The sequence below is a fragment of the Cavia porcellus genome, unplaced genomic scaffold, assembly GCF_034190915.1.
Source record: "Cavia porcellus strain 051 isolate PalLab524CR breed Dunkin Hartley unplaced genomic scaffold, mCavPor4.1 scaffold_11, whole genome shotgun sequence".
NCBI lineage: Eukaryota > Metazoa > Chordata > Mammalia > Rodentia > Caviidae > Cavia > Cavia porcellus.
This window is the reverse complement of record NW_026947494.1, coordinates 71,544,174-71,688,352: the sequence shown is the minus strand read 5'-3', so window position 1 is coordinate 71,688,352 and position 144,179 is coordinate 71,544,174. Positions and strand designations below refer to the sequence as shown.

The following is a 144,179-nucleotide window of genomic DNA, read 5'->3' as shown; positions in this document are numbered from 1 at the left end:
CTGGTTTCTCCTCCTCGCATGTGCCCCTGGCACACTGTGTCTGCCATGAGGCCCTTGCCAAAGGCTAAACAAGTGTGGTTGCTGGATCTCGGGCTTTGAGTCTCAAAAACTATGAGCCAAAAAATGTAAGTCTTTTCTTTACTGTTAGTCTTTATAATAATAGAAATGTACTTATTCATAAGCCCTCTTTCTAAATATGGTCACATTCTGAGGTACGAGGGGTGAGGCCTTCAAAATATGGATTTGAGGAGAGCACAGCACAGGAAGCAAGAAAAAGGAAGAAGAAAGTTAAAGAACCAGAGTGCCAGAGCAGGGGAACCAAGCGACGACTGGGGAGAAGAGGGGGCCGCTTCTGCATGCAGGGGGAAGGGAGAGAGAGGACCCTGCGTCACTCTGATCTGGTGCCCGTGTGTGTTTGACAGGGAGGAGTTGGGATAATACCTAAAAGCCTCGGTTCTCATCTTCATGAACTTCACTTTGTCTTCAGGGTTCTCTATACCAAAGTCATTGCACAAAGGATCCGCAGAGAGAATTTTACTCCATTCTGAAGGCCTGGTTGGAAGTGAGGTACAAGGAGAGGATACAATAGAAATCATGTTCTTCTGCTCCTTCTTGTCAGCTACAAATTAAATGAGCTGGTTCCACCTGTGACCTAGAAACTCTGATTAAAGTCATCTCCTGTAAAAGCACCTACTTTGAAAATGCTGGACTGCACCTCCAAACTCTTTATAGTCTACCTCCCACTCTCTTTTCAAGACACTTACTAGAGTAAATTGAAACTATATCTCAATTTAAATATAAGTATTTCAACAATAATTTCATTTCCTTGCCTGGCAAAATTATTGCAGACACTAGGACCCATGCAACACTGAAGTAAACTGGCCTGTGGTTTGTTGCTCCACGAAGGTGACTCCTATCTATAGCACACTCCTTTCTGCAGAATATGCTCTGAATATTGAACTCACAACTGAACCTTTAGAACACACTGCTTACAAACTGGGTACTGTCTAAACATACTTGGATTGAAGGAATTCTAAATCTTGATTTTATCTCTTTGGGAATAAGCTTGACCTACTTATATGCAAAAGACAAATCTAAAAGGTGGATGACCTCATGGCTACATTCTCTGGTCCTAGAAAACCATATAGTGAGTGGGTTCCTTTATCGTGTCAGCAAGAAAAGGCCTAGTTATAAATAGAAAAATAGGTGCAGACTCTAACAGGCTAAACACTGAAACCTCACCTAATAACCAACTAGAGAATAAGCAGGCTGTTGGGAAATTAATGACACAGAAGTTTCTGCCCTATCCCCGCCAGCATACGCTCTACTCCCCGTCTTGTGAATGCACCATCCTGACCTACGTCTCTCTGCTGCTGAGATCTGTTTGCAAGCTACTCAACCAGCTCCCCGCAGTGCAGAGGCACTTGCCACCTCTATTCTGTTCCAACAAATTATAAAACTGCCTTATCACGCAGCGTAGGCGTGAGCATAGGCCAGCTGTGTTCTTGGTTCTGTGTGTTTAACTCTTTCCCAATGTTTTAATCAATAGAGAGAAGCAAAAAGAAACTTCTACTAGGAAAGCAACCAAGCAAATCCTGAGCTGCTTGATGGAGGCTGGGCTGAGAAGAAAAACAAGAGCACAGAACGCCTCCAGGTAGATGAGTTGTCCTGCCATTGCTTCAGCTGGTGTCTAACCTAATATGGGCCAGATACCAGCTAGGAGATATAGTGGGCTGTAGCGTTGAGTGAAATAAAATTACTCTCCTGGGAGAACAGGCATCCTTTGGAAATTTTTTTTAAAACAGTGAATTGAAAACAGAGCCGGGTTTCTGAAAAGCCGGGTTTCTCCTGACTCTGCCTTACGGTCATGTTTTAGTGGCTGAAGCTCTGGAACCACTGGGCCCCCTCCTCGGGGACACCCAGATGACCCTTCTCATACACACAGATTACCTGGAGCACCAAGGGCCCTGGGGCCCATGATCACTGAGCTCCCTGGCCTTACTCCTGACCATGCCTCACTACCATGTTCAAAGAAAAAGTAAACAAAAGTGTCTTCCAGGGTATATTTGCCTGCATGTTTATATTTTCATGTTTTAAAAAGACAGATTCCTCTTCCAACAAAGTTTAAACAAATTTCATTTGTTAATCAGAGGAGTTTGAAAGTTTATATGTAGATAGCTAATTGAAGATGGTGAAAAAAGATAATGAAAGCTCCATCACCTTCCTCTTTAGACCCTTTTCCCTTCCCTCTTCTCCAAAGGGTCAGAGGAGCCAGGGATTAAAACCTTTGCATTAGCAACTAGAAAGAAAAATAAATTGTAATTGAAAATGCTACCTAGAATCACCTGTCAAACCACCTTGCTAGGTGAAACCAAATGTGGCCACAAAAAGGAATAATTGATGATTCCAGGTGAGAGCGGCTTGTCCAGGGTGTTCTTTAATCTTTTCTCGGCAGTAATCTTGCAAAGTAGTGGGGTGCAGAGTGTTGGAGAAGGGGTTATTCCTAAACATTTGGTGAAAAGCAAGTGATTTTTGTTTAAAGAAAATTACAGGGCACTTTCTCCCCCCTACACACAAAATATCAGTTTCTAACTAAAATAAGAACTTAGACTAGATGAATTTCAATAGTCTGGGGGTTCACGCAGCACACATGCTGCTGTGTTGGCCTTACATTGTGATAGAATTGTGGCGCAGCTGAAAAGATAAGAAGTATGAAATATAAATGACCTTTATTTTAAGAATGTAGGGAGAGACCTCCGACCCTCTGGGGTCTGGCATCTCCCTTGGGGTCTGGGGATCTCTCCGTGGGACACGTGGAGTGGGGACATACATGTAGCTTAGGTTGGGGGTGGTGCCTGAGGGGCATTAAGGATTCGCAGGTCTCTCATTGGTATTCATTTCAGGTCAGAGGCAAATTCCTAGGGGTGGGGAAGATAGAGCTCCTTGGTTTCGCCTCTAAGGCTTTACTGGCTACAGTGTCCTGTCTGGGCCAAAATCCTTTCACACTGTAGGTCTGATCCTCTGAGTTAATGTCACCCAACACACTATGAAGAAGGCGCGCGGGCGAAGCGGTGTCCATATCTATTAATGAGGCCAAAGTTGCAACCATAATCCCATTGCCTCTACCATCTCTGACCTTGACCCTGAGAAGAACAATACTTAGATTCTAATGTTTGTCCACTAGTTACAGCATTGGGACTTAGGTCCAGTGACCACTTTTCTGTAGTTCCATTTTCTTCCTCTGTAATATGAAGGTAACAGTAGCTTAAGTCTCAAAGGGAAGAAATGCGATGTGCGGGACACAGCTAGGCCACTAGAACACTGAATAAAGTTATCATTAGACTCCGCTAAGCCTACTTGATTTTACAACACATTCCTACAATTTTGTTTTCAATATAGGAGTCAATTCCAGATAAAGATAACTTTCCTAATTAGAATGATTTAGTCTTCTCTACAATTAAAATAAAACCATACCATGGCTTTTTAGATATGTTCCCTACACATGCTTTTCAAAGATTCATATCCTACTGCACTTTCAAAAGTTAAAAAAATTAAAATAAAAATAGATTTGGAGATTGCTCTACAATAGGAGTTGGCAAATGTTTTGTGGGAAGGACCAGCTTTTAAATATCCTGGGCTCTGAATCTATGCAGTCTCTTTGCAGCTAAGCTTTGCAAAATGAGGTACCAAGATCACACAGAGATAATGGTGCAGACTGCTAGGCAAGTGTATTCCAAGAAAACTTTAATTATGTACATCATGTACTTTTCCCATGCCATAGAATTTATTATACTTTTGAGGGTTTTTTTTTTTTTTTCCTTTTAACTATTTAGTAAAGCAAAATCCATTCTTAGCCTTCAGGCTGTATAAAAACATGGAAAGGGTCATTTTTTGTTCAACAGGGTGTGAACTGCAAACCTCTTAGACAAGAATACATACAGAAAGATACGAATGCATTCAGACAAAGTTTATTAGAAAACTGCATTACAAATTCAGCTCTTAACAGGTTGTTATAAAACAGAATTTTGTCGGGCTTGATCCTTATGTTAGTGAACTCGATTTCCTTGATATGAAAAATAACCTACATGAGATAATTTCATGATAGTACTAAATAGCAATGTTAAAAAAATTTTAATGACAGTTGAGGAACTCAATGGTAGAACACTTGCCTATACATATACAAAGCTCTGGGCTCAATTCCCAGCACTGCGAAAAAATGTTGAGTGAATTTTATGTAACATACGAGAGATTTCTGAGCGAATTAATACTTTGAATAGTGCCAGGGTCTTGCTGTGCAGTTCAGTCTGACCTTGAGCTTACAGCCATCCTTCTGCCTCAGTCTCCCAAGTGCTGGCATTACAGGTGTGTGCATCATGCCTGAGCTGAATACTTTTTAAACAGTTGGAAATGTAAATAGTTTCAATGAATCCTGAATAAAATTTGTGAATTTTGTCAATATGAGTGTTGTAAGTATTCTGAATATTTCAAAATTTAAAACACATACATACAATACTTCTGTTTCTAAAAGGACCAATTTTAAGATTACCAAAAGTTACAATATTTTCTTCATATACATAGTACAAGAAAAAAGGTTAAATATAATTTACATATAAATACACATGGAAATAATAAAAATAGCAAAGCTGATAAGCATACTTTATCAAAGCATTATTATATACAGCATTTAAACACTATCATATAATCTTAATTATTTTTCCTTAAATGCCAATTATTTGGAAATAATGGATATTTAAATAAAGTACAATATCAAGTTAATAAATTCTGTGTCTTTCATAAACCAAAGCTTCTTGTTTTTGTATTTGTTTGTTTTTGATTTTTTGTATCAGGAGTCAAACTCAGGACCTTAAGCTTGCCAGGCAGGCACTGTGTCACTGAGCTATATGCCCAGTTCCATAACCAAAGTTTTTAAATGGTTGTTTTTACCTGGTTTTAATTTTAAAATTTATCATAGAGGAGCTACATTCTTTTTCCAGATGAATATTTGCCATTGACAGAAAAAGTGTATTTTTAGTCTCTGAAAAAACTTCTATTATTATGGACTCAGGAACAAATAAAACAGCTGAAGCCTAATGTAACAATTTCCAGCCAAAATAAATTTAAAAATAAAGGGAAAACATATCAAGACTACCTTTAGTATTTCCTGTACACAAAGAGCATCATTTTAAAGGCCATGACTGCCACATATTGGGAAATTTAAAAAATTTTTTTCTAATAAAATGCATAGTATCATTCTTCAAAATACCTTTGGTAATCTATACTGACACCTGAAGAAACTCATTTAGTGAAAAATAATGTTTTTTTCACTAAAACGTGAATTTGTACTTTCCGTAACTATTGAGTGATTTTGATAAAAAATAAATTTTCTCAGGAAAAATCTGCCAATTGGAGTATCTTCATTTTGATTAAATTTTTTTTCTCCCAAAATAATGAATTTCAATCCATGGGTATAAGAACCCATGCAAGTAAGAACAAAGTATTACACTCCTAGGAATGAGTGTTTTCACTAGCACAGCCTCAGACAGCATCTGGAAGCTTTAATAAAATGTTAGATGCACAAGCAAATATCAGGGAACAGAACTGAACACGCTCGACTCCTTCCTCACCCCTTAACACGCTTGCTCAGAGGCTCTGCATGCCGCGGTGCCTGCAGTCACGTAACTTCACCTACGGCCCCTTTCTAACCACACGTTGAAACATATTTGAATTTATATTTAAACTCAATGTCATGTAACGGTGGCAAAATGCCCAAGCCTGCCCGAGACTGGTCCAAAGGGGGACACTTAACGTGGCTTTCCACAAGCTCCAGTTCAAAATACAAAAGCATCAGGATCAAAAATTGCTTGATTTCTTGGACAGCAAATAACCTTCCAGGACATATGGTAGCTCCTGACCCGAAAGGCATGTAGTAGTACTTTAACTTGATTCCATTACTGTAGAAGGTGGTCTTTGTCTTCCTGTTTTCATCTAGATACCGATCATATTTAAAAGTCTGCAGTAAAAATACACAGGAAACAAAGCTATGAGCTACATTGCAAGGAATTTATCTTGCTTGACCTGGGAGCCACAAGAGTAATTTTCTGTTTTAATGCTCTCCATTAGCAATAAAGCTAAGACCCTACACTGAAAGTGAGAATAACAACAGACAGGAGCTTAAGGAGAACTAGTGGACCCAGAAAGGTTTCAGACGCCCTTGTCTCTGCCTGACAGTGAGTTCCTCCGTCAAGAGAACCACCAAGAACAGTGCCACTCACTGAAAGTCAGTATACAAAACTCCAATTTCATGGATTTGATAGCAGGTGCTTTTTTAAGCAAAAAGTAAAGAATGCAAGTTTATTTGATGACTGCAAATATAATATAGTGGAAACAATGGGATGACAAATATTAGAACTAAAAATTAAAAATTTGTATCACTATCCAAATTTTCCTAGTCATTTGAATATTTGACATAATTAACGGGAAAACTTCTGTGGCCCCAATGGTCAAATCAATTCTACAACTGTAAATTCCCTTCTTATTCAGACCTGAGTTGATATCACCTGGATACTACACTTTTTGATCTGAAGTCACTTACCAGAGGATCTGGGTAGATTTCTGGATCTAAATGCATTAACTGTGGATAAAGAGCTATGATGTCATCTTTGCGGATATTGTAAGAACCATCCTCAAGGTGCAAAGTGAAATCCTCCTTAGCTGTCCGGATGTTCAGGGAGGCACTGGAAAGCCTCAGGGCCTCTTTGATGATACTGTCTAAATATTTTAAAGGAAGGAGAAAAAGAAGAAAAAAGAGAAGGAGTTCAAAAAAAGATCAAAAGGAGATGAAAACAATTTAAATACTTCAAGGTCACATAATAAAATGTCTGAAATACTTCTGTCAGCTTATAACGAAGATTAACAGAAAATAAGAAGCTGGCCAGATATAAACTGTTTTCCTGTTAGCATTATACTGTTCTGAATGATTCAGCTGTGTCTGTGTATACATTTGCTCATCTGAGTTAGTAATAACTGATAAAGATATAATCTTGTATGTCAATAGAAACTACACTTCCATCATTTTATTTGAAAACTTCTTTTATTTATTTATTTGTTTTTTGAGACAGGGTCTCACTATGTAGCCCAGGCTGATCTTGAACTCAGGATGTAGCCCAGGCTGGCCTCAACTCACAGTGATCCTCCTGTCACAGCCTCCTGAGTGCTGGGATTGCAGGTGTGTATCACTATGCCTGGAAATGACCTTATTTCTATATAATATTTAACAACTGGTAAAATTGGAAAAATCTGGTACTCATTTGTATGTAAGTCATCCAGTATTTAACAGTTTTGAGATCTAATACGCTGATATCACTTTTATGCAGAAATGATTTCCAGGATGTTTCACACTAACAAGCACTTATTTTTAGCTGTACAATATCCAGTGCTATATGGATGATGGGTAAAGGCATAAAGAGACAAAAAATAGTGAAACAAAACATCAACAAGAAACAAAAACACCTGGAGAAACACTTCTCATGAGAAGTCCAGCCTGGCTTGACAGCCTCTATTCTTCATCTGTCATTTTTTTAGGTGTTCATGATTCAGTAGGGTTCAAGATTGCAAGTCAGCATTCCATTTGCAAATAAGGAAAGTCCCCAAAGCGAAGTAACATATCTGAAGCCTCCCGGGTACCACTACAACCCAAGCTTCTTGGGAAATTCCCATCCCTTCCAGTAAGGTAAGTCTGTCCCTAAAAGCAAGGGTTGGGTTCTTCAGACAAATTTTATTTTTTTAAAAAAAGATTTTTACTATAAACATATAGTATGTTTGTATTTCTATAAAATATAGAAAAGCAGAAAAATCAGACAATCTTCAATCCCACCACCCAACCTATGCAGCCAACTCTACGGCATGACCGTAAACTCTGTGCTGCTTTTCACTAATTGGCAATCAGTGGTAAGGGAGATGGCGCCCAGTGCGGTGGCTGCCAGCAGAGAACCAAGAGTCCCACACTGACCCTGCCACGGGTTCCCTGTCCCTCCAGGCAGCCTAACCTCGGGGTACCTGTTTCCCTGCATGGTACACAGAGATAGTAGTGATCCTCGGTCACAGGACCTCTGTGAGGATGGCAGGCGCCAAACCACACGAAATACTTAGCGTAATTCCTTGAAATCAGTAAGCTCCTACTGTAGAGGGGCTGCTAACAGGACATGGCAGTGAGATGCGGACGGGCAGCCCACCTAGAACCGGCAAGTCATTCAGCTGCATCTGACTGAGATGCACGGGTTTGCCTTCGAAGCTGAGCTGTTGACCTGCCTTCTCCAGGGCTTTCTGCACTTCTTCAGACGCTGCTTCCATTGCTTCAGGGCTCCTGGAGAAAGTGAAGAGGAAGGAAAGATTCAAACCAAATACTCTTTCCGTACTGAGAGGCCTGCAAACCAAGAGGCGTTTTCTCTTCCTTTAACACTGTGGTCAAAGCAAGCAGGGAGGTTGAGAGAGGGGGACTCTCACCCCTTGGTCTCTATTTGGAATTGTGTTTTCTCCTCAGTTTTGGCAAGAATTGTCTTAAAGGCCTTTGCTAACTAAAACTTTGGTCATACACCTATTAATCAAAAACTCTAAATAAGCATTAGTCAAATGAGTAACAAAATTAGAAAGCAAACCATATCTACGAAAATAATTACAGAGTATCCAAGTAGACATATAAATTTAGTCTTAAAATTCCTACTTTGAGTCATACTTTGATTTTCATTTATACTTTTGAATTGTGAAATAAAAGCTACTTCTTTCAGGGCATGGAAGCTGGTGGAAGCTTCGGGGCCACAGTCAGAATCCATATTACATAGGTCCAGCAAATTGAGTCCCAGAAATGTTTGGAAAGTATTTGTGTGGCTGCCATAAAATACGCCACGTGTACACTATGACATTAAATCGATGTTGACTAGAATTGAGGGAAAAGACAAACCATGAATGCACATGAACTAGGCATGGTCGCTGCACTGACTTTAAGTCAGTGGCCACTCGAGAAGATTTTCATGACTGTTTATGGACTTAAATTGGGTTTGTGAGGAACTGTGTGGGTTGAGAGCAAGGCCTCGTGGCCAGCTGGCCTGCGCTGCCCTGTCCACCCTCCGCGGCTCCTGGAACAGCCTCTACCTGGGCCTGCCTCTCTGTGCAGGGCTGCTTTGTTTTCCAAAGACCGGGCACTCGTGTTTGGTTCCCATCCATGGCACGGAGACCCAGCAGCCTCTCCCTGCAGCTCTGCCCCCAACTGTGCTCCCCACCCGGAGAAAGGCACCCCGACCGCCCGCGCGCACCTGATCATCTGGAACAAGCTCCAGAACGTGGCAGGGATGGTGTTGGCCTGCGAGGCCCAGAGCAGGGCGAGGTGCGTCCTGGCCTTCTCGGCGTCGTCGAAGGTGGACAGCGTGTCATTGAGGTGCATGCGCAGGCTGATCAGCTCGGACACGCGCGCCCGCGCCCGCAGCCGCTCGTGGCCCAGGCCCTCGGCCAGCTTCTCCCGTGCCCGGTGCGCCGTCTTGAAGGCGCGGATGGGCAGCCCGGCCACCAGCGCCGGGAAGACCCTGTCGAACTCCTTGAAGTGGTCCAGGCTGCTCCGGATGAGGCCCCTCTGGACGTCCTGCCTGGCCAGGTCTCTGCCGAAAAGAGTGAGGTAGCCGGCTTCGAACATGACGCGGTAGCAGAAGGCGTACATGCCCTCGGTCACCCAGGCTGCGGTCAGCGGGCCCGCGCCCTGCGGCCGCAGGGTGACCTGCAGGTTCTCCATCATGGCCTGGGTGAGGGCGGCCAGCGCGTCGCCCTGCAGCGTCTTGGAGAAAGTGCTCTGGATGTTCTCGGTGGTGTTTCCGTCGCTGGGGTCAATGCTCCGGTGCCCGAATGCCTAGCAGCGTGCAAAACCCAGGGAGAAGCGGGAGAGAGCGGAGAAGGGAGGGGAGCAGGTCAGGCCTCTGCGGACCGCACCGCTGCGCAAAGACATGCCCGCGTGAGCGCCTCCTTACAGCCGGATCAAACCCTCACCCTTCTGTGCCACACCCTCGCACCATCCCAGTCACTTGTTTCTTATGCTCCTTGTACTTATTTGCACACTCATTTGGTACTAATCAGTAAAAATTTTAATCATTAGTTGTGTCGTATATTCTTTAGAGATGCAGTTGAACCAGACTTTAAGCCATTTGGTGGCAAAGACTATGTCTAATAATTCTTTGAAGAAACTTAGTAAGAATTGGTTTCTCTATATCAGAGCAGATTTCTTAACAAAATGGCCTGAGAGTGGTAAAAATGACTAGAATTTAAAATTTTCCAGCCCATGCCCTCTGCACACCGTGTAGCAATTGCTGATGTGATGGGTTTGTACCTGACCTTTTGATACAGTTCCATCTGGCTCAGTAGAGCGTTTATTTTTTATTTTGCACTCATTAACTAGTCAACAAATGACAAATCTATGACTATGATGAACTTTTTTACACTACTAAAATGCCTTGTCTAATTTGACTTACTATGTTTTATGACTCTCCACAACAGGGTAACTCAATAACTGTCCTACAATAAAGGAATCTGAAAATTACTAAATGCACTTACATTTTTTAAAAACTAGGAAATCAACAGAATTCTGTATAAATGCAAAAGGAATTACCTTCGCAGAAGTTGTGTAGTGAAATTTTTTCCAGTCAAAATATTTACCATGGCACAACACTTTATGGTATGACAGGGAATTTGTAATGAAGTGGACATATTTTCCCATTAATTTGCAGGTAAAAACATGACCATGCTTCCTTTGGTTTGCTCTGAGGAACTCCAGAGGGTTGGCCCCAAATTTCAGAGCACAACCCAAGTATGGAATCAACCCATTCTCCAAAGGTGGCTCGCCTATTTTCCTGTGAGACATGAACATATGATACATATGAAAAAATACATATCAGTGGCTCTTTTATACCAGGCTTTAAAGTTCTATGCTGATTAAAAACTTCAAAATTGTAGTTCACAGATACTTCTTTTGTTCATGGGGCCATGCTATCTTACTAAATAGTAGGTTTCATTAACCCAGCAACATGATACATTGGAGAAAATTATTATTTAATTCATCCATCTGTCCATCCAAGCATTCACCAAGCACTTATTGAATGTCTACTGTGTGCTAACCATTTTTCCCAGTGACAGGAATAAACGGATCAATATTTACCACTGGTAATGTCAGCACCAAATAAGGAAACTATCTTTATTTGTTTTGTTAGATTTAATAAATGGTAGCACTTTTAATTTCTAGATAACAATTTTTGTCATTGAGGAGTATAAATATAGAAAACCAAATTTTTTATTTAATAATGAAGTTAAAAGGACACATATAAATGAGCTAAAAGAAAATTTAAAGAATTTTCCTTACCTTCTTCTCACTCCAAAAATGATCCATAAACAGCAGCATACTGCTAGCGCAATCCCCCAGACCACATATATAGGCATGGTCATCTTCTTTCAGATCTTGTGCAAAACTGCAGAGGAGGAGAGGTTCTGATGAGCCAGGGAAAGATGCACTTGAGCAAAGACTCCAGTGAGACTCTTTATATATGTGGAGCCCTGATCCAGCAACTTGAACTTTAGTAACTAAGGCAACTAATCATTTGTTCAACCAATTAGAAAAAAAAAAAAAAGAGAAGTAGTTTAACTGTCCTTGAACTAAGTCCCTACTATCAGAAGAGGTTCCAAAACAATCAGAGACTTGCAATACTTGATAAGCTGAAGGTCTTCTCAAACATATGTTGACTTAACATTCAGACCTGGGAACAACGGATAATTTTAAGGTGGGGTATGTCTATAAAAAGAACAAATAAACTGGTCCAAGATAAACATAGCTAAGATTTAAAATATAATTTAAATAAAAGAAAGCATTTGCTCATCAAACCAACAATCTTATCTTGTTGCCTCGAAAGAATTAATTTCCATAATTTATCATAAAGAGTACAATAAAGTTGAAAAAATGGTGAAATATTTCTTGTTTCATGTTTTATTACATTTGCAAAATCATAGATTCTTTTTTTTTTTTTACTGTTTTTTGGGTTTGTCTTTTTTTTAACTTTTTATTGGTACTGGGGATCGAACCCACAACGGCCTGCTTGCAAGGCAGGTGCTTATGCTGCTGAGCTAAATCCCCAGCCTCAAAATCATAGATTCTTTACACAGATGGTAAGATGTTACCTAAAATCAGTAAGAAAGTATTCCATAGGAATGCATCTTCTAGCTTCTAGCTAAGGCACAATTGTTTGAAGCATCCAAACTTTATGAATCATATTTGTAATTAGAATATATTTATTAATTTTTCTAGTCGTTAAAGTGGTATATTTTATTTCAAATAATATAAGACTAAAAGAACCAAATGTTGGTAGAAAGTGAGTATCAATTTGCAATTTACATTGTATACTATTCCCACTCAGGGATAACAATGGTAAACTTCCTGGCATACATCCTTCCAAACGTTATTTAGCATCATTTTTGTTTTATTTTTTGCTGTGCTCATGGTTGAAGCAGAGTTTCACGTGCATACTTGGCAAATGCTCCACCACTGAGTTGTGGCTGCTATAGTCCTAGCCACAAACTTCATATACATATTAGTTGAGCATTTGTTAAGTTCCAAGAACTCTTCCAAGATATCCTAGTTCTAGGAATTAAGATAGCCTTCTACTGTCACAGAGATGAGTCCAGGAAGGAGACAGATAATAAAGTATGGGTAAAGAATAAAATAAAACAGGAGGAACAGAGCTCCTGTTGGAAGAGGGAACTTTGGTGATCAGAGAGGTGATATCTGAGATCTAAATAACAAGAAAGGATCGCCCATGTGAGCAGGGAGAGGATCAATACATACAAAGTTCCTGGTCTTGATGAACTTGGTGGGCTAAAGCTCAGTGGCACAAGCGCTTGCCCGCCAAGCGCGAGGTATGAATTCAATCCCCAGGACCAAAAAGCCATAAAATACCAAAACAAACAAACAAAGGATGAACGTGGTTTGTCTAAGAGCCAGAAGGAAAGTAGTACAGACTGGAACAGAATGAGGAAAGTTGAACTGTGCCAAAAAGATAGGCAAGAGCTAGTTCATATAGGGATGGTTGGAAGAGAGGAGAGAGGTTTCAGCGTGCAACAGGTCAGAACAGTGTTTTAGACATTTGAAGTGTGCATGGTCTACTAAGAAAACAAGACATCATAATAGCTAGTGCTGATTTAGTATTATCTTGCTTTGAAGTCTCATCAAGCTTTTATTCTTCTGTCTCTATCGGTCTTAACAGGTTGTATCTTACTGGATTTTATTATATGTGATAATATCAGCAAAAACTTTTATAGACAAGGAGATTATACAGAAACCATTGTTCATTTTCTGATAGTTGGTTCTAAATACCCTGTAATACTGTTATTCTCTTGAATGGTTTTACATTGTCTTGATATGTTTGGTGCTACAGTATACGAAGTTATACTCAAAGATTTCAGGAAAGAGACATTATGGTAACTACTCTTATGTCGGGATGTCTTGTGGTGAAACACTATTTTGCTTAAATGGTTATGCTTTGACCTACGCTGTTTTGTTGTTATGCCCTCTTTTATCTCAGTCTCCCTTTTTTTAATTATCTACTTTTTAATTCTTTTCTTTTTAATTAAGGGAAAAAAATTTTAAAATAGCAGGATACATTATAGTAACCCACTTTGATTTCCTGTATTGCCCTCACCATCTTGCTTTGACCGATTTTCCTTTATTCTGCTTTGCTTGATAGTACCAAGTTCGAAAGTATAGGAAACAACTGTGAAGACAATAAGATTCATTATGACGCCCATTCTGGTTGACTATTATCTTCTTTTAAAGCCCTGTAATGTCTCCAATGTTTTGGTTTTATTCTTTACTGTTTTGTTCAATTTTATTATAACTGATGATATAGGCAATTCTTTTTAAGATAGCAAGGGACAGTATGGTAACCATTGTTGATCACCTAGTGTTTTGTTTTTACATTATCTATTATGTTCATCCTTTTGATTTGACTGACTCTGTTCTGTTATGCCACATTTGGTTTTACTCTCTTCAAAAAAAACTAATAAGAACTGTGGGAGTAATAAAACCCAAAATGTGTAATTGTCATTGTACAAAAGAGAGGAAAAGAAAGTGCTCTAAAGAATATAACCGCATAAATATTTAAGTGTATAAGATAGATAACCATATTACTGAGTTTTGTTGGATCATTGAGCAAAACTGTTTCCAGTCTCACTGTTTGACAGTCCACTTTATGTGCTTTAATTTTGTAACTTGAACAACTATTTCTAAGATAACAATATGTAATCTATTAACTAGTGATTTCCTATTATTTTTTCTGAAATTCTGTATAACTTGTACCCTATTTCTGTTTTTTCTTTCTTTTTCACCTTAATAAAAAAAAAAAAGAATCCCAGAGCCAGTTTCAAATTGGCAATTCTATGTAGGAGTCGGAAGCACTGGATACAAATCTCAAGTCATCAGCATTCGGATGGCAGTTAAAGCCAAGAGACCAGATCCCATGTAAACACCTACCGAGAAATAAGGCCAAAAAACTAGACTCCAACGCCAGTCCAGGGGCAGTCATAAGAGTTAGTCATGAGGAGCAATGGGCAGGGAAGAACAGGGTAAACACCCAGAGAAGACCACATCACAGAAAAGAAAGAGGAGGATATGTTTGAAGACAATGAGTGAGGAACTGTCTCACTTGCTACTCTGAGGCCAAGTAAGACGACCAAGAGTGAACACTGGAACTGACAGTGTGGAGATAGCTATTGACTCTCATATAAATCAGGATAAAATTAAATACTGTCATTATTAATGTGCCCTTAGAATGCCACTGAATAAATGTACTATCATATATTTAACTGACTCGCTGTTGATGGGCATTTAGGTTATAGTATTTCTAGTTTTGGCTATAGTCGCTATAGGCCTGCTTACAATATTTTGCTTCCTTAAATAGAGACCACAGATCTTCCATTGCATGATTTATGACCATAATCAACAGTGCTAATCACTGTATGGAAGCATACAGATTTTTCTCAGAATCTATTTAGGTTTATTTGTACACATCTAATATGCAGTATTTCAACAGTTTTCTTATGAATATCTTTTTTGTGTGACTCGTAAGGAACTGAAACTCTGTGTCCAGTTGCTGCGCAGGGTCACAGCCGGAAAACATGCCAGTGTAAAACAGTATGCAAGTAATTAATCCTCTATGTCATCTCCCGGTCAAATGAAACGGAAGAGCACAGGGAACTCTCGATACGGTTTTTGCTGCTGCCTGTGGACCTATAATGATGTCACAGAAAAAGACAGGGGTGGTGGTGCCCACCTGTGCCCTCAGCATTCAGGAGACCGAGGCAGGAGGATCACTGTGAGTTCAGGACCAGGCTGGGCTACACAGTGAGTTCAAGACCAGCCTCAACTACATAGAGACATCTTGTCCCACAGGAGAGACACACAGACAGACATGGAGACATAGAGACAGACAAATTTTGACTGCTGATATTTTTATTTTTTCTTGTTACATATGGTAGATGTCTTTCCTTCTGAGGATGTCACTAATGCTTACAAATGGCACTACCGCAGCCACACAAAAAAATGCTGTTTCTAATCCAGGGCATAGGAATTCAGATGCTTGCCACAGTTATCAAAACTATTAATAAACTGCAAGGAATCCCTGAATGATGTACTCATGGGTAGAGCACACAGAGCTTTGCATACGGCGCGTGTTGTTGTTGTTGCCGTCTTTTTGAGACGGGGTCTCACTGTGCAGTCCAGGGTGGCCTCACACTCGCAGCGATCCTCCTGCCTCAGCCTCCTGAGTGTCAGAGTTACAAGTGTGCACTCCACACCCGGCTCAGGGTTTGCGAGGGATTTTAGACCCCTTCCTGTGGTTTCAGCCCAGTGTGTGGTGCAGTGGGTAATGAATAAATGCTACCTCAGTGGCCAACTCTGCCTCAACCTTCTTCCCTGTTATCGGTCTCTGCAGGTTTTTATTTCTTCTCCAGTCAGTTTCACAGGCTTTATCTTTTGAAATGTACCCATTTATCTTGCACATAACAGATATTAGCATTCCTTATAACCCTTTTTATCTGTTAGTATCCTCTCTTTCATTCCTGAGTTTCATAATTTGATCTCTCCTACCTCTGGGTTTTCTTATAGATGTGTAGGTTTTTTTAGCTTTTCCCAGGAACCAACATTTTGGATTTGTTGATTTTCTCTATCTTTTTTTTTACTTAGATTTTATTCTCTCTTGAGGCCCTTTTGTATCTGTAAAAGCTCTCAACTCAAACGTTCCTAAGTCAGTGACTTACTGCGAATTTTGTATTGCATTTCAAGGCGGCTAATTCTCTATTAGATTTCTGTCTAACTGTTTACCCATTATTAAAGTGAAGTATTGAAGTCTCCAACTATTGTTGAATTGTCTACTCCCTTAAATTCACTCCATTTTGCATAATTTATTGTGTGATTTTGTGATTAGGCGCAGATGTTCTTATAATTTTTATGCTTTCTTATTGTATTTACCCCATTGGTCAATATAAAATATCTTTTCTGTCTAGTAAAATTTTTATTTTACATTAGTTTGCCTTTTCCCCTAGTATGTGAATTTCTTGAAAGTATCAAAAACGTTACAACCATATTACAAAGCAGAAGTTGATAGAACAGCAATTTTTTTATTTTTTTGGAGTTCATCCATTTCTTTCTTGTTTGTTGGTTTTTTTCCTAATACACAAATATAAGTTGGTAGAAGTTAGGTTCCTTGTCTTTTTTAAAGAGGTTAGTGCATATAGTGCCCTCTAGTGGACAACGGTGTACATCCCAACTTCTCTACGGCAGTCCCTACTTAGAGGAGGGCAGGGTCGGAGACTATCATGGCTGCCTAAAACCACAAATATATCTATATATACCATGGGTTTTCTAATACATATAAATCTGTAATTGCCTGAGTTTTTCTCATCACTGAGACTAATTACCCGGTACTCAAAGGAGGGAAGGTGTATTTCGCTCACAGTTGATAGAGGTTTCAGACCACAGTCAATTGGCACCAAGGCAGGGTGGGATGGAAAGGGCACAACAAAAGATAAAAAAAACCCATGGCAAACCAGGGAAGGCAGAAGCAGCAAGCAAATGACAAGCAACTCCCTTTCTGTCCTTCACATTTTATACAGGCTACCTGTCTTAGGGTAGGAATCACTCACCCCCAAGGCGGGGAGCCCCGAATCCTACCCAGAGCTATGCCAAAGCAGTCAGCAGGCTAATTTAGTTAGGCACACACACTTGAGCCCAGCATGACACCACAGTCTAAATCAGCACCTCTGAAAAGCCCCACCTAGGACCACATGAGGCTCTGGGGGACATTTAGCAGCAAGCCATAGTATGATGAAGTTTAATTTGCATATTAGGTATGTGCAGAGGTTAACAATTTAGCCAACAGTGAAATAGAAAAAGCTAGGCAATATAGTGTAATAAAGGCTACACTGATGTGGACTTTTTCTGTTCCTCAAAATATCTTACTATGGTGTATGCACTCTTCTTGTGATTATGTAAGATAACGCAATGTCTGTGTGGTAATGTAGACATTGTGACATTGCACTGAGCTTGATTTGACTACTTTCTGCAGTAATTCTTATATTTTTTGAGTCCAAATCTACTCTTGAATCTGTGTGATCACCTCTGACTTGACTAAATGGCCTACCATCCCTTGTTCTGGGGGATCCCTTGCTGAAATATTCAAAAAGCTTCTGTTTTTGGCCCAACACATTAATATGAACTGGAATACATTTTCTGCTGATGATTTTACTCACAAATGTAATGCCTTTTCCATTTTAATGAAGCATTTCCCACATACTTTGCCCAAAACTTTGACAGTTTGAATAAAACTTGAACAAATTCCATTTTTCTTCTTCATAACTTCTTAAGTAGCAGAGGCATCCTTACTGTAGATTTTAGCAACTTCGGCATATAATTTTTTTCTTTCTTTATTGAGCATTTCAATACTTAAGTATTTCATAGCTTTTCTTTGATATACTCAAATTGCCAACATTGCTACTCTTACATTTTGGGGTTATTAAGTGACATAAGGATTATTTAAATGGTGATATCTTGACCACTGATCTGATAACAGATATGCCTACTAATTGATTGCAGTAATGGGTGGGTACCATATAGGAGGTAGATACACTACACAGAAGTATGATTCTCACTTCGGGTGGGACAGAGTGAGACGGCACAAACTTTCATTATGGCATTCAGAAAGGCAAACAATGTAAAATTTAGGGAATATTTCTTTTTGTAATTTTCCGTGAACTAGCCTTAGACCATAGATGATAATGTAAATGAAACTAAACACTAAGAGGTGTCTACTACAAACATGAGGATGAAATTAGAAATCTCCGTTAGAATTGTGAGGTGAAACCTCAGAAAGCATACGTCTGCCCATTTCATAAAAGCAGAGCCCCCTCTCCCACGCCGGACTCGGGAGCCCCTAAAAGCTGACCCTGGAAACCTTCCATTTTGCTGCTGCAGTATGAGCCCTTAGTATTTACGAAACAAAACAGATCACCACTGAGACTGTTGTCCCTGAAGGAACTCAAAGCAGGGTTAAAGGCTTAGTACACAAGAGCTTTCCTGTTTTTACTGCATGTGGAGAAATAGAACAGATTCAATGCCTTACACAGCTAGAAACATCTGCATGGCTCCTTCAGAGATTTCCCCTCATCCTTAATGTTTTTCTTTCATTTATTTTGGAATATTCTTGGCCATCATCTCTTCAAGTCTTTTTCCCTCTGACTCTCTTTTCCTTCTGAATTCTGATTTATGTATGTTAGGCAGTCTGTTAAAATCCCATAGCTATTTCTGTGTTTTGGTCTAATTCCTGTGGGTTTATTTTCAGGTACAGTGATTATTTCCTCTCTGTGATTTTCCATCTGGTAGGAAGCTTATTATAAGAACTTTGTCTGTGTCCTCGTGGCTTTTGGTGCCATGGACTGAACGGAGGACTTCGTACACACCGAGCACGTGCTCCACCTCGGAGCCCCACAAAAAGCCTTTGCTCTTGAGCGTTTGTTTCTACCATTTCCACCTCACTGAGTTTCTTTTTCTGTTTTTAGTTTCTGTCTTTCCAGAGAAATATCCCACTGTGAAAGGGGGATTAATAGGCATTGTTCTTATTCTCCGAGATCCTTCCACATACTAATTATGTTAATTTTAAATTTCTTATATGTCAGTTTCAAAATCCAGGTTATCTCTGAGTCTGGATCTGTTAGATGCTTTATTTTTTGAAGAGGAGTTGATCTTTCCTTCATTTATAGAATCCATCTGTGATAAGATTTAAATGATTCAGACTATGACAGCCGGAAAAAACACTCTCAGAGTAAGGCGGATCTGATGGGGATGCTCTAGCACAGTGAAAACGTCTGGGGACTGGCTGTCAGGAGCAGAGCCTGGTCAAATGCATGGTCAGAGCATAAAGGGCCTCTGAAACTCAGGCCCCCGCAAAGCAGCCAAAATCTGGACAAAACAACTATATATGTTTGCATAAAAATTTTAATGTCTCAAATTAAAATACCAAATGCCTCTTGCACAGGGATTCAGACAAGCACCACTGTCGTAGCAGAAATATATACTGTCAGAGAGAACTGTACAGTGTGAACCCCAAAGGCAATAATGTATTCAGTTAATATGAACTCTCGTTACTTTCTGCCCAATTTTTCTGTAAACTTGTAATTGTATGAAAAAAATGAAATCTATTAATTAAAAGAAAAGAACCACTGGTTCTATAGGGCCGGATATATCCCTGCTGTGATGGGGCCACTTGTCTGAATAGGAAGGTAGCCGTCATATGGGCTCTCAAAAACGGTGGGAAGCAAAGAGCCTTGTTTATATGCATTGCCCAAACTCTTCCCACAAAATCCTAGTATAATAACGCTGGATACCGCTAAGCCTGAAGACAGAGTGTCACACAGGTAACTGGAGCCGCTCCAGAGGGGCATGATAATGCATATCCTGAGAATCTGAACAGAAAATCCCCCTGGCTGTGGTATTTTGTTGGGGATCGACCAGAACTGGCCAACTATTGTTTCCAATCTTGGTGGCCACAGAACTCACTTAGATGAATGTGTGACTGAAGATTGCTGATTGAAGTATAGTGTTTAGAGTTTGATACAAACCGTGACAAGTTTTTGTTAACTCTGCTGAGAAAGTAGACAGAAAGTCACCACTGTGCACCGGCTTCCCTACAAAGGGAAGAGGGCCAAATGGACCAAGAAAGCAGTAAAATAGACACAAAAACTGGGTCAGAGCACATTATCCAAACCAGCTATGCCGTAAACTTTTAAAGTGCCAATCAATTCTTTTTTGGCTTAAGTCAACTATTTGTTTTGTAAATTGAAACCAAAGTGAACTCAACTTTAAAATGACAATTAATTCCTTTTTTGGTTTAAGTCAACTTGAAATATTCCTTAACTTCTTCTTATTCCCTCAAATAAGACACAAACTTCTTAGCTAGTGTAAAAAATATTGATGAGATGCACACATTAAAACACAAAATCAAAATTACAGTCACTACACACACAGATACTACATGGTCAGTTAGTTTTGTTGAATTCTGGACACGCAATTGCAGATGAAAACCGGGCATCCTGAGTGTTTCCAGCCACATCCCCCATACGCTTTTTGTAAGTTGAGTGGACATGGTTCTGAAACCAAGAATCTGGTGAGAATTGTTGAAATGGTCTTCATCCCCCATTACCCAGATCTGTACCATGTATCTTTGCCTATATTGAGCTCTTTGCTTCTTTTTAAAATTTTATTTAGTTTTTAAACAATGACCAATTTACAGAAAAGTAGAATGTACAGTGTAAAGGGTCCGTGTCCTATACACGTGACAGTGAGTTGTTGATCTCACAGTTTATCACCCATAAATACTCAAGCACTGTATTTATTACTTATTTAAAAAGTACATTCTCAACAGGAGCACAAGATAATCCTCAAAATTAGGAGATCAATGTATATCTTGGATTCCATTCAAGTTTTACCAGCTGTCCCTAAAATGGTTCTTGAAACCTCAGAGATTCCATTCAGAATACCATGTTGCATGTGGTTGTGAAATCCCTTTGGTCTCCTTGGTCTGGGGCAGTGCAGGAAAGTATCTCAGTCTTCCCTCAAATATCACGACTTTGGCGTGTTTCAGGATATAGGTAAGGTTCTCTGTAGACTATCCCTTTAGATTTTCCTAAATGTTTCTTTAAATTCATGTTATGCATCTCTGGCAGAAATAACACAGAAATAATGTGGTGTTCTTGGCATTACACCCGGTCAGAGACACAATTCCAATCTGTCCTGATACTTATAGTCACTTTGGTAACTTGATGATGGCTTCTCCCAGTTTCCAATGCGACATTATCCATGCTGAACACACTCATTTCCCCACTAAGAGAAATAATCCAATTTCATCCTGTTACTGCATTCCAGCGTTCCAGGTGTTGTTCTCCCGATAGGTCTAGCAGCTTGTCAACTAAAACATAAATTATTTGCCTAACGTTTCCCCAATTCCATTCAATGTCCTATATTCAGTGGCCAAAAACAATCAAGATATGCAACAGAAACTTGAAATTGGAGAGAGTAATAGCAGTCCACATCTACAGAGATTGTAAATCCTACTGGGTGGGACTTAGAAACTCTTGAGTAGAGTCCTGCCTCTGTTCTCAGAGATTAGTATCCTAGTCCTTGAGCATCTGTGGCCAAAATTTCTTCTCCATGTTTGAAGTGACTATTAGAGGGAAAACCTGCCCTGAGAATTACACCTTTTTAAAAAGTTAGATGCAGGAAATTGTCTTCAGAACTCAGTCAACAGGATTTTGTAAAAATGGTTAAGGATTTCTCTGTCAATGCGATGTCTTCAAGAAACTTGTTGGATTTTAGTCCTTGTTGGGCAGAGCTGTGCATAGTGATAACCATCCAAAGACAATTCTTTTCATTTTGTAATATGTTTAAATTTTCAGTTACTTAGGACTTTTCTTCTCTCCAATAAAGTTATTTTATAAAATGTGTACTTGAGTATTCATACACATATTAAAATGTGTTACTTTATTCTACATGTTTATCTTATGGCAGTTCCTGTCTATTTCTAGAATATTTAACATTTTAAAATCCAAGAATACATATTTGTGAAATTGGTATTTTATTGTACCAATACTGCCTATATATTTTGCCATACATATACTTCTTCACAAAATATATAATATGATTCAGGCTTTACGTACATGTATTTAAGGCTTCAATTTACATTGTGTGCATCTTTCTACAAATTATGTGTCTTTACTCAACATGGGTTGAGAGACTCAGACTGACACTTGCATTCTAGCTTATTTTGATCACAACCTGGTATTTCATTTAATGAACACACAAAATTTATTTATCCATCTCGAGGATGTCATGTCACCTGCAAACTTCAAACCTTTGAAGTTTGCCACTGGAGAGTAAACAGCCAGGAGAATTGATGCTTTTTAGGTTTCACATTTTCAACTTTTCCAGAAAGCCAAATTGTTCTCCAAACTAGTGTTATATAAATGCTCTCCATGCTCCCTGAGCCTCATCAAAACTTTCTATCTTCCAGCTGCATAATATTTGAATCTCATGAATGCCAATGTCGTCTTATTTCAACAGAAGTGAGCATTTCACTGATTACTGATGAAGCTTGCATTTCTTTTCATATATGTCCATCACTGAACTCCCCTTGAACTATTTGTCTTCTTCCTCTCATATTCTGCTGGTTTGCTTGCCTTTTTATGAATTTCAGAAGTTTATGGCATATTTTGCATACATGAATTACCCATCGTCTAATCAGAGACTGAAGCTGACACTGTGTTTATATCACCATATTTTATGTCTAAACATTTTACTTTAACATAGTGAAATGTTTAGGTTTATTTAAAATTACATATCCTTTATATCTTATTTAAATAAATCTATCCTGTCTCAAGGTCATAAAATATGTTTATCTTTTTTGTAATTTTTTGTAGAATAAACATTTTGAGCAGTGAATTTTGTTGAATTACTGTTAAACCTGCATTTCAAATGCTGGGGAAACTGTGCACCCTTAACAAGCACAATGTACTTGATAAAGTGCAAGGAGGGGAATGTCTAGGGACAAAACAAGGTCAAAATAGGATCAGAAAATCCAGGATGATTGTGATGAGCCCCTTTTGATTTGTACAAGATAGAGCACTGTAGCTGAGGCAAAAAAAAAAAAAAAGTCAAGACCCTCAGTGTTCTTGAGAGGGCTTCAATCTGTTAAGAAAAAGGTAGGTGTGTTATCCAGTTTGCCCACTATGAGAAAACAATACCCTCCACTCACAGCTTTAAAAGGGAGCTAATGGTTTCAGGGAATTCGGTCCATGGTTGGCTGCTGCAAAGCAGAAACAGGATGGTGAAGGACTGGTGGAGGAAAGCTGCTTAGCTCCTGGTGGCCAGGAAGCAAGGGGGAGGGACAGACATCAGGGACCAAAGGTATATGCAGTGGCATGCCTCTGTGACCCACCAAGCACACCCACGAGTTGCCTTACTCATATCCTGGGTAGCTGTCCAGCTAATTAGGTTGACAAAATCAAGCTTAACTATTGCCATAGACATGAAAACACTGCTCAGTATTGATTTTGTATCCAGCCACATTACTGAATTTATTTATTGTATCTAAGAGTATTTCAATGGAGTTTAGGGGGTCTTCTATGTAGAGTATCATGTCATCTGCAAACAATGATAATTTAACTTCTTCTTTTCCTATCTTTACCCCTTTTATTTCTCTTTCTTGCCTAATTGCTCTGGCTAGTACTTCCAGTACTATATTAAATAGGAGTGGTGATAAAGGACATCCTTGTCTTGTACCCGATTTTAAAGTAAAGGCTTTCAATTTTTGGCCATTTAGTATGATGCTGGCTGTTGGTTTGTCATAAATGGCCTTTATTATATTGAGGTAAAGACCATTTATTCCAATTTTCTGTAAAGTTCTTATCATGAATAAGTGTTGGACCTTATCGAAGGCTTTTTCTGCATCTATAGAGATGATCATGTGATTCTTATTTTTGGCTTTATTGATATGGTGGATTACATTTATTGATTTGCGTATGTTGAACCATCCTTGCATTCCTGGGATGAATCCCACCTGGTCATGGTGTATAATCTTCTTGATGATTTGCTGGATCCTATTTGCCAATATTTTATTGAGGATTTTTGCATCTGTGTTCATTAGGGAGATCGGTCTATAGTTCTCTTTTATAGTTGGGTCTTTCTCAGGTTTTGGTACTAGAGTAATATTTGCTTCCAGGAATGACTTAGGAAGGATTGCTTCCCTTTCAATTTCATTGAATAGTTTGAGGAGTGTCGGCATTAGGTCTTCTTTATATTTCTTGTAGAATTCTGCAGTGAATCCATCTGGGCCTGGGCTCTTCTTGGTGGGCAAGGACTCAATTTCATTAGCAGAGATTGGGTTATTCAACAGTTTTATATCCTCTTGATCTAGCTTTGGTACTTCATATGCTTCTAAGAATCTGTCTATTTCTTCTGTGTTATCAAACTTTTGAGAGTAGAGGTTTTCGAAATAGGTGTTGATGATCTTCTGTATTTCTATTGGGTCTGTAGTGATTTCTCCTTTTTCATTTCTTATTGCATGAATTTGAGCTTTTTCTTTCCTTTTTTTAATAAGGTTGGCTAGGGGCTTATCGATTTTATTTATTCTTTCAAAGAACCAACTCTTTGATTCGTTGATTCTTTGGATTGTTTTCTTAGTCTCTATTGCATTGATTTCTGCTCTGATTTTTATAATTTCCTCTCTTCTTTTGGCTTTGGGCTTGACTTGCTCTTCTTTTTCTAGCTGTTTGAGGTGTAGCATCAAGTTATTTATTTGTATTCGTTCTGTTTTCCTGATATGGGAACTCAGTGCAATAAATTTTCCTCTCAGAACGGCTTTCATTGCATCCCACAGATTCCGGTAAGTTGTATCTGCATTTTCATTTTCTTTTAGGTATTGTTTAATTTCTTCTTTAATTTCTTCTGTGACCCACTGATTACTCAAGAGTGTGTTATTTAGTTTCCATGATCTTGTTTTGACTGATTAGACTCTGTTCCATTCTATATGATAGTATCAAGTTTGAAGACATAGGCAACTACTTTGAAGACAATAAGATTCACTAAGATACCCATTCTGGTTTGACTATTGTCTTCTTTGGAAGTCCTGTAATGTTTACAATGCCTAAGTTTTATTGGTCTTGTTCTCTACTGTTTTGTCCAACTTTATAATATCTAATAAGATAGACAATTCTTTTTAAGGAAACAAGGGACAACGTTGATAACCATTGTTGATAAACTTGTACTCCGTTCTACACCATGTGCTATGTCTATCCTTGGTATTGACTGACAGCTTTGTTTTGCCATATTTGACTGTATTCTTCCCCCCCCCCCAAAGAAAGTAATAAGCACTAAGGAGTAATAAAATCCAAGATGTGTAAATTTTGTTGTAAAAAAGAGAGGGAAAAAAATAAAAAAAAGAAAAAGAGCTCTAACGGATATAACAGCAAGTGTGTTTGGGGGTGTTAAATAGCTGACTTTATCAATGTTTTTGGAACATTGAACACAGCTGTTTGCAGTCTCCCTGTTTGAATGTCCACCTTGTGTTCTTTGATACTGTGATTTGAGGAACTATTTTCAAGAAAATAGTGTGTAATCTACTAGCAGGTAATTTCTTACTGTTATGGTTTTTTGTTTTGTTTTGTTTTGTTTTGTTTTGTAGTTCTGTATTGCGTGTACCCTTACGCCGCTTTGGTTTGTTTTGTGTTTTTCTCTTTTTCCTCTTAAATAAAAAAAAAAAAAAAAAAGAAAACACTGCTCAGTTGAATATGTAAAAGTATCGCTGTTATATTTTATCCAGGATTTCAGTGATATACAAAGGAGAATTTTTCAGTTTATTTAGCTACTGTGTCACAAGGAATTTACCAATTAAGACTTTCAGATTTTAGTACATCCCCACATTCCTAGATAAACTACTCTTGAAAATATTTATGAATTTTATTTGCTAATATGTTAGAATTTTGCTTTCTATGGTCATAAATAATATTGGATTCTAATTTTCTTGGTAATATTCTTGTTCAATACTAGTTTCTGGATATGTTAGCCTTATAGAATGAGTCAGGAAGTTTTACAGCACGTTCTACACCTTAGAGATTTTATAGACCAGGCATGGTGACACATTCAATAATCCCAGCACTCAGGAGGCTGATGCAGAAAGATATCACTGCAAGTTTGAGGCCAGCCTGAACTGTATAAAGAAACCCCGTCTCAAAAAGACAAAAAAAACACTTTAAATACAGAACCATCTCTTAAATATTTATACGGTTCACATGAAAACTATTACATTTGTTTCGTTTTTATAGACAACCTTTAGACAATCTTTTAAACTTTGTCTGGTTTTACAACTTTTGCATGAATTTTGGTTATTTATATGGAAGAAGATGCTAAATGACACTTTTCCTATTGTCTTGGATTTTCAGCAGAGAACTCCAAGACCAAGAAACACAGGACCTAGCAGGACATTGTGAAATCTTTTGTGAAACCTCCATTCTTTGCAGACCTTAGGGATCATAAACAGAAGTGCGGTCCTGTCTCAGGAGAGGTCAGCTTTGAAGAAAGAGGTCCTTGAAGACAACAAATCAGTATGCTGTTTACTCTCTAGACAGGGAAAAAGCTTTTTCCCTCACCTCAGACCATGTGAAAGATTTTCAGAGTCATTCCAGGAGCTCATTATGAGCCCTATTGGGCAGTATAACAAAGACTCCTGCTGGAACCATCTAGATGACAGAAAATAGAGAGGCTTCCCAGGAAACAGCCAATGCCTCTGGAGCTGCGGAGAGCACAGGACACCCTCAGAGAAAGGCTTTGGGGTTAATTTCCAGATCTTAGAAAGATCTGGAAATTATGGTCATCATTACACAACATATACATACATATATGAAATTATTATATTGTTCATCTTGATACAATTAATCTTTACCTTAAATATTCTAAAATAAAGACAAGTAGGTCACAGAAGAACTAGATAAAAAGAACCACAAGATCAGCCTTCAATATCAGCTGCTCAGAAAAAATGAGCTATTTTAGGTATCATGCTGACTGAGCAGAATGGATCCACTAAACAGATTCAGAGTATTTTTATTGGGCAATAATTTTATCTAAATTTCCAAATGTTTTGACAGATGTACAGAGTATTTTAAGAGTAGAAAGTATCTCTGTGCTGGTAGTTACATCCTTTTCTTCTTGTTCCCACTGTTGCTTACTGGTACCTTCTCTTTTTTCCTGATCGTATTACTTGTTTTAGAGTTTTTCAGAGAATAAGTTTTGACCAATATTTGACCTACATTTTGTTTGCTTTTTATTTTACTAAATTCTTCTTAATTCTTTTCTTTGTGATTACTTAGTAGGATTATTTCTGCTATTTTCTCAGGGATTTACTTTGCCTGCCTTACTCAACTATTTCGCCAGCTTCATTTGTTTTTAATCTTTCTACTTTTCTAAAATTTGTTTTCAAGGTCCTACTTTCATTTTGATAGCATTTCTGATAGATTTCTGATCAAAGGTTAGATTTTTCTTCTATGGTACCCAAATTAATTATTTCGATGAGGCAGTGTTCTTCAGAACGCTAAAGCACATGCCTCAGATGAAATAAGTTTTTAAAGCTAGTTCACTTAGTTTCTTTTTAAGATTATTTAAATACTCAGATATTCCCTGCTGTAATTCTCCATTATCTCCCATTTAGGCTCCACCACACACTTTCAGAGGTCTGGACAGTGAAGAAACTCTTTTTAGGTGTTAGGAAGGACGTGGATAAAAACCAGCAATTTCACAGACAAGTTCTGTGGACACAGCCTGCTTGCTGTATTCAGAGCTGGTTGTCATTAGTAACTTTTCATTTCACTGAGTTTTTAAAGGTTATGTCCATTTCAGCAAGGTGCATTAAGTTTCACAGTTTACAGCAAGCTACAATAGTTTTGCAGTACACATCACACTTTCCTCTCCTCCCTTACTACGATTTATATAAATTTCCTCTTGGAAAATAGATGGCTCCAATTGGAGGATCATTTTCCTCCTAAGTGACAGTTTCTATCATTTATTTTCTTTTTCCAAATGAAGGAAGTCTTGTGGCTTGGCAAATTAGCAAGAAGTCTTACTGAGGAGCACAATTTCTAAAACCTTCTTGCTTGTTCTAGCTTTGTATGTTTCTCTAATCCACATTCTACTTTAAACATTTGTTACTAGAGTATGATTAGATTCTTTTATTTGACCATTATTGAAGAAAAAGTAACAGAAGTACAGTAGATGTTTGTCTCTGCCCTGGAAAACGAACACAGTAAAGACACAAAAAGACACATGTGCTCTACATTGGTGGCTTCCTCAAGCTGCCTAGAAAGCACCATTGACTGTTCTAAATTAGCCACTAGTTCATACAATGTATCCACCCTGGTGTTAGTTCTGTTCAGTAACTAACTCTATGGCTTCTTAAACATATGGATCTTTTATATAGTATTAGTACTTAAACTGTTGCAACAAAACTGAGTTAGGAAAGGAGGGCACCCCAGGAAGTCTGGAGGCAGGGAACAGCTTTACTTTACACCTCGGTCCTGGCTGGGGTCACTCCCTTTCAAGAAAGCCAGGCAGTGGGTGTTTGTGGGCCACTGCTTTTATATGATGCATAACAGGAGTTAAGAAGGCGCGATGGAACAGCCTGACAGCTCTCTGATTAGCCAGCAGGCGAGTATAGTGAGTTACAAGGCTAGATTAATTAGCTGGCAGGGTTGGATAATGAGTTACAAGTCTGGCTTAATGATCAGTTATAAGACTAAAGAATGCTAATGGAGCTTGTTACAATCAACCATCCTGCATATTCAGTTACATTCTTGTAGTTACAGGGATTAAGAAAGAGCCATGAAGAGGCTGCAGAGCTAGACAGTTTCAAAAAGAACAAAGTTTTAAGAAGAATTTTTCTTGTTTGGCTTTTTCCTTTTGATATGGATGTGCAAATAGCCTGGGCAGGTCTCATATCTTTACACTCCATGGAATTCTAACATCAAACTCTAGAACTGAAGCCCAGTTGTGGTCTCTAATTAGTATTGTCCCGCTTTTATTGATTCTGCTTTCTATGTGACACATACATTTAGAACACCATGACTACTAGTTTTCAACTTGTGTGCTAATGTTTCTCTTTTGCCATCGGTTGTACTTATGCTACAATATCTGCTGATTGGGTATGAATACTATTTTGGGTAAACTAACTTACATAACAATGGCTAATTATTGATTATACTAAAGTACTGGTTGCTGACCCATGCAGAGCTGCAGCGCTTACCAAAGATTTCCACCCCCTGTCCTCTCTGACCTCATTCTGGGTCCTGCAGCCAGATCATTCCCGGGTTTTGTTCTGCTTTGTTTTGTGAGTCAAATTCTTGCTATTTTCCAGCACTGTGCTCAAACTTGGAGACGCTCCTGTCTCAGCTCCCTCCCTGGAATGCTGGGATAACAGGGCTGCACCAGTCCAACAGAGTCATTGTTTTAACTGCAGCTTCTCATTCCTGTTTTGCATATTTCTTTATCCACAGAATTTTTATTGATTGTTTGACTGCAAAGAAATGTCTCCATATAGTTTTCCTGTTACATAGCACAAAGAGGAAAAAGGAAGAATTAAGGAGCATCAATTGAACACTATCAGTGATATTTAGTGAATATTTTGCCTTGCTGATAGAAATATTTAATTCTTAATTGAATATTGCTAAATGTTTCCTGGTATGTTTTCTCACTCTATCCACAAAGCAGGCCTCTGACATTGTTTTAAAGTCTAATGTCACACACAAATTATCATTATTATTTGTTTCAATATGTGGCTTACTCTTTTTTTTTTTTTTTTGAAAAAATGAGTTTAATCACTTCTGTAATGGGGTTTGCTTCTATGTAGCTCAGCCTCTTCCCACACATAACTCCCAAACATACTACTGTCATTGCTTTTCTCTTTCTTTCTTCCTCCCTTTTTTCCTTCCTTTCCTCCTTTCTTCCTTTCTTTATTCATCTACTCACTTACTTTTTGGTGCTGAGACTTAAACCCAGAGCCTCATGCTAAGCGTGTGATCTACCCCTGAACTATTTCCTCAGCCTCTGGATATTTTTAATTTTCAGTGTTTAGAGTGGTTGGCTAGTTCCTTACATATGGGCTACCATTTAAAGCAAACTGAACATATCAGGTCTCTTCGGTACAAAGGTTTATCAGATGTCTCTCGGTCGTGCTTATCATTAGAAGGGTCTCTGATTTTGAACACTATTTATGGAACTCTAGCTTTGAAGCAGTTACTCTAACTAAGAAGATTATGGTCAGCACACTGGAAAAGAAAAAGCAAATGAAAGGAACAACCTAAAATGATTACAGGCTCTTAGATTGCATTTGCCACACATCATTTCGTCTACATATTCGTTGTTACTCGGCATTAATTTTCCAACCTGTGGCTTAGTAAACTTTCCTTTGGAAATCAACCTAAGTGTTTTTACACTTATGAGAAGGCTTCATCAAGGAGGGGACCAATGTTTCTTGGTCCACCCACCTTTGCTCTCTCCTGTTCTCTGGCGAGTGGGTGAAGTCACCGGAGCAGAACAGGAGTCTTTGAGTTACGAGAGGTAATTTTACTTTTAGAACTAGTTTATGTGGGATACGCTACCTTCTTTGCATCACTTTATTTTAGGTTTCTGTTTGCTGCTGAACAAAATCCCAATTTAACCAAACATTTTTTCCCTTTGATGTAGAAAAAAAAAGGAAAATTTTTTAAAAAAAATATAGAAAGAGATCAAGAGAATTTGGGAAACTTCTTTTTCGTCTTAAAGGCAATCCAAAATAGTGTTAGGATTCCAGGAAGGGTGCGGTTTCTAAAGTGTTTTGGGGAACAAGACAGCCTGTTCTACCGCATGTCTTTCAGTAATGCGAATTAGCACATACAAAATTGATAAATGGGGAAACGATTCCAGAATGATAGTGTTCCAGTTGCTTTGGTTCATGTGCATGTGATGTTTCTCAGTGTGTGATTTCCATGAAATTGGGGGCAAACTTTCTCCACAATTAAAAATCAAACCTTAGCAATGGACAAATAGTTTTTAGAAGTTGCTGCAGCGAAACTTCCTTTAGTGAGAGAAAAGGCTAAGTGCCTTCAGGAACTGCTCTGTATTTCCAGGACATTACATTCTCTGGGAAAGGGTGAAGATGGGTAAAGAAGCTGCCAAAAGCAAAAGAAGAAAGGAGGAGAGGAAAGTGGGAGGGGGAAGGAGCGGGAGGACGGAGGGAGGAGAAAAGGCAGAAAGAAAAAAATTTCTCTTTATTTAAAAAAAAAAATACAAAGAAGGACCTGAATCAGATTTTTAATTTTGGTAAAATCGGTCTCCTGAAAGCAGATCCCCACACATCTCAAAAGAGAACACACCAAGCCCTGTTCACAAGCTGCTCACAGGCTGGGTTGGTGGTGGAGACTGACCGTCGGGCCAGTATGTTTGTAAATAGATGTTTTCTGTTTTGCTTGGTGCTTCTGTTATTAAACTGAGCAATGTTAGTCCGTCCTAACCATATTTATACCACATACCCTGATTATCTATAGCATGTGCTTTTGTAAAATACAAAGCCCTATGTGAATAGACTTGAGGGTTTTTGTAGAAACGGTTCTATGTAATAAAGTGAAAATAGTTTCAGAGCAAACTACAACTGATAAAATAAATATATTTCCCCACATTTTATATATATATATATATTTCCCCACATTTTAAAACTAAGTCTTCATTCAAGGTTGGCTTTTAATCTGTTTGATTCCATTATTTTATTTTATTCGCATCTAGAATTAAACCTTGGAAAATGCTACGTTGTAAACATTTTACTTTCATGATCCTTTTCTCAAGAAGCTCCTGGAGAATGGGCCCTTCCAAAATGACAGGGTGAAGGAGAGGCCACAGGGATCTAGGACTCAACATAGGACAGCCACAGAGAAGAGTTCAGGATAATGGGGAACAGACTCCCAGGAAGATATCTGGGTTGCCAAATAAAGAGCAACTTTCTGGGACTGGGCTCAAACTGGGTCCTGATGGGAGAGGGCCCTAGAACTGAAGGGGTGTAGTGGTTCTCAAGCATCAGAGGATTACGTCGTAGGATTCCAGTGGATATCCGAAACTGTGGTTAATACTGAACATGGTTAATATGTGGTTAATCTGTGGGAGACTGGTTGTGCAGATGGAGGGGTAGTCGACCTTCCCTGCAGACTCACAGGAGGGAGCAGCAAGCTGCTCCCCTGTAGGCAAGCGCCATGCCAGTTCCAGAGAAGAGCTCAACAACAGCTGAGATCTAGGTCAGAGAAATAATTACCTGGGTACACACTGCAAATAATGAGAAGCAGATGAATTTTCCATTAACCTAATTGCTTGCTCCCCTGCCAAAGTTGAATAAAAATGAGATGAGACAGAAGCTCAGGGCTCTTTGTCTACTAAGGCCAAAAACCTCCTGCCAGCTTTTCAAAATTATTTCTGTGTTTTGTCTTAAATCACCATTCACCCATAGCAGTCTGGTTTCCTGCATATATATGCTATGCTTTTTCCTATATATGCATACTGATGATAAAGTTCAACTTATAAATTAGGTACAGTAAAAGATTAACAACAGTAAATTAATTAAGTGGAACAACAACAATATCCGCAGTAAAAGTTCTGGGAATGTTTCACCTCTCCCTCTCCAATTTTCATTGTCCTGTCCTCGCTCTTCTTGTGATGCTGTGAGATGACACAGTGGCCACGTGATGAGAGGAAGGAAGGTGAGTAACATGGGTATTGTGGTGTAGCCTTAGGTTATTGTGGAAAGGTTACTTAACACAAGCACTGCAACACCCAAACAATGGATCTGTTAATGGGATGGACGGCTGCTAAGTGACTAGCAGGTAGAGTAGCATATACACCATGGTTACACTGGACGAGGGATGACTCAGATCCTGGACAGGATAGAACGGGGCAGCACAGAGAGTGTGAGATGGAATCTCACACTCAGAAGAGCGACCTACAGCTTATTAGCTGTCTACTTCTGGAAGTTTCCATGAATATTTTTGGGCTGCAGTTGACCACAGGTAACTAACGCTGCAAAAAGCAAAACCTGGAAGAGACAAAACTATTGTATCTTATAGGTCTGAGTGTATAGAAAGGAAACATCTAAAGTTGTTTGGCAGATCTGCTGGGGACACTAGGAAGTGTTATGTCTCAGAATTTGAACAGTATGGTCTAACTTAATTCATGAAATAAGACATATGAGAGTACCTGCACACCCCACTATGTAGAATGAACCATGAATCCTACGCTGACTCTTACGATTTCAGTAATACAAGTGAACGACATCTTGTTACTTCTTGTGGATCCCAGTAACAAGCCTGTACTTTTCATAGGAGATTTACTTACACTAAACATATGCAACCCTGTTTTGCTTCTGTGCCAGTAGCGTGCATCGAAGGGATAATCCACAGCCCATCAGCATTACAAGACTCGTTTCTACACCTCGCTCACAGGCATAAGCAGAGTAATAACCTGTGATTATCTATGTAACTCCCCCTGCATAGCCTTGGCTTTAACCGAGCACCTCTTTCCCCCAGAGCTTACTCCTGAAAGGTTCCTATTCATTTTCTACGTGTCTTACACAGATGCCTAACACATCCCGACATCCCGGCAGGCCTTCAGAGGGCCAGAATTACTGGGAAGAGTTTAATTCTCATAAAAAACTAACATTCTTCCAGAAAGTGTGGGATGAAACAGGGAAATCCCTTCTCTGTCTGGCCTGTTGATTGACTAGAATTACACTGACAACCTTCTTATCTAGCAGTTTTGAGTTAATTCACTGGGCAATCATTTTGAAGACATTTGCAGTCATAATGAGGGTCGATAATTTAAGCTAAACATTTAACAGAGTGCTATTGAAGTAACTGTCAGCTGAGAGCCACGTCCCACTTTTGGAGCACTGCGTAAAGTCACCCATGAGCAGGCACAAAACCGCGCCTCCACTTCCTTCCAGTGCTCAGAGATGAGCTACCCTTAACACTGATGGGCACAGAAACTGAACTTCTGAAGTGGCAAACTGAAAATCACACAGTGCTCAGAAACAGGAAAATATGAGAACTCTAGGGTCACATCTTCTTACTTCCTGAGGAAATGTGCTGCATCCAAGATTCTTTAAAGCACAATGAGCCGCAGCTCTCAGGAAGTTCCTACCAGATGAAAGAAAGACTCACACTCAAGAAACAATGGAAAATAAAAGCAAAGCCCATGTCCTATCATACATAAACTTGTACGGTAAGGACCATTACAAGAGTTGAAGGATAAGTGAGAGCCAAAGGTGGAGTTAAGAGCCAGGGTGGTGGCACAAGCCTGTAATCCCAGCACTCGGAAGGCTGAGGCAGGAGGATGGCTGTGCGTTCAAGACCAGCCTGGGCTACAAAGTGAGCTCATGGTCAGCCTGAACTGCAGAGTGAGACCCTGTCTTAAAAAGACAAAAAAAAAAAGGTGAAATTAATACAGTTGCTCAGTTAATAACATGAAAGAAACTCAATGAAATGCTATAAATTTTTTCTTCATGAATGTGGTTGAGAAATTATTCATTCTCCCAGCTGTGTAAATACATCAGAGTTGATTCTGAACATCTAGAACACTTTTGGCTCTGTGTACTTTGGAACTGAGCACTCTTTATACCTTTTAAGAGTCTGCTTACACTCCAGGGGAAAAGCCCAAAGTGAATTCCAGAGTTAAAAGTAAAAGCACAAACAGGTTTTAACAAGTACAAGAGTCCTGCCCTGTGAGGTACAGAAAGACCAGAGCAGAAATGCAGGCACCCAGAGCAACTCCAGGGCCAGTGTTCCTTCCCATGCCCTGCCAAGTGGAGATGCGTTTGGACATAGTAACGATTTTACTCCTTTAACAGAACTCAGATGCTCTTAAATAGTCCAGATATTATTAATATTTTGTGACCGCTGTAAGTGGTCACAAAATATTGTAGTTACTATTCCTATAAACATCTGATGTACAAAGAGCTATATTCTTTTTACCAACATGTGTTTCAAACTATTATAGTACATTATTGATCATCTCAATTTTCTGTAATAGGAATCTTATATTTCAAATGGGCTAATGTATTTTTAAATTTCTCTACTTAAGTACTGTCCAAGAAGGTAACAAATCAGACCTTGAAACAAAATACATGACATTGTCAACAACTGAAACTCCTTTAAAAAAAGTTGTAAGTCACTTTAATTTTTCTTTAAAATTAAAAAAATATACCTTTTTTCTCTTTATATATAGAAACTCTCTGTCTATATACATAAACTTTCTTGTTGTACATATAGAAAGTCTCTGTGTCTCTCTGTCTCTCAGTCTCTCTCTCTGTCTCTCTCTCTCTCTTTATATATATATATTCTGTTTATAGAGAGAGTCAGGTGTCCAGATGCTGGAATGTAGCAGTATGAGAGAGAGAAAAAGGAGTGAAGTGGCTCCTGGGCACCCAGGAAGGATATGAAGAGAATATCGAAGCCTCCATGGAGAGCACAGAGAGCGACTTAACAAAGAATAAAGAGGTGGTAGGCAGCACTTTCCCCCGAGCCCAGATCACTGGACAGGAAGGCCAGCTCCACCCGAAGATGCCCAGTGACTGGTGGTGACCTCAGAGGCCTCCGCAGAGAAGCACAGCGATGGTTCCAGTGGACTTCAGAAGCTGCTGAACTATTTGGGTCAAGATGTCGCTCCAGGAGAGGGCAGTGGGCCAGGAGCCTTCCGGGAGAGAGACCCACTGATCTCAAAACTCAGATCCACTGTTGGGTCTACCTACCACTTCCAAGTGTCGGGCGAGGCTGCCAAGTTCGAACTGAAAGGAGGTCATGGCTCCAACTGGCAGGGAACCAAGTTCAAGCACCAGGAGGTGCACGGCTGGAGAAATTGGGCACGGGCCTCATGGCCAGAAGTCAGCCTGAACTTCAGCGGAGCAAAGGGTTCAGGCTTGGGGGATTAGCCATCACCCTGCTGCAAAGCCAGCTGCGTGCCGGGCTCAGTCAGCTCAGAACGGCTCTGTGGGCCCACGCTGCCTCCCAGGCTCAGCAGAGACGGGTCTCCAAGAGCACGTTTTTAATTTTCTTTCTTTTCTTGTTTGTGTTTTTTGTTTTGTTCTTGATGGTTTCTGCCTTTATATGAGTGTGAACATGGTTTCTAATTTTTGTTGTTGATGTTCTGTTCTGTTCTTGTTTTTATTTCTTCTATTTTCTTTCCTTCCTGTCTTCTGCACCAGTTCCCAAGTCAGTGTAATCTTTCCCTGTCCTCCAGCTTTGTTTCTAATCAATTCCTCCTCTTCTATTTCTCTATCTTTCTCCTTAGCCCCTTTTAAAATTTCCCCCCTGAGGGAGAGAATTTAGGGAGTGTATCTGCCTTTCCGGGTTTTTTGTTTTTTGTTTTTTGTTTTTTTTTTTTTGAGATAAAGTCTTACCATCAGGTGGTCTAGACTCACTATGTAGCATAGTTTGGCCTCAAACTCAGAACAGTCCTCCTCTTGAGTGCTGGGATTACAGATGTACAGCACCACACTCAGCTCTAGTTTGTTTTAGTTTTTATTATATAACCATAAACCGGCTCATATGGTTAACGGGAGCAATTTAATGGTTACCTCCGTTGGTCCTTTTCTAGACTGTGTTTATGCTCTTGTTAGTGCTGATTGTACTTTAGTCAGCTTGACATAATTGTTCTAGCCAGCTGTTCTTGCTGGTATTCCAAGACTGAGTTTGCCTAAGGGTCATAAATACTGCAGGCCAGTGCCAAAGAACCAGGTGCTTGGCCAAGTGAGCAAGAACTTCTCATCCCTAATAAACTGAAGAGGTAGGCTCTTGCAACAGATTTGAAACTTAGAACACAGCTATACCTGGACAACATCTCTGAGAAGTAGTTATTTTCGAAGGTTCTAAAGACTAGCAGAAAAGCTACTCACTATACGCAATTTACAAGAATTGACACAGGAATTAAACCTTAAAAAATTAGAAAATGACAAGGCACCTGACCAAGCTGCAAGTCCAGACTTCTAACGCACCAAAGGTAAGCCAGGGGACAATGAGGAGGAACCACCTGAATGTCAGTCACCGGGACTGAAGTGGTAACAGTGGAAATAACAAAGCAGGTAAATGAAGCTCTATAAAAAAGTCAACTTAGGGGGGCTGGGGATTTATCTCAGCGGCATAAGCACCTGCTTTGCAAGCAGGAGGTCGTGAGTTCGATCCCTGGTACCAATAAAAATGAAAAAGACAAAAAAAAATCAACTTAGAAATGATTTCTCAGATAACTACAGAGACACTACAGAGGCATGCTCAACATCTCTACAATAGATAGAAATTTTAAAAAAACAGAGGAGCTTAGGAAAATTATGGAACTCATGAATGTCCAACATAGAAAAAACTGAACCCATGAAACAAATCAAACAGATATCAAGGATGTTAAAAATCCACCGAAAGTGTACACAGAAGAATGAGCCAAGATGAGGATCAGACATAGAAGTCAGGGTTGTAGTGAGCAAGCATGAAAAGGATTTCTTACAAATATAAAGGGTCCCAAGAAGTTACTCCAGCAGCTTCTAGGTGACGCAAAGAAAAATAATGTGAAATTTATCAGATTCAATGAAAAAGCAGGACGTAGAACAAACGGTATTTGAAAAATGTTCACAGAAATCATAGCAGAAAACTTCCCAAGCAAGGAGAAAGAATTTGACTTACAGATAAGTAACTCAAAATACCCATTTTATATATACATATATGTAAAATAATAGTCAATATATAATACTATATTATATACTATAATATATAATAGTCAAGATTCCAGAAATTCAATAAAAGAACAGAATATTAAAAGCTATTAGAGAAAAGAAACGAATCACCTATAAAGGAAATCCTTTCAGAATCACAGTAGACTTCTTAACACAACCTCAAGTCAAGAAGAGCCTGGAGTGAAGTATTTAAAGCCCTAAAAGAATACAACCTCCAAACCAGATTGATGTGTCTTGCAGAATTAGCTTTCAAAATGGATGAAGAAATAAGATACTCCCATGAAAAAGAACACCTGAAGAAATTCATAATCACCACACCTGCACTCCAAAAATATCCTGAAGGACATTCTACAGAGATAACAAAAAAACTGAAAGGCCTAGGGATATACCTCAGTGGCAGGGTATCCTGAGTTCATTCTCTACTGTCAGACAAATAAAATATGAAATTTATCTGACAACATCTCTACTGGGAAAATGTTTAATTTTAAAATAGAGACTATTATAACTGACATAGGAATATTTTGTACTGAATACAAATCTAACAATTCATATTAACTGAAGAATAATATTTGCCTTTTACAAGTACCTAGGCTTCATACAATGACTTATTTCCATATTGTTTTTAAGTGGGAAGCACCCTTGTGCATTTATAAAGTATTGAACAGACAGATAAGATTTGCAGATCTGTGTAGGGTAGCACATTCTCTTTCAAGTGAAATTTTCTAAAATCTACACAAATTTGTTCCAAGATAGTCAGCTGAAGACTATTTCAAAATGATTTCACTGTTTAACAAAACATTGACTGTAGTCTTGCTGATATTACAGAAACTCTCAAGGGGAAATATGTTCTGGAACAAAGGCTAATATTATAAGACAGGCAGTCTAGTTTGTCATGTGGCTGAGATTTTGAAAAAGAAGAGGAAGTTACATAATTCAACAGAGCAAGTGACCAGCAAATGACAGATACTTAAAAAAGAGCTTTATGATGAAATAAAATCTTTACAAAGAGCAACAATACTAATTTTGATAGTACGAGTACATTATTATGTCAGGAAACAAAAAAAATGCAATTCCTAGTTCTGAAATGGGATAAAAAAATGTAGCAGTTATTCCTATATGTAGTGTTCTATTTATAAGCACCATCACAAACCAAATGAGACCTAGAGGGATTGTTTGGAATAAGGAGCGCTGTATTTTAGGTAGAGCATGGAATGGGAAAGCAATTTTCATAGGCAGTAATATCTTTGGCTAATCTTACACAAACATGTTAATTGTCAGAATAGACATATTTATGACAGACTACTGAAAGTCCTGAAGAAAAATACATTCTGGCAAGCAAATGAGTATCTGAACCTAACTTATGATTATGACTTGGGGCTACACTAATAATACGTTAAATGCTTAAATAAACAATATTCAAAATGTAGTCTGGGTGTGGTGGCACACACCCGTAATGCCAGCACTCGGGAGCTGAGGCAAGAGGGTCACTGGAAGTCTGAGGCCAGCCTGGGCTGAATAGTGACTTCAAGGCCAGTGTGAACTGCACAGCGAGGTCCTGTCTCCAAAGGAAAAGAAAGTCATGTAGAGAGATATTGCATTTATTTTCTCGGTCAATTTGCCTTCCTTTGTAAAACTGCTTTGTTTTCTAAGTCCTCATAATAAATCTTCCCACTTTCCACTACAATAAGGAACCCCTCACAGTGTTAAACATAAAATGTGTGATCAAAAATGTAATGAATGTTTAAATTTTTAAAATTATTACAGTAAAGCGTTTGCCATTAATCTCCCTCAAAGAACTCTCCCTTGCTTTGAACACACATACCCTTCCCTTCCTGCCATTTTATGAAGCAGTTCTAAAAAAGTTCTTTCATGAATATATTTACAAACTGATAAAAAAAATACAGTGACTGCTCCCAAGCGCCACCTGCTGGAAATGCAGGCTTCTAAAACATTGTTTACCAGATGGAGCGCCCCTAAAATTCTTGCTCTTCCCCCAAATCGAAAAGACCACAGAAGGTAATTGTTTGAATGGATTAAAGCCATTGAGGGAGCTATAACAGCACAACTAAAATGTTCATGAAAGAGAACTTCTAGAGCTGCTTCAGGAAATGGCAAGGATGGGACGCCTGCCCAAGTCTATGGTCACGTGATGAGCTCTTCTCCCCACCGCTCTCTCTATGCAAACACACACACAGACGAGGATGCATGCATACATATATTTACAGCGTCGGCATTAGAATGTGGGTATCTTTGAGGGGTCATTACTCAGCCTATAATAATTGGTAACTCACACGTCACTTCAAATTTAATAAATCTGAAAGTAGTTTTCTAATCTTCTCACCTGCTGTATTTTACATCTCAGTGTACCACACTCCAGCAATGTGCCAATATTCATTTCTTTGCTCATGTCAGAAGTCTGATACTGGGGCTGGGGATTTAGCTCAGCGGCATAAGCTCCTGCCTTGCAAGCAGGCAGTTGTGAGTTCGATCCCCGGTACCGATAAAAAGGAAAAAGACAAAAAAAAAAAAAAAAAAAAAAAAAAAGAAAGAAAGAAAGATTGACAAAGAAGTCTGATACTTATCTCAGATATGTTCTGGTAATTAATCTATATCAGACCAACCAACAAGAATTCCTGAGTTTTTATCTTCATATTAAGTTTCTGACTTGTCCATCTCCTCTAATGGACACATCAGGATCACTGCATACGTTTAATAAATCTCCCCATATTTCCTGTTGCTTAACAAAACACTTGAGGCTGCGTACATGATAAAGAGCTCTATTCAGCTCGGAGGAAGCCCCATGTATGCACACTCTGGTGGGACCTCCCTTGACTAGGTGACAGCAGGGGACAGAAATGGAAAGGAACTGGGTGAGTGGCCTGCACCTGTAGTCCATTACTCAGAGGAGAAGACTGAGGTGTGAGGTTGGAGCTCAAATACAGCCTGGGTAGAGTGGTAATGGAGCGAGAGGTTCCCTGTCTCTGTCTCTGTCTCTGTCTCTGTTTCTGTGTCTCTCTGCTTGCCTCTCTCTGTCTCTCTCTTACTGACTTCTCTGTCTCTCTGACCCTCTGTCCCCATGTCTGTCTGTCTCTCTCTCTCCAAAGCTCTTAAAGGCTCTACCACTTCTTAGTACCAGCACAATCACATGAATCTAGGGAGAGCAGATCCAAACCACAGAACACACTTATCTTCTGTCTTCACGTTCAACTTATTCTGCAAGCCGTAGACATAGCAAGCATTTTAAAAGTAAATCTAATCATGTGACCTCTTTCAGTGGTCTCAGTACACTCCTCCCACTTCTCCAGCTTCATCTGAGCATTCCTTCCCTTGCTGGGGTCCCAGCTGTAATGATGTCTCAGCTCCTGAAGTGCGTTACCATTCAGCTCAACTCTAGTGCTTCTGCATTTACCATCCTCTTTGCCTAGAATATTTTTCCTTTTATTATTTGATTAATAAATAATAATCTGGGCAGATTAAAAAGCCATGTCTTTTAGGAAGCATTCTTTAAATTCCTAGACTTCTTTCGATCCTTTGCAAAATTTTTTTCAGTCTCCTGAGCTTTTTCCTCAAACATCCATCTCAACTTTGTGTGATTATTTTTAATTCTTATATTGCCATTATTTTTTAGAACAGTACTAGTTTTAGGTTCATATAAAAATGGTCTAAAACTAGAGTTCCTATATATGCCTTCCACTGCACATAGTTCATTCTAAACATACATATGTGGTATGTTGGTTATAATTGATAAACAAATATTGATATAATATTAGTAACTAAAGACTGTACTTCAAAGCCCACTGTTTGTGTTGTACTGTGTGTTCCATTCTACCAAAGACCAAGTGTCCTAGAAATCAGATTAATTATGACACAAACTACCTATAGCTCATAAGATAAAGGACAAGATCTTTGTACATGTTAGTACTCTCTGGAGGAACAGAACCAGTAGAATATGAATATGTACATTTTTTCCAGGAAACCAATAGAATATATATATATATGCATATATACATATGTATATATATACTCAATAGAATAAACATTCTATTAATAGACTATATATATCAAAAAGGGCATTTATTAGGTTGGCCTACAGGACAAAATGCAGAATAACCCACAATACCTTCTTCAGATTTAAGAGCCAAAGGGTCCAGAAGCAGCTCGATCTGCTTTGAAAGGCCGAAGAAACTTGACTTTGGTGTCCACAGGTGAAGGCAGCCAGCAAGAGACAAATCCACTCAAGCAGAACCGAGCTTTTAAGAGCAGACTGACTTCCTCCTCCATCTCATCCCATCCGGCTGCAAACTACTGGGTGGTGCCACCCCAGCTCTCTGGCCCACATGCCAGTCATCCCTGGACATAGCCTCAAAGACAGCAATGCGCTTTGCAAATCTCCATTCAGATTGCAATGCAGATCAGCCACCGCGGCCCACGAGACACTGTCCTTCCCTGCAGCTGCAGGTAGGAGTCCCGTGCTGTCCAACCTGGCTGCAAATGGGAGGGCTCTCACAGCCCCTTTTCAGGTTCAACAATGAGCTGGGATGACTCAGAACTCACTGGAAGCACTCTACTCAGTAAAGGATACAAAGGAGGAGATGAAGACATGTATAGAAGAGTTGAAGGTGCAAGAACCTTTGCCCCTGTGGAATTAAAGAACGAACCTAGCCCCTTGAGTCTTGGCATTTAGGATTTTTTATTCGGGGTTTCATATGGGTACATGGTCATGGTTGATGAAATCACTGGTCAAGTGCATAAACTCAGACTTTGGTGTTCCTTTTTCTGGAGACTGGGCCTAGGACCAAAGTTCCGGCCCCAATCACATGCTTGGTGTTACTGTGAACCAGCTTTTATCTCGAAACTTCTTGACCAATCTTTCACTCGAAACTCTCAACAGTTTTCGAAACACCAAACATTTTTGAAACTTCAGCATTTCTGTTTGAGACAAACACCAAATATACAACAAACATCAAATATCTTTACTATTCTATGATTTTGACAAATGCATGATGCCCATGTGCCTGTCTTTATAGCTCAAAATCCTCTGTGCTTCACCTGCAGATGCCTCTCCTGTTTTGTTTCCCCCTCTATAATTTTTGCCTTTCCCAGAATTTCTTATTGTTGGAATCCCACAATTTGTAGCTATTTTAGACTGTCATCTGTCACTTAGCAAGCTGCTTTCAGAGTCCCTCATGTCTTTTGTAGCTTCACAGCTCATTTTTTAAATGGGTGAGTAATATCCCACCTAAGTTAGACAGCAAACAGGCGGTCAGAGAGGGATCAGGCTCTTGAAGAATTTACTGCAAAAGATGAGACCTGTGAAAACTGTGGCTGTGGACAGATTTGAAGAAGGCCTACCGTGCAAGCTTCCTTAGAGATAAACAACAGCTTGAGATCATCCTGTAACTAGCCCCATTTGTGAGCCTGTGTTAGTGTACCAGAACATGGGTGGGTGACCAAAACACCCTGACTCATCCTCCCATTCAGGAGTGCCTTAGTTCTTCCTACATTCAGAGTTATAGACGAGCTGAATTAGCCGAGGCTCACCATCTACCCGTGCCATGTGGGACCAATGTTAGCTAAGCACCATCCTTGTAATCCTATGGATTGATAATAGTTTGACCCGTAGTTAGTCAACTTGTGATTTTAGTGTATAAAATGCCTTTTAGAGTATAAAACATCTTTAACAAAGATCCTGGGCAGTCACCCACTTGGGACCCCTTCTGGAAATCCAAGAATTATCCTTCTTAAATTATTTCCCATAAAACTCTCCTAACGTCCTCCTTTGGTTTGTTGCTTCATTCCTTGACGTTGTGAGACCACCAACTTGGTACATATGGTAACATTTGGATGTACCACTATTGGGGACCTGGCCTAGAACCCCAATCTCCCAAATGAATGTGCAGCAAAGGCTTACATAAATAAGTGGTATGATTTTAGGTCTCCAGGAGGATCAAAGACCCCTGTAGAGTTCGGGGACTCTGGTGGCTAACACAGGGAATACCTCTGGGCAGCCTGTATTTATTATTTTTTTCAAACAACACAAGAAACTGAGCAGACCTTTAAACTGGTTCAGGGACTTTGCAAGTAACAAATTACGTTAACAAGGAGAAGTATCTGAGGAGAAGAGCTCCATGTTGCATTTCACTGGAGGGGTGAAATGCCTATGGCTACAGTCTTTATTTAGTTAACTGGAGCTGGAGCCTGGCATCCTCAGCCTTCATCTTAGCTCGCCCCTGCTGTGCAGCAGCCCTGCACATGTGTTCACTTTCCATTTTCAACAGCTCCCAACATACCACAGTTTGTTCTACATTCACCTACGGAAGGGCATCTTGGTTATTTCCTATTTTTGATAATTATGAATAAACCATGCTAGTGCTCATATTGAGATTTTGTTTGGACATAATCAACACATTTGAACATGATTAATAATTCAGATGGCAGGATTGTGTTTATCTTTGTAAGAAAGTTCCAGATTGTCTTCCTACGTGGCTGTACTGTTCTGCATTCCTATCAGCAACAAATGAAAGCCCTTGTTTCCCCACATCCTGGTTGACATCTGGTATTGTCATCGTTTGGGTTTAGCTATTGTAGTAAGTGTGTAGTGTTTAATTTATTTGAAAATTGGTTTAATTTGCAATTCCCTAATGTTACATGCTTTTGAACTTCTTTTCACATATGTACTTGTCATTTATCTTTTCTTTGGTGAGATGTCTGTTTACATCTGTTGCCCAGTTTTTAATAGTCTTGTTTCTAATCGTTGGGAGTTGTTATGTGGATATTTTGAATAAGATTGCTTACTAGATTCTTTTTCAAATATTTTCTCTCAGTCTGTAGCTTCTCCTGACCTTGTCTTTCACAGAGCAAACATTTTTCATTCTAACAAACTCCAACTTATCACTTTTTTCTTCCATGGGTTGCTTTTGGTGTTGCATCTAAAAACTTTTGGCTAAACCCAAGGTCATCTGGATTTTTCTCTATTATCTTCTAAATTTTTTATTTAAATTTAGACCTATGATCCATTTCAAGGCAAATTTTATAGAAGATACAAGGTCTACACATAGATTCATCTTTTACATGCAAAAGTCCTGATGTTCTAGGACACTTCGAAAGAAGGCTTTACTTTCCTGGTACTGTGAGCTGAACTCAGGAATTCACGTATGCTAAGCACATACTCTACCACAGACCTACATTCCCAGAATAGGCTTTCTTCCCTTCCAATCCCCTTTTTCTTTTATCAAAGACATTTTGAGTATACTTCTGTGTCTATTTATGGGTTTTATTTTGTTTCCCATTGATATACAGTATTTGTGTATTATTTTTTGCCCAGTCTTTCTTGATTACTATAGGTTTTTGTTTTGTTTTGTTTTGTTTTTGTTTTGTCTGGATTGAACTGAAGACCTTCACATTGAGCAGTATCTCCATTTTGTTGTTGTTGCTGTTGTTTTGTTTGTTTGTTTAGCTAAGGTCTTGCTAAATTGCTATGTTATTGGGGCTGGGTTTGGATTTGTGATCCCTGGCCTCAGACTCCCACAATGCTGAGATTGCAGACACTTGCCACCATTCCTGGCTGGATTACCATAGTTTTATACTAAGTTTTGAAGATGTTCGTGTCTCTTTTCCAAGTGTTGAAGCCTATTACACAGTATGATGGCATTTGGAAATGGACTCTCTGGGAGATAATTTTGTCCTGAGTGTGGAACCATCATAATGGGATTAAAACCCTCGAAAGAAGAGCCAGGCAACCCAGGGTTGCTGGACCACATCTGTAATCCAGCACTTGGGAAGCTGAGGCAGGACAATCACTGAGAGTTGGAGGTCAGCCTAGGCTATATAGTTTAAAAACAGCCTAAATCACAGTGCAAGACCCTGTCTCAGGGTAGAATGGGAGGAGAATAGATGGTAAAAAGCATTCTCTCTGTTCCCTTCACTACTCCCCCCCCCCATCTGCCATATGAGGAATTAATGACCAAATGACCATTACAAATGACCACTACAAATCACAATGACCATTAGGCAGGGCGCCCTCAACAAATCCCAGATCTTCAGGTAAGATCTTGAAATTCCTAGCTTCTCCAACTGTGAGTTAAAACCCTGTTATTTAAGCCACCTGGTCCTTCGTAACTTATTACAGTAGTGAGACCAAAACCATTACTGTCATACTTTCTCTGTAGTCCAATCATGGCTTGGCTCTTGGGTCTTTTGCTTTTTTATGAAACTTTAGAATAGTTTGTTAATATCCACAGATAACTTACTGGCATTTTGACTGAGTGTGTGTTAAATCTATAGATCAACCTGGGAATAACTGACAATTTAATATTGCATCTTCTTATCCATGAACATGGAATAATTTTCAATCGTGTAGATCTCAGATTTTTTCCCCAGAACTTTATAGCTTTCCTCACACTGGATACACATTTTATTAGATTTGTAGCTAAGTATTTCATTGTATTTTGGTGCAAATATAAACAGTATTAATTTCAAATTCCAATTTTTCATTTATTTACATAGGAAAACATCTGACTTTTATACATCAGCCTTATATCCTACAACGTTACTATAATTCCTTATTAGTTTCATTTTTTTGGTCAGTGCTTGGGTATTTCCTATATACACAATCATATGACTGCAAAAAGTTTTATTTTTTCCTTTTCCGTAGTCTAGTCCGTAACTGTTTTTCAATGCCTATTATGTCACATAAGCTATAAAATCTCTGAGGGCAGTTTCATCGTATCATGACTTTTATGCTCAGATTTTTACTAGTTTTACTAAGACTGTGGCACTAGTTAATTTCGCTAGGTATAATTTACCTTATACGTTAATGCCATTTTGTCATGGACTCCGTGGTATTCCATGTTAACTATGAATAGTTTCAGGTAACATTCAGTGTCTTTGTAATGGGATGTTGTATCTATCCTCATGGGTTGATGTGACGACCCGTTAAGACTGTGCACATAAAGGTCTTACAACAGTGTCTGGCATCTAACCCTCAAGAAATGTTTTGTGCTTGAGTATGGCTCTTATCTTTAATGCCCATACTCTCTCACTACAGCCAAGACATTAGCTCAGGCGAACTAAGAGTAGTAAAAGACAAAGAACCCATTGTAACGGAAAATGGGTAGGGGCTGAGAAGGCGGCTGCTGTTCTTGGGCTCTCTGTGGAAAAAAGTAAAGGCAACAGTGAATTCCAGGGAGGGAGTCTCCCAGGAGGGGATGCTCCTGACCTCTCCGCGTCAAGAGCGACAGGAACTCAGCCACCAAAAGCGGAAATACAACAATGTGCCCTGACACGGGGGTCCCCGGGCACACGCTTCCCGAAGGCAGAGAAGGCAGTGGCTTTAAACGTGCGGCAGCCACGGCTCGCCCACCCCGCAGAGGGGGTAGCTGGGAGTCGGCCGAGCAACGCTCCAGCGCGCCCACCGCCCGCCGGCCCCGGCCCCGCCTCCCGTTGCCATGGGGACTGGGTCAGCTGACCCCGCTCTCGCGCCTGCGCGGGCGGAAGGCGGGAGGGGCGGCGCGGTGACGCACCTGGCGGCCGGCGTGCGGTGCGCGCCGCTTCGGTTCCCTTGGGTCTCGGAAGTCGGTGCTCGAGCCCGGAGGCGGTGGCGGCGAGAGGACGCGGAGGTGTAGGTGAGCCTCTGTGAGGGGCGAGGGCCGCCTTTCCGCGTCCCGGCGCGGGGCTCGGGCTCCAGGCGTGAGGAGCCGGGGCCCGGCGCTAACGGAAATCGAGCGTCCCCTTGTGCAAAGCGGTTTCGGGGGCGGTAACGCCCCCTCGGCGGGGCTCCGCGCTCCTCTCAGCGCCCCGCCGCCCTGGAGAAGTTTTGGGAGCGGCGTCCTCCGCCGCCTGCGCCCCCGCGGGTCTGGGTCCTGCCCGGAATTGAGGGCGGGGCGCGGCGGGCAGCCCGGGGGGGAGACGCCGGCGTCCGTGCCGTCCCGGTCCTCTTTCCGCGGCCGGGTCGGGTCGGGTCGGGTCGGGACGGAGGAGGGAGATGTTTGCTTAGCGGGCGCAGCCCGGGCTCTCTGGAGAGGGTGGGGAGCTGGTTCGCTGCGCTTATTTACGGAGAAGTTGGAGCCAAGGGGAAACGTTTCCAAGCCGGGTGTGTTCCGAAGGAAATGCCCCTTGAGAGCTGGTGACTCAGAGCTTTCGTTTCTGGATATCCTCGTAACCCTGGGAAAGTGAGGGCAGAGAGATACGGAAAGTTTTAAGTCTCACCCAAGTGGTACTGTTCAATCATGATGTGTTTTTCCAACGAGTTTCTAGGGTTATCTAATCTGTATGTACATGTCTGTTTATTCCTCCTCCACTAAATTCTTTATTTGAAGATATACAAGGCTTACCCAGTGTTAACATCCGTTTGTTTTGGAGAGAAAACCGTTGATTTAAAAACAATTACATTGAAAATAGCAGCAGTCCATGTCAGTTGTCTTTTGAAAAGTAAATATGGTATTGTACGCCCGAAATCGCACCAGTGGTTTGGGAGTTGAAGGCCGCCTTGTGCTGCATGGTGACCTCAAGGCCAGTCTTAAAGCTAGCAACTTAGCGACCTGTCTCAAAAAACCTGGGGGAGGGGGAGGGGAGAGTAATTCGTTTATTCTTTTCACTTTCCTGTTTGAGGTTGAAGACAAAACAGTAACAAAATATGGCTTTCCGTCTTGTCTGCTGCCCGATTTGTAAAACTTTTGTGCCTTAAATGATACATAAATACTATTTGTTATAAATCGGTTTGTGGCACAATAAAAAGGGCTAATCGTTTAAAAGCATCAGTATACAGTCAGTGCTCTATAATCCACATTTGATTTTTGGAAACGAAGTTTTATATTTTGAGGACTACAAGAAATTTTATAAACTCAAATACAGAAAAGATTACTAATGATTGAAAATGTATTTTGAATTGAACAGGTGCTTGAAATTGATAAGATTATATCCAAAAGATGAGAAGTTCTCTTTATTCTGAGAATGCGGAAAGAGAGAACCATCCCCGCTGGAGTCCGGCTTTCTCTGGCCGACACATGGCGTGGGGGGGTATATAAGTAGCCTCGGTTTGGGGTGGAACCTAAGGGGACATTAGGGATGCACGGGTAGCCCATTGGTCTTTGTTTGGCACCATAGGTAAATTCCTAGGGGCGGGGAAGATGGAGTCACAGGTAAATTCCTAGGGGTGGGGGAGATAGGAGCTCCTTGGTTCTGCCTCTGTGGGCCAAAACTTTCAGAAATGACCCTGACTCTACTTTTTTTTTTATTGTTGTTGTCAGACTTGGGTACTTTTTAAAGATAAATGCCAAGAGCTTTTAACAAGAGACTCCCTAAACAACTTTAAAGTATTTTCTATATCCATTAGTAGTGATACTGGCTTTTACTAACTGCCCAAGTGTTGCCCATACTTACTGGAAATTTAGTGTTTGAGCGGGGATAATCAGTCACATGGCTCAAAATTTATCCTCTTAACAATAGCATACAGTGGAAATCCTTACAGCTCCACAGAATCTTTGGTTGTGTCCTCCAGCCAGCTGTATTCCCTCTGATAGCCAACTGTTTTTAAGTGTTTTAGTGACCTACCCGGGAGTGTTAAAAGTCTTTTGCTATTACTGTTATGCGGGCTGCAGTGAATACACTTCCCACGGATTGTTTTCTCTCTGCAAATACACGTAGAGTCTAAAGAGCTGAAGAGGTATCTCAATTTTTAATTTTGGTAAATACTGCAAACTCACTTTCCATGAACTCTGATGAGTAATGTGTGATTGTATCTCCAAGTTTTGCAGTCAGAGTGTTGCTCTACAACACGTTTGATTTTTGATAATCCAGTGGGTCGGAGGTGGAATCCCACATGTAAGAAGAAATTGTTCTACTTGGAGTAGACTCTGTACTATATGGCTGTGTTTCTCGTGGCTAATCATCAGGATCTCTAGAAGTTTGTTTCAAGGAAGAGTTCCTAAATCATTCCGTGAAATCTGTTTTTAACTGGTGCCCAGGTTATTCTAATCTGAGGATAGACAAGTTTGAGAAACGCCGCGTTGGAAGAAGACGAGTGCTAGGACTCTGGAAAGTGTGAATGCCCTGGAATGCTTATTAGCCCTCAGTCTGTTTGAAAACATGGTCACTGCTTTATCATGTGAGTCCAAGGAGCTCTTTATTGTTTACATTTTTAGATCATTTTATGAATAATTTGCAAAAATGGAAACAAAAAGAGTGAAAACAACTACTGGAAATTTTAAGAGCAATTTCAACACAAATCAATTTTCTGGTTTTGAGAATATATAATATATATATTATATATGTATGTTAAATGGGCAACATGTTTGTCTCAACTAGTAAACCTAATACATGAACCTATCTTATAAGGGTTCTGTCAGATTTCAAGTATCTCTAATTTGCTCCACCCTATCATTGCTTTTAGTTCTTGCACTTAGGTTGTCAAAACCATGCTGATTCCAGATTTCAAATATGTATCATATAGGTTTTGAATTACTGTCTGGTAGTTTTTGTGCTTCCATTATCAAAATACAGTGCTTTTGAAGACGTTAACGGCTTACAATTTTGTAGAATATGATCATTTTTGTTGTGCACTTCTGAAGAATTTCTATCAGTGCACAGAAATTATTAAAAAAAATTCAGTATTTCTTTCCAGTCACCTTTGTTTATACACCTGTCTTCATTTAACCTCTGACAAACGATACCAACTCAATTTTGGTACAGATACAAAACATTAAGAAGATGGTAGTATCTTTTTAGTAAAACAGGTTGGTCCAGGGGCTTTTCTCAGAATATTGTATGTTGAAGTTCTTCCTTTTGAATGACTAACTGAAAAAAACATGTTTCTTTTGATTTTTAGTTTTGAGGAATTTCAATTGGGAAATCCTTATCTGAAACTCATGATCTGAGATTTTACTTACATGATCAATTTATGTACCTACTATTTAAAAATTTTTATCCTTGAGCTTTTCCTCTCTGCCACTATGTGTAAAAAAGGCAAAATTCCAGATTTTCTATAGTGTTCAGTGAGGGCTTAAAGAAAAAAAGTGATAATTTTCAGACATACCTTCTTGAAAGAATACTTCGTTCGCATAATACAAACTGATGTATAATACGATGATTTATTTTACTGTTGCATCATCGTTCTAGGCAATGCTGTTATTTTTGTTTCTGTTTTTTAAAAGCATAGTTTGCAGTAGTAAGTGATAATCATTCCTACACAGATAAAATAATGCAAATGTTTGAAATTCAGGAAAAACAAGTTCACTGGATCCCGTAACACACCTCACAAGTACAAAAGGTTCTAGTGAACTCTGTGATGTTTGTGAGATAGAACAATTGTATGCTATTAGAGATGTTTTTCTCTCTTCTTTGAAAACATAAGAAAAACAGTCTTAAGCTAGAACTATTCAAAGAAGAAACGCAAAATTTAAAATTGGGTCTCTTCAGCCCTGATAACTAGGCTTCACCTTGAGGTTCTGGTTCCCCACCCAGGACCTGGTCTTCAATTTCCGGTGCTAGGACTTACACATTTATTAGAACAGTATCGAGATTTCCCATTATTCTTACATAATTGTAAAGAACCACTTTACATCTTGTTATTTTGATACAGTATGATGGCACTTGAGGCTTCTGCTCTGTGCCTTTCATCGTTTGTTGTGCCACTGTAAGATACTTTCTAGTGTTTTTCATTTTATAGTAATTGAAGCTAATTGTTATTTTAAGGAGTAGTTTGATATGCTGGGTTTCAATGAATACCCATTCAAATGGGTATAATTTATGAGACTAGAATGTTCAAACCTTTTGTTTTTGAGGAGTTAAAGCAATATGGTTTAAGTGATAGTAACTATTTAAAGAACCAACATGCCCCAGATTTTGCCTTATAAAAAGGTTTTTCACTGATGTTGATTAAGTATATCATACACTAAGTTTGTACTCTGGAGTGCAGCCTAAATTGATGTCAGAAGTGGGACTAGGGTTTAGAGGTTTTTTGAGTCTTGCCACTGTATTTTTTTAAGATCACTAATTCTGTAGTCCTGAATTTTTATCATCCTAAGATGTTTTGAAATAGATTAAAATGTGCAAACAGCTATTTTAACTTGGTCACATATAATTTTTAAGAGGCCAGTTGTATAGTATAGAAGTTTGAGAGAAGGGCGAGGCCAGTGGTTATTACCATTCCAGGTGGTATTTTATGCAGCAGACTTTACCAGTGTGCTTCATACTTCATTATTGAGAACACTGTGTCTAGAGAGGAGATTATCTACATGTTCAGAAACATCACATGCTGTTCTTAAGCTATGGAGACCTTTGATCTGTGCACATATTTAAAGATAAGGGAGTAAATCTGACACTGCTCTGAGAAGATTGAGGGACAACTGAGAATTTGATGTGGGGCAGTTTTTTGGTGCTTTCTTGGTTTTTTGGGGGGAGGGGCAAAAGGTGGGAAGCCTTGTTTGATGATGTTTTGATGAATGCCTGAAAACTACCACAGTCATTGGCAAATGTTATTGTTTTGTTTTTAATTTTAATTTTTTTGGTACCAGGGATCGAACTCATGACCTTGCACTTGCCAGGCAGGTTCTTAAGCCGCTGAGCTAAAATCCCTAGCCCCAAGCAAATGTTATTTTTATTAAAAACTAAGTTTGGGTTGTTTACTAAGGTCCAGAGATGCACTGGGTCCAAGAGCCTCTAATGCATGAAGAGTATCAAAGTTTCGGGGTGTAGGTTGGGCCAAACCAGGCTTAAGGTAGGTTGACAGCACCAATTCTTCCCAGCAGTTAGGCCAGTGAAAAATAGCCGTTATGATGAGGAAGGTTGTGATCAAACTCTGGTAGGGCTGTTGCCTACTGATCTCAGAAACAGTGGAAACAGGATCTTATTGGTTGCTTAGTTCAGTGACTCTGAACCTTTCAGAGCTTCCAATGATACAAGGAGCCCACAGCAGCACCAATGCTGTAGGTTTGCCACCTCTGGTTGAACTGAAAGGAAGGCTTCAAAATCAGTTTTTCAGTTGGTATGGTAATAGTGTTCGATAGACACAGTTTTTTCAGAACCCTCTGAATCTCTTTGGTTATGGTAAATTCTAGTCATAATTGGAAGGAACTTTCTAGGGTAGCTTTATGGTCTTTCAAAAAAAGGCTAAATATTTCTGACACAGTGTATCAGATCAAAGACACAATACACAGGCCTCTGCAGCCTTTGTGAACTCTAGGCACTGCACTTAGGAGATCTGTAGAAACTGGAAGATAACTTATAACAAACAGTTGATGACTTTGATAAACTTTTGTGCTTCATAAATCCACTGTAGTGTGTCCTCAGATTCTGCATGTTAACTACGCAGTCTGGTAGATTAACTGGCTAAATTGAGAGGCGCTAACACTGTCAGGTTGAGGTCATCAGAGACTGAAAAGTGGAGCTTGAAGTCAGCCTCAGAGCTGACTAGGATTTCCATAGTAGAAAAGTCCTGGAAGGACATTTCGGAAAGAAAAGGCATCTTTTTCCAAAGTTGCGGTGTGGTAGAAGCATGTGACCGGGCTGGCAAACAGACATAGTTCGTGGCTACAGTGTTTTAATGCTTGGAAAGAAATTGAAGGAAATGAGGTTAAGAAAGTAAATTCATTGAGAAGTGGATTGTGTTTGAGAAAAATGGTGAAAGCTAAGGTCAACCACATTTAAACTATATCTAAAACTAATTTTGTACAAAATTTTAAATCAGAGCAGTATTATCTTAAAGGAATTCTGAACCTCCATTTCTCTTCTAGGCTTGAGTTAGGTATTTCTAATCACAGTTGTCCAAACTACTGCAGTTAATATTTTTTGAAGTGAAACTTCTCTGGAGGAATAAAGGAAATTACTCATTGAATTGGTCCAGTTTCGTACAGACAATAGGATTTTGTAGTTAGGTCCAAAAAATAAAAACGGTACCAAGTAACATTTTTTAAAAATGTATTTTAGTAGTTGTTCCAACCTGTTTTCTATTTCATTTATGACATACTCATTTTGTTGTATTACTAAAATAGTCGAAAACTTAAAGTAAGATTTTGTTTGAAGGGAAGGCCACTAGAAAACTGGGGCGTTGATTTACCTGTGCGTTAAGTCAGATGTGATTATGCCCTCGCAAGAGGTTTTGTTCTGTTCTTAGACTTACATCTTATTTTTTCTTAACTCCATCAGGTGGCTTCTTTTAGTGGTGTACGGAATATTGCAGCAAAGTCATGTCAGCAGGAAAGCAGCATAGGAACCCCAGACCTTGCTCCGAGAGATACAGATTTGATAATTCACAGGTTATCTTGTGAGAAATTCAGGCCTTAGGAGGCTGTCCTGCCCTGGGCCAGTGACGGTGGACATGGTATGGTTTTTAGTGACACAGATCGGCCTGTGTGGCACCCGTGCCATAGAGCCGCCATCACTGCCCGAGGCGGGCATTAAGCACGATTCCTAATAGCTGGTAGGAAGACTCACTCCGGTTGCTTACTGTGGACCACGCTCAGCTGAGCATGTTGTGAGCACAGGAAACGTCTGGTTCCTGACTTCTCCCTGACAAGGAAAGGGCTGAGACACATACACAGAACACGAAGGGTCTGCCCTCAGAACTGAGTTCTACTGTACCTGAAAGGAAGCACTGTCAAAGAGGGTGCAAGGTGGGGAGCACTGAAGACAGGTGCTGCACTTTGTGCCTGAACTTGGCATTCAGTCCTAATAACCGTGGGGTGATGTGACTCATGTATGCTTAGTAAATGATTTGTGACCACAGAGTAACCTAGCACTCACGCACCACTGTCTCCCCTTTGGTTCAGCCTGGAATAGCAGAGGAAAGCCCTCAGTTTGTAACTGTACCCTGGAGAAGGAAATCGGGGTGCGAGTGTGTCTAATATTTTAACTTTTTAGCGGGCTGCTCAGGGACTGGCTGTTCCCTTCCCTGCTTTGGAGCGCTGACAGAAGTCAGCCTAGGTAGTGTCCAGTATTTCAGCTTCTCACTGGTCTGCCTGAGAGATGGTTCCTGTCTTAGAAGCACTGATGGGAACTGCTGTATGTAGATTCCTGGTAGTTGCTGAGAGTAAAGGAGAGTTGGATTGCTTGCGACCGCTCTAGAGGGCCACAGTGAGTGGATAGTAATTAATACAGTTTGATTCTCTCTCTGGTTGTGAGATGCAAGAGAGAGAGAAGAGTGGCATGTGCTAAGAGGGGAAAATAAAATAAGTTCAGGTCTTTGAAGAGCTGCCCAAAGGACAGGTTTCTGTCTCATCTGTCTTGGATTACAGCAAACCATGGACTTCCTCTAGAAAGGGGCTCCTGGAAACAGGAGACAGGTAGCTTGCAGCAGCTTCAGATAACCTGAAGAACTACAGATAAATACCTGAAAGAACAAAAGACTATGAGATCTGTACAAAGGGAAACCTGTGAATCTTTCTAAACATTTACATACAGGAAAAAGATGATTTACACAAGGGGTTCAACAGGTACCTAAAGTCTAGGATGGTGAGTGAGTGGTCTTTCCTGTGCAGATCTGACAGACGTTTCCCCTTGTGTAAAGCCTGGGAGAGATGGCTGCTTTTATAGAGACTGTTTAGATCCAGGCATAAAACGGAGGGGCACACAAGGAACCACACAGGCAAAGGAACAAAATACTCAAAAAACCCCCAACTCTAAGTAGCACTTATGTGATTGCCTCACAGAAAATTCAGAAAAAAAAATAAGGATGCTCGGTGATCTTAGGAAAATGAAGCATGAACAAAATGATTATATCAGCAAAAACAAAACCAGTTACACTTTGGAGCTGAGAAATGCAGTAACTAAATTGTGTTTCAGTAGTAAATTGCTTTGATATTTCAACAGTAAATTGCATTAGTAATGCACTTCAGTAGTAAATTGAAAGATTTATTAAACGGATTTAACAGCAAGGTTGTTTAGTAAAAGAAGGAATCAGTGAACTAAGAGGCAGGTGATTTCAAATTACCTAGCCAGAGGCAGTAACAGAACAAAAATGTAAAGGCAACCTGGAATACTAACCTGACAGCATCGAGGTAACTGTGTTGGCGCACGTATGGGAGTTTCAGAAAGAGCAGACAAAGGGGGAAGCACTTTATTTGAAGAAATACGGTACGGCCGTACTCCAAATCAGGAGAGAGAAATGGATGTGCAGATTCAAGAAGCTCAGACACAAATGGGAAAAATTCAGTGGTACTCACAATGAGAAACACTAAGCACGTTGGCAAAATCAAAGATAAAGAATTTTGAGTCAAAAGAGCAATTCATCATGTATAAAGAGACTCAGTAAGCAAATTTTTAAACAAATCTTATGGGCCACAAAAAGGAATATAATTCCAAGTATTAAAAGGAAGAAGAAGAAAAACTTCCAGTAAAATGTAATACCTGGTCAAACTGTTCCTCACAAATGAAACAGCAGTATTTCCCTTGAAAACCAGAAAAGCTAAAAGGCTATCATAGATAGTGCTAGAGAGAGTTAGGTTGAAACTAAAGGACATTGTAGTGACATAAAAGCACATGAAAGTGTAAGGCTCACTGATCAAAGTAAATGTACAGACAGAGTAGTATGTAAGTCAACTTCATTTCTGATGTCTAAGTCAAAGACAAATGCGTAACTACTGGTAACTATAAAAATGTTAACATCAGAACACTGTTACACGTCAGAGCTGGAGTACTGACCCCAGAACATCAGGTGCTACCTGGAACTGGGTTATGCGTGTCCTTCTCTGTGCTTACTGCTGATCTCGGGCCGCTGCCTCGCCCAGCACATGGCACTCTCACACTCCTGCCACTCTCGAAGTCACTTAACCTCAAGCCGCTCCCTGGTTGAGAATTTGGACCTGGGTCAGGGCCTTGGTTCTGGTTACTCATCACCCTTGCTGGACTTAGGACCCCTTGGCTCCTCACAGCTATACGTATACCTTAGTGTCTTTATCCTCACTGTGGGTTGCGCTAGAAGTGGTAGATTGGAATTAACTCACTAGAATTCCAGTAGCTTTCCTTTGGAATTACAAATACAAACTTCCTGGACTGCGGCAAGGACCAGAAGGGGCTTTCTATGTTGAAAAGATGGAATGAGTGGAGTTGCTTTGGTGGCAGTCCCTCAAAAAATTAGAGTAACTGTGTGACCCAGCAGTTACGCAGTTTGCTGTATACCAAAAAGAAAACAAATACATCTTTACGTGAAACCTTGTGTAAGCTTATACATTATTTACTAATACTGAAAATGTCTACTAACACTATTAGAAACATCATTCATGATAGCCAAGAAGTACAAATAACCTAAATGTCATCAGTTGATGAATGCATAAGTAGAAATGTTTGTAGACAGTGGAATATTGTTCAGCTATGAAAAGAATTGATACATGCCACAATATGGACGAACCTTGAAAAGATTATGCTGTTTATAAGAAGCCAGATACAAAAGGCCATGAATTCTGTGATCCTAGATGAAATGTCCAGAATATGTAACTAGAGGCAGGAAGTTTTTGTGTGGTTGTCTTCAAATGAAGGCTGGGTAGAATGAGAAGCCATGAGATTTCTTTTTGAGAGGATTAGGCATATTCCAGCATTAAATGGGGATGACTGCACAATATTACACCCTAAAACATTGAATTGTATGGTTCAGTAGAATTAATTTCATGGTGTGTGGAGGATATCAGTTAAAAAATTAGCATTTACTTTGCAAGGAGAAGACTGAAACCATAGAGATTTTTAACAGTGTGAGTTTAGTAAATTTATCAGCATTAACATGGTTGAATAGACAGTGATTAGCCAGTACAAAGTAAAGTCCTTTAAAGAACATCAGGGTACTGGGCATGGTGGTGCACACCTGTAATCCTGGCTTTTGGGAGGCTGAGGTGAGAGGATTGCTGTGCTTTCGTTCATTATGTAGCCTTCGGCTCCATAGTTTAAGAACAGCCTGAATTACAGAGCGAGACCTTGTCTCAAAGAAGAAAAAATAAATAGTCACTAATTCTAGGGCCAGATCGAACAGCCCAGGAAGAAGCTTCTCCTCTAGAGGTTGGTTTGGGCCATGTGGGAAGATCCAAGGGTGTGATGCATTAACTAATGGTAATTTGTAACACCCAGCTGCACTGAGTGGTGCTGGGCATGAATGGCCCACTTGAAGACTATTGGCAGCAGCATAAAAAGGGAACTGGAGGGGAAGTTGGGGTGCTTTTGCTCCTCCTGGAGCGTGCCAATCAGCTCATCAGTGCTGGTTTTCTTCATATGAACTCGGCTGTTACCATCATCATGAAAGGAGCTCTGGGTCTTGCTGTCTTTGAGGATGGCACCAGTACTCATCAGGGGAGCTCTGATCTTTACCTTGAGTGTCGCTTTTTGGCTTCAGTGTGGATCCTTTATCCTGCTGGCACAGACTTTCTAGCTTTCACCACTGACCTTGGGGCCTTCCCCATGCAGATTTGTGATACAGACTTGCATGAGACATTGCTGTGAGCTCCAGTCTTCCAGTTGGACAGCTGGAGGACATTACTGTGGGATCGAGGCCTTTGATTGCGTTTTCTGGGTCTCTAATGTGTGGACCGATCTCCTGCACTCCTTTTTACTTGAGTATGGGTGACTGTTATAAAATAACCCTGTGATTGTATGTCCTGGATTAAATCTTTTCCCTTGTAAACCTTGACTACAACAGAGGGCAAGATGTTGCTTCATGGGTACTGGTGGAACACTCCACAATGCTGTACTGTGGAGATCCTTGCAACGCTCACCTGAAAAGAGTGTTTGGGGAAGCTGTTCATGAGGGGATAACCTCACTGGTGGTTCTGCTGTGCTGCTGCTACGCACTTGAGAATCTTCTCCCTGTGGAACGTGAAACGCTAGAGCAGCCATTGCTGCAGGACCTGGCTAGAGTAGTGCCCGGGAATTAGGAAGAGATAAAACTTTCCTCCTCCATCTTGTGTACTTCCAGCTGCTCCTACTGACAGGACTCATGCCAGCTCACAAAGGAGCGGTCTTTTAAAAGGCCCAGCTTCATTTTTGGAGAGCAGGCAGAAAGGGTTGGATTTTCTGTTGGGAGCTCGATGGTTGACTGAAGTATTTATGGCAGACCTTGTACCCTTTTAAGATACACTTTGTTTTGTGGATTCAGTGAAAACATTCATTTGCATAATAGCTAAGTTTAATGTATTCATGTCATATTTTTAGAGAACTTTATTTTAAATTGTTATAAAAAGGAGTTGGTTATTAAGATACATTGAACAGTAAAGACAAAAAGTCCTCGCTTCCTCCCCATTCTCTTAGCATCTATCTCTGGAAGATAAAAGTGTCAACTAAAAGTTTCTGATACACCGTGTATTATTGTTGCATATATTTGCCTGTATATGTGGTTTTTAATGATGGTGGTTTTATATATGGATACCTCATGATCTGCTTTTAGGTTTTGCTGCTAGAAGAAAACGTATGTTGAAAAGCATTGTACTAAAGCTAGTTTCTTAAGGTAGTGTTTAGTTGCACAGTGTTGGTGTAAACTGGTGTTCTTGTAGATTTTCTGTTTTTTTCTCAATATATATTTTTTATTAGAGTATATGAATTATAAACTGGCTAGATTTCATGTTCCTTTTGGATTTGTAAACTTGCGAAAGGAAGAGACTTTTATTTGAAGGTAGGTTGAAAATATGGTGGATATAATTGTGAACAACCCTTAAATATCAGCTAACAGGTAACCATTGTTGATTCCTTATCATCTTGTTTTGATGTCCTGTATCATTTTCATTGTTTTGTTGGGTTGGATTTTATTCTGTTTTGTTCTGTTTGATTTTATTATATCTGATGGAGTGGGTAGCTGTTTCAAAGATAACAAGATATGTTAGCCATTTTGGGTTTACTGTTACCTTGCTTTCAAGTCTTTTATTGCATTCATTGTTTTGTTTTTATTAGTTTTATTCTGTTTTGTTTGATTTTTACTATGTCTGGGAGTATCTGCAGCTATTTTGGGGTCAACAAGAGACATGATAGCCACTGTTGATTTGCTATTGTTTTGAAGTCCTATGTCACTTGCACTGATTTGATTGGCTTTATTCTGTTTTGCTTGGTTTTATTCTCTTTCAAATAAAAATTAAAAAATAAAAATGTCAGTTAATTTGTGGTATGGCCTGGATTGTCCTTTGTTTTTCCATGATTAGTAATGTAAAAGCTTTCTTACTGGTGTTAAACAATTGAACATATTTATGTGTATGTTGCTGCCAGTGTATGCTGTGTGAGTTTCTGTGACATTTGCATATTTTTTCCTTTTAGAAAAATCCTGCAGAAATGTCTCTGTATCCATCTCTTGAAGATTTGAAGGTAGACAAAGTAATTCAGGTATGTTTAAATTCATTTTTTAAAATGTACTTTGATGTACATTCTAGTTTGTGAATTAAAGCAAAAAACTTAACTAGTGGATACATTGATTCATTTTTACAATCATAAACCTTTTGTTGTCGACTAAAAACTATTTTTCATTTTATTCTGAATTAATACACATGGGATGTTTAAAGTTTCGCTCAGACTCTTCCAAGAGCCTTTTTTCTGACTAAAACTGAAATTGCACAGAACTTAAATAGATGACATATACTTATGATTTTGAGTAATATCGATTCTTTTTTAATATTTAGACGTAATTTCTTTAGGAGTGTTAAAGAGGCCAGAAAGAGTAAGAGTACATACTATTAGAGGAGTAGTATTCTAGCACGAGGAAAAGTTTCTTTCCTTTCAGAGGTCAGCAGCAGGTGTGTCACTTGTCCATGCTTACAGTGACTGCAGTGGAGACGACAGTGTTTCTATTTACAGCCCTTTAAGTGTTGTTAGCTTTGTCGTCTCCAGCTTCTGCCACCAAAGAAGGTAGGGTTAAACGAGCCGCTGCAGCTTTCGGGATCCACAGTGGTAGTGTCAAGGTGACGGCCGGCAGTGTCTCAGGGGCCCTCTGCTGACGGCTTGCTTTGCACCCCGTGTCTTCTGAAGCTGCAGTCTCTCCAGCTGTGTGTTAACTTCACCTTGGTATTCTACAGATACTTTCTGAATTGTTCATTCAGAACTCCTTACCCTAAAAGTCATTTTGCTTGAGGCCCTGCCCTCAGTATAAAGTAAGACTTAGTTCTTTATATAGTTGATTACTAAGGGGAAAAATTTTATTATAAAATCACAGGAAAAGTCTTAAGCAACATGAAGAATGTGTTTTAGGTCAAAGATTGGCCTTATTGAGGGTGGAAGCAAAAGAAAAAGCACTAAGAGTAAGGTACATGCAGCTGGGGTTATTGCTCTTAGTGAGTGGGAACTTAACTGCCTGGAACTCTTAATGAGCTTTCTGCTTCAGCCTTCCAAGTCATGGGATTGCAGGCATGCACACTGGTACCTTCATGTCTTTTCATAATTTGATAACTCATTTCTTTTTAGAAGTGAAAAGATTTTTTTGTTTGTAACTAATTCAAGGAAAGTAAAAATCCAACTCGCTTCTAGCTCTTCAGTTGATAGCTGATGAAAGAACTTTCAATTACACTTCGAATTTGCAGATTGTTATTTACAATTATGAGAATTTTCATGCTGCATTTTGAGAATACTTATGTAATAAAACAATATTAAATGTGACACAAGTATAGTATAGCAGAACACTTACAACCCTAATGAATTTAATACCAAGGTTGTGTAGGCTATAATGATTTAAGTTAAGTTCCCATCTCTTTTTGAAAGTATTCTTGACATTGATTTCATAGGTAAATTGAAATATAACTATAAACTGTCTTAATTTGACATATTTTTAAATAATTATATTTAGAGATTATTTATTAGACTTACTACTAAATTTGTCTTTAAAATCACATAGTTATTTCAGAAAGTTCTATCTGGACAGAGTATTTCCTTCAGTGGGATACTTAATTGACCCCCACTGTGAACCCTGTAAGAGGACAAACCTGTTTGACCAGGGGTAGCAGTGTCACATGTTTACTTGCCATTCTTTTATGTCAGTGGTGAGAGTGTGCTTTTCGAATAGTTTGTAATTAACTTCTTATACTTGAGATAAAGATTCTTTTAGTGATATATGCTAAAAAGGTAAATCAGTTTAAGTATGAACTTTAGGTTTTTGTTTATATGTAGCTTTTCATATGAATATGATTGAACTTTTTCTTTACATAGTTTTATTTGGATTAATTAGTAAAAAAATAATGGAAATACAAAATGTGTTACCATTCAGTTTAGAATGCTCTGTGAGAATACATAACTAATTCAGAGCAGTTTTGTTAAGTGCTGTCATAAATATCGTAGAATGGTGCTTCTTCAGTTGTGTGATAGTCTTAAAATCATTTAGAATATGAAATACGTCTTTCAGTGTGCAGATTTCTTTCAGAAAACTTACTGCTAAAGTGAAATAAAGCTTTCTTGGATAAAACATAAAGTTTGTTTCTTTTTGAAAGTACTGGATTTAACTTGTAAATTAAATGATACTAAATGTTGATAGCATGTTAGAATTTTCTTTTCTCTTAGGCTCAAACTGCCTTTTCTGCAAACCCTGCCAACCTAGCGATTTTGTCTGAAGCTTCTGCCCCCATCTCACAAGATGGAAGTAAGTTTGTACTTTGGGTTTAATCTTTCAGGTCAGAAATAACTTACTATGTCTTCTTTTGCTGTAATAGGAAGTTCAAGATTCTTTTGTTATTTTTCTCTTGTTTTTGGAGATAATGAAATAAAATTGTGGCAAACTAGTAGCAGTAGGGAAACTGTGATTATTTGAAAAATAGCCCTTTATTTAATCAAGAAAGTAAACTGAATGTGATGTGTTTTATGGTCCATGAAAATTGAGTCCAACCTCTTAACTTCCCAGCGCAGGACTGGGTTGGGTTCATTTGTGCATAGCCTGACCTAGGCATCTGAGGTTGTTTCAGTTAGATTGCTCACATTTTATGATTTCCACCTTAAACATTTTCTGTATTTTTCATTTTGATTGTAAAATAGATGAGATGCCCTTCCAAATTTCTGCTTTAAGTTACCCTAGTCTTTAAAACTTAAGTATGGTGTAAAGTGAGCAGAGCCATAATAAGAGTGCTCATTTTGAGTGTTTTTCCAGGGTCTTTTCTTCATTCATTTGTTCATTCGTCATTTATTTTAGGTCTCTATCCCAGACTGTATCCAGAGCTTTCCCAGTACATGGGCTTGAGTTTAAATGAAGAAGAAATACGTGCCATGGTCCCTGGAGCACCCATTCAGGGGGTATGTAGAGTGACCTGAGTTCAAGCCACGCTTCGAGCGGACTTATTAGAGCTCGCTGCTCTGCAGCGTGAGTCACAGCCATTGACTTCCGATTTTAGACTTCTGGGTGTTATTTCTACACAAAATCTTGAGGTATAACTAATCTCATACATGAACAGCGATGGATATTACTTAGGTGCTTTTCTGTTAGACTCTGAATTTACTAGGATTTAAATATTCAGATGCCTTTTTCTAGTCCATTCTGTTCTCCTTGGTCGTCTTTATTTAGTCAGTTACAAACTTAGTGATGCTATTTCTATCGTTTTTCTTGTGTTCAGTTTATCCATACTAAGTTTAGCTATACTAAGTTTCTCTACTTCTAACGTAGTTTCAGAAATAATGTTTTGTATTTTCTGTAATTTCTTGTTTCAAACTATATTAAACTGTTGCTAGGTTAATCATCAATGCAGATCTGTCAGATATTTGTTTACTCATCCTTAACTGTCCTCTGAAATCCAGAGCTCCTTGTGATCTGACTCTGGGTACTGTGGACTTAAATAGAACATACCCAGTAACCTTCTATTGAAGTCACTGCTATGAGAGCATAGCACTTCATGGCCCCTAATTATAACTGAAATTAAATACTTCCTTATACAATCCATGTCCACCTTCTTGCCATAAGCCCTGCACTTAAAGCAGTACTGGGCATTTATTTCTTTACCAAGCATGTACTGACAAGTTGATAGTGTCAGTGAAAATCCATGTAGGAAGACAAATCATAGCAGTTCAACAGCGATAATTTAGGGACCCTAGGTGAAGAGGATGGCGAATTGAGAAAACAAGTGGAGCGCCAGTGTAGCTGCAGACAGTTGCTTTCCCCAGGACAGGGAGGAGGTTAAGGGAGCATCTAGATGCGTGGCGCAGAGTCCCACCGAGACAGGCTTCAGACCTCGGAAGAGGAGACACTGCTGGAAGTCTTGGGCCCTGTGAGGGTGACGATGAGGCTAGTTCCGAGTGTCAGGAAGAGCAGGAGTGCGGTGACTGCTGCTGCTGCAGGGGTGCAGGGCGAGGGTGCAGGGCGAGACTGCAGCGCTGAGCGGTGTGGGAAATAGGAAGGAGCAGGGGCTCATCCTGCCAGTCTGGCCTGTAGAGGAAGCCAAGCTGAAACAGCCAGCAGAGGAAAATATAGCTCGAATGTTCCAGCCCCAGCAATCACCAAGTAGAAAGAAGAGGAGCGGATTTGCACTGACGTGGCAGCTTGTTACCTGTTCCCACCAAACTCCTTTGCCTACCCGCACACTTCTGAGTATTTCAGCTTCATGTGATGACAATAACTTACACCTTCTCCTTATAAAGGATGCATTCCCTTTCCTAAAAATCAAGATTTAGTAAATTTTTTTTTTTAAAAGAGCTCGGTCACATTTATTTTGAGGCATTGTTCTGTTTTATAGATATCTTGTTTGTAGCCTTTAACATAAAAACTCTTCAAGCTCCTGGGTGTACAGAATGAAGCCAGTGACTCTTTATGTAGATAAACGTGCTCACCCTTTCTCTAGAAAGAGTTGATAGCCACTGCCCCTGAGTGTGGTTGTGGAATGGATGGCGGTGTGATGGTAATTGTAATTACCCCTCTGTAAGGATTCCTTTTTCCAGTTTAATAGTTTTATCTTAAATGCAGAAGTGCAAAGTTAAGCATTATTAACAATTCCTATATTAAGGTAAAAAGAGATACAAGGAAAAACACTGATTGCTGTATTTATAGAAAATTCACAAATAGAAGCAGAAAAGAAGAGTCACAGCTACTGTGATTCTTACATCATGGTCATGGAGTCCTAGCGAATACTTACGGTTTCTGTGTTCACTATGCATATTTTTTGTTTCATCTACAGGTTAGGAAACAATACCTCCCCCATACCTAGCGGGTAACCTAAACATTTCATTTTTGAAATATCTACATTTCTATAGTCTTTCAAAGCTTTGATTTTCCTTTTTCCTTCCTTTTATATTTGTTGGTAGAGATTTTGTTAATCCTTTCTACTTTAGTTTCACATATGTTTGTCTTTCCTTACTGTTCCATCTGTTCCTCTCCTCCTACCTGCTCTGTTGAGATGTAATTGGCAAATTAAAATTTTGTGTTTCCAAGGCATCTATGTATGTGTGTGTGTGCTATAAAATGATAACATGATGAAGCTGAGGAACACACCCATCCCCTTATGTGGTTACCATTTTAGTATATGATAAGAACACACTAAGTCCTCTTCCGGACAAATTTTAAGTATACAACACAGTATTAAATGGTCACCATGCTGTATATTAAGTCCTCAGAGCTTAATTTGTTTCATGACTGAAAGTCTGTACATTTTAACAAGCATTTCCCTATTCAGTCTCCTACCCTTCCCTGGCCCCTGTTAACTACTTTTCCAGTTTCTTCTTATATGAATTTGACACTTTTAGATGTCATATATTGTAAGATCAGACAGTTTAGTATCTGTTTCTGCATCTTCTTTATATCACTTAAATGTCCAGGGTCACCCATATTGTCTAAAATAGCTGGATTTCTTTACTGTGGGTGGATAATAATTTGTTGTATATAATACCACATTTCTTTATCTGTTTATTTTTCAATAGCTGTTTGCTTCTAAGTCTTGGTTACTGTGAATGTGGGAAAGCAAACACCATCTTTTGGAAATAGTGATTTTATGTCCTTTAAACATATACTCAGAAGTGAGATTAATTTATAGTAATTACACTTTTAATTTTGTGAGGTTCTTTCCTAGTGTTTCAATAATGGTTGTACTAATTTACTTCACCACTAACAAACAGGTGCGAGGGGTCCCTTTCTTTATATTCTCACCAACATTTATCTTCTGTTTTTTGATACTAGTTATTCTAACAGATGTGAGGTAGGACTTCATTTTGTGGCTTTGATTTGCATTTTCTTGATGAGTGATTGTGAGTATTCTTTTCACGCACCTCTAGGTTGATTGCAGGAAAATGTTTATTTAGGTCTTTCCTTGTTTTTATTTTTTTAATTGGGTTAGGTTTTTTTTTTTTTTGCTTTTAAGCTCCATGCATTTCTTATGTATGTTGAATATTAAATATTTTATCAGATAAATGGTTTGCAAGATTTTCTCCTGTGGTGGTGTTTTTTGGGTTTTTGTTGTTTGTTTGGTGGGTTTTTTATTTGTTTTGTTTTGGTTTTTTGGTGATTGCCTCTACTGCAGTGAGGTAGCTTTTTAAGTCTCTCTCTCTCTGTCTCTCTCTTGTGTGTGTGTTTGAGACAGGGTCTCATTATGCAGTTCAGGCTGGCCTTGAGCTTATGTTTTGTAGCTCCTGCCTCAGCCTTCCAAGTGCTGGGATTACAGGTATGTGCCACCATGCCCAGCAGTAGCTTTTTAGTTGGAGGTCTCACTTGTTTATTTATTTATTTTGACAGGGATTTTGGTGTCATATTCATAAAATCATTGTCAGGATCATTAAGCTGGGTGTAGTTGGTATGTTGCTATAATTCTGGGTACAAGGAAGGCTGTGGCAGAGGATTACATTGTCACGAAATGAAAAGAAATAGAACTGTAGCTTAGTGCTTGCTGCTGGGTTCATAGTATCAAAAAGAAAAATAAAGAAGTAATAACCAAAAAAAGATCAACATCAAGGAGTTTTGTTTTATTTTAGTTGTTTTATGACTTCAGGTCTCATGATTAAGTCTTTAATCTTTCTGGACTTAGTCTGTATCTGTGGTGTACCATGAACTTGTTTTACTCTTGCCTGTGGATCTCCAGTTTTCTCAATACCAGTCATTGGAGAGATCATCTCTTGTATACACTCTTGGTACCTTTGTCAAAGATTGATTACATGGGACAGGAAAAGAAAATGTGGTTCTTCTTCATTCTCTTTTCATGGTGTCTTTTAAATCCTTGAATATATTGAGCCTAGTTAATGTTATTTTGAGATCTGGGTAATTTTATGATTTCTATCATTATAATCTCAATCTGTTAATTTCCTTCCTGATTTATGTGTTACATTTTCCAGTTTGTTCGTATGTCATCTGCTTTTTAATTAGATGCCAAACACTGTGAAATTTACATCTTGTACATCACCTAGGTGCTAGATTTTGTGGTGTTTTCTTAAAGACTGTTGGTACTTGTTCTGGAAGAGATTAGGTTGTACAGGGATTACCTGGATCGCCTGGGGCCTGCTGGATACTGTGTTAGGGAAGGTCTCTACAAGGATAAGTAACCAGGAGCCCCTGCAGGGGACACCAGTCTCCTGCCAGGTGTTACAGTCAGGGCAGAATGAAAGAGCAAGAGACAAAGTGGCAGTTCAGTGGGGAGCTGGGGTGACCCCTCGTTCACGGGGAACAAAAGGCCATGAGGCAGCCAGGACCTCATATGCACTGATCAGATTTACACAACCAGGCGGGTGATCTTATGTGGAGAAGGATCTTAGTTGATCACTTCAGATGACTCAGAGGGCTGTGCCGGATCCAAAGCTAATGAGGATCTTACATTGATAAGGATGGTGGGGAGAGATGTAGGTTAATAAATTTGTCCTTTATGTCAGACATCAAACTTTACTGAAATAAATTATTTGTGGATTAATTTTTGGAAATCTGTAATTCACTATCTTCTGGTTAATCACTTCAGATTGTCTTCAGGGTCCTGTTTCTAATTGTTGACACTGTGTGCTCTTGTCAGCAGCTGGTAGCAAGACCTTCCAGTGTGAACTGCATGGTGGCTCCTGTAACAGGTAACGATGTTGGAATTCGGAGAGCAGAAATAAAACAAGGGATTCGTGAAGTCATTTTGTGTAAGGATCAAGATGGAAAAATTGGGCTCAGGCTTAAATCAGTAGATAATGTAAGTATTTCTAATATCTTTAAGTTTATCTGAATATCCTATAGTATACTGTGACTAATGTTAGAATATCTTAAAATGGAAATGCTTTAATTATTATAATGGTATATCCAGAATTAAGAATATCACCAATCTATTAATTTAGATTTGCATTCTTTGAGATGCACTATTTTGGAGAATTACAACTTCTGACCACATCACTTTGATTTTTTTCCTTTTTGAGTACTTTAACTGAAATTAAAGTTCACTAGTTATCATACACTAAGTGACATACCCTTGCAACACAGCTTATCTAATGGAACCCTGGAATCGAAGCAGCATAGCATATGTGAAAATTAAGGAAAAAACAGCACTGAGAATATAATTATTGTGTTTTTAAGCAAATTATGATTAGTTTGTGAGATGGTTTTGCAAGGTATTTCTGTCCTTGAAATGCAAATTTAATTGGTCATTTTCTGAACAGATTTCTCTTTAATTAGGGCAGCCATTAATTTACGTTACCAGCATTACCTGGTTTTTGGCCGGGGACCTGAGACACAGCCTCTTGCTTGCTGGGCAGGGGCGATGCCGCCAAGCTGCATACCTGGCCCAGCGTTGCTTCCCTAAATGGCTGGTGCCATACCTCTAACCTGAGCTTGCGCAGACGTGAGAACAGGCTGCTCTGAGGAATTGGAATTGTTCAGGGTGTGCTGCAGGTGTCCAGTCCTCGCTCTTGACAGTGCGGCGAGCGAGTAAGCCTTCTGTGCTGGAACCCATGGTCTGAGCGTGGCAGGAAGCGCCCACCCTGCCTGTCCACTCGGGAGGGGCAGAGGATGTTTGTGTCAGTGCATACGGTAGCTCATTCAGGACAGACTAGTGTGCTTGCTCTGGCAGTGCTGACTTAAAGGTGCTTGTTTTCCCTTCCTGCTGTTCATCTGCCAGAACTTCCTGTCTGCTTTCCTTCATCCTGAAATGATGACATTTCATGTAACCCCTTTACCACGTTTGTCCCTGCAGGGGATTTGTCCAAGTGGCCAAAGCATATTGGCCTGGTGGTTGTGCTGCCTGTCTTCCACCTTAACAGACCCACGGCAGAGGTCACGTCTGACCCAGCTTAGGACTGCAGAGAAGTCCACCTTGTCAGTGTGCTTTTATGTCCCCAGCTTTATTTTTATGTTTGTTTATATTTTGTTCAACATCTGTTTGAGGGTTTCCAGAAGAACACCTATTGTAGATGGAGTTCCTTAGTATTTGAATTTTCTGTATTTCGTTGATTCTTTATTGAAAGGCCATGTGATAGTTAACATGTTCTTCACTTTAGGTTGTTAAACACTTAATATTTAATCATGCATAATTAAACAGGTGGCCAATCATTTTTTTTATCGCCTAGGGCATATTTGTTCAGCTAGTCCAGGCTAATTCTCCGGCCTCATTGGTTGGTCTGAGATTTGGGGACCAAGTCCTGCAGATCAGTGGCGAGAACTGTGCAGGCTGGAGTTCGGATAAAGCCCACAAGGTGCTCAAACAGGCTTTTGGAGAGAAGATCACTATGACCATCCGTGACAGGTAGGTGTTCCTGGAGAACTGCGATGAAGTTCTGGCCAGTCTCCTGTTCTTTGGGGCTCTCAATTCTCGGTAGTGTTTTGTTGTGGAGAACGAGCAGTGTCATGGATGAGCCTTGCAGTCTGGATGTGTGGGCTGCGGGTATTTACAGAGCTTGAGCTGTTAGGGTGGAATTCTGATTATGCGCATGCATCTTATTTCAGAGACCATAGTAATTTGTCCTTTTGCTACTGCCTGTCTGCGTTGCTCTAGAAAATAGAAATATCTCAGAACGAGTGGCATGTAAACTCTGGCTCCACATGCTATGGCTTCCATGCCCAGTGTAGCCCAATCACATGCCAATCACATGCGGGGTCCTGCTTGTGTGGATGGAAACTAGAGGCCTCCTTCAAGTTGAATTCTGTGCACCTAAGTGCTACTTACCATGTGTCTTTTTTTCCAAATAGGGGTTGAGAAACTGAAGTCTCGCTGCTTTTACAGTTCAAATAAATAAATGGGGGGCATAACATTTTCAAAACCAAGATGTGAGGCACACTATAAAGGTTTTAAGTTACAAAAATACTCTGGGAACAGTTAGGCTGTAGGAGACACTAAAAATTAATAAAAATTCAGTTTATTTCTGTGGCTTAGTTCAAAATCTGTCTCACTGTTAATTCAAAAGATGGTGAATTTTAAAGAAAAAAGCATGTCAAACTGCATAAAGAATTATGTTCAGCTATCTGGTGATTAATCAAAATCTTAATTAGTTGGCCAAATCATTTTTTCTGTGTATACACTTTATCAGAGATATAAGTTGTAAATATTTAGTGTTCCTAATAATAAAGAGCCAAATCTGGAAAAATTTATGGTTTATTAAATTGACGCAAATACTAACCTAGGAATTAAATTTTAAATTGGATCTTTTGGTCATGTTTATAGGCCCTTTGAACGGACAGTTACCATGCACAAGGACAGTACTGGGCATGTTGGTTTCATCTTTAAAAATGGAAAAATAACATCCATCGTGAAGGACAGTTCGGCTGCCAGGAACGGCCTTCTGACTGAGCATAACATCTGTGAAGTCAACGGGCAGAATGTCATCGGACTGAAGGTGAGGGACAGCCCTGGGCTTGGGTGGCCTCTGCGTGTTTAGAAAGTGGCTTCTTTTGACAGGTTAGATGGAACTGTGCTCACACTGACCTACAAAATAAGGAAACGGGAGGAATGAGAGGCATGATGTTACCTAGAATTGTCTTTCTGTAGCAAGAAAGTTGGACTGCCTTCAGCTAGAATTCTCTGTAATAGGAGCACTGGAAAGGTTGGTGACCCTGTGATAAGTGGTAGTCCAGCTTTTCCAGCCAAAGGAAGCAGGAACTGGGTAATACCTGTGGATCACGCTAGGGCTGTATGTTTCTAGTTTCCTCCATAAAGTACTGTCTGTCTTGAGATTTGTAAGTTTTAAGACCTTCCTTCATAAACCTTAGAAAAGCTAGTTACTGAGTGTATTTTACTGCATACAGGGAAACTGTTCACTCCGAGGAGTGAACTCATTGGGTCTGGGCATTCAGATCAGGGAGCTTGGAGCTTTCCAAATAGCTGTAACGTTTGTGTTTTGTAGAATTAAACCTGGAAGGAAAAGCAGAATAAAATGAGAAACACCACGGTAGTTTTGGAGATTTAGTAGCAAAACATAATTGGGATATATGGTGTATATTTCTTTACCAAGAGTAGGGGTTTCACATTTATTAAATAAAACTTCAGTGAAATTCATGTTTGTTTCTGTGTTTCCTCAGGATTCTCAAATAGCAGACATACTTTCAACATCTGGGACCATAGTTACTGTAACAATCATGCCTGCTTTCATCTTTGAACATATTATTAAACGGTAAGTTTCTCAGCTGAGTTTAAGCATTGTATTCTCCTGTAATTCCAACATCCTCGATTCTGTTTAAGGAATGATGCTGGTATTTACCTAGAAATTTTAAATTATTTAAATCAGAGGAATTGACCAGTAGGGGTGACCCCTCATAACTTTCCAAGAATGGGGTAAAATTCATTATATTCTGCATTTTGACAACACATAGGTTAAAAGTTAAAAAGAGGCGGTAGCACGTCTGCAGTGCCCCCACCCCACTTCATCTGCTTAGTGGAAAACTCTTCATGTGGGGTGTTAGGGACAGTTTCTGTTCTTCAGCATGGAAAAGGTAGATGGAGTGTGTGATGCCGGGGCCGGTCCTCAGGACAGGCCTGGACTGAAAAGCCGAGCGAAGAGAAGGGAAGAGGGCCAGCGTGGGTTACTGTCCCTGGAGCTTTTTAATACTGGCTGCTTTTGGAGCTGTTTTTGCCAAGCTAACTTGGAATTTTGCTTTCAGAATTTCTATCATGGGTGTGGAAATGAAATTCAAGTCATAACATAGCCCTTGGGATAAAATTTTTGTCTGTTTTGGCTTTTGGGTTGAACACAACTAGCTACTCTGGAAAAAGAAAAAAAACTAAAGACTGTTTCAGGTTTCCTTTTCTTAAATCACTGGAAGACAGATGCCTGCACTCCGTTTCTTTTACCAACTCATCACAGCCTTGTCCTTTTTTTTATTATTAACCTGAGTATACAAGGTCTTATTTATATCCTATCCAATTTACTCAGCCATGATACAGATGGCCTTTCACACTGAGTATTTGCCAGTAACTAGAATGACACAGACTTTTAGATGTGAACTCAGGAAAACACTGTCCTCTTTCTCTCCTGATCTTATAGATTGCCTGTTAAATTGGAGTTGAATTTTCTTGGGTTAACGTAACATTTTTGAGAAAACCGTAGTGTATAATGAAAGGAACTGTCTTGTAGGATGGCACCAAGCATTATGAAAAGCTTGATGGATCACACCATTCCTGAGGTTTAAGTCTTAGCACAACAGAAGCACAACTGCACTTCTCCAGTTTCCTTCCTCGGCAACTTCCGCATCGCACAATGGAGCGTTCCTGGAGCCAGGGAACATATGCTGCATGAGGACCTTTCTGTCTCACATCATGGCTGGGATCTTAACTGTTTCATCTGATACCTGCTTCTGATTTCAAGATAGTTGTAGCCTTATCCTGGTTTTACACATGTGAAACCTTCACAAGATTTACTGACTTTCCTGGAACAGTTCTCTGCTGGAAACCTGATACTCCCATAAGTCATCATGATCAGGGTGAAGCTTGCATGAGAACTAGTCACGCTGATTTTTCTCGGGGAATGCACAGTGCTGTTAGTCTTACTTCAGTTCTGGGGTATCTTTGCATTTCCCACGTTACCATGGTATATTGGTATGACTGTGTCCAGTAATTTTTTAAGTTCTCTGTGTGTAAACACCAGTAAGGTACACTGGTACCATTTCTATGTAAGCATTACACAGCATATGCAGGTTGCAAGAGACTACGATTGTCTTTAAAGTTTAACTACCTTCACTTAACATGCTTGACTGTTGCCTTAACTATGTTAAGCATCTAGCATAAAAGCCAAAATATAATCATTGCTGCCTTTGTAAAGCCCAAAATGTAGTTCTGTATTAAACTGAAATGTACACTAGTTACTGATACTTCTGAGCTTTGACACAGCTGCTTATATTTGAGACTTTTTAGTCAGTGCATAGTAGCAAATTGTTTCTGAAAACAAGTCACTATGTATTTAATGTGAAAATTCTTACACTCTACAGAATAAACTTTGGACTCTTCATTTGTAGATTAAGTGGGATAATACTTAATTTTGGCTTTTGAATCTTAACCTGTAGCCTAGCTACTGTGATATGGCCTTAGAATGTTTCCCTGTTAATATGTTACTGATTCCTCCCTGCAAAAAAAATGACAGTGACATTTGTCCTGATTTTTGTTTCTTCATTTTGTTTTATGCTATCCAATTAAACGTAAAAATAAAAGTTAAATTTCAGTGTGTTTCTTATTGGGGAACTTGGTTAGTCTCCAGATTTGTGCATGGATGGATATGTGAAACTTACTCTGGCTATGGAAAACAGTCCTCCCTCTCCCAGGGGCCCTGAGGACAGCCCCCAGACTGAAAGGCCGCCTGGAGAAGGCAGGTGGCTGGGCCCAGCGTGGTGGGCGTGGGGGCTGGTTTGCCCTGTGCACATCCGGTCACACAGCAGGAGTCACCCTCTGGATTCTGTCCAGTAACACCACTGATTACATGTTTAATGATCTAACGGACCTGCAAATTACCTGACGTCATTCTGCCTGTAAGATAGATATAACAGTGCTGCTAAAGTATGTGGGAAAATTCAAATCCCATAAACAGACACGTGAGAGAGTCAGCGCCCCTACTGTACCGTGTACCTTGTTTGGAAGCTAACATTTCCCAGTGGAGTAGCTACCTTGGTATTTGAACTTGGGTCTTCTGGTCTGAAGAACAAAAACTATGCCTGTCCCTGTAGTGTTCTAGGAGGACCAAACTTCTGACTCTCAGAACTTACTACTAGTCTTTGTTACAAATTCCTTAAATAAGAAAATGAAAATGCTTTTAGTACAGAAAAATATTTTTAATGTAAAAAAGATGAGCATTTAATAGCTTAGTGAAATACAAACTGTTCCTATACACAGTACACTTTACTGTTATAAGAACTGCTAACCTCCCCAGGTTCTTAGAATCTGGGTACAGCATTATATAAGGGAACCACTCCGTGAAAACACGTACACCTACAACCCCAGGGCAGCAGCTGGTAAACTAGGAAAACAAGACAGGACTGACTCAAAGCAGAAGACACCACGTTTTCTTGGAAAATTCTAGACTTCCCCAGTGCATTCGGTGTGTCCCCATCCACGGTGTTTCTTAGCTGCTTTGCCAGCCATTCTTGCCTTCCGCCATCCTTGCACCAGGATGATCATCATTGGCCCTGTGCGTGTAATGTTTTCTCCCCCCCAGTGTGGTCACGTTTTATCTGCCTTAGAAGATGGCAACTACTGGCTTTCAATGAAGTCACCATGATTTAGAGCCACACATTTTCCATGTGTAAAACTTGGAATTACTGTCCCTGCACATTCACCAGTTCATCTGAAAGTTCGGTTTAAAAACAGAGTCAAGAAAGGGAAAGGCACTTAATACTGCAGTTTCCAGAACATAATCTGTCTGTCTTCCCCTCCTGTGATGACGCTGCTGCACTGTTCATTCATCCACATGCAGGTCACTGCACCTAAGAAGCAGACACTCGGGTCAGGTGGAGAGTCACTCACGAGACGGAGTCACCTTAATGCTCTTAACTCATTCACAAACGTGAGCTGTACTTTGACAGAATCCTTGTATACATTAAAGATGATGGGTGTGGTGGCGCATGCTCGTGATCCTGGCACTCAGGAGTCTGAGGAGGGGATCACAAGTTTGAGGGTGTGGGCTGTGTAGTTCAAAGCCAGCCTGAACTAAGCAGCAAGACCCTGTCTCAAATCAACCCCTACACCCAGAAGGACCATTTAGTAGAAAGAATTTGGAAGGAATAAACCTTTCAGATGTAAATCTAAAGGTAAGCCAGCTGGGATTTATGGGTACAGAACAAAATGTAAATGTGTATCTTGGGGATTTTTAAAGTATAAATGCAAGAAAAAATACCCATATACAATTGGCAGTGAAGGGAATGAAGATGGGAAGTTACAGCACACAGCAGGAAGTCAGCGGAGGTGGTAAGACTAGAGTTAGAGGCTGCCCAGATTGGAAGACAGCATGCAAATACAGGCTAATGGAGGACAGTAAATCTCCAAGAGACTATTGGATTTTAAAAAAGGTGGCAGGAGAGCTTGGTGTTAAGCAGTTCTATATATAGTCACTCATTGAAAAAAGCATGGGGACACTGCAGAATACCCTCAGTGGAGTGGACCTGTGAACAATGTCACAGTGGTAGGAAACCTTCATGCTGTAGTTTTTTTTTTTGTCAAATTGTGCGTTGTATTTTAAAGACTGATCCTACAACTTCACTATGGTTTTTAGTTTTACATATTAAAGACTAATGTTTTGGAGTCAAACATCCATCAGCATAAATTCAAAAGAGTCACACATCACCAGGCAATCAAGATGCTCACAGAAATGCTCACAGCAGGGAGAACTAAGCCATTATCTGCCTGGCAAGCATGTCCCTGATGGGCACGCAGGCAGGCCTGCGCGGAGCTCAGGAACAGACTACGTCGCCTGTGGAACCACTCACCACTGTGGCCCTGTATTCGCTCTCTGACTTTTGCGCCAAGGAGGTCCCACACCAGCAGCTCACCAGACTCACTTCCTGAAAGAACCGAATTTCCATCCCAGATGAAGCACCTGCAAGAATGATTGGGAAATCACTTTTGTCATCACACTGGAAGGGATACGTTACACTGGCCAATACTCCCAAGTGAAATGACTGAGTGTGCGGGCCAGTGTGTTCATCACTCCTCGGAAGCCATACCTCTGGGGCTTGTCTGCCCCCATGGATGAGATGCGCATTCCTGTCTGCACGTCGATCACATTCACAAAGCCATCTGCTCCTGTGCTGAGGATGTGGCGGCTATCTGTAAGGCACAGATCTGTAACTTCAGAATGTGGGTTAGCATCCACATCACACAACAATTGCATTTCTCAATCACTGCCTGCTCATTTTCCTTGAGCTTCTTAAGCGTAAGTATTTTGTCCTTGAAATGACTTTTGCCTGTCTCTAAGATGACGCTGGGTGAGATGACCCTTTGGTGTGGGTTCACTTAGATTTTACACATTGATTCCAGAAATAAGCAGAACTAACAGCAATGTGTAGTTCTGCTTTTCTCCCTGGTACCAGGGCTGCAGGTATACTGTGTCCTGGCATGAATTCTATAACCATGGCAGAACCCTGATCACTGGAGTGGCTTTCTTTGAAAACTATTTCACAACTCTAATTTGCCTGGCATCCTGTGGAATGGAAGGAGAACACCTACCTGGGCTGAAACCAGTAGCGCACACAGCCCCCACATGGCACGGCATCTGGTGCAGTATGGTGGCTGTCGTGAGGTCCCAAACAGTCACTGTGCCTTCTTTGGTGCCTGAAGCCAGCAGGGTGCTCGCTGCATTTAAACTGATTGTACCTACCTAAGGAAAAGAAGAGCAGTGAGCATTCCACTCAAGACTACAGCCATGTGTCTCTGGAGACCAACTCGGGTGTGTGGTCACAATGCTGCACGCTGAGCTTTACCATTCTGCTACGAGGTACAGGTGTCATTTATACAGGTACCAACAGCGCTCTACTGAATGAGCACTTATTTTAAATGATCATACGCACATGGAAACGTGGTATTGCTCGGATAACTGTAATGCTGTTTGCAAACAGCCTTCTACCGACAGTCTCAGAATGGTAAGTCCACAAGTCACTGTGGTGAGCTGCCAGATACATGAAGCCCATCCAGAGCTGTATGAGGGAGTAGCAGAGCAGGGATCTCTCCACGAGACTTCACTGGAGTTCTAAATATTTCTGAACCTCAGTTAATCAGAGAACCATGCAAATGAGGGATTCACAACCTAAGGGAAAAAACAGTACGTGAACTACAGCTTTAATGTGCAGTACTGTCACCAAGGAAAACAGTAAAGGAGGAGAACCCGGCTCCTTCTAGGCTCTGCCACCAGGCTGTGCACACTCAGTCATCCTAGGCAGCAGTCAGTCCTCAGCTGGGATCAATGTGTCCTGAACAAATGGCCCCTTCTTATCAGGGTCAGGAAATATGAAAAGAGGACATGCTGGCTGCATCTTTGAAGTGACATTTTGGCCTGGTATAGAGGTGGATGCCTGTAATCCTGCACTCAGGAGGCTGAGGCAAGAGGGTCAGTATGCACTTGAGGCCAGCCTGGCTACAAAGTGAGTTCAAGGACAACCTGAACTGCATAGTGAGACTGTATCTACGAGACTAAAAAAAAAATTTTTAAAGGTGACATGTTGGAAATCTAGCTGGGCAGAAGCTAATTCTCAGAGAAATGTGCAAAGAAACAGATTGGAGGGAAAAAACAGAGTGTAGACTTGAAACTTCAACAGTTACCTACAGCCCTATGCAGGGTTGTTGGTACTCACACCGACATCGTGTTCCAGCTCAGCCAGCAAGTCAAACTGGTGTCTTCTGGTGCCAGGCATTTCTGCAAGGACACCAGACCAAACCTGGGACAGAGCACGGTGAAAAAGGTATTTTTAGACTTGTAATACAAAGTCATTTCCAGTGCATCCAGGAAACGCTTGAGGAACTTCCATTTGACACAATTGCCAGTGAAGTGAGGCGCTAACACTGAGGCTCCGCCTCCCCACCACCTAAGGCTCCGCCTCCTCACTGCCTGGGGCTCCGCCCCCCACCACCCAGGCTCCGCCTCCCAATAGCCTGAGGCTCCACCCCCCGCTGCCTGGGCTCTGCCACTCCACTGCCTGAGACTCCGCCTCCCCACCTCCAGAGGCTCCTCTCCCCACTGCCTGCTGCCTCTCTCCGTACCCTGTGCTTGTGTTTGACGTTCTGTAGCTGTGCGGGTCTCTATCGCTTGCTGGTGTAACTCTGTGATCTAAGTCGTGTGCACATTAAGGAACTAACTTGTAGACGTGTCACAATATCTATTTATGTTTTGAGTGACTCAAAATGGAAGTCATCAAAAAAATTACTAAAATTAGGCAGTAGCCAGGAAAAGTCCTGAAGATTTCTTAAGAAATTCTAATAGTTTTACTGCTTGCTTCCCTTTATATAAATGCAAGATGGAAATGGTATAGATGAGGAATGTTTATGTGGGACATTTGCAGAGGATTCTAAATAAAAAGCTTATGTAGTGCTACAGCAAAAGAATGGTGAATGAAATGCATTTGTATGCTTCAAATATAAGTAAAAATGTAACTTTTAATGGTTCCTCACTTTCACTTGAAGTTGTATCAGTAACTGATCAACTTCTATTTCCTCACATTACATATGAGAGGCTCTACTGTAAAGTCTTTTGCAGCTCTGTTACCAAATGAATACCAGGCCTTTTAACTCGAGCTGAATGTACTATAAAGCCGAATAAACTTTCTATTAAGAGGTGCCTAAATTTTAAGAAAAACAGTACTATTCAATATCCTTAAATATCATTTACACACTTTGTGAAAAAGTGATTTAATGTATCAACAAGTAAACTGGGATTATTTAAAAGTTCTCTGCCAACCTTCACTGTGGAGTCCCAGGACGCGGAGTACAGCCTGTCGTCATGCCAGCAGATCTGACTGACAGCGTCATCGTGCCCCATTAATGTGTCCTGCTGTCTTCCAAATGCTATGGAGTAAAAATAGCTAAAAGACAGTGGCAGCTATTAAAACAGTATTCTAGGCTGTTAGGACTCAAACAGATTTAAGAAACATAATATTGTTCAATTCCATACAAGGCCCATTCAAATTAAAAATTTCTTCTTGTTATATTCTTAAAAATATTCAAATCTGGGGCTGGGGATTTACCTCAGCGGCATAAGCACCTGCCTTGCAAGCAGGCGGTCCTGAGTTCGATCCCCGGTACCGAAAAAAATAAATTAAATATATATATATATATATATATTCAAATCTTTTATTTAAAACTAGAAATTTTCCAGTCTGGCTCATCTGTATTTTCATTCTAGCTCAAAACTTAGTAAAAAAACAAGTCCAAATGCAAAAATTGTGATATTCAAATAATATCTGAACACAATGAAACCACCCTCATCTCTAATAACGCTCTCTAAAAGTACATCTCCAGTGGAGGTTCTGTCTTTTTATACCTCAGGTCTACAGACACCCCTCTGCATGTGGAATAAGCAGCACAGGTACATACACGTTATTGTCCCAGGAAGAACTTACGACAGTAGCATCTCCTGGTAAGAGTAAACAGGATGATAAAGCCTGAAACACAAATGATTTGACATCACCAGTTTGTAACATATGAGAAAACTATAGCTTTCTCCATTCTCAGTGAAATTGCCCAGCCCTCTTCTGATGGTTCGTTCCCCTCATAACTACCTGGATTTTTTCTGAACTAATTTCAGATGCGGGTTTCCTCCCAAATAACAAAGGTACCGTGAGCCAGCCTGAGGACAGGCGCTGACCGGGCAGAAGTAACCCATTAGTGCCCTGGGGTACACTGTACAGACTCTGCAGAATGGAGAATTACTTAAGAATCAAAGTGTCCTCTTGGAATCTTAGACTATATCATTAAGGAAAATCTGAGAAGTCTTGAAGGGAATCTCAAAATCTTTTGGGTGATTAATATTTAAAAGTAAAAAATGTTCTTTTATCGAAGAATTAGCTTCATTGTATTTGGTAGCCAACTATGAGAATCACATAAATTATTTAACACACAAACATTTGTCTTACAATTAAGGATTTTACTACTTATTAGGGAGCTCTTCAAATTTTTTAGCCTAAAATAGTCACAGTAAAATAAAGAGGCAAAAAGCTGGAAAAACTGTTAAGTTGAATTTAGATTAAGGCATTCTGTATATTGGGAATAAATTCAATTGTATTGGCAGAAATGAAATATTGTATGTGTATATAAAACAAACGTTCTCTTGAATTTCTATCATAATACTGACAAACTTACCATATTTGAAAATGATATACTTCTTTGTAGCATTTTGGATTCTTTAGAGAACATCTTCAAGGTGGAATCTAGAAGGGGAAAGCAGACATGGAAGGAAAACTTCCCTAGCCATCCTGTGTCAGAGGGCAGCTGCTGTGCTTGTTTTTGGAGGCCGGGAGGCAGTGACCCCCATGTCACTGGGTGCACACCCCACCGGTGACCTACAGTCACCATCGGTCTCCGATGCCTGCGGAAGGAAGAGCATTAAACTGCAGACACACACCTGCTGCAAAGCCTGGTGACTGGGGTGAGCCCGCGCACAGAGGAGGCTCGCAGCAGTGTACTAATACTAAAATAACAATTTTAATAATAAAAATGTCAGCAATTAAAAAACAGCCCAATTAGAGTATGACAACCTTGAGCTGAGCTATCTTCTGATGGAAGAACAAAATAGGAGTTAAAATCTCCATGTTTTTAATGTTCTTGCCTAGTAGAAGTTTTTTCTTTTTTACCAAAATAACCTTTAAAAACTGAAAAATAAAACCGGAGGGCTGGAGATGTGGCTCGGTGACACAGCACTTTCCTAGCATGCGCAAGACTATATCCAGTCCCCAGCACTCCCCTTCCCCTTGAATAAAGCCAGGACACACAGCAGCAGGGAAAAACCAAGACTCACAGATTACAGTCTCCAGTGTGCCGCAGACATCCCCAACAGAGAGATGCAACAATCCAGTTTCTAACTTATAAATGCGTACTAACAGATGAGCTTTAAGTAAGTTCTGTGCAGTAAAACTTTGTATTTCAATCTAACGTTTGCAATACAAGACACAGAATTCCTGAGAAGTCATAAACATGAGTCTCAAAAAGACATCCCTCAGCATTAACCTGACACAGAAACAGAAAGCTAAACGCTGTACTGCGCACTTTCCCTGACAGTGTAATTATTCTAAGTCTTTCCAACCTTGCTTTTGATACTGTTAAACCATTCTGAGTGTTCGCTTCCAAGTCTACTGGAGACCGTTCACCTAGGGCATCCTACAGGACAGGACGCTGGGAGCCAAACAGGTATGTAAAGATATTTTCCTGAAAGGAAAGTTTCCCTCTTTTTACTAGACTGATCAAGTTAAAGACTGCAGAAAGAACTAATCTCATAGGTGATGAGTCCTGAAAATGCCAACTTAAATACAACACACTTCTGAGCAAGAAATTTAACGTGGGGGTGACCAATAGTGTACAGACAAATCAATAAAATGAATCACGGAAATGTAAGTGAAAATGAACACAAAAAGTAAATGCTTTTCACACACAGACACAAAATCCCTCTCTCCTTTGTCTGGCAAATCCACAAAGAAGTGCTTACTAAGCTGAGAGATTGGAAGCCTTGCTGTTCATAAACAAGATTTACAAGGTCCCAAGTCTAGTGAGTTACAGGACTTAACAAACACATCAGACAAACCCGGCTAACCGCACTGGTTCTGCTCAGAGGTAAAGCATTCTGTCTGGCGGACTCAGAATACACTGTGTTTCCTCCACCTGAGTTCCGTCTCAGGGACCTTGACATGGCCATTGCGGTGTCCACGTCTCAGACTCCTTAAGGTCAACTGCAGAATCATTGACTACACTTTGTGGAAAATTCTGTTTTACAAACTCTGAGGTCATATTTGAAGAGAAAGGGATGAAATGCTACAGACAACACACATGACAATGAAATCGGAGAGTATTAACTGATTGACATGGAAGTGTTTACTTACACAGCCTTAGTTCTTAACGTAATGGATGAAATATACACTTCCTGCTATAAAGACTAAAGAACAAGTCCTTTCATTAAAACAGCTACTGACACTGTCAGAACCAGCTGTGTCATCACTGAAGCAGGACATTTTAACACTATGTGGCTCATTCCACGCTTTCCAAGGACCCAGCCCAGTGCTCCGAATCCGAGGCCCATGACACACTTTAATTAGTTATATTACACAGGCTGCTGAAGAGATAGGAGGTGGAAAACAAAACAGCAGATCTGCATCCCCAAACGGTGTCTGCGCAGCCCTTGCTTATTCTCGGTTCCATTCTAGGCTCCAGTGGAGCCAGCAAGCAGAGCCCTCTCAGGCAGGTGAGAGAGGTGCTGATGAGGGACCTGGGAAAGCACTTCCTCATCAGCAGAGAAAGCCTTGGAGTTTGTTTCTGGCAAATTAGAATGGAACTCTACGTAACAGACCGTGAACAAATGATTCTAAATCTATTCTGTGGAGGCAGGAGATGCAAATAAAGGCCCTGAAGAGGATTTAAGAAACAACAGTTTGGATTCTCCTTAAACCACTTTCTAGGCAGGAAAACGTACCTTGAGATGTTGTGAAGACTGAAGATCCATTGCAAGAGACTGCTATTCCCGTAACCGCCCTGTGTGAAGACAAGTTTTATAAATCACCGTCAGTCTGTGCTAGGACTCTGTTCTGCTTAACGTCCTTGGTTTATTTCTAACATGTTTCCTTAATGTATTTCTAACAGTGTGAAAAGGCTTCTCTGTCAATCCTACCTCTTCTGACCATCACCAAAACGACTAAACCTCATCTTTACGATCACTTTGCTGACTTCATTCCTAAATCTAGTGCCTAGCATCTGTCAATGACAGATATCAGGTTCTGGCATTTTCACTCACAGGCATGCAATGGTCATTAAATGTTACACGAATGAAGCCTGGAGGTTCATTCCTGTCCTCACTGTCTTAGATTTTATGCTGCCTCACTTCCTGTGTGCTGTTTGCTCTTGTTAAAACAAGGAACATGGCTGGGCGTGGTGGCACACACCTGTAATCCCAGCACTCTGGCGGCTGGGGCAGGAGGATCCTTGAGAGTTTGAGACCAGCCTGGGCTACAAAGTGAGCTCAAAGCCAGCCTTAACTGCAAAGAGACCCTGTCTCAAAAAGACAAAAAATAACAAGAAAAGCCAGTGAACATGGCAGGACTAAACTCTGCATCTCAGGAGGCTGAACTCTGCGATGCTGTTTCCTGCCTCCCTGTCGCCTGCGTTTTTCCTGTATTTTCAATAAATTCAATGCCACAGACAGACCTCACTTTTCCCACAGTGTCACATCATCAGAGACTCAAGGGCAGTTTGAGAGGCGCCCAACTGCTTGCCATCTAGAGAGCCCATCTCCTTTTCTCGAATGACAGCATGCTCATGGGACCAGCACAAATCATTCTGCGTCAAACTTTCCTTTGCCACAAAAACTTCGGATAGATCACTTACAGACATTTTAGGGTTTAAAAACATGATACTGAAAGGAAATTTTTCTCCTGACTCAGCCTAAAACAATTTAATACTAAGCCAATATCCCAACTTTTGCAAAGATCACTGGCCACAGGGAAGCCCGGGGATTGCCTTACTCTTTGTGGATTTTATACTGCTCATGTAACTGCAGCTTGGTGATGTTATTCCAGGCCAGTGTTTTGCTTTCTTCAGTCAGGTCTTCAAAAGACTCTTCACCTGGAGAAACTACATTAAATTGTTGGTCAGTGAAAATTTCTGATAGAAAACTGCATCAAACTTATAATGTTTTTAGTCAAATCAGCTAAGCAAACAAAACAAAATATAGTTGCTTTTGGATGCACTTCATAGCGCCTAACAGTCAAGGAAGAAATCTTGAAGAGAAAGATACAGAAGCATGTTCAAGTGCTAGAGTCTTACCAATGTTTGCAAAGTCTACCTTTAACCACTCACTCATGAATTTCAGGAAATTCAAGATTGAGTAACCATTTCCTTACCAGCAATCTTTGCAATCTTAGCTGCCTAAGAATGTTGCAAAGTGTTTTTTTGGTTTTGATTTTGAGGTAGGAAAAGAAGAGAAAAAAAATCAAAAGGTTCTGGATAAAAGTAATGCTTTCACTTCTGCTGATTACACTTCTGAAACAATCATATGACAGTGGCTATGGCTGCTGATTCAGCAGAGCGCGGAGAATCTGCATCACAAGGTGACCCAAGGACGGCGACTGAATCAGGGAAAAAGCCGGCAGCCAGAAGCACTCCAAACTTCCCCGGGTCTCTGAGCTCCAGGAAGCCATTCCTCCTGCTGAAGACAGTGCTCAGCTACGTCTGCCTGGAAAGCCCAGATGTGCTCAGGACAGGTGGCAGAAACAAAAATAAATGCCCTAACCTTCCTGCCAGCCTTGGCTTACAGAATCACACAGCTCCCCAGAGAGCTTGGAGGTAGAAATGTGAGACGTAAAGTGTGGTGAGCACTTTCCTTCCTTTTCAAATGCTGGATGCAAGAACTGAGTCAGGTTTACTCTGGTGCCAAGCATATGTCCCGCACAAAACAGATGCTCTCTATGTATTTATCAAATGTTAAGAAAACAGAGTAGCATGAATTCAAGATCTGTATGTCAGTTTTGAGCACTGGGGACAGAGGCCACTTCTGGGAAGGAGGAAGGTGGATGGCAACTGTCAAAGCAGCAACCATTGGGGCTGGGGATTTGGCTCAACGGCTTCAGTGTCCGCCTGGCAATCACAAGGTCATGAGTTCTATCCCCAGAACCAATAGAAAAGAAAAGGTGAGCTGCTAAGAATTTAGCAAAACCACAGGAAAAACAGGGAACTGCAGTGTGGGACACAGCAAGTCAAATTACCAGGAAACAAAAGTTATTTGACTTTTCTTAAAGAGTTACAAAAATAAATACATAAGTAAATCCAGGAGAAAAACATCTAGCAGCAAAGCAGTTCATGTTTCATCTCTTCTCAGAAACATTTAACCACCAAAGAGAAACAAAAGCGGTCTCATCCGCTTTGCTTACAAAACCCACCTGGGGAGTCTGCCACAGAAACAGTGTAACTGGAGGCCTGGGAGGTCCTTTTAAACTTGGAGGTGATCTTCTGAGGATGTGGGGTAAGGAACAGCTGCTTTGGTGTCTGCCCGAATTCTAAGATCTGGGTTAGCATGGCCACTTTCTCATCAGGATCTTCAATGCTTTAGGACAGAACACAAACAGCGCAGTGACACACAGGCACACCTTTCCAGACCACACATGTTTCAAACAACGCAGATACGCAGGAGACATTAACACTCAAATAATGACAGCAACTACAGGCCAGACTGTTTACACCATGTGACAGACAGATCTCAATAGATTATTTCTGGTTGTTAGTAACCAACATCATGATGAAAGCAACACAAAATTCATTTAAAAATTTCTATACCTTAACATTCTCAAATAATTTTTTTTTTGTCTTTTTGAGACAAGGTCTCTCTATGTAGTTCAGGCTGGCCTTGAGCTCACTTTGTAGCCTACGCTGGTCTCCAACTTGCAAGGATCCTCCTGCCTCAGCCTCCCCAGTGCTGGGATTACAGGCCTGAGCTACCTCACCCAGCTCAAATAATCTTATTAACAATGTAAATAAGGTATTTTATAACTCACACAGAAAAGCCTTGTAGACATGTAAATACCTGTTCAAATCTACACCTCCTTCATAGGTCAGCGGATGAAATACTGCAAGATATAAACACGATTGAAAGATAATTTACTTAGTTACACTCTATTCAGAATTTAAACATCTCAACAAGTTAAAACCCTTTTCAAAAAAACTCATCTTCATTGTGCAAACCAGACTAATGCTCAAACTGAGTCAAGATCAGCTCTGATCATTATCTTTGGATGAGCAGAAGTCACCCTGGCACATAGACGGCTTCCATCCCAGTGCCCGTCTCAGGCGGCATGATTTCCTCCTTCGGGGAAGCATGAATCACAGTATTAAACTGGCCCTGACCAGCATGTGAGAAGTGAGGTCACATTTCTGCCTCAAGTTCCTGTTTTTGACCCCAAAATAAACTCGGTAGCAAGCAGGAACTGAGGCTGAAACTCAGAAGAGGTATTTTGCTGTTGCTTCTGTTTCGTTTAACTAAAAAGAAAGCATGGGGACCTCTAGAGGAACTGAGGTCACTGTCATACAGCACTCTGAATTGTAGCTGAAATTATTAAAGGACATGGAAGCACAGTCAGTCCTCTGTATCTAGGGGATCTACATCTGTCAATTAAACTAACAGTATACAATGGAAAAAATGTGCCTATGCTGAACAGGTACAAACTGTTACTACCCACTAACCTATACAGTGTAACAGCTATTTCTGCCATGTTTATGTGAGGCATTATCAATAATTTAGAGATGGTTTTAAGTATGCAGCTTCTGTGCAAATACTACACCATTTTGTATATGGGCCTGGAACACCTACAGATCTTAGAAACCAAAGAGAGTCCTAGAACAATTCTTTGTTGATACTGAGAGGTGATTGTATAAACTAAAATCAGACTTTAGACAACACTTCTTGGAACCATGGTGAGGCAGATCTCATCTAGGTGAAAGGCATCCTTCCTCTGTTACTTCGTATCTAACACAGGCCAGAGAACTTCAGGCCCTGTTTTCTGATCTAAGATGCTTCTGCAGAAGTGGTGAGCTTGATTACTCTGGCCTCATACTTTTGTTTGCTTGCTTTCATTTTCATGAATCTCTAACTGAAATTTGGTTGAACACCACACACCATTATGGGCCCCAACAGCATCACTGCCCTTCTGCTTGTAGCCGAATACAAGATCGATCCACTCGTGAAGGTGCTCTGACACGTAACTGCTCTCCAGCGCGTCCTTGCTCTTCTGGAGAAAGTCCCTGGGACCTAAGGGAGCAGACTCAGTCATAAAACCAGAAGCCCCATTTCACTTTCTCTCACTGCCTCTGTCTATCAAAAGCAGAACAAGCTTCCAGGACAGCCCAAAGATAAATATTTTAAATTGCTCCACCATAATATGAAATTAAGTTTTTATTTTTTTGGAAAAAAATTAACAAAAATTCATTTTCAGAGCACTTAGTTCTCTCAAATACATGTTAATTTGTCTGCATCACAGACTGAGGATACTTCTGATTTAGAATAGACTGACAGTGCTTCACTCAGACAATAATAGCATCACTTTTAAAAACCTAAGCAACAGAACGACGACATTAGAACTGCGCCACTTGGTAAAACTGCATATAACAAGGTGCCTGTAAGACAGTACTCACTTGAGGCCCACGGAGGAAGCTCGACATTATCAACTGCCTGCCCTCCTTGTCTCCTTCCCAAATCCAGTTTCAGACTGTTGACTAGAAAGCTGACATCATCACCATAGAACTCTGGAATCAACTGAAAATTTCCAAGGGGGAAAAATAGCAACATTTAAACAAAGCAGTTAAAAACCACAAGCCCTGGGAATCATTAATTTCATCAGCTGCTTACTTCTTTAAAATCTGTTGCACCATCCAAACAGTTTTTCCAGGTTTCTGCAATACTAAATGGGAGGAAACTCTCGTTAAATCTGAACTGAAGATACAGGGGCAGCAGCACTTCCTGTACTCCACCTGACACGACGCCTCCTATCCTTCCCCAATCAACCTGTTTCTCATCCACCCACAGTATACACCATCCACTAATGAGAGACACACAGGGGCACAGGGAGCTGCCGCAGCTATTTAGGATCACCAAGGCCAGAAGTGTGGAGCCCAGTGGAGACACTGCACACCACACACACAGCTCTGTCCAGGTGCCCAAATACTGCAAGATTAGAGCCCTCTTTAAACAGGCCATTTAGAGGGAGTGAGGAGCTCAGAAATAATTCAGGAAGACACAGCTCAGAAGATCAGCATCCTCGTGTGGTGCGACGCCAAGTGATCTTTATTTTTTTTCTTTATGTTTTGATTTCTGGGTCAGGAAATAGTACACACACACCCGGCTAAATGCTCTCAGAGAGTTATGTTCCATTCATAGCAGAATAACACTAAGACACTGGAAAAAATATAAACGCTAACTAGACACAAACAGTTGACATAACTTATGGCATATGTTAGACTGCAATACAGTAATTTTTAAAAATCACTATTTTGAAGAATACCTATTTGAAGGATGGAGAATACACTATTTTGAAGGATGGAGAAAATTTCAAGATCTAATATCAGGCCCCAGAAAACAGGGCAAAGTCTGTATTTAAAATACATTCTCACATGTATAGATATATTCGTGTAGATATGCGAGTGTATCTTTTAAAAAACTGAAAGGGATAGGTATACCAGTGATTTTTCAAAAATACTTCTGCGCACTTTTGTTTCTCCTTAGTGTTAAAGCAAACGTTACGAGCATACAGAATCATCACACTGCCAAGGAGGCGTCTGAGTCAAACCTGTTGAACATTCTGTCTGCGTTATCAAATCTTCCATTCTGCAGGCACAGCATGTACTCCGGAGCTGAGGGGCAAGAAGCAGAGAAGTCAGCACACACCGTTTGAGATCTGTGGGAAACAAATGTAACCCCGGGCAATGCTGAAGAGTCTCACCTATCCTAACGAGGTAAAAGAGCACGTAACCTGGGGAAGAGTAGTGGCTTCCATACATGAATTTTGGATCAGGCATTTCCTGGTAGCGAGTCTGTAACACAGGAGAGAACAGCACTGAGTGCTAGAGCGCGAGTAAAATCTGACTCAGAAGCAAAGTCCTAAAACAGCGCGGGCTTGGGTTACCATAGCCCTCAGCCCTTCTCCTGGCTAGGAGAGGGAGGGAGGGGACATCTGTGACTAACACTTCTGTAGCAAGTGTTCTGGCTCTCCTGGCTTAGTGGAGAAACAGTGCTGGGGCCAGATGACACAAACTGATTTTGTGCGTGTCATGTGATTAACACAGACACCGCCAGGAAAACAACCCTGTACCCCTAAAACAGGCGATGCTGCTACTCCAGCTGAGCACCACAAAGCGAGAGAAAACAGCCACCTTCGCGGTGGGAACCAAGCCAGAAGTGCACCAGGAGGGTCAGCGAGGCGCTCCTGGTGCTCACGCTTCAACCTGAGGGAAAGGTGTTTCAGCTCCCATGAAAACTGAGTCTTCTGGATCATGACTGTGCTTAGAAACTTCCAATCTCCTGGGTGTGGTGGTGCACACCTGTAATCTCAGTGCTCAGGAAGCTGAGATAGAAAGACTGTGGTGTCTTCAAGGCTAGCCTGGGCTACACAGCAAGACTCTGTTGCAAAAAAACAAAACAAAACAAAAAACCCCAAAACCTTGAATTTTATGTCCACAAACCAGCAATCTCTCCAGCCGTTCCTTATTCAGGGCTCCCACTGGCTTACTAAGGTCCCTGAAGGTTCCTGGATCTGACAAATCTGTAAACATAAATAACTTCAGCTTATACAATCATCCTGCTGAACTGATTCAAATAGCTTTTAAAATTGAGAAAAATAATAGCATTTCTGTTATTTATAGTGTTTGATTTTTTGCAAAATAAGATTTGATTAAAAACTACATTCAAAACAGAACAAAATATTAAATAGATTTTTACACCATTATTTTTTTTATCAAGATTTACTTTCTTTATTGGAATTAGGGTATTATTATGCTATGATATTAGCATAATTTGAGAACCAGGAACCTGAGAATTACAGGGAAATAAATTCTCATTTCTTAGGACTTCTGTTATCCCTGTCAGTTACAAAGGCTGCAAGCCAGCTAACTGGCCACGACACGGAAGTGAGAGCTAGTTCTGGGGCACACTGTGTCCCAGCTCCTCAGGAGGCTGAGGCTGAGGACAGATACCTTCAAGGCTGGCCAGGCCAACCTGGATGCACTGCCTTAAAATAGAATAAACACATGAACCAATCAAAGAATAAATTGGGTTGGGATTTAACTAAGTGGTGGAATGTCACTGGTTCAATCCCTAGGACTGCAAAAAAGCAAACAATTTAAAATTTAGAATGATAATACGACCACATTTTTTTTTTTTTTTTTTTTGTCTTTTTTGTTTTTATCGGTACCAGGGATCGAACTCACGACTGCCTGCTTGCAACGCAGGCACTTATGCCGCTGAGCTAAATCCCCAGCCCCCCGACCACATTTTATTAAAACAAGGTAGCAACAGAGAAGTACATTAAGTTAAAGTGGTTATTTCTCAGTAATGTAATCATGAATGACTTTTACTTTCTTCTTTAACTGTTCTATAATGAAATTATTTCTTTAGATAATCACAATTATTAATGTGGATTTTAAAACAATACTTTAAAGCGAGCCACAGTTTTCAGTGAGAAATCTGAATATTTTAAAACCTGGTACTTCCAGATGACAGTCGCACCAGATTAGATGCAGATATTTTCTATGTATGTACTTCAAGAGCTACGGTAGAGAAAACACACGAGATACCTATATGATTTATATGTTATACCTGTGCAGTCGCTGGGCGTGGAAGCCAGCAATCTTCAATAAAAAAACTGAAAAGAGCTCTCATTTGTCCAGATCCCACCATCACAATTCTAAAAGAGAACTTATTCTCCTGTACGATAACCACTTCCAATGCAGCTCTCCCAGAACGCACACACATTTACCTAAATCTGGGCTGAAATAGTCACTTATTACCCATGGGAACACCGGGTACTGGGAGAGGTCATTGCAGCTGCGGTCTGCCAGGTTGTTGAGGTGCAGCAGGTACTGGTAGTTGGAAAGGTGTCCCCGCTGCCACTGCAGCATGTAGCTCTCTGCTGTGTGCTCGGCGACATGGTGCTCTGCGGGAGAGGTGCCCAGCCTGTTACTGCCGCAGCCTGCAGGGGCTGAACAGCCCTCCGGATGCTTAAAAAAACACAGACCCTCCGCAGACTTGTAGAAACACATTTAAGAGAAAGGAAAGTTGGCTGCTGATCAGTTTTCACAAAGCAGCTATCTGGCTAAATAGAAGTATCTTTAAAATGCAGGAGGGGAAGTTATTAAATATACTGAACTATTATCCTACCCCAGACTATGACATTACTTAACCAGATTTAAAACATGGAGCAAAAATGTAAGTATTACATGACAATACAGAATATTTACACAAAGAATAATGAAGGCTTCCAAGTGTGGTGCGTCTTAATGCATTTTTACAAACTTTGGACACTTATGAAAATTAATTTCCCCCAATTTATGAAATCTTAACAAAATAATATTTTAAGTTTGAAGAGGTGTGCTAGTACCAATTTGTCAATGATTGCATATTATTTATTCATGTAAAGACTAATAAAAGAAACTTAAAAAGTACTTGGCAGGAGGACCAATCCTCAGGCTAGATGGCCAGCAAGGGCACCTTCTCTCTGAAAGAACTGCGGATGACATGCACACGTGAGAACATCTCTTTCACAGAGCTCAGAATGAACCAACTCTCCTCCGATACGTTGATTTTTTTTTTCCGGAAAATTTTGCTTTCAACTTTTTTTTGGAAGCATTAAGCAAATTAACTTACATATTGATTCATTATTTATCCCTATTTAATCTTAGCAAACATCTTTTCACATCAGCTAATCGGAAAGAGCTTCAAAACTCAGAACACTTTCCTATCTCACTGCTTCTGAAACACCTCTGAAACCTTAGGAATAAACTTAAAAGCATGAGAGAGACAGTTTCAGGTCATGCAAGGTTTTGACTTGAGATTTTAAGACACAGCATGAAAGTTGAGTTTTTTGTAATCTTGTTAAATTGAGAAAAATAAAATATATCAGGAGCTAGGAAATGAATGCAAACTTGTCACACAGCTATACTTATAAACTGTTCAATGAATGAAAAAAATTTTAACTATAAATCTAGTAATATAAAATATATTCCTTATTAGAAATAAACTACTCCTTTTTGAGGGAAGTTTTCATTTCCAAATGAAGATGTAAATCACTATATAACATCCAAATCATTTCAATGTACACAAGAGTCAACAAAATCAAGATGGCATTAATAAAGTCCAAACATTGATTTATAAAATCTCTAGTCGTCTAGCATCTGTACAAATGAGAAAATTCAACTTAGTAACACAACTTAATAAAAAGCTCATGCTTGATAAGAAAAGTACAGATGTTCTACCTGGCAAAGATGGAAAAGGTTACACTTTCCATGAACGATTATGGAATCACAATAAAAGTGAGTGACAGTCTGAGGGTGCTACACGGGGCACAGGAGGCTCACAGTCCTTCTGCGTGGCTTTCTGCCTCTGTGGTGAGGACCACAGTCAAGGGTCATAAATGTAATTCACTGTCTACATGAAGCAACTCAGTCTTGGCCTTCATAGACTAATGTAAGTCATAGCTGAGTAAAAGAACAGGTGGGTAGTTTCTTTAAAATCTGTTCAATTTTGGAGGTCATTTAAGTAGCAAAAACATTTAAATATCTTACCAAGAATTTTTAAAGCACAATTTAAATTTAAATGACTTATTACCAAAATGAATTTGTATTTCAGCTTTAAGATACTATTTTGGCAATTATAATTACTGAGGAGAAGAAACAGGCAGATCTATGAAGGGGCGATTCTAGACAGAGCATTTTTCTCCTCTTTGCTACCCGAGAGCTGAACCACCGTCACGCACACAGACACGGCAAAAGACAAGCAGCAAACCTAGGTACGTGGCAATGTAGAAGTAGATGTCGTCTCTATCTTGAGGCTCATAAAACTTTAGATAGATGTCGGAACACAGGTCGTCATCGGTGCAGAATACTTCCAAGCCCTAGAAATTCAGAAAGAACAAAACAGGTGTCATCACATTCATCTCCTGAACCCAGAGTGTCACTACAAAACATCTGTATTCCTGATTTTTACTATTTTATTCCCATTTTCCATGCATGTTTTAATTCAGAGACACAAACATATTTTTCCTAAAGTGAATGTGGACATTGCATTGATAAACTTCCTGGGAAGAAGATCCATATTTCAGGTAAAATATGAAATTCTCTTTGGTACTGAATGTTTTCACTTCTAATAGCTTTCATTAATTTATTATTTTGAACTCAAAATTAGTTGACTTATGCTTTTAAAACACAAATGTTTATCTTCTTTTATAAATTAATTATACACACCTCACACACGCATAACTGAATAACTCAGTAAGTTATGACAATTTTAAAGACAACCAAGAATTTTGTGAGTACTGTGCTGAAAAAACTAATTTAGGACAGAAATCAACAAAGAAAGGGCGGAATCCTGGAGTAACCCGTCCATGTCCTATCACAGGAGCTTAGGAAGCTGCCCCGGAGTCTCTGCTCCTTTATCTGTAGAACATGAGAGCCCTTCGCCCTGGAGAGCGTTACAGCAATAAATAAATAAATAAATAAATAAGCTATAGCACATGAGATTCCTTTATGCAGCGGGCACATAATCAGTGTTTTCTTCTCTTTTTCTGACTGTTCCTCTATACTCAAATCTTTTACTCTATCTGTAGAGTTAAGAATCTATAATGTTTGTAAACCATCAGTTATTAACTCTTCAAAGAGAAAAACATGAATTGATAATTGGTATCAAATCAAAACCTCTTGGAACCACAGCTTCTGCAAAGATTGATTCCTAACATGAATGTTAGGTACAGCAAACATGCTTATTCAGGGGAACGCAGGAAAAACCGCTCCTATGGTTTAAGTGGTGCCTCCGTTTCTCCTCTTCCGGGGCTCAGAGGTTTAATTAGTACACACAAACCATGACTACACTACAGTTTCCCTGAAGAGCTGAGGTCATAATGTCTCCCAAACTTTACTTTGAGACCCACTCAGGTGACAGCAAGGAGCCCTGGACTGTCCCCCACACACCACGCCCACCTAAGCCCACAAAGTACTTAGAGGTGAGACACTCACAGACACCCTATGCCCTCTTGTTGTCTGAGCCAAAAATGGTTTTGTGACAGAACCTCCTACCTACAGAAGGCAGTTATTCCTCTTTCAATTTCTAGCTTAGTCAAAAGAAAGCGTAGCAAGAGTAGGTATTTGTTTGCTCATAATACAACACATTTGCACTTTTTCAGGCATCCAGACCTGAATAAAACAGCAACCATCCACTGAGCTCTGGATTCACCTGAACTCACCAAGGGCATGAGACCGTGTCTCCGCTTGTAAATGCGGCGGACATCCTGAAGAGTGATGTGGACCACGGGTTTCTGTAAGAAGCAGAAACTGTTCTTCAGTGTCAGCAAGGGACAACAGGTGACCCACCCTGCTTTCCTAATGCACTGCAAGTGAACAACTGGCAATGAAGACTTGAAACAGGCCTGTCTGGTTCTACATGCCACTCGGCCATCCTGCATCAGCTTGCTGATGGTGGCCATTGCTTTACTTTACTCAGGGCCCTAAATGGTACTGTCATCTGTCCTTCAGGGTGTTACAGTTTAGTACTGTGCAGGACAGGCCTCTGAGATGTTCTTTCTTAACGAAAAGAATGATGTTCTCCCTTCTCTAGAACTTCAAAATATTTATAAGAAAGAAAGAAGGTTACAAGTGTACTGTCATTGGCTAAAAGGCCAAAGACATTCTCATAGTGGAAAATGTCTTGAAGACCTCAAGGGAGGCCAGGGATCCTAGCACAGAAACCTGAAAAGGGGTAGGTCCTTATCCCAGGGGTCCTGAAGCTGTGACACACACTCATTTCTCCATAAGCTTTTTTTTTTTTTAAGACATTAAATAAATTTTTATTTAAGAAATTTCAGGTGATTTCTGTAATATTCCTTAAGGTCACTCAATGAGATTGGCATCTTCAAGATAGCCCTTTTTAAAGGAATTTGCTGCTTAACCCACTCATTCCATCTGTCCACAATTCTTTTATCTCCAGTTGAATTATGGACAGTGACAACTTCAGAACTCCTGGGATCTAATCATCCAATTTCTGCTGGCAATCTGTATTTTAGGAGTATTTATGGTAGATGGATCTGCCGCCTTGCTGACACCCTAAATTAAAAAAATAATTATTATATTGACTATGAATAAAATAAGGTTTTAACCCAGGCAACAGAAACACCAGCAGCCTGGCGGAGTCAGCCCACCAGCTACTGTACTGTCGGGTGGAAAGGACAGCAAGTGGCTCCACCACCTGGCGGACAGAACTGTGATAACACCGTATGTGACACACTGCCTAAGACATTCTAGTACCATGTAATGACAAGCTAGCCAATTTCCAGGGTTCCAGATTCTTTAAGCGGCACAACCAAACGGCCCATATGCACTGCCTCAGATCGTGAACCACACCGAAAAGGGGCCAGTTCTAGGGAAGCACCAATTCTTTACAAGTTTTAAGGCAGAAATCTAAATTCATCTCTATTTCCCTTGTGAAACAGAAGACTGTTTCCGAGATCATAAAAGGAGCTCCACAAAGTCACCTCTGCATTCCACTTTCACACTGGCTGAGAGAAAGGCCAATTCCAAGTGCTTCTTGCAGAAATTTCCACACCTGTGGACTGTGTGTGCAACCAAGGAGAGACCAGTAGCATAATCCTATGTGTGCACATACGTGACTCTGCAGGAAATGTGTACTTCTTATTCATAGGGGTACACAGCTTCTTTCTATAGAAAATGCCTCCTACAGGAAGGTATAAATCTCCATGGACTCTGCACTAAAACTGGGAGGACAGGGCTTCTTTACACAACACCAAGAGCAAGACCCATGATGACCGAACATGGACTGGAAGAGCCCGAAGCTCAGGGGTGCACTGGGATACACAGGAAGCACATAGAACACACAAGCCTTGGGGGGCGGGGGGACCCGTGACATCACCCCCCACCCAAATGCGCTCAGTGCAAAGCCGAGCTCCCAGAAAGCCCAGCTCCGCTCTGACTCTGCAGCCCACGCACCGGGTACCCATTGAGAGGCTGGAAATACAGGTTGGTGTCCGTGACGCACACGTGCCCAGGGTTTGTCACCAGCGGGGTCACCATCTCTGCTTTGCACTCCGTGTGCAGCTTTTCAGACACACTGTGGAATCTGAAATGTTTACAATAAAAGAAGTCAGGAGCTGACCCACTTTTCAGGCTTACCTATAGTTTAGCTGTGTGAGATGATGTGTCTACCCACTGTATTTAATACAAGATAAGTGGCATTACAGATTGGCTGCTTAAACAGACATTTTTTGAAATTGGCAAAATGAAAACTTGATTTTTAAAAGTGGAAGAGATTATACACCACAGAAGCAAATGCAGACAAATAAATGACATTAAAAAGCATTTAGCTAACTCTTACTTTTACCAAAATAAATTTTCTTGAAATTGCTCTTTTATGAATATAATCCTCTATTTGCGTCACTAAGACCTCTTTTTATAACATATAAACCATCTTGGCAACGTTGGCATTTATTTTGCATTATTCTTTATCACGTTTCAACTGTATAATTATAATTACTTAAATTTCAGTTCCAAAGTACTTTGTTCTTTAGATATATTGAGGTAAAACCAATGAAAAATGACCTCTGTACTACCCACACTTAAGATATTTAATTAGTAAAGTCTATCACTCCTTCTGCTTCCCTAATTTTCTAAAAGTTATGGAAAATAACCAAAACATTATCATAAAAAGTAAACAAACAATGGCTGAAAATAATTCTCTGTACTGAGGCATGCTCAGTGTGCACGTACCTGGAAGCCTGTTGTGGAGCCTGGGGTTCATTCCCCAGCACCAAAGTGGACCTCTTGCCAAAACCAGGTAAATAAACTGAGCAATCCCACAAAGTTTAAAAATCCTCAAAAACTGAGAAAGCAAAGAAACCTAAAGAACTCACCTACAAGAATGAAGAAACCAGCAACAGTTGGTTGCAGGAGAAGGAACGGCCACCACTGGCGGGAATAAGAGTTTCAGAACAAGACAAACTTTCAGAGAAAGGGAACCACAGACAGGCTGGAGACACAGAATGCACCTCACAGAGGGAAAGTGCTCTCAATTTAGGCAGAAAGCAAGAAAAATTCCCTACCACTCAGAGAGCTGGTGGTTTAGCCCTAAGCACAAAGACACCTCCAAAAGCCCTCAAGCACTCAGATTCTACCCTGCTAGAGGAAGTCGCGCCACTTTCTCCAAGTGACTTGAATTAGGGCAGCTGCACCAAGACCTCAGTTCACCCAATTACAGATTCAATGAGCAGAGTCCCAGTACAAGCAGACTGACAAAAGGTGGGGTGAGCTTGACACTTCCAGAGGTAAGTATTCAGTTCAGTCTAAGAGGCCTGTTAGAAACAAACGATCTAGCATACAGTAAAATAGGGTAAGACACACACACATAAAAAGCAAAATATGATCTATGTTCTACAGAGAAAAGATTGAACAGAGGATAACTCAAGTGTTGGATGCACCAGGAGAGCTTATCACAACTCTAATAAATACGCTCGAGGACTGAAGAAAGGGTGGACAACACATGGGAGGCCCTGGAGGGGATTTCAGCAATGAAATAGAAGCTGTAAGAAAGAACCAAAAGGAAATACAGAAACGAAAATCTTAACATCAGAAATGAAACAGATAACAACAGCGTGGACACTAAATGATGGGTTCAGTAAAGTTGAAAACAGACCAAAAAGTCTTAACTGAAAGGAGAAAAAGAAATAAGAAAAACCAGTATTTCTGACATCTGAAAAACATACATACTAACAAGTATAACAAGTTATAGAAGAAAAAACAAAAAATAGGACAGAAGAAATGCTGAAGGAGAGAGTGGCTTGGGATTAATGCAAACCTTTAATTCATAGATTAATATTTCTCTGAAACCCTGTGGGACATAATAAAAAGCATGTATTTGATCTATTTCCAGTTGCTGATACTAAGCTCTTAAAACACATAATTTCCTCTACAGTGGGACTGCTCAAAATATACTATGTTCTGACATTTGTTCTGAAGTCACAGTCTCCTAGAGAGACTCCTAATCCCCTGGAATTTCCTGGGTGATGGGGTTATCTTTGGTTCTAATGAAGAAGCTTATTTGGCTTCTGCGTGGGGGCTGGTCACCAGACAGATCAAGCCATTTCTAGAAGCTCAGAACTAACTGTCAGCCTACCCTTCCTCCTCAAGGACGAGGGGAATACTAGAGACTGAGTTAATAATCTATCGTGCCTACAAATGAAGCCACTATGAAAACCCACCACACAAGGCTCAGACAGAGTTCTGGGATGGTGAACACAGCCGTGGATAAGAAGGGAGGCCAACATCAGCTGCCAGGCACAGACAAAGCGTTCTGAGTGCGGGAGCTTCCCAGACCTCACCCGAAGTACCCGTCCATCAGACGCTCACCTGCATCCTTTACCATGGCCCTTACTAATATAGTAACTCTATGGCTTAGTGAGTCTGTAAGCCAGCCCACAAAAGACAGAGCCCATGGAAGGGTTTCTAAAAACCTCTGATGTCTACCACTTGTCAGAAATATGGGTGGCAGCCTGGATTTTATGGCTGGCACCTGAAGTGGCAGCAGCTTGTGGGCCCTCACCTGTGAGGTGTGTCTCACCTGTGAGGTGCGTCCTGGCTCCAGGCAGGCAGCACGAGAGTGCAGTTCCAGAACAGTGAGGCAAGCACTGTTGAGGCAGACTACTGCGTGCGGTGGGGAAGCCCCACACATTTAATCACAGAAGAGTTCTGCAATGAGGCAGAGGAGGTAAAAACAGTTTATGTTTTCCTCTTCCATTCTCTGAAACTACCAAGCAGAATAAGCACAAAGAAAACTGTATCCTACCTGCAGGTTCCAACAATACAAACTATACGACTTTGTACAAGAAAGAATGGAATTGGGGTCTGGGGATTTAGCTCAGCGGCATAAGCACCTGCCTTGCAAGCAGGCCGTCGTGAGTTCGATTCCTGGTACCGATAAAAATGAGAAAGACAAAAAAAAAAAAAAAAGAATGGAATGGAAATCTTAAAAGTGAGAAGAAACTGTCAACCTAAAATTCTGTATCCAAAAAGACAGCCTTCAAAAACGAAGATGAAATAAAAGTATTAGTAGACAGATCTCTAGCGCTAAGAGAATTAATTGCTAATAGATAAACATTATAAGAAATGATATGGAAATTTCTTCTGACTGGAGTGAAATGACACCAGATATTCAGAAAAAAAAAAGCAGCAGAAAAGATAAAATTTAAATGCATCAGTGAACAAAAAGTTATTAAAGTTTTAGTATTCCTATATAAACATATAAAATTTTACTATTTATATATAAACATAGATGTATGTGTCTCAACACTGTAGAATCTATCAGTTTTTAAAACCCTAAGAATACTGAATTGCAGGGCTAGAAACTAAGTGTAAGATGCCTCATCACAGGAGAGTAAGTGGAACACTCTATTGAGAATGAGACAATGTAACACAATCCGGAGATACACTCTGGGACAAGGCACACATTGCAATCTGGAGAGGAATCATTAAACAGGAGAGAAACACAAAATAAAAAGTAGATAAAATGGAGAACTAGAAAAAGAACAGATTTACCCAAAATAAAACAAGAAAGGAGGAACAAAGAACAACATGGCAAGAAACAAATAGTAAGACAGGGGGCTTACCACCAACTGCATCTGTAATTATATAACTATGAATTACTCAACATTCCAATTAAAAGCAGAAATTGTCAGAATGCACAAAAAAGCAAAATTCAACTACTATGGTTAGTGTTTTTTTAGAAACAACATATAAACAGGTTAAATCTAAAAGGAGAGAAAAGGTGCAAATACATAAGAAAATTACATTAATGTAGACTTTAAGGCAAAGAGTAATAAGATAAAGAGCACATAAAGATGAAAGGACCAACCCTTAAGAAGACATTACACATTTAAATGTACCTCACCGTTGTAGTCAAGGGTTGTGCAGAGAACAACTAGAATCAGGACATGGAGTTTATAATGTTATTTGTGATGGTCACCGAGAGTTAACACAAGAAAATGCAGGAAATCTATCTGCAACACCAAAGACAAAGAATATTTAGCCAAGGGTCTAAATCCCACAGCAAGGTCCCACATGAGTCCAGATGAAAACCCAGAGCTCATGACAATGCCTCCCAGGAGTCCAACTGGAGGTCTAGAGCCCACAAGAAGGACTCACATCAGTCTCTTTTACAGATCTGTGCCGCAAAGACTCAAGGGTCAGCGTTGGAAGCCAGAAAATCTATGCCAGCAGGATGAAGGAGCTGTGCTGGTGGGATGGGTGGTTCTGTGCTAGAGCTGGGAAGTCATACTCACAACAAAGACCAGGGCTGTCCTGAAAGGCACCATAGCCATCCTCAGTGACACAGAGGCCCTGAGCTCCTCCAACAACAAGCACAGTCAGGTATATGCCAGGAAGCCAGCGTGATGAACTCATCCTGCAAACCAAGCGGCACCTGTTTTCCTCTCCAAAGCCAGGAAGAAGTACTCGATGTGAGGACCGGAGCTTCTCCAGGAAAACAGCAACTCATAGGAGAACTTACAATACCCCAATGCCTCAGTGCCCACCTTCTCCTTCTCCACGTCTCTATTTATGCTGGCAACTTTCCTCAGGTGGAGCATCTACGCTCAGTGCCATGCTGATGTAATCCAGCAGGCGTTAAGTTCTTAATCCATAACATTCACTTATGGAGCTTCACAATATATACATAAATTAACAGGCATAGGAGAGAAATAAAGAGCCCTACGGTCATCACTGACAATTATAACATTCTCCTCTCAGGGACTGATTAAAAAATTAACAGACATTCGGTAAGTGTATGATCCAAACAGCCATGGCCAGTTGGACCTCAACGATATTTGCGGTGCCTACATCCAAGTTATGGAGCACACACTCCTTCCAAGGGCTTGTGAAATTCTCTTGCTGGGCCATAAAACAACTCAACAAACCGCAAAAGGCTGAAATCATGCAGCATATAGTCTCTGATCAGATAATATTAGTAACCAGCAACAATCAGATATCTACAAAATCTTCAAATATGTGGACGTTAACATACTTACAATAATCTATAGGTCAAAGAATAAATAGCAAAGTTTTTTTTTTACATGAAAATGAAAACAACAGCAAAATCTGTGGAATGCAGCCAGCCAAAGCAGTGGTTATAGATAAATGCTTCTATTACAACACAGAATCAGCAACCTAGGCTTTATTCTGAGGAAGCTGGCAGAAGGTTACTCTTCTTCATAAGCTCAAGAAAGGAAATCATAAAAGTGAAAGTCAGTATTGAATAAAATGCAAACCTAAAAAATAGCAACAAAGTGAAAAGGTTTTATTTGAAAAGTTAATACAATCCATAAGCCCCTACCAATATTGATAGATTTTTAAAAAAGAAAAAACACAAAGTATCAAAAGGATGAAAGGTCATTACCACAGAGCCTGCTGCTATGAAGGGGACATTAAAAGCCAGGTGTGGCGGCCCACACCTAGTCCTAGGCCTCTGGGAGGCCGAAGCAGGAGGATGGCAAGCTGGAACCTAGCCAGGTCAACTCAACAAATGAGTGAGACCCTATCTCAAAATAAAACATGTAAAAGGGCTCAGGATGCAGTTAGGCATGAAGGCCCTTGGTTCAATCTTCAGTTTTTCCAAAAACAAAAAAAGGAAAACAAAAAGAATTAAATGCATATAAATGTGGCAGCTTAGATGAAATGAATCATTTTTTGAATACACATAACTAAAACCAACAACAACAACAAAAAAAAAAAAACACAATAAGAAGCAGACTAAAGAGTTCTAGGTCTAGTTTAAGAAAAATCACCATCAACACTTCAGACCTAGACTGCTTTATCAAGAAATTCATTAAAATGTGAGAAAGAATAACACCAAAGCTCCAGAACATTTCTGAAAAAAGAGGACAAGGATCCCTCCAAACTCATTTCACGAGCTCAGCAGAGGCTTGTGCCAGAACTGTGGGAGAGAAGGACAGTACAACACCCCTGCAGTGTGGATGCGAAAACACCTAACCATGTACTAGAAAAGAAAATTCAGCAATATAAAGAGGCCAACATATCATGATTTCTGATTTGTCCCACAAATACAAGGTTGGTTTAACATTCAAAACTTCACAATAGTAACAGAATAAAAAAAGAAAAACAGGATCATGCCCACAAATGCAGAAGAGTACCTGATGACTACGACATGGATCACTGAAACAACTTTGGAAGACTAGAAGCACAAAAGAGCTTCCTAGTTCTGATTCACAGCATTTAGGAGCAATCTAAGCTAGAGTCATTTCTTAATAATGAAACATTAGAGCCTTTTTCTATCAGGAATAAGCCAAGAGTAAAATCTGTTCCCACCACGTCTATTGGTAAAACAGTGCAGTGAGACAGAAAATAGAGAATGAAAACCAGAGAGAAGCCCGCAAGGCTGTCACTGTTCAAAGACTCAGTGATGACATCCAGGAAACTTAACGCTCTCTAAAACTCATCAGTGAACTTGGAAAGGTTGCAAAACATAAGGTCGACATAAGAAAAGGAATTTATTTCTATTTACCAGTAACAAATATTGGAAAATAAATTTTCCATAGCATCAAACAAATATCAAGGAATAACCTCAATAAAAGACCATTGTACTTACAGACTAACCATAAAACCATGAGGGTGAGGTTGTTAGGGAGGCATAAAAGAGAACTCTGCAGTACTCTTCTGTCTTTTTTTAAAATCTGAAGTCTCTCCAAAATAAAGATGACAGCTTAGGGTACAAATGAATGTGGAGCTACAGACTAGATGATACTGTGAAATTACTGCTAACTGAATGTGACAATGGAATCAAGAGACAGGGCTGGAGGTGCAGCTCAGTGCTGGGGCAGCTGCTTAAAATGTATGAGCACATGGGTTTGATTGCCAGCAGCAAGAACAAAAGCAAAAACAGAAACAGCTGGGTGTGGTGGCACACACCTGTAATCCCAGCCCGCATAAGGCTGAGGCAGGAGGGTCACTATGAGCTCAAGGCCACCCAGCACCACACAGTGAGACCTTATCTCAAAAACAAGAAAAAAATATAGACGAATGCATTTAATGGACATACACTGATATGCTAAAGTACTTACAGGGGCAATGTCATGATGTAATTTAGTTTCAAATGGTTCAAAATTTTTACATATACTTTTATACATAATACACAAACATGTATCATGTATCATATATAAACACTACACACATACAGACCTCTCTATATACCATCGAAACCACAGATGTCCAAATCCCTTATATAAAATAGTGCAAAGTTCATATACAGCCCATGTACATCCTCCTGTATACTTCAGGTCACCTATAGACTACTTATAAGTACCTACACAGTGGAAGGGCTATACAAAGATATAAACAGTTACTACATACTATGTTATTTGGGGAATAATGAGACGGAAAAAAAGCTTGTACATATTCAATATCAAAGCATTTTTTTCCTTTTTGTTTTTCTTCAGAAAGGGTCTCCCTCCCTATGCAGTTCAGACAGGCCTTAACCTTACCAGATAGCACTGGATGGCCTCAGACTCACAAGTGACCCTTCCACCTCAGCCTCCCAACTGTGAGATCCAGGCATGCACTGCCAGGCCCCGCCATTTTCTTCAAATATTTTTAGTTGGTTGAATCCAGAGATGTGGAATTCACAGGTAGGGAGAGCTGACTGTATAGACATATATACACCAACATGCATAAAATGTGCACACACTTACAGACAACACACGTTCACATACACAGCAGCCCCATGAATAAACCCACTGGTACATAGGGCTTACTGCAAATTTAGTAATTATAGGATATTTATGTGCATTATATTATTCTCTCAACTATTATTCTTTAATTATCAAAATTAAAAGGAGAATATAAGTAAAATTATATTTCTTCCACAAAAAAATCACTTTTTCAGAAAGATAACAAAAGCCTATCTTAGGAGAAGTTTACCTTCTTTCTTCTAGAGAAAGTACATTATAATGGGAATTTTATTATATACTGCAAAAATTTCTCCTCTAAATTATTTAGCTTAACATTTCAGAGCCTGGACACATTAAGACTTTCACAGTGAGCCATTTCTTAAATGAATCCCACTGCTGATGCCCAGAACTGAAGTCTAAATGACTTGTTAGAAAAATGAGATATTAAGTAGGTCACAGGAAAGATGATTTTTCTTAGCATTATTCTTTTTCCAGAATGAAAACTGTTTCTCCCTTGGCAACTCAGTTACCTAATGTACCCTGCCACCATAAAACTGGAAAGAAAATAAATGTGCTACAGCCAAACAGAACAAGACTCAAACACAAAAACCACACGACTAGGCAAACAGCTTTATTACAAGATCCTCAACAGGTTAAAGCGTAGAGCAGAATAAAGGTCAGGAACGCTGATCCACATATCGGAGTCAAAGACAGCAAATAAAACAGGGTATCACGAACTACTCCCATTTATAAACGCAGGCTCCAGCAAAAGCCTGACACTTAATCACAAGTGAGTCAATCCATTTCACCAATACTTCCTACATGAATGATTACAAACGCAAGAATCTGAAATAAAACTGCCAGTGAAGACAGACTGCAAGTAATTCACAGAAAAGGTTTTGCATATACAAGGAATCTAATTATGTTGAAGTTAATGGAACTGATCAGTTTGTTAATGGAAACAACACAAAAATCTATTGCACTCCATGTATTAACAACAATAAACAGAAAATAAAATAACGTACCATTTGTAAGTCAGGAGAGAGGTTTATAGGAAACCACATGGAAGAGTTTAAAAATCTAAATAAATGGAGAGAAAACCATGATTTCCTACATTCCAAGTAAAAGCCCAATTGGCTTTGCTTTATGGAAATTGACAAGCTAATTATCGATTCATACAGAAGTGAGATTAAGAATAGTGAATACATAAACTACAAGAGGAAAATAAGATGTGCGGCCCTGCATTACCAGGTATTAATAACTTTCATGAAGCTTCAGGAATTAACACAATGGCGTAACAGTTGAAGACAGAGACAAATAGCCCAATTCTGCATAAGAAAATCTACTTAGTATAAGGCCAGAAACAGTAGTGCATGCCTATAACCCCAGTCTTTAGGAGGTTGAGGCAGGAAGATCACTGACAGTTTGAGCCCAGAATAGGACACAAATATGCAGTTCTAGGCCAGCTTGAACTGCATAATGAAACCCTGCCTCAAAAAGACAAAAAAAAAGTGTATATACATAGATACATATGTATATGCATATATATGTACATATAACATACATATAAATATAGCTAGAAACAAGAACAAAAGAATATAAAAGTGTACTGTATACTTTAATAAAGCCAAGAAAATCAACGAAAAACTATTACAACAGTAAGACTTTACGTCCTCTCTCTGTCTCCATGGGCCATGATAGGAAAGTACCCCTCCCAGTCTAAAGTGCCCACAAAGACTTTCTAGAAGGACAGCTAAACTGGAATCAGAAAGTGAGAGTGGGCCAGATACAGAGGAGGAGGGTGAGTGTTCTGTGCCGGAGGGAACCTCGTCGAAGGCTTAGAGGTCAGAGAAGCTGGACCTAACAGGAACAATGCAAACACCTAGAGCCAGAACCAACCAAGAGATCAGCCACTAAAAGCAGTGAACAAGACCTGGCGCACAAGAGGCTGTGTCCCTACATGGTCCCCAGACTTCTCTAGAAGGCAGGGGGAGCCCTGGAGAACTGGAAACAGATGCGTAGCATACGGTTACAGAGGTGCTTTAGGAATGCCACACTTTAGAAGGACATAGGTGGAGACGGGAACGGAAGACGGAGACTGGGGGTTCAGAGCTGGGTGGGGTAACGATGGACTACACAGTGGCAGGTGTGACGTCAGAAGACAAGCACACCAGAGCACAGGTCAAAGAGAGCGCCAGCCGACGGGGCAGGGTGGAGAAGGGCCAGGAGGGTCCTGACTCTTTCTGCATCACTCAGACTGCAGGGGTCAGATGACAACCACAGTGCCAGTTTTGGGCAGGCTGAACGCAGTCCTGCGTTCGTAAGCAGTATCTTCATCTTCCATCTACGGATGATACTCTCCACTGCCCTTGTCATCAGGAAGCAGAGTCAGTAAAAAGCTCACCTGTTTTTGTCAAACGATGTCCTAGCCAAGCGTGACTGCAAGATAGCTGTTATCTAGGAGAACAGAACAGTTTGACAGTACGGATGTTAGGCATTTATAAATGAAACACCAGTAAAGTTAGTCTACCAAGACTCCAGTCCGTAGAGACACTCACCATGGCAGTCTGGTCACCCAGTTTGTCAAGGCAGGATGCTCTGTGCAGCTGTATCACAAACACACACAGATCAGTTTCTCTGAAACAATACCAAGTATTTCTTCAGACAAAATGAAAAATGCCAATTATTCTGCCACTTGAAATAGTTAAGATTACTTCTGATCTGACTGTTAACTGCAGTTTTCAAGTTCTATATAGTCAAGAAAATCTGCTAGGTATTTAGAAGAGATTTATGGTTTGATAACACGAAATCATGAAATCTTTTAAAAAATCATTTCTGCCTCACATTGCATTGAAGTGCTCCTTTTGGTGAGTGCTTCCTGGATCCCCTTCAGGCTTACCTGAAGCAGAGTCTCCACCACGTCTTCCACCTTCCCTGAGACATCCAACTCAAAGACGTACTCCATTTTGCCCTAATGAGGAGGAGAAGACATCAGAAGAACCAAAGAGAAGCAGTACGTCCACTCTGCACTTGAGGACCTGTGAACAGCACCTATGACCTGCGTGTTTCTTCGAGGACCCCGAGAATGAGCTACAGAGAGAAGGAACCTACTAGACAGACACACTGGTACTGTATTATTCACTGCCTCCCTCTACCTTTGGGCTTAATATGCTCTCCTTTTTCTAATTCCTTGAAGTAAACAGGATTTTTATTTTGGGGTCTTCTTTTTATAATGCACACATTTATTTTAATTTTTTTGCGATAATGTCTCAGTATGTAGTTCAGTCTGGCTTTGAACTTGCAGCAATCCTCCTGCTTCAGCCTACTGAATGCTGGGATTATAACCAGGTGCCACCACTTCTGGTTCATACTCATTTTTGAAACTTCCAACTTATTACAGCTTTACTCCCATAAATCACTGTACTTTTGTTTTGTCTTAAGATACTTCTAATTTCTCTTTTGGTTTCTTTGATTTTACAACGTATCTGTGAATTTTCTGGTTTCCTGTAACTTTTCTAGTTGCATTTCATTGTGGCTGGAAAAGATACATGATAAATTTCCATCTTCTTAAATTTCCTAAGACACGTTTTGTGCTCTAACATGTGATCTGTCCTAAGACGATCCCCCTATGCTAGAAAGCATGTGTACTCTGCTGCTGTTGAGTGGGAATTCTGTGTACGCCTGTCAGCCCCCCTTGGTCTGCACTGTGGTTCCAGTCTCTGTCCCCTTCCTGATGTCTACCTGGATGTTCTGCCCATTGTTGAAAGTGGGTCATTACACCTACTATGGCTGGTCAGTGATTACGTCTACCTTCAGTCATCTCAGTGTTCACTTCACAGGAGCAGTGAGGTGCTCTGAGGCTGGGTGAATATGCATCATAATGGTTTCTTCCTCTTTGGACTGAGCCATCGCCCTTCTGCTTTCAAATTCAGACTGGTCTTACACCATGTGGTCACCAGGTCTGTACTCCTCAGCCTCTATAATCAGGTGAGTCAATTCCTTACCATGATCTCAGCCTTGATCTCTCTCTCTCTCTCTCTCTCTCACACACACACACACACACACACACATACACACACACGGCTACTGGTGGTGTTTCTCTAGATAACCCTAACACACACATTTATAATTGTAGACTTGGGAGCATCTTTAGGACAGCACCGCAGGGAGTGATCCTCCATTTAGGGGGGCTTTCACTCCCCAACAACTTCTGTCAGTGTGTGGAGGTGCTGCTGTAATGAGCAAGCGAGGAGCAGTATACAAAAGGTACTCAGAAGGCCAGACAGGCTGAAAGAAGGGGCAGCCTCCCATGGTGAAGAATCGTCCCGTCCCAAATGCCAACAGCACCTCCTGAGCATAACCAAACCTCAGTGTTTACCTTTCTGGGCAGCAGTGTGTGCGTGTGGCCCTGTCTGTAAACCCCAGGACCGCTGCGTCCTAAGCAGGGTGTGCAAGACACTGCAAGCTGGCCCGCAATGGAAGCTGTGGCTCAGCCTGTGGAACTGTGTCTGCCGAGGGGCGGCTGTCCTAGCTCACAGGTGTCACCACAAGGAGCCCTGACCTGTCCCCGACCCCGTGAAACTCTCGGGGGGATTCTTCCTTCTACTGTACAGTAAGTGCTCACTGGAAAAGTCCTGGGAACCAGACATTATACTCAACGCTGTTTCTGTACCAGGAACCAACTGCACACTTGCCAGGCAGGCGCTGTGCCATGAACTGTGTCCCCCGTCACACATTACATTCATGCTCGTCCACAAGCTTCAACTCAAGTCAGGATTTATCACCTGTAAATGTTTTTCCAGTAATTTTAATGTTTTCAATAATATGCTGATGAATTCCCAGGACTACCCACTCAGTGACAATGCGTATGCTGAGTTCAGTTCCTAATCTAATCATTAACACTTTTTCTTCCTATGAGGCTTATTTATTTTTAAATAAAAACTTACTAGAATCCCCTTGGATTAAAGTCATGGCTCCCTTGGGTAATTTTGCTGTAACTGTTTGGTAATAAGCTTTTAAGTATCCAATATTACTATATTTGCTTAAAGACGTTAACAGTCACAAAATCTGATTGCTCAAAATCACTACATAAATTGCTGGAAATATATGAAAAACTTTACTTACCCTTTCTATTTTATATGGTGCAACAATATTATGTTCTTTAATGAAATATACCTAAGGAAAAAAATACTAGTGAAAAGTAAGCAAAAAAATGGTAAGTTAGGACATTAGGAACTGAATGTTTTAAATCCTTATTACACAGCCTCTATTTGGAAAAGTACTTGGATTAATATTCATATGGCTTTAAAGTTCTGATATTTAAATAAATATTGAATTAAAAACAGAATCATTCAGGCAACAAGATAGCAACAATTACTGAACAAATGTTTTATGAATGTTACCACTTATACCAAAGACCTAAGCAGACAAGGGAAGAAGCTAATCTAAGTGCCGGTCTCCTGGGAGATGGATAAAACAGTCTTTGTGTATGAAATGCCTTAGCACACAGTAATGGTGCTTCCCTAAAGGCTGCCTGGGCAGGTGTGTTTTCATCAGGACACCGGGCTTCATACCATGTATTAAAATTCTGTTGAAAAAGCACCATTTACCAGCTGCCAAACTTTGTGTCCCTGGACCCTCACTCCAACTTTTCATCTGGGCTCCCAAAGGCCAGCTGGTCCATCTGTCACACAAGCTGGACACTGCCCACCTGTGAGTCATTCATGACTGACCTCCCGTGGTTATGCACTGCACCCTTTCCCACTTTACACAAACCAAAGGGAACCACCCTGTAGGTCTCACATCCTCCTCTGGCCACTTCCCTATTCCTTTTTGAGGTAAAACTCTGCCAGAGCCACCTGCCTGCATCTCCTCGTACGCCCCTGACCTATTTTCACCCTGCACACTACTGCAGCTACTCTGGTGGCCGCATAAGGAGCACAGGATCCCCACCACAAATCCAATGCTGACTCTCAACTTCTCCTTGGCTCTCCTCAGAGCTAGCAGCTCTTGCTGAAGTGTTTTTCACTCGGCTTCCAGTACACCTGTCAGCACGTCTGTCAGGGTCCTTGTTCTTCAGAACACATCCAGTGACTTCCTCTCTCTCTCCTGCCCGAAACAGCCCACAAGCGCCGCACTGCTTCCGCTCTTGCCCCTGGACAGCTTGTCCTCAACCAGTTCACAAACACACACAAATAATACTGTGCTCCTTTCCTTCCAGCTCTCCAGTGGCTTTTCACTTTTGCCCTTTATTCCAAAACCTGTCTCTGGGTCCTTCCATGACGTGTCCCTAACCAGCTCTACCATGACCGCATAGGCCAGGGGCACTCACCCTCCTCTGACATGCCCACCGCAAGGTGCTGCCCGTCTCTCCAAACCTGGACCTGGATGCACATCACAACCGCCCCACACACTCCTCTTCTCCGGCATCGCCCAGGAGTCACCCAGGAGTGTACTCGGTGTGAAAACTTAATACCTGAAAGGGCAACTTGTGCCTTGGTGCCCGTTGGTGCTAGGCTGATTTTGAGCTGGTCTGATTTCAATTAGCCTAGGCACAGTGATTGCTAATTGAAATCAGACCACGATACTGCCACCACACAAAGCTTGAACTGGTTTGATTTGAGAGCTCTTCTACAAACTACAACAAGTAGGTGGGAAAGCCTGGGAGCTTTATTTTTAAGCTCAAAGTTATTAAAATGGGTAGTTTTTATAATGGAAACTACTTTCAACTCAAAAAGTACCTCTTCCTTCCAAGACACAGGAACTGAAGAGTAAGATCATGAAATAGTAAAATCTACTGACAGAGTGCACGAGATGGACCCAGGTCAGGCTGATGCCATTTAAGTGGCCTGCTGCTGGCCTCTAAACAACTAAGAGGCTACAACAGAACTGCCATCCCTGCCTCTCAGCCTTCCTATGTGGCCAGAGATCCCAAGGACAGAAACCACTGGTACTGCATATTTAATGAACAGTAAGGATCGCACTGGAGACCACATCTATTTTATATATTTACTTCTTATTGATTACATTTTATAATCATTTAAATATTTATTCCCAAGATCGTCATTTGAGATCTCTACAAATAATTTCATCAAGTGAAAAAAAAAATTAAGACACACACACACACGTAAGGAAAAATATTTTTTAACTAGGTGCTTCTTACCTGACTAAAAATAAGTGAAATCCCTGCACATTTTGCCCTAAAATGCAGATAAAAATAATCAGTTACAAAACATCTTTTGGGTGCAAGAAAATTAAACCGTTGGTGAAAATGACATACTTGGCAGGGTGTCTATTGGCTGTGTTTTCTTCATGCTTTCCTATTTTTATACAGTCTCTTAAAGGAATCTGGATAACATTAAGAGAGATTACAAAAATAAGCAAAAGTACAATGTACATAAAACAGGAATGTTTCTGTTCAGATTTATAATGCATTTACCTTCATAATGGGCTGGGATGTTGCATCTGGTTCAAAAATCACTGATTTTGAACATATTTTTAAGGAGCCTCTGATTTTCCTAGGAATCAAAGAAGAATGTAGCAGTCAGAGAAGAATCATGATGTTCTTTAACTAGAAAGTCAGTTACTAAGACAATAAAAACACAACCACTCAACAGCTAGAAAGAAGGGTGTGACTGGAAAGGAAAAAAAAAATTCCTGTTATGTTTGCCTCCCTTGAGGTCAGAGAAGGCTGCATATATTATAATATTGCTCTGATTTTCTGGACCTTGGGTCACACACACTATATCTGTTACCTCGTTTGGTCCTCAGTTACTCTATAAAGGAAACTTAGGACCAGAAAAGATAATGATGCTGAATTTATCTATCGCTGGCAAATTATGTTGGCTGTTAATTCTCTACATGAGGAAAAACTATTCATAAAACTATAAGAAACTTCTAAAATTGATTAGGTAAAGGGATTTTTTTCTTAAAATCATAGAAAAATTTTGAAATTTGAGTTTAGCACACAAAATAGTTTCAGCGGTGATTCAGGGATATGGAGAAATTCAGGAAAAACCTACCACATGATAAGCACCTTTAGGGATGATCTGGCTCCTACCAAAATGTGTAATAAATCAGTTATAGACTATCATCTTCATACTTTTTTGCAACATTTACATGTCTCCAATAACTTGTATATCACTCTTGAGCATTCCAGAGGCAGTTGTTAGTTTTAGCCAAAATGTGTCACTTGCCTGAAGTGAACAAAAACCTACATAATTTATTTTCTTTTATTGATTAGATGACTTTATCATGATCAAACCAAGACAACTGCTTATTATGCACTCAGAATGTAGGTTAGCAGACACCAGAACAAGACTATTAAAAAAGTCACTCTGAGATCAGTTTCTATGAATACATTTAGTCTAAAAGTGGCAGTTTCCAGGTCTCAGGTTCTTCAAAATTACTTAGGTAACATCTGGACTTTTTCTCTCTCCATCCTGTGGTGCCCCGGTGAACTCTCTTCCTCTGTTCGTCCCCGGGCTCTACCCTCCCTCAACTGTAATCAGCTTCCCATCTCTAAGGTTCTGATTCCATACATTCAACCAATCTCAGATCAAATATATTTATAAATAATTCCAGAGAGTTCCAAAAAGCAAGACTTAAACTTGCCATCTACCAGGTACTACACTGATTCCATGAAGGTCTGTGTGGTCATTGTGTTAGGCTTCACAGGTAATTTAGAGATGATTTAAAGCAGACGAGATGATATGAGTACATGATGAGCGAACACTACCCCATTCTGTATAAGGGATGCAGGGTCTGAAGACTTGGGGATCCATAAGGCTGGCATTAAGGAGGGACAGGAATATACTGGGAAAAACTGTGTATCTGAATCCTGCTATACTTTATAGTCTATTGCTTGAAAACTTAAACTACCCAAAAAAACACTACATGAAGAAGCCCAGTCTTAGTTTGAGAAGGTCTCTTCTTTCATCCGCTCTCCTGAGTAATAAACCTTCCTGTTTTTATTGAACTGTTTCCACAAGTTGCATCCATTTACTTATATAAGTCTCCAGTTTTTCCTTATTTATGACTCAATAGTACTCCATTATATAAAAAACATCATTTTTATCCATTCCTTGGTTATTGGGTATTTGGGTTGTTTCCAAGATTTAGTTATTAAAAATTGTGCTGCTGTAAACATGGATGCATATATGTCACTGTAGTATGATGTTTTTAATTCTGGGAAGATAACTAGAAGGGGAATAGCTAGGTCAAACGGGACAGAATCCTAGTTTTTTGTGGAATCTCCACATTGATTTCCACAGTGATTGCACCAGTTTACACTCCCATCAACAGAGAATAATGGTTCCTTTTTCCCCACAGCCCCTCCAGCATTTGTTACTGGTTGACTTTTTGATGACAGCTATTTTTTCTGGGGTGAGACGGAATCTCAGTGTTGTTTTAATTTGCATCTGTCAAATGACCAATGATGTTAAACACTCTTTCATGTATTTATTTGCCATCTGTACTTCTTCATCTGAGAAATGTGTATTCACATCAGTACCTATTTTTGGATTGGGCCTTTGAATTTGGGGGGTCTGATTTTTTTCCATCCTTTCTACGTTCTGGATGTAAGTCCTTCGTCTGTGGGGCAACTGGCTATAATTTTTTCCCACTCTGGGGGTTGCTTTTTCATTCTCTTGGTGATTTTTTTTTTGTTGTTGTGCAAGGCTTTTTAATAAGGTGAGATCTCATTTGTTGATTCTTTCACAGTCTGGGTTTTGTTCATGAAGTCTCTGTTGATACCTGTGTCTCTGAGATCTATTTTTTCTTCCAATGTAAGGTTTCTATTTTAATATTTATTATTTTTGATCCATTCTGACTATAGTTTAGCACATGGTGATAGCACGGATCTAGCCTTAGTCTTAGTGTATGGAAAGCCAGTCTATCCAGCACCATTTAATAAAGAGACCACCTGATGAGTGGAATAAATCAGACACGTGTAAACAATGTACTGTCTCACTCATGTGAGAAACTGAACGAGTAAATAAGATCAAAAATGCACAACAGATATTGTGAATTGGGAAGCCTTTCAAAGAAAAAAGGACAAACTATGGTGAGGGAAAGGGAAAGGAAGAAAAGGAGAAAGAAAAATCTATGTGTACGCACAAGCTAGTTTATCATAGTTCATGAAAAGAAAGGGTTGTGTTGATATTGTTTGGAGTAGACAGCACGCCCATGTCTTCTGTTCTGAATAACTATGCAGACAATACACAGTGCACTAATCATTGTAACTATGCTGCTAGCCTGTTTTGAAACTGTTTCATTGCTATTTTTATCTTCTTTCTCTTTAAAATAAAAAATAGTCATTTAAACTTTCTATCTTCAAGATATATGCACTGAATATATATGCACTAAATGGATGACAAGGCTCATCATGCTGAAAGTCCTGATTAGTTATAACTTTTCCTTGAAAGATTTTAGAAATTTCGTACCATTTATTCATGTTAAGTTAATTCACTTTTTTAACAGTCACACTTACCTAACAGTAACTTAAAAAGACAAACTTGGGTTGTGGCTGTTACTCAGTGGTCCTGTCCCCAGGACCAAAATATGACTATAAATATTAATTTAATGTGATTAAGTATACAGTATTCCATTTTTTTCTACTTGATGTGTTTTCACAGTTTGCTCCAATCAAAATCCAAGTCCATATTAAAATCAGTTGGTAGGTGCCTCACAGCTCTTACTGGGAAATAATTTTCCCATCCCGTGAATTTTGCTAAATCATCTCCGTATCTTCGTACTCACACAATTTCTCTAGATTATCACCAAGACTAAAAGACTTGATCAGATTATAGGTTAATCTTCTGACAAAAACACTTCCAAGGAAAGGCACATGTGTTACCTTCCCCTCAGCAGGCACCAGAGAATTCCAGTGGTATCAATTTTCATATGTGCGTTATAACATTTTTCAGCAGCCTCTTACTTAACAGTTTTAGCAGCCACTGAAGATGACCGTCCCGATTAGAGGTCTTTGATTTTGCAGGCCACACGGTGTCTATGACAACCCCGCATCTCTCCTGTGGTAGGGAAGTCAGTCACACGCAGTATGCAAACAAGGGGCGTGGCTACGTCCTCACTAAACCTTTGTACGCTTTATTAGCACACGCGTCTCACACAGATGGTTTATGGTCCTTGTAGAAGCCGGCACCTGTACATAACCATCTTAATTCTGTTTTCAATGCTCTTTCTCTCCTTCCCTCCCCATCCCACTTATCTCTCAATCCTTTTTTTGTTTTTGTTTTCTTTGGATTTATATTTGAAGTATTGGAATAATTTCCAATTTGAAGAAGTGGAATAATCAATTTCTTGTGTGAGCTGGTGGACATACACAACACATTTAATTCCTTTTCCCTCCCTTCCCTTCTCCTCTATCCACCTTTTGCCCCCCATTTGAGAAAGATTCATCTCCCTACTTCCTGTTCTCTAAATTTTATTTTGCTTTTTATTTATAAAGAGTTTCTCATACACGAGGAACCGTGCGATACACGAGGTCATGTGCATCCATTTGATTATGTCCTTTTAAAAACACTTCTCCCTGTAATTGAACAAATGTATTTTGATAGCGTATACGGTTTTAGTGTGTATTTTATATTTTAACTTGTTTGAAATTTACATGTGACCAATTAATCTAATCTATTTGAAGCTCTTCACTATTAATAAAATTTTACAGACAAGAACAAACGGCAGGTCAGGTTTGCCCAAAAGGCTGAGTGTGCTGAGCACTAGGGTGGATCCATCATTTTACTAGGATTAAAATTTTACTATTCCTTCTCTCCTGATTAGCTAGAATTTGTGAATAAAGAACTTTATTTATCAGCAATTTAGTGACCCTGAAGTAAAATTTTTATAAAGAAAACAAAACACTTCAATAATTACTTTTGTACACTGCTTCAAAAGGCAAGATTAAAAGAACAATCTGTTTTATTATAGTAACTAGTAATCGTGAAACGGGAAGAAATCAGATTTTACCTCAAATTCAAAATCGCATTATTTATTCATTTTGAAAATGCTGCTTTCATACCAGTCTTGTGACTTAAGATTATTACTTTGTAACACCACAACCCTAATGATAAAGAGTAGAGTTCACTGCCTAACTTCAGAAGGGATAAAAGAACAAAAAGGTGACCCAGAACAAAGCCTTCCAGCAATCTCAGAGGCTTAAAACGATTGTTTTAAAAAATATTGGATTTTAAAAATGGATTGGATTTTAAAATATAGTTTGGAAGTTCTGACAGCAACTTCCAAACCCATTCTTCTTCCCACTCTCCTACCCACTCTCCTACGAGAACTAAGAGGGCGACGCCCTCCGGATGCCTGCCTTCCCTGCACCCTGGTTAGAGAGTCTGTCTGTGGGTTAGGCTCCCAGAGTGCTGGCTCACCGGTCCTCACCACTGCCCCGGTGCTGAACGTGATGGGCTGTGTGCTGTTCAAAGTAGTATTCCTCCAAGTTAAGCAGCAACAAGGAAAACCTAGATGTGGAAGAAAACACTTTCTTTCAGTTTTCAGAACGCATAAGCAGGCCCATCGTTCAAAGCATTTGACCCCCAAGTGCTTTCCCATTCCCTAATTTAACAATTACTTGTGTGCCAAGTCGGGGAGGAGGTACACCTGCCTCGGAGGTCAAATGGCCACTTAAATCATTCACCAAGTGGAAGACCAACTCCTTCACAGAAATCCCACCTAGGTAAAATGTGACTTCTGCCTTCTCCCAGTTGTGGAGTTTTCTTCACCTGTTTCCCCTAATCACCACACCAGGCTTTCCCACCCTTTTCCCATCAGCCACCTGTCCTGTGGTGATTTCAGTTCACCTTGTTACACCCAAAAGACCACGCACCTGTGGGACACTGGGCCAAGGAGTCTCTGGACAAAACCCAGCTAACTCTGTACACAATGGTGTTTAACAAGTAAAATCAGGACCTGCCACCTTGCTTTGGATACCTACATCGTCACTTTTTGGGGCTCTTGGTTACTGGTTTTTCTTTTTGTTTGTTTCTTGTTTTTATAGTAATTTGTTTTGTTTTGGTTTTCCCTCTCATACAGAAAGGACAGATGTACATGTATGGGCTTATACATACCTATAACTTCTAGAGTTTACAAGAATTGCTTGTATTGCGTGTGATGGTATCAACAGCTACTTTGAAGAAAAACAGACACTATGGTATCCACTGCTGATTTCCTATCATCATGCTGTGAAGTCCAGTAATGGTTTTATTCTTTGTTTAGAGTGGTTTTAGTCTGTGCAGTATTATTTAACTTAAATATATATGAAGTCATGGACAGTTATTTTGAAGAGAACAAGAGATGTTATGGTAACGATGGATTTTTCTATTGTCTGGTTCTGAAGGCCTGTAATGCTTTCATTCTTCTGTTTCGATCAGTTGTACAGTATTTTGTTTTGTTTGAATTCATTGTGTGTGAATATATGGACAACTATTTCGAAGAAAACAAGAGACATTATGGCAACCACTGTATATCTCCTGTTGTCTTGCTTTAAAATCCTGTGTCACTTGCATTGTTTTGTTCTGATCTGCTTTGTTCTGTTCTGTTTTGTTTTAGCCTTTTTAAAATAAAAAATATAATTAAAATGAGGAAACTGAGTGGAATGAGGCGGGATTGTAATTCCTTATGTTCCAAGCACTTTACACTGCTAAAAATAAGGCAGTAAGACAATGACAGGTTGAGATTTAAGTCCACAGAAACAAATACATGACAAACAAGTGAAAGTGAGTGAATTGATTATTTTATGGTAAGGACTAGGAAACATACAGTACCTAGAGCAATGGGGTAAAAACTCTCATCAAAAATATAGGAGTTTGACTTCTGGGAGAACATGGCGGATAGATAGCAGCAGCTTTGGAGGCTCTCTGAGAAACCACACTTAAAAACCAGGAATGGTGCCAGGCGAGAAGTCCTAAGCAAGGGGAGATATACTTTGCTGACCCAGAACAAACTAGACTAAGAGAAACCAACTGGAAACGCAATCCTGGTGATATAACAGGAACAGATAAGGTCTCAGCGCAGAAGCTGGGGCCCGCGCCACTGGAAGCCACGATTTATATTTCCTGCAGCCGCTGCTGAGTCCCAATCAGCACAGCAAGGAGAGAGGCGCGAAAGCTCTGAGAGTGGGAAGCAGTGAATGGAATTGAGAGTGGGACTGGCTGGGAGCCCTGCATCGACCTGTGGTGAGTGAGCAGATCAGGGACCCTTCCATAGAGTAGGAGGCTTCAGCAAAGGACATACTGGGACCAGGCAGACTAGCAGGAACAGGGCGCTGCAGTGACTTCAGTCACATATTCCCCTCTCAAGCGGGATTGGTGGGGAGTGCCTGGCTTGGGTGATGCCGCTGACTAAGACCCAATAAGCTAGCCCAAACCAGGTCCCAGCGCCTGGAGGTGCACCCTAGCAGTGAAGCCTTTGGTAGGTTGACCTGGAGGGGCGGGCCCAGCATAGGCTGCCCAGGTCTGTGTCTCCCTAGTACACTGCAGTGGGTGGGAACACTTAGCTGGCCCAATTCAAACAAACCGTAACCTACAAAGAAAGAAACTGGGACTCCTATATATGCTTGTATAAAAGGAACAAAAAATATGGGAAGAGGAAGCAACAAGAAAGGGTCCTCGGCTCCCAATCCTGAGAAACATGCAATATCAGACATGGCACCAATATACATAAAGCGCTGTCTCCAGAGCCTCATAGACGAGTTCAGGAATGAAGTTATTAATGTCCTGAAGCAAGATATAAGTAGAATAGTTAGAGAAATGCTAAGCATCACCCAAGAAAAAACAGATGGTGGAATGAAAGAACAGAAAAAAAGGGGAAAATTGTTTGATGGACAAAATAGAGAAAACATAGAATACGTGAAGCAGGTTCAAAGAGATTACCAGGAAACTAAAAACTCTATCAAAAATTGGCATAACAGCTTGAAAGAAACTAAGGATAGATTATCTGAACTAGAGTGCAGATTTGTATATGGGAGCATGAAATGAAAAACTTCTTAAAAATAAAAACAAACAAACAAACAGCAACAATACAAAGGCTAGAAGAAGATAAGAGGATCTATAACTTAAGAATTAAGAACATAGGGGCTGGGGATTTAGCTCAGCGGCATAAGCACCTGCCTTACAAGCAGGCAGTCATGAGTTCAATCCCTGGTACCAATAAAAATGAAAAAGACCAAAAAAAAAAAAAAAAAGAATTAAGAACATAAAAGAAGAAGTAGGGATACAAACAAATGGACTACAAAAGCTATTCACAGAAATAATCCAAGAGAATTTCCCTAATTTAGCAAATGGTAAAGATACTCAGATGTATGAGGCATACAGGACCCCAGCCACCTACAACCCAAACAGAGCTACATCCAGGCATATAATAATCAAAATTCCAGAAATCCAATATAAGAACAGAATATTAAAAGCCATCAGAGACAAGAAACAGATCACTTACAAGGTAACACCCATCAGAATTACAGCAGACTTCTCAGCACAAACCATCAAATCACGAAGAGCGTGGGGGAAAATAATTCAAGCTTTGAAAAACAATAACCTCCAGCCAAGACTGGTATATCCTGCACAACTGTCCCTAGAAATTGATGGAAAAACAAGGTGCTTCCAGGATAAAGAGGAACTAGGGGAATGTGCAAACACCAATTCAACTCTACAGAGAATACTGCAGGATATTCTAAAAAAGGAAAATACCAAGATTCCAGAAATAGTGGCAGAGAGGCCACAATGAATGGAGCAGAAAGCAAAATGAAGAAGACAAACTGACAACAAACGACAGAAAAAGAGCTCAACAGAAATGAGGCAGAGAAGATCAGATGGTAGGAACAGCTATTTTGGAGAAAACAAGACATCAAAATAGCTAGTGCTGATTTAGTATCATCTTGTTTTGAAGTCCCATCAAACTTTTATTCTTCTGCCTCCATTTGTCTTAAAAGGTTATATCTTACTGGATTTTATTATATATGATAATATAAGCAAAAACTTTTATAGACAAGGAGATTATACAGAAACCATTGTTCATTTTCTGTTAACTGGTTCTAAATTCCCTGTAATAATGTCATTCTCTTGAATGGGTTTATAGTGTCTCGATATTTAGGTGTTACAGTATATGAAGTTATACTCAAAGATTTCAAGGAAAGAGACTCTGTGGTCAGGATATCTTGTGTTGAAACATTATTTTGCTTAAATGGTTATGTTTTGACCTGCGCTGTTCTGTTGTTATGCCCTCTCTTATCTCAATCCCCTCCTTTTTAAAAATTATTTACTTTTTTATTTTTATCTTTTTAATTAAGGGAAAAATAAATAAAAAAATAGCAGGATACATTATGGTAACCTAGTTTGATTTCCTATTAACTTGATTTGAAATCCTGTATTGCCCTCACCATCTTGTTTTGACTGATTTCCCCTATTCTGCTTTGCTTGATAGTACCAAGTTCGAAAGTATAGGCAACAACTGTGAAGACAATAATATTCATTATGACGCCCATTCTGGTTGACTATTATCTTCTTTTAAAGTCCTGTAATGTCTCCAATGCTTTGGTTTTATTCTTTACTGTTTTGTTCAATTTTATTATAACTGGCAATTCTTCTTAAAATAGCAAGAGGCAGTATGGTAACCATTGTTGATCACCTTGTATTTTGTTTTTACATTATCTATTATGTCCATCCTTTTGATTTGACTCTGTTCTGACATGTCGCATTTGGTTTTACTCTCTTCAAAAAAAAGTAATAAGAACTGTGGGAGTAATAAAACCCAAAATGTGTAATTGTCATTGTACAAAAGAAAAGAAAAGAAAGTGCTCTAAAAGGTATAACTGCATATATGTTTGAGTGTATAAGATAGATAACCATATTAACTGAGTGTTTTTTGGATCATTGAAGAAAACTGTTTGCACTCTCACTGTTTGAAATTCCACTTTATATGCTTTAATTTTGTAACTTGAACAACTATTTCTAAGATGAGAATATGTAATCTATTAACTAGTGATTTCTTACTGTTTATTTTTTAAATTTTGTATTACCTGTACCCTTTTTCTGTTTTTTTTTTCTCCTTAAATAAAAAAAAAAATATATAGGAGTTTGCCAGGCATGGTGGTACATACCATGGTGGTACATCCCAGCACTTTGGAGGCTGAGGCAGGAGAACTGCCCTGAGCTGGGCTACATACTGAGTTCAAGGCCAGCCTGGGCTACATAGCAAGATAAAAGCAAAACAAAAACAAATAACAACAGAAACAAACAAACACACCCCACACACACATATATATGAGTGAATGACTGGAAATGGATCTGGAAGTTCCAGTATGTCAGGAAGATACATTAAATGTAGGGATTTCATATACTGGCTTTTTTGCTTTTGTTTTTGTTACCAAGAATCAAACTCACAACCTCACGCTTGCAAGGCAGGCGCTTCTGTCAATGAGAGCAGTCCCAGCCTTCCCCTGTTCTGAGGCAGGGTCCCCCTGTGTACTTTAGGGTGTCCTGAACTGTGGCAATCCCTTGCTCCAGTCCCTGAAGTGCTGGGATGACAGCCATGCGCCCCTATACCAGCTAAATTCTGCATGTTTATTTTGCTTCCTTCCTAAACAGCACTGACATACGAATAAAAGTGTCTTTAAATTGTAAATCCCAAAGACCAAAGCAACCTGGACAAACATCAAAGCAAGGAAGAGGTGTAGACAAATCTTTGGACGGTGGGAAGGAGACAGAGGGAATGCACAGAGCTGAGACATGAGTGTCAGATGTCTTAGAGGAGGGAGAAGCCATTCAGGAGAAAACCAGCTCAAACCCAGGGCACCTACAAAGTCTAGAAATGGCTGGCATCAGGTACCAAAATGGCCCTAAAACACGAAATGACAGCCCAAGGTCAGCAGCCTCTGACACGAAAGGTCAGAAGACTATAATAAATATCCTTCAGAAGAAAATTATATACATAACAGACGAAGAGACTACTCATTAGAACAAAAAACCTGACCTACAGAGTAATGACTCATAAAAAATTAAAATTAATGATGGCAAGAACCATTTTTATCACCCTAATAGGTAGCTTTTATTGACATGTCCTCCATTTTTTAATTCATGAGCAAGTGTTAGTCATGTTAGGCTCAATACCCAGTACCATAAAAAAAAGGAGAAAAACAGAAAGAATTACTCATAGGTTAAACTGCCAGAACACACTATAAAATGCTCACTATTTAATCTGAATTTCAATAATTACAAAACTTAGGGCTGCTAAGAATAGTCCTCTGATGCATTATCTCATTTCCAGGAAGGTGAAAATCAGGAAGACACCAAGCCTGACCCCTTGTACGCAACCTCTGTCTGAGAGACTAAAACCCCCTTTCTTGAGTTGAGCTGTGCGAGCCTCCTTTCTTTAGCTGACTGCCCTACCCACTCCTGCTTTCCCTCTACAGAAGGAAAATAAATGTTCTTCAATGAGAAAATGTCATAATTTAATGGCTGTGAAGCATAAAATCAGTAACAACAAAAATATACTCGTATCAATGTGAATTCAAGTCATCATTTTGGTAAATAAATTAATTATAGCTTCATTAATTTATCAGTATGTGCATTCTGCAAGAAATGTACATCACACAGAGGGACATAAATAAATTATACTGCTAGCATTCTTCAGAAAATCAAATGCAGATTTCAGAATAACTGATTTGAAAGCAAAAAGCAATGTATATACCATTGTTACTCCCTAATTGTTGTGTTTTGAAGTTATTTTATTTTTTTTCTCTTTAAAATTAAAAAAATTAGGGGGCTGAGGATTTAGCTCAGCGGCATAAGTACCTGCCTTGCAAGCAGGCGGTCGTGAGTTCGATCCCCGGTACCAATAAAAAGGAAAAAAGACAAAAAAAAATAAATAAATAAAAATAAAAAAATTAAATTTTAAAAATCATACTGCTCACAATGAATTAAAGAACTTTTCTGACTGTTTTTCTTTTAAGTATAAAGTTCAGTTATAGCTGCTTTAAAACTTTTTTCTACATAAAATTATTATATTAAATTTTGTGAGTTTTACAAACTATTATATGGAGTAAAAGAGTCTTTAAAATATTAAAATCCATTTTTCAATTTTACAGTTTCACCCATCAGTATTATAATGGGCTATAAATTCTTCAGGAAGCCACTGGCCCTGAGCCTACATAGTCCTAATTTAATCAATCTTTACAAAAGGGTGTGGTTCACTTCTTTAGCACAAATGTATTCACTGAACAAGTCAACTTCACTAAAAAGATGTTATCCTCTCTTTATGTCCCTGGATCTCAAAGTGCATTTCTGCGCCTAATTAAGATAACAACATGAAGACAGCTCTACTCCGGCACCCCTCAGGGAAACTCAGTCACAGCCACTCAAAATTACCCAACATTCTGCAATAGGGTAGAGCCATAGACTTTACTAGGCAATGTTGCCTCTGTGCTGTAGACATAAAGAAGGTTTTGGGGCATCAGGAAGAAGATGACGGTCTGTGATGGCCAGTGAAGAGCACAGGGCCATGAGGCGGGGCAGTGCCCAGCAGTATCCCGCATCTGAGGTCTCTCAACACCCCAACCACCTGAGGCTGGTTAGCCAAACTGGACTTTCTTTTCCCTAACATCCTCCGAAAATGGCTTCTTAAATGGGAAGCAATTAAAAATCCTGTGAGCACCCCTGCCCCTGGAAATGCCCATCCAGTAACACAGGTTGACAGTGATCTTTGAAGACAACTGAAGCCCAGAGTCAGTGTGATACAGTTCAACAGTCACCGAAGCATCACACATGACATTCTCCTGTCAAAAGATCGGTCAACAAGAGAAAAGCGTAACAGGTTTATTTAATCAAAGTTTCACGTCACACAGAAGCTTACGAACAGAGATACAAAGAGAGAAAATTACTGTTAAATTTAGGTTTGATGGAAAATGGACAGCATGCTGACACGGGACTGGACAGACGGTGACTGGGTGGGGGAACTGGCAAGCACCCCTCCCCCCCGCAGGGTAAGGCCCCCTGCCCAGCGGTACAGGCAGAACAAGAGGAAGAAGGGAAGGAGACCTTCCTGGGTGGTGTAGCTCTCCTGGGGAAAGGGGTTCTACCAGAAGAATAATCCTGGTTTTCATGACTCATTTTGGGGCCAAAAAGGCCCAACAGAAAAGGGTAGGGAAAGGTCAGAGGCTTTGCTTCAGATGCTGCTAGCTTCTTAAAACTCCATGGCGAGTGTCATAATTTGGGACGTCATTCTCTGAGCCCCTACAGTCACTCAAACATCATGCAAACCAACCATGCAATATTAACTTCTCCTTTCTTAGTTCTGGAACCAAGATACCACAAAACACACCTCACCCTCTGCCCAAGTTCAGACGCCTAAATCTACTGCATCTTCCGGGACCGGTCAGACCTCTTGGCACAGTGATCATAGTAACGCACTGTAACTTCATCCTAGGTTTACGCAGGCCACTGGTGACAGCTTCCTCCTCTATGGCTCCTAATCTCCTCCGAGTTAGCACTAAACACATGTGAGCGCCTGTGTTCCTTGGTAAGCTCCCAAAGCCGAGCATGGACACAGTGTTGCTGTTCACACTCAGACTCTCCCAGGGCTTTACGGCAGGCAGCGAAACGCTGCCACCCTCTGCACCCTCACACGTCATAGGAAGTGTGCCCTGTTCCTTTCAGTCTGGTGTCCAGTGCCATGAGCAAAGTATATACCAAGAGGTACTTTCTCGGCTATAAATCTCCGTTGCACAACCAAGAGAGGCCCTAGGCAGCCACTGAGTACTTCCTCTTTTCAAACTCAACTTTAGAAGATTGTTTCTGTTTTTTAAAGCCTCCACTCTCATGAGCTTTAATCCTTTAAGCTACTTGTATGTGATGTTTTTGTTCATATTTTAAAAATCATAAGCTCAGAGGAATTTATTTGCTTGCTTGATCTGTAATTCTTCAGAAAACTAATTTGGATTGAGTATTCTGTATTATATTTTTGAGTTCACAAACTGCCTAGGTCAGGATGTTTTCTAGAACTGTTGAGTAACAATACAGGCCTTTCTTTTCCTTGAAACTTTCAATATCTTCTTTCTTAAAAATCTAGGTCCTGGAGATGGCAGAACTCTCAATCTGCCCAAGCTTTGACAGTAAGTAACCTGGTATGACAGCATTATAGGAGTTTCTTCTTCTCTCTTTAATGTTCAAAATTAAGCTAGGTGTAACCCCAGCCCTTGGGAGGGTGAGGCAGGAGGACCACCCCGAGTTCAAAGCCAGCCTGGGTTACATGGTGAGTTCATGGCCCGGGAGGCCTACATAGCGAGACCCTTTCTCAAAAACAGTAAGAAAAACCAGAATTAAGTAGACCTCCCCAGCTTTGTGCACTGGGATAAACTGAAACTTCAGCAGGGCAACGGCCTGTAGTTAGTAAGGTCTCACTCAGCACTCCAGCAGGGTTAGCCCAGCCACTTCCTGCTTGCTGATCTGCACAGGTAAGCATCATCACTGTTGTTCGTCAAGCAAGAGGTGGTCCTGGAAGTAAGAGGGATGCACAGGCAGACGGGACAAACCAGCATGAGCAAACATGATGGTAGAGGTGACTGGGAAGGGACCCCAAACTTCATTACACCTTCACAGTAACACTGCTATGGTAGGAGGCAGCTGAGATGGTTAGAAACCTTACAGGCAGTCAAACAGGGCTGGGCCTAGAAGAAGCCGGAACGGAGGACCAGACGTCTGGTGACCTTTTAGGGGACACACACCTTTTGCAGTGGGTCAGATCTCGGGACAGAAGGAAAACAAATGCAACCACACTCTAAGTATAAAATTTAGGGATTAAGTATGGATCACCTTGAGAAGCCAAGAGTCACCACCCCAACCCCCTACAAAAGTCACTGATCCTTAAAACTGCTTGCTTGCTATTGGACTCACTTCCCCATTGGTCTCTGATTTGGTCAATTTTACCTGAACAGTTAATCTGATTGGTTGTCCCACCTTACTCCCACCTGCCTTGTAAGTTCCCAGTTTTCCACACTTAGGCTCCCCTCACCTCAGGGTTTTACTCTCTAAAAATTCCTAGAAAAGACAGAATCTTTGGCAACCCATTCGGGATTCCTTCTGTCTCTCTCTCTCAGACAGAAGCTTTCTTTCTCTCAGTAAGTATTTCTGCCCTTAACCTCCGCTGATCTTAAAATTCACTGTTCGATTTTAGAGAACACAAACTCGTACAAAAACACACAGCAGGTCAGGAATTTCACTCCTTTGTATCAATATCAACATAAACCAGGCTTCCACCATTTCAGAATCACTCTAAACTCAGATACCATTAACATAACCACTGGCCCTAGCCCAGCCAAGAGTCGCGATTTCCTGCCTTAGGAATACGGTGATGAAAATAAAAATAAAAAACAGACAAGGATAGCATTGCATCCATGGCTGGGAAGTTAACGTCTCTGGATCAGACCCCTCCACTCCCAGAGCAGCCACTATTTATTAGCTGTGTATAGTGACAGGTGGGGCTAGTAACAGAGTACAATTAGTAAGACTTAGACCCAAGAGGATGTGGATGATCCTGTGCTAAGAAGGATCTTGTCCTGGATATGATCCTAGGATAACTCAAGACAGTGAGGATGATCTTATGCTTGGAAGAGTCAATGGGAAATCTCAGATGGGGGGTACCAATAATCCCCCCTTTTTTCCCATAGGGAAATATGCAAAATTAACCATTGTAAATTTGCAGTCCTCAACATTAGCCATATCCCTCATTTTAAAAATAACACAGTAGACTGCAGGGGAAAGAGGCTGCACTTGAATCAGGGAACATTAGAGCTAGCCTTAGCTTGGCCAATACTCGGTTGTTGTACCTTAGTGTAATCACTTTACTTAGGCCTTAGAGTCTTCCACAAGGCTGACAGCAGACATAAACTAGATCACCTCAAAGGTCCTTTTTTTTTGGTACCAGGGATCAAACTCATGACCTTGTGCTCACCAGGCAGGTTCTTATGCAACTGAACTAAATCCCTAGCCCTAAGGGTCCCTTTTTAAACCAGCAGGAATCAGCAGGAATTTCACTTCAGATCCTTAGGGCAGTTCAAATGTCAAACAAACAAACAACCACAATAAAAAAAAAAAAAAAAAAAAAAAAAACCTTACTACATGTTCTTAAATTGCTACAAAGAAAAACCTAACAAATGTTTTCAAGTGCCTGGCTGAGGTGATGAACAAGTAGAAGAGACTCTTAGAATTGCAAAATAAATGTTATAGCAAGTCCAGCAAATCCGGAAGGCCTTGCTGCAGTGTTTTTCCCTGGGTGCTCTGCCTAACCCCTCCAGGACAGAGAACTTTGGTTTACTGTGTAAAAATGCAGAGGGAACACCACATTAAACCTCAGCACCAATGACAGGCTCCCTCTCCCAACCTAAGCAGAAATCAATGCAAACTTTCAGGAAAACATACTTTAAATCGGAGCCTGGAAGAGAATACTTCCTCAGGGAAAACTTTCAAGAAATCAGAGGCCATAATTAAAAAACATAAAGCACACGAGAAAATACAATTACTGATTAGGAATCAGAGACAACAAAATATTCAGTAAACCTGAAAAGCAAAAGTATCTTCTACTGTGCATCAGATTATTCCATAGGCATATTTAGAGAAATAAGATCCAGGCAGTTTATAAATATGAACCAAATAAAAACTATAAGTTTAAAAATAATTGACATTGGGCCAGGGATTTAGCTCAGCAGCATAAGCGCCTGCCTTGCAAGTACAAAGTTGAGTTCAATTCCCGGTACCAATTAAAAAAAAACTGGCATTAATTTAACTAATAGTTTAACAAATTAAGCAACTGAAGAGAAAAATCAGTAAACTGTAGGACGAGTTTCAATAACTGTGGTGATTCTGATTGCAAATCTGACTATAAAGAGTCTCCTAGACAGGAGATGAGTTCACAGCTGAGTGGGCCATCAGAAGGCAGGGCCTCCGTAGAGGAAACAGGTCTTAGGGACAGGACCGTGGGGCACAATCCATCCCTTTCCTCTCAGGTGCTCCCCCGGGCCTCTGCTTCCTAAAAGCTGAGAACTGCAGCCTCCTGCTGTGTTCTTTCCCTACAATGTTTCTGCCCTGGAGCCAGCAATACTTCTGAAACAGGACCAAAGTCCACCTCTCCTTAAAAGGTGAGTGTTGCAGGGACTTTGTCCCAGCAATGCAAAAGTGACTAACACAATAACCCACACACACAAAAAAAGAAAGTGATAAATACTATTGAGGCATCATGGGGCCAAGCAGTATTCAAACAAGCTTAGCTCCCTATGTTTCAAAACCTAGTTCAGCTTTAAGAAACTCAAACAGAATAGAAGAAGAAATCTGTACCAAGATTGTAGTACAAAGAGAAGACTTTAAAAGCAGCCAGAGTTGGTGTAGTGGCACAAATCTATAATCTCAGCACTCTGGGAGGCTGAGGCAGGAGAAATTTCAGAAAAATTCAAATTCAGAAATTTGAATCCAGCCAGAGCAACTCAGCTATTTAGGGAAACTCTAACTTTATTTTTTTTTTAAATCATTTTAAAGACCTTTCTTTTAGAACTTTTTTTTTCAAATCCATTTTATTTCAAAAAGAAAAAATTCAAATCTTATCAATCAGGGGGCAATACTGGTACACACATTGTACGTTGTTATTCCCAAACCATTCACCCAGAGCACAAGACATCCACATTCAATTGTCTGAATAACACCAGCACAAACCTTTCTCTTCAATGAATCCAGGGAAATCAGTAGTATAACTAACAACTGTTATTTTTATCTACATATATATACACACACAAGTTGTTTCTTTCTTGAAAACTGCACACTAGTGAGAAATATTTTTACACATATGTGCGTCTGATTTATTTCACTTAGGAGTTTGGTCTCAAGTTGCATCCATCTGAAACCCTAACTTAAAAAAAAAAAGCAGTCAGAGAAAAGACAGGTTACTTACAAAGAACAACTGGACTTGACCAATTCTGGTTTACTGCAGGCCACTCTACCAGAAAGAAGATGGCTTCCTGCAAAGCTCCATGGAACCCTGCCATGCCAGTCTATCCTGGTCAACCCCAGGAGCTGCCCATTGACCCAATCAAGCTGGGAGACTGATGCGCCTCCCTAGCACCAAGAATGGTCCAGTGAATTCTATCCCAAACCTGTGTCACAGTGCAGACTTGGCCCTCAGTCATGCAACGAGGAGTCCCAGGGCTGACCAGGACACTCCACAGCACAGGCCTATAGATACTGGCTCATGGGCATCTGGCAAAGTCTCAGCTTTACCTGGATCAGAAGTTAGCCCAGCCAGGTAGCTGCACGCTGCTCCAAAAGGGCACAAGGTACTGTTGGTGACCTTTTCACTGAGTGCCCTGAAGCACGCTGAGTGCCTCAGCAAGTCTGGCACCTGCTGCCTGCGTTGCTGCTGTCTTCTTCTTCTTTTTTTCTTTTTTTTTTGTCTTTTTCGTTTTTATCGGTACCAGGGATCGAACCCAGGACTGCACACTTGCAAGGAAGGCGCTTATGCCGCTGAGCTAAATCCCCAGCCCCACTGCTGTCTTCAAAATGCTGAAAGAATACTGCACCTAGCAAACGGATTTTGAAATAAGAGTAAAATGAGGACATGCTCAGGCAGACAAAAACAAAGGCAGTTTACTAGTCTTAGATCCCTTCAAAGGAATTCATAAAGAACATTCTTCAGGCAGGAAAACATTCTGCAGAGAAGCTCTGAAATGAAGGACTCCTGTACAAACACCATGGTAGACATGCATGTAAAGCTACACAATCCTTGACTAGGCAATCATAATGCTTAATACGGAGACTTAAAATAGAGGAGAAATTACTGGCACAGGCGTACAAACCCTCGGTTACACCTGGAAGACTGGGGTAGGAAGACTCCAAATTCAAGGCAGCCTATTGGATTTACAGACCACGCTTCAAAAAAAGAGCTGGAGATGAGGGAAGTAGATTAGGTTTAAAGCCCTGGATTCAATTTTGGGACTGGTTTGGGTGGACAATAACAGACTAAGATCTAAGGTGGAAAAATAGGAATTTAAGATTTTAAGGTGTCTTTTCACTGTCAGAAAGTAAAAAGAATGATCTTGGCTGTGTTAAAAATTTAAAGGTAAATGTTACACCAAGATGCACAAAAATTAAAATAATTGATTAAAAGATAATTAGCAAAAATAGTTAAAAAGGATAGTTATTAGGAGTATTGTGATTCTGTACTGAGCTCGTTACCCCAGTAACCAAGCACCAACCACAGTTACGGAACTGACGACATTGTTATGATGTTCTGTAGTGTCACCCTCCCAAGTAACCTATGTGCTATGTCAACCTTTGTTCCCCCTTGTAAGAGACAAATGATGTGTCAACCATTGTTCCCTTTATAAGAGACAAATGTTCCAAAGAGACAAATGTTCCTGGAATTGGCAGACCAAGGGCTATGAATTGGCTAACCACCCACTGTGAAATGCCTCTTACCTCAAGCAAAGGGGAACAAAGACCCACCTTGTTTCTGTTTCTCATCGCTATGTACTTAATGATCAATGAGCTAATCATAAATGAATTATAAAAGCCAGTCAAAATTCTAACTCAGTTGCACAGCTTTGCAAATTCTATCTGCACTGTGTTGCTGGGCCAGCTAAAATAAAAGCGCTTCTTTTAAAAAGACGTCTTGCCCCGTTTTTCAACATGAGGCCCTGTTTTTTGGGTGGGTTACACAGTAAGCACTGTAAAACAAACAGAAAATGTAATGAATGAAAGTGACTTGAATACAACATAAGATATGGGGAAAAAAATCCAATATAAAAGAACAAAATGAAAAAGCAGAAATGAATTCATTTGTGAATAATACTAGTTTGTTAAGACAAAAACTGTCAAGATAAAGTGTTAAAAAAAACTCAACAATAACCTGTTTATAAGAAACATACTCAAACCTTAAGGGCAAAAAAGTTAAAAAGACCAGAACATTCTATACAATGCAAAAATTTAACAAGAAGTCTGATATGTTAATATCATACAAAATAGAAAAAAATCATTTCTAAAAGTGGTCATATGTTAATAAAAGATTCACCTCACCAACACGCAACAATTTTAAACTGTTCATAAAATATAATTTCAAAGATAAACAGCATCACTGGGGACGTAGCTCAGGAAGCATGTACAAGTGTCTGTGTCAGATCTCCAGCACCACAAAAATAAAAAATAAATGAATAGATAAAAACACATAACAAAAAGGTAATTTTCAAAATCTATGAACTGTAAATTTTAAAACACACTTCTAAATAGCGGATAAAGGATGAAATCACAATGGTACTTACAAGAAACCAAGCAATGAATTCTTTAAGTGACCATTCCTTTTTTATATCACAGTTTAAAACATCAATCATATAGCTAATGTATTCAAAATTTAACTATGGGTAGATTCTTGTGCCTTCTCAATAATGGTCATTTAGGAAGAAGTTAATTTGAGATAATAAAGGAGTATGGTAAGTTAGTATATATTTTAGAGAAAGCCAATAAAAAATCTAAGTTAATCAAAATTTTCCCAAAATGTATTTCCTTTCCCATTACTTTTTTTAACATGAGAAAAATGAATCCTATTTCTGTAAGTTGGGCAGATTTCTTGCAGTGCATCAGCATTTCTGACCAGCTGAATGCAGATTCTTGCAATTCATCTCCTTTTTCAATACCTGGACTGTCTCACAAAGAGATACTAAGCCTAGGGTGATATACCTCAGAAATAACGATTGAGCAAGAGTATATGAAATCACTTAACACTTTTTAATAATACAGACTAAATTTAAATAGCATGTTGAATAAAAGGAATTTAATATCCATATAGCGAAAAGAGTTAGTTATACAAACCCATGGAATGTCTGAAGGAAAGCTAAATGCTAAGCAATACCTGTAGAACTGTTACTATAAGAGCTAGATGTGGTAGTGCACACCCATAATCCCAGCACTTGGGAGGCTGAGGCTGAGGCAGGAGGATCAGAGAATTCAAGGCCAGCCTGTGCTACACAGTTAAGTTCAAGGCCACTCTGAACTACATGGCAAGACCCTGTCTCAAAACACAGAACTCATTATATGTTAAAAAGACCAAACAAGTTTTAAAAAACTAACAGTTAGGCATCCAGCAAAGAATTTGGAATCTCTAATGTTTTAGTCTGAACAGACGCTCTACAAACCACAAGTAAGTAATTTTTTCTATAAATGACATCATAGATACAGAACTCTGACTCTCCCTTAGAAGAAACACGGCTCAATCTTCTAAATTTCTCTACCAGCCAAGATGAAAATAAACTGTAGTCTCCCACAACCAGAGGTGGACAAATAAAATTTAACAATTAGTCTGTGGTTTGTAAAATATCCACATCCACTAATCATTCGCTGACCACATCTGCCATTTCCAGCAACTGTAAGGAGTATGTCAACAGTCTTCAAAAAAGGTTTTTATTGCCTTCATCAACACCTGAACAGAACATTTTTAATAACTAGTAAAATCAACATAGTTTTAGCCAGGATACTGGTGCACTCAAGCTGAATGATCAACTGTCTTTCTGCTTTTAATACTAAAAACTACTAAAGTACCTATTCACAAACATTACCAGCAAATAGCACCATTGCACAGAACAGTTATTCAACTCAGTAGCCTAAGAGTGAGACTATCATGACTAGCAAATAAAAAGACAGGACACCGAGCTAAATCTGAATGAGATGGAACCCCGGGTGCTCTACCAGTGTGAGACAGAGCAGTCACCAAGCTGCCTAGGCTGTGCTGGAATTTGCCATCCTCCTTCCTCAACCTTCAGGGCAGCTGGATTACAGGGCACAAATGACTCTTAGGTCAGGGAACACGATGGTAATTCAAGTCTTTGAGTCTTCTAAATGTTAAGGTGGATGGTTACCTATTTAGCAGAGCACTCACAAGTCTTAAATGTTGGTACTGAACAAAGAAACACCCTTCAAAATCTTTACACAGACCCCCAAGTGCAGGAATTACAGGTGTGCACCACAGTGCCTTTATATTAAGCTTTACAGGTATTTCTCAGAATTAAGCTTTCCTTCAGGTATTCCATGGGTCTATAGCTAATTCTTTTGGTTATGCCAAAATTAAATTTCTTTTACTCATTTTTTTTATCAATTGGAACAGTCACTACAAATAGAGAGTGAGTTATTTCAGTTATGACTTCATTATTTAACAAATGACTGCTTCTGTGAATCAAACCTCATCACATCAAAAATAAAAAAGGTTTGCGGAAGCCACACTCAAGATATGCTTACTGTCTTCTTTACTAGAGAGTAAAGTGCAATTTCAGGCTGGAAAACTGCCCAGCCAACACTACAGATTGGAGAGGGCCAGCAGGACTCGGATGAAGGGGCTGAGTCAACACCTACAGAGGCTGGAAACTGACCTCAAATGAGTCTGCACCTGTCCTCCGCGGACAGTCTGTGCTTTGTTGGTACCCACAGGGTAGGTGGCATTAGGGCACCATAACTCCTCACAACCCAAACTGTTTATAAAATGACTTAGCCCTATTTCGTCTGGCGCAGGGACCTGACAATCCCTAAGTTGTTTCAGCCACCCAAAGTGCCAAAGTGAGCCCTCTTCCCCGTAGGACAGAAGGAGAAGCTCCAAATGGCACTGCTGTGGGCTCTTCTGCTTCTGCGGGCTCCTTACTGGGACAGCGAGGGACCATAACAGTCCCGCAAAGCCTTCCAGGGCAGCCGGGGCGCTGACCGGGTGCCGGCGGTGAGGCCCTGCCGGCCGCCCTGCCCCGGGCTCCGCAGCTCAGGGCGCGGGTCCCGTCAGAGGAAGCCGGCGTGGAGGCGCAGGCTGTGGGGCGTCTGCGAGCGCCCGGGTGGGGAGGCGCAGGCCGGCCGCGGCGGCGTCCGGTGACGGCGAGAGACACCGGGGTCCGCGCTCTTCCGGGAGAGCCGGGCCGGGAGCCGCGCCGCAGGCCGGGCCGGAGGACACCAGGCCCGCACCTGCGCCTGCACCCGGCGGGCTCCGACCCGCACCCCGCCCCGGAAAGGCCTTCGAGCCGGCCCGGGTTTCCGTACGCGGCCCCGACCCTGCTGCGCAGGCTTCCGCGGGCCCGCGCCCGGCCCCGCGCCGGCTCCCTGCTCACGTTGGCGGCGGCGCCCGCTCCCCGGCCCGGCCCGCCGCCCCGCCGCTGCCCACCTCGCCCTCGCCCTCACGGGACGCGCACCTCTCCTTGGAGTAGAGCTGCAGCTGCCGCTCCTGCCGCTTCTTCCGGATGAACGCCATGAGGGCGGCGCTGGAGGGCCGCCCGCGAGGGTTCAAGGCAGCTCGGGGCGGCGGACTCAGCGGCCGGCCGGGAGCGCGCTACCGCGGTGTGGCTGCCCGAGCGCGACCCGAACCCGACGCTGCGCCCGGGCCGCGGCGTCCCGGCCGCGCTACCGCAGCATCCCAGCGTGGGGACTCGGGCGGCGCAGTGACTCAGGCCCGGAGGAGGGCGCGGGCCCCACCTGGGGCTTTCCTGGGACCTGGGCCGGACCCGGAACGGCCGCGCACGCCGCAGGCCCGCGCCCAAGACCTTTGCAGAGCTGCGCTGGAATGTTTTACTCGGGTAATCCGGAGCTCGCCCGTGCAGCACCAATTTGCTAGCTGCTGGGACGCGAAATAATAGCGTTAGGGTCTTCAATCCCAAGTCTCAGTTGTTGAAATAAGTTCTTACGACTTTTAGCTTTTTATAGTAGGAGATACAACTTACATTACAAACAATTTACTTAAGGTGTACTATCTAGCGATTTTAAATATATTCACAGACACATGCAACTATCATCACTATTTAGAGCATTTTCATCAATTTAAAAAGAAATTGATATCTGTTAGCTATTACTGCCCCAAGCTGCCCATCTTCATACCCCAATCCCTAGCAAACTAAGGAACTTGCTGTCTCTTGAGAATTTGCCTAGTCCAGACTTCTGAGATAAACGTAACCACACAATATGTGTCTTCTGTGTCTGGCTTTTTCCTCTTAGTATGGCGCTTTCAAGGTTGATCTGTGCTGCAGTGCGAATGGGGACTTTGTTCCTTTTTATTGCTGGAACTTACTCCACCGTATGAGTATACTACATTTAGTTCATATATTCATAAACTGAAGGATATGTCAGTTGTTTACACCTTTTGGGTATTAACAAAGCACATGCCTGCACTCCCAGCATTCAGGTGACTGAGGCCAGAGGATCACTGCAAGTTTGGAGCCAGCCTGGGCCACAAAGTGAGTTCAAGGGCAGTCTGAACTGTATAGTGAGACCCTGTTTCAAAAAAAACCAACAAAAATTTTTTAAAAGCTACTGTACACATTAAAGGTACTAGTTTTTGTATGGATGTATGCTTTCATTTCTGTTGAGCAGAACTGATATCTAGGACTGAAATTACTGGGTCATGTGGTAACTATGCCTCTAAAGCTGGGAGAAATTGCAAGCTGTTTTCCAGAGTGGCTGCATCATTCAGTACTCCTTTATAGCAATGTAAAGAGGTTCCAGTTTCTCCATGTTTTCGCCAGTCTGTTTGGTTTGGCTTGGTTTGTTTTTCTGAGACAGGGCCTTGCTGTGTAACCTAATCTAGCCTAAAACTCGTGATTTTGCCTCAGCCTCCGGAGTGCTAATACTGGCCTGGTCCACTGCCAATACATGTTTTATCTGACTTTTTTTTATTAGAGCCACCCTAATGTTATGACATGTTTTATAGTGTTTATGACTTTTTAACATACCCGGAGATTGAAACTGTGATTGTTTACTTTTGAGGGCTTCTTGAATAACAAGTTTCTAAATTGCATGTATGCTAAAACACACCTCATATTGTTTTAAGGGCCAGGTTCTACAGAATTATATACATTTTTCAAGCTTCAAGATTAATGTGCATCTCAGCTCCGTCTAGTAAGGGGCAAGACTCAAGGAGAGCTGGGCAAAACAAGAATGAAATCTTGGACTGGGTTTTTTGAATTGGATCTTTGGCAAAACAAAATGAAATACACAGAATGAATAATGCTAAAAATTTTTGGAACGAACGGCGGTGCCTAGGTACCCTGTGACATGGAATACTTTCCATGTTTCCAAATGCTGCGCAGAACCTATAACTGGTAAGCATATATCAGAGACAATGGCTCGGCACTCCTGTTGGAAATTGTGATCTTGTGGGGTAGCCAATATACAAGTACTTGTGCAGGTACAGGATGAAATAAGATTTTTAAAATTTTGCTAAGAAATATCATGTGACAAATTTCTATATGAGAACTATGATGATAGATGCTATGAATTCAGAGGAGAAAAATTAATTTGGCTGGAATAAGGCAAGAAAGAAAACAAACCAAAATTTAAGTTTTCGTGTTTTGATTAAAAATTAAGAAAGATATGATCCCAGTAGGAGGAGAGTGACAAAGAATCACTCCCAGAGCAAACTGTGGCCAAAGACCCTATGAGCCCTCTTAACTAGGCCTTGATTTGGGCCTGTAAAAACTGCAGGAGTCCAGCACAAGTGATTTGATCCATGCCTCCCCCTGCATGAGTCTTAAGCACTGGCATGGTTTCTAATAGCTCCCTAAAATGACACGAACCTCCTTAAAGGTCCCCAAAAGGATTTACTATTCATTCCATTCTACATCTGACATAGGCCTATTGCATCCTTTTCTCAGAAGATTTGCTTCATGAATCATTCCTTTGTCCCTTTGAGGCACTCGTGATGATGTGTTCCCCTGCAACTCAGAAGGATCTTTTCCAAGGACTTGAGAGCCATTGTTTGAAATGTACTTATCAGGAAGTAAAGGGCCTCTGACCGCAGTCTCTGTGGAAAGATAGAATCCCAAATTTGGTAACTGGCAGTGAGCAGACACAGCTGCCAGTCTCTTTACCCTGAGCAGCCCTTTGTAGTCTCTCACTTCCTTGACTGCCCTGAGCCTTCCATTGCCCCTTCCCTTCTCTGTTGTCCCTTCAGTATGTCCAGGTTTGCACAAGTCAAAGCTGAATTCAGTTCATGCTGACCCCTCTTTTCTCTTACAGCAGTATGTTACTGATTAAAACTGTGCTTACCGCTTTAGGAACTGTCTGGTTTTATTTATCTCTGAGAAGAAAAAGGGGAAGAAACATATTCAGAAAAAGATTTCCTTGAACAGTAGCTCAGAAGAAAGATGCGAGATGATGAAACAGAGAGATCATGATGGACTTTTAGAACGAAGCCATTTCTTCAGCTTCTTCATGCTGAGATCAAAATTGCCACCTCCAAGCCTGAAACTTCAACTGAACTAGACTTTCAACATTTCTCTGGATCCTCTGGTGGGGTTTGGCTAAATCTACACATGCATGTTTCCTGGCTATGTTGTATGCATCTGATAAATTGAAGAACTCCTGTGTATGGTCTTGCTGCCCTTTCAATTTGGCCCAATTGTCAATAAACCCATTTTCCCCTCATTTTTATGGGCTTTCTAGTACTCTTGATGGCAGGCAGGGGTGAGAAGCCGGATAGTCAGGGCCCAGATTCTGGTCTCTTGCTGGTTTCCTGCAACAAGGCTTCGGCTCTAACAGGGCTTGTGATTGTGAAGCTTCAAGGAGAATGGAGATTGGTGCTCCTTCATCCTCCATCGTGGAATCCCCTCCACCGCATCTGCCCTCTTAGGTTCTGTTTTGGGTCTTGCCAGCTGAAAGTGTAATTGCTCCTATCAAAGCCCAATCACTCTTTTCTTCCCAACAATTTAGCTTTCGTAATGATCCTCTCTCTTCCCTGGAGCATTCTTTTGCTTTAACTGTTCTACGTCACAAATCATTCTCATTGAATAGGAATGTTTTCAAAAAGCTTTCCGTTCCTCCTACATTTCCTTCAGGATTCTCATTCTCTGCAGAACTTCCTAAAAACATCTGTGTACATGTGTAATCCTTCCTCTCTGCATTATCTTCACTTCCACTTTCGAGGCTCACTGAATGGTTCCCGCAAATCACTGCACTGGAGTCTTTTCTTTCGCTTCATCGTTTCTAACCTTCAACAGAGCCCCGTATAGTTGACATGGCATTGATTGCACCTCCCTCCCGGAGAATAATGTCCCCCAGCACTTCCAACTTTCCACAAGCTCTTTGCTTTTTCTCCTTATTTGTTTCTTATCCTGTAGTGACCTTAGTTGGCATCTCTCCAGCTTCTTTTTTTTTTTTTTTGTCTTTTTTGGTGATGGGGTCTTGCTTTGTATTTCAGGCCGGCCCTGAACTTGTGGGATGCTCCTACATCAGCCTCTCTAGTGTTGGGATCACAGGCTTGTGCCACCACACTCAATCCTGCTTAACCTCTTAATGTTGATTCTATACTCATTGTCCAGATAATTTCAGCCAGCATCATGACAGAGGGGAAAACTTCTGATATTTTCATTTGCATTGCCTCGAGATAAGTATCGCATCAACTTCATCCCTGGTAAACTCTTCTGTTTGGGGATTACGGGTGTGTGTGTGTGTGTGTAAATTAAATCCAGTAGTTACTTTACAAGGTTTTATCATGCACCTACCAAGGCAGACATGAGGAAAGCTATAAGAATTTACAGCAAAGTAAAAGAATTCAGAGACTGGGTGAGAAATAAGGTTGCTGTGTATGTCCTTTAGGTAACAGAAATTTCACAGACTGTCTTTCATTCAATAGGTGAAATGAAGGCTTAAAACAATCTTTTTTTTCCAATTTTTTTTAATTTAAAGAAAGAAAAGAAAATTAAAGAGAAAACAAAAGAGAAAAAAGTAGAATAATACAGAATTTTTAAAATTAACATCATAAAATCAGTAGTTGATACATTACATATTGTCATCTTACCAATAGTTGTTAAAGTTAAAAAATCAAAGCATAAATAGTGGCTAGGCACTCAAGCATTAACAGTACAAACCCTTCTGTCCAATGATCTAACATAAATTTAGTAATTCAGTCATCTATCTTACGCACTACACATACTGTTATATCCTTTAGAACACTTTCCTTCTCTTTCACTTCTACAATATCTATTATACATTTTGGATCCCATTATTCTATCAGTTCTCATTATTTTTTACACTAGAGAGACAATGTGATATTTATTAATGTGAGTCTTGTTTATCTCACTTATGAGGACATTCTCAAGTTGTCTCCATTGACCTATAAAGGCTTCAAGATCATCCTTTTTATAGCTGAATAGTATTCCATTGTATAAAAATCCCACATCTTTTTCACCCACTCTACAGATGGGCATTTTGGTTGTTTTCAAGTTTCAGCTATCACAAATCATGCTGCTATGAACATAGGTGCACATATATCACTGTGACATGACCTTTTCAATTTTTCTGGGAAAATACCCAGGAGAGGAATAGCTGAATTAAATGGAACTTCCAATCCTAGTCTTCTGAGAAATCTCCATACTGATTTCCATTGTGGCTGTACCAGTCTACACTCCCACCAACAGTGAAAAAAAGTGTTCCTTTTTCCCCACAGCCTTGCCAACATTTGTTACCTGTTGCTTTCTTGATGGCAGCTATTCTTTCTGTGGTGAGATGAAATCTCAATGCTGTTTTAATTTTCATTTCTTGAATGACCAGTAATGGTAAACATTTCTTTATATATTTATTTGCTGTTTGTATATCTTCATCTGAGAACTGGGTGTTCATCTCTTTGAAGAGAGTCTTTGAATTTGGGGAGGCTTGATGTTTTTCAGTTCTTTATATGTTCTAGATATAAGTCCTTTGTCTGAGGGATTGTTGGCTAGAATTTTTTCCCAGTCTGTGGGTTTTCTTTTCATTTTATTGGTGATTTCTTTTGAAGTGCAAAAACTTTTTAGTAATATGAGATCCCAGTTGTTGATTCTTTGAAGTATTTCCTGTGCAGTTTGCATTTTATTCATGAATTCTCTGCCTACCCCTGTGTCTCCAAGATTTTTACCTACCTCTAGTAGATTTAGTGTTTCTGTTTTTCTCTCTCCGTGAGAAAGAAATTATGGAAATATCTTGGAAATTATGGAAATATGGGATATGTGAAATGCCTTTCACAATAGCATCTAAAAAATTGAAATACTTAGGAATCAACCTAACCAAGAGTGTAAAAGACTTATATGCTGAAAATTATACTACTCTAAAAAAAGGAGATTGAAGATATTAGAAAATGGAAGGATATTCCTTTTTCTTGGTTAGGAAGAACCAACATTGTGAAGATGGCCATACTCCCCAAACTAGTATACAGATTCAATGCAATCCCAATCAAAATACCATGAACATACCTTACAGGTCTAGAGAAAATATTCCTAAAATTCATCTGGAAACAGAAGAAACCTGGAATAGCAATGGTAATTCTGGGCAACAAGGGCAAGGCAGGAGGCATCTCAATTCCTGACTTTTGAAACTATACTATAGCGCCAGAGTGATAAAATCAGCATGGTACTGGCAAAGAAATAGACCTGAGGATCAGTGGAACACATTAGAAGATTCAAACACTGCTACAAAGACACTCAGCCACCTGATGTTTGACAAAGGGGCTAAACATGTTCATGAGAAGGATAGCCTCTTTAATAAATGGTGTTGGAAAAATTGGCTTTCCACATGCCAAAGACTAAAAATAGACCCATGCCTACTACCATACACTAAACTAAAAGCTTACCTTGCTTTTTCATGGCTGATAAGCAGTGTGAAGCAGTGTTACGGAGACAGGAAGCTAAGGCTTGGCTAAAACTGCCTGGGGAAGCAGGCATGACAAGATCCCAGGAACATATATGCAGAACAGTTCGCTGAAGCCTGCATGTAGACTTCTCATGAGAATTTGAGCAGGTTTTTGATAATATGACTCTACACATGACACCAGTGTGGGTCACATGTGAGGAGGCAGTTGCTGTGAATCACTCACTGCCGTGTCTCTTCATGGGAGCCCACCTTACATATTATGGTATCTTTTTATTTTTATTTTTATTGTTTCTCCTTTTTTTGTCCCTTTTTGCTTGGCTCACACTTGCTCTGCAGAATCCACTCCCTGCTGACCCTACTGATTTTTCTCTTACGTTTAATAAATGTGAAAGCTTGCCACCATTTATAATTGTTCTGTTGAATTCTTTGGGAGAGAGAGGACCTAGAATCACCTCTAAAAGGAGACTTCAGCACTCTAGAATTCAGGACCATAATTTGGCAAGCCAGCCAAGAGAAGAGGTAAGGCCCTGTGGGCACCTTATTTTTCCCTCTTTTTTCTCTCTCTTTCCTAGGCTGGGAACCTTTCTCTTGGCACTGAGTGTTGCTTCCTGCATATCTCAACATGTGGGGAAAGGAGATACATGGCCTCTATGTTTTTCTTCCAGCCATAAAAGACCTATAGGTCCATCCCAAGTTTATTTCCCATTTTCTTGGTTTTTCCATTTGCAGTCACTCGGCCAATATGAATTAAGTAGCCAGAGAGCCTGTTATTAAACCCTTTTGTCCCACTATTTCTGCTCTCCATGTATGTTAGGGACCACAAATTCACAATGGCTAATTTTTCATACTTTCCTAAGGGATGAATGGAGATTTGGAACTATCAGTATCATCCATGTGAGATTTCCTATGAATTCTTCAGGGATGGGCCAGCCTCTTCCACCCACTAGGGCTAAACCTAACACCACTAAATTAAAAACACTCCAGGGCACGATCCTTCTTAGCATAAGATCATTTCCACCCTCTTTAGTCATCCCAAGGTTATTCTTGCCCTTTGAGTCTTAGCCCTCTGAGTCTTTTGTCAATTTTGAATCTTCTGCTAACCCTGCCTATCACTGTACACACCCAAAAAACTGGCTGTTTTGGAGGTTGCTCTTTTGGTCCACCTGGAGGCATTGGCTTCCCAGTCACTCATCATGTATAACTAAATTTATGTCTGTTTCTTATTTTATCCTCTTGCTGTGCCCTTGATTCAGGCAACTGGGGATCTTGGACAGATCCAACATAATATCTTGCTACTCGTTTGAGAAATTAGCTTAGTCTCTGCCTTCCCCAGTTTACTGCTTTTGAGCTCAGAATCCCACCCGTGCTTTCCCCCTACATGTCCTTTCTTTCTCAGGGTGCTGTCTTAGTCTGGGTCACCATTTTGGTCATCACATGGCTTGGCCTTTCATGTTACTGAACACTATTTTGGGTCAGCTACTATCATGTTTCTTTACCATTTTTTTCTTTTTTTATCAGTTTGTTTAGGAGATAAACTTTTGATTTTAAATAACGTGGGCTTTCTCCTTCCTCTCTTTTAAGTTGGCCTAAATTTCTTGCTTCTTTCTTTCTTTTTTTTAATTTAAAGAGGGTAAAACTAAACATAACAAAACAGAACAAAGGGTCTTGAGACAAGAAGACAGTGACTTGTTAGGTAGCTGGGTGGAGAGCCTCTCTGGTAAAAACAGCTCAGACGCTGGAATTTGACAACATGGAAAGGGCCAGACGAGGGGAAAGGGATTTTCGCGACCCAGGAGCAAACTGAAGGAAAAAGAAAAATAGGAAGAGGAAGGAAAAATGCGGGTGGAGGGCTAGAGCTGGACATGCTCATTGAGACCCATCCCATGCTATGCTGGGAGCACCGTGGAGTCCCACGATTCAAGGTCACACTGAAGCCCTGGCCGCCAATAATGGGAGTTGGTGAGTCCTGGGCCCTTGGCGGGAGGACACGACACAGCATGAAGTGGAGCCAAGGTGGAGAGCTGCATTAATTCTCAGTGAGTGCTAGGAATTGGGTCCCACTGCAAGTGTGGCCAGCTGGAAGACATATTGGAGCTGGGCAGAGTCCGGCACCATGGTGGCTTAAGTCAGCCACCCCTGGCCCAGAGAGGACTGGTGGGACCTTCGTGGGCTGAGTCACACCCTGGTCAGGACCCAATAGCCAGGGGAAAAAACCCATCCTGTGACGTCCACAAAGCACAGCCTAAATTGCTGAAGGCACTTGCCGGTTGACTGGCTCAGAGGAGAGGTGCCAGCTCACAGCCCCTATGTGCACCTCAGATAACAGCAAACTGGAGAGAGCAGCAAAACCCCAGGCAGCATACTTCAGAAAAACCCTAAGCAATACAGACAGGGCCAGAGACCTCCACTATACACCTGTCTGAAAGAAACCAGAAATATGACAAGAGAAAAAGAATTTTTAAACCTCCAGTGGCTGACCCTGGGAAAATAAGTCCAGGAGACGTAAATGAAGAAGAGATCCAGGACAGCAATCATGCAATATTGGCCACAGCATCAGAAGACATAAAGAAATACCTTCATGACCTCATAGATGAACTTAAAACTGAAATTCTAACCCAAGTGAGGCAAGATATAAAAAGATTAATAAAAGAAATGCTAAGCCCCTCTCAAGAAAACACAGATGGAAGAATGGAGGAACCCAGAAAAGGAAGAGACACCTTTGATGAAGAATATAAACAAAACCTAGAATACATGAAACAGATTCAAAGAGGTTACCAGGAAATTAAAAATCCAGTGAAAGCTGGCAAAATGCCTTGACAGAAACTAAAGTTAGCCTTTCAAAACTTGAAGATAGATTTACAATGTGTGATCATGCAAGAAAAGACCTCTTAAAAATAACAAGTAACCAGGAAGTAACAATTCAAAGGCTAGAAGACAACAAAAGGATCTATAACTTAAGAATAAAAAACATGAGCAAAGAAGCAGGAGTGACCACAAATGAATTACAAAGGCTATTCACAGAAATAATTAAGGAAAACTTCCCAAGCCTAGGAAAAGGAAATGATATCCATAGGCATACAGAACTCCAACCAACTACAACCAAAACAGATCTACACCCAGACATACAATAATCAAGATTCCAGAAATCCACCACAAGAACAAAATATTAAAAGCAGTCAGACAAAAGAAGCAGATCACCTATAAAGGAAAAGTCCATCAAAATAATGACAGATTTCTCAACACAAACTATCAAATAAAAAAGAGCCTAGGGGAGAAATGGTCCAAGCCCTGAAAGAAAATAACCTCCAACCCAGATTGATGTACCCTGACAAACTCTTTCTCAAAATTAATGGAGAATCAAGATGTTTCCAAGACAAGGAGGAACTGTGGGAGTTTGTGGCCACCAACCCAACCCTACCAAAGATACTGAAGGACATTCTAGAGAGAGAATGAAAAAAAAAATACCAGGATTCCAGCAACCATGGCAGAGAGGCCTCAATGAATGGGGCAGACAATGGAATGAAGGAGAAAAGTAGACAAATAATAGCAGGAAAATAGAATAGAAGAGATGAGGCAGAGAAGGTGGGCTATAATCTTTAATATAGATAGCCCTGATAAGCTAACAAAAAGAAACACAGGCAGAGTAAATTAGGAGACAGGATCCATCAAGATGCTCTGAATAGGAAATACACTCAACCCGAAAGAGGGTTAAAAAACTGAAAGTCAAAGATGAGAAGACAATGCTCTATGTGACAGAGAACCAGAGAGAAATAGGGACAACTTGTCCAGCAGCTGCAGATAGGTTGGAAAGTCATGACACTTTTGTGCAGTGGAGAACTACAAAGCTAGAAGTAAGGAAAACCTTGTGGCTTTAGTTAGTACAGGAATACAGCTCAAGATCAAGCTCAGGGGTAAAAAGGTTCAGCACCACTCAGACAGATAATGGGTTGCCTTCCTAATTTAAAAATTAAAGGAGCTAGAGGGACCCAAGATATATCCTGAGAAAGGGAAAGGTGAGGAATTGCCTAAAAAAAGGAAGGCAGAGGACATTGTTAATAGTACATCAGAATTTAAAAGCCACATTAGTCTTATTTCTCTGTTTAGTTTGATTTTATTTTGTTCTGGTCTGTCTACTCATACTAGATTTGAGGGCACAGACAGCTGTCCCAAACATAGCAAGCTAAACTACAGTAACTATCCTTAATTTCCTATTAACTTAAACTGAATCCCTGTATTACTTACGTTGTCTTACTATGACTGATCATATTTGAAGCTGGTTTGTTAGACCAC

At 40.3% G+C, this 144,179-nt stretch overlaps 3 protein-coding genes and 1 long non-coding RNA gene across 10 annotated transcripts; 2 read left to right on the top strand and 2 right to left on the bottom strand.

The window, feature by feature from the left end:
• Positions 1-3,946: 3,946 nt before the first annotated feature.
• Positions 3,947-42,375, bottom strand: Cyp7a1 (cholesterol 7-alpha-hydroxylase). Its single transcript, XM_003464415.4, has 7 exons — positions 42,013-42,375; positions 11,393-11,498; positions 10,646-10,886; positions 9,309-9,892; positions 8,232-8,362; positions 6,593-6,768; positions 3,947-6,010 (listed from the first exon to the last, which is right to left on the bottom strand). Exons 2-7 carry the CDS (start codon positions 11,473-11,475, stop codon positions 5,699-5,701), a joined length of 1,527 nt encoding a protein of 508 aa, XP_003464463.3. The 5' UTR covers positions 11,476-11,498; positions 42,013-42,375; the 3' UTR covers positions 3,947-5,698.
• A 5,000-nt stretch (positions 42,376-47,375) lies between these two features.
• On the top strand, positions 47,376-73,323 carry Sdcbp (syndecan binding protein). 4 transcript variants are annotated; one of them, XM_005001212.4, is made up of 9 exons: positions 47,376-47,515; positions 60,105-60,170; positions 62,328-62,406; positions 62,950-63,050; positions 67,727-67,885; positions 69,252-69,427; positions 70,343-70,514; positions 71,197-71,288; positions 72,249-73,323. In XM_005001212.4, the coding sequence occupies exons 2-9, from the start codon at positions 60,120-60,122 to the stop codon at positions 72,301-72,303; spliced, it is 885 nt and encodes a 294-aa protein (XP_005001269.1). In that variant the 5' UTR covers positions 47,376-47,515; positions 60,105-60,119; the 3' UTR covers positions 72,304-73,323. The 4 variants fall into 4 exon arrangements, with proteins under 4 accessions (XP_005001269.1, XP_003464444.1, XP_013002091.1 ...); XM_003464396.5 differs by having other exon boundaries at positions 67,724-67,885; XM_013146637.3 differs by having other exon boundaries at positions 47,409-47,515; positions 62,310-62,406; positions 67,724-67,885.
• Positions 73,324-73,911: 588 nt separating this feature from the next.
• Nsmaf (neutral sphingomyelinase activation associated factor) lies at positions 73,912-133,859 on the bottom strand. Of its 4 annotated transcripts, XM_063258465.1 has the most exons (31): positions 133,472-133,859; positions 115,662-115,751; positions 110,708-110,786; positions 110,549-110,616; positions 110,432-110,468; positions 108,394-108,444; positions 106,169-106,240; positions 105,828-105,875; positions 105,674-105,726; positions 95,531-95,660; positions 93,775-93,846; positions 92,322-92,430; positions 90,298-90,474; positions 89,006-89,085; positions 88,267-88,357; positions 88,114-88,177; positions 87,177-87,228; positions 86,963-87,083; positions 86,448-86,579; positions 85,359-85,401; positions 84,718-84,881; positions 83,305-83,413; positions 82,260-82,318; positions 79,943-80,010; positions 79,178-79,245; positions 78,543-78,666; positions 77,443-77,526; positions 76,322-76,472; positions 75,820-75,922; positions 75,583-75,692; positions 73,912-74,583 (listed from the first exon to the last, which is right to left on the bottom strand). In XM_063258465.1, the coding sequence occupies exons 1-31, from the start codon at positions 133,528-133,530 to the stop codon at positions 74,489-74,491; spliced, it is 2,763 nt and encodes a 920-aa protein (XP_063114535.1). In that variant the 5' UTR covers positions 133,531-133,859; the 3' UTR covers positions 73,912-74,488. The 4 variants fall into 4 exon arrangements, 3 of the variants coding, with proteins under 3 accessions (XP_063114535.1, XP_063114536.1, XP_063114537.1); XM_063258466.1 differs by lacking the exon at positions 133,472-133,859 and having other exon boundaries at positions 115,672-115,729; XR_010050593.1 differs by lacking the exons at positions 73,912-74,583; positions 75,583-75,692 and having other exon boundaries at positions 76,322-76,468.
• A 6-nt stretch (positions 133,860-133,865) lies between these two features.
• On the top strand, positions 133,866-136,694 carry LOC106026382 (uncharacterized). The gene is made up of 2 exons (XR_001200005.2): positions 133,866-134,506; positions 136,325-136,694. It is a non-coding gene; the product is annotated as an uncharacterized LOC106026382 (long non-coding RNA).
• Positions 136,695-144,179: the final 7,485 nt, after the last annotated feature.

Bases quoted from the DNA above. Each gene is read 5' to 3' on its own strand.
- Sdcbp (XM_003464396.5), top strand. From the start codon at position 60,120: ATGTCTCTGTATCCATCTCTTGAAGATTTGAAGGTAGACAAAGTAATT. The intron at 67,886-69,251 runs GTAAGTATTTCT...TTTATCGCCTAG, and splicing joins GGCTTAAATCAGTAGATAAT to GGCATATTTGTTCAGCTAGT. The intron at 70,515-71,196 runs GTGAGGGACAGC...GTGTTTCCTCAG, and splicing joins AGAATGTCATCGGACTGAAG to GATTCTCAAATAGCAGACAT.
- Nsmaf (XM_063258465.1), bottom strand. From the start codon at position 133,530: ATGGCGTTCATCCGGAAGAAGCGGCAGGAGCGGCAGCTGCAGCTCTAC. The intron at 105,876-106,168 runs GTAAGCCTGAAG...TTTGTGATACAG, and splicing joins TGGTGGAGACTCTGCTTCAG to CTGCACAGAGCATCCTGCCT. The intron at 78,667-79,177 runs GTATGTACCTGT...ACTGTCTTTTAG, and splicing joins TCTTCCTGGGACAATAACGT to CTATTTTTACTCCATAGCAT.
- Cyp7a1 (XM_003464415.4), bottom strand. From the start codon at position 11,475: ATGACCATGCCTATATATGTGGTCTGGGGGATTGCGCTAGCAGTATGC. The intron at 8,363-9,308 runs GTGCGCGCGGGC...CACTTTCTCCAG, and splicing joins AGCTTGTTCCAGATGATCAG to GAGCCCTGAAGCAATGGAAG. The intron at 6,011-6,592 runs GTAAGTGACTTC...TTTTTACTGCAG, and splicing joins AAATCTACCCAGATCCTCTG to ACTTTTAAATATGATCGGTA.